Source organism: Saimiri boliviensis, chromosome 12, assembly GCF_048565385.1.
Source record: "Saimiri boliviensis isolate mSaiBol1 chromosome 12, mSaiBol1.pri, whole genome shotgun sequence".
In the NCBI taxonomy this organism is placed as follows: Eukaryota; Metazoa; Chordata; class Mammalia; order Primates; family Cebidae; genus Saimiri; species Saimiri boliviensis.
In genome coordinates, this window is record NC_133460.1 from 17,591,331 (window position 1) to 17,713,578 (window position 122,248).

The following is a 122,248-nucleotide window of genomic DNA, read 5'->3' on the forward strand; positions in this document are numbered from 1 at the left end:
ACGTGCTCCATTAATTATCTGTTGAATGACTGAATGGCTTCCAAGTTAGTTAACTGGGCACCCTTGATACCAGATTCTGGCCTATTTGAAGGAGAAAGGAGAAAATGGTGCTACCTTCTCCCCTGCCGCAATCTTGCCCACTTGTGGTACCAGTTCCAGAGGCTTGGAATGAGGTGGCTGATGATAGACGTAGAACTTTTGCCTTTCTTGGATCATGATTCTGCCAGGCTCTGGGTCCATGTGGCATAGATGGACAATTGTCCTCCAACATTTATCCCCTCTTCTTCCATTTCTACTCTCCCATGGAGTTTTAACAGGGCATGTGGCCATCCTACTGGGATTTGATGTTTCGGCTTCCCTTGCAACTGGATGTGGCCTTGTGACTAAATTCTCACGAACAGAATGTTAGTGCAAGTAATGTGTCAGTATCTTCATCACTTTCCTAAAAAGGGAACTGCTAGTCCTCAACTTCCTCTCTTTTACCCTTCCAATGAGCCAGAACATGCATGTGATGCTGATGAATCAGCTTCAGTCACATGAATAAAAACAAACCCCAGGAGATGACTAAGCAATAAGACAGAAGGAGCCCAAGTCCCAAGATAAGTTCATGGAACCAAGCTACCTACCCAACCCTGGGCCCACCTGGATTGTAACATGGGAGAAAAATAAGTCCTAATCGTATTTTTGAAACATTGCATCTTAGGACTTCTTTGTGACAGCAGCCTAGCCTCTAGTCTATCCAATATAACTCACCAAGTCTCCTGCTCCTAAGGGAGACAGAAAAGCAAAATGAGTCTCAAAACATCATCCAAATGCAATAGATAGAGACCATTAATTGGCCAGGCACAGTGGCTCATGCCTGTAATCCCAACACTGTGGGAGGCCAAGGCAGGCAGATCACTTGAGGTCAGGAGTTTGAGACCAGCCTGGCCAACATGGTGAAACCCCGTCTCTACTAAAAATACAAAACTCAGCCAGGCATGATAGTGGGCACCTGTAATCCCAGCTACTTGGGAGGCTGAGGCAGGAGAATCACTTGAACCCAGGAGGCAAGGTTGCAGTGAACCAAGATCATGCCACTGCATTCCAGCCCGGGTGACAGAGTAAGACTCTGCCTTAAAAAAATTAAAATAAAAATGGCCACGCATGGTGGCTCATGCCTGTAATCTCAACGCTTTGGGAGGCTGAGGTGGGCAGATCATGAGGTCAATAGATAGAGACCATCTTGGCCAACATAGTGAAACCCCATCTCTACTAAAACTACAAAAAAAAAAAAAAATCAGCTGCCTCAATTCTCCTGCCTCAACCTCCTTAGTAGCTGAGACTACAGGCGCACACCTATAGTCTCAGCTACTCAGGAGGTTGAGGCAGGAGAATTGCTTGAACCGGAGAGGTAGAGGTTGCAGTGAACCAAGATCAAGCCACTGCACTCCAGCCTGGGTGACAGAGGGAGACTCTGTCCCAAAAAACAAATAAATAAAAATAAATAGACCATTAATTAGTAGCTATAGCCTTGGTCTGTGACCAGAACTCAGAATGTTATGATGTTCCTTTTCCATGTCACCCCAACTTGCTCCTGTCATCAGACAGGACAAATTCCCCATTGCTCCTTTTCCCTCGCAGCTGTTACATTTGAAATGGGAGCTTAGCCTTCACTGCCCTGGCTCCTCCTAAGACTCATTTGGGAAAATAGGAAATGTAATCATTTCTGCCATAACCTTTATCTCATTGGAGCCTGACAGAGTGTAACTAATGGTAGGAATTAAAACATTCTAATTACCAACTCACAACAACTCCCGAAAAAAAATCATTTTAACTCATTATACATATTAAATTAAGACATGCTTAATAATGTCTAAACGTAATAGATTCAGTACTCAGGAAGTCTCTTATACAGGTAGACACCTTTTCTCCTGTACTTTAACAAAATCTTACAACAATATGCAGGACTTCTCAAACTTTTCTATCACAGTTTCCTTAATAGGAAGGAGAATTTGTACCACAACATGCATGGGAATTTAGCACAAAGTAGCCCTCTACAAGCACACGATTTCTTTAAAGAGTTATGTTTTATCTTAAGATTCCATTGCAAATGTTTATATTCTCTGCTTGTTTTAATACAAAATAGTTTTTATTTGCTTGTCGTCGTTTTTAAGGAGTTGAAAATACATTCAATCTCACTCATCATAAAATAAAAGCAAATTAAAACCACTATGACATAATGTTTTCACCTATAAAATTGAGAACATTTTAAAACATGATAATACTATTAACAAGGGTGTGAGAAAACAATTCTCAGGCAGGGCATGGTGGCTCACATCTGTCATCCCAGAGCTTTGGGAAGCTAAAGTGGGAGAATCGCTTGAGCCCAGGAATTCAAGACCCACCTTGGCAACATAGTGAGACTCTGTCTCTACAAAAAGTAAAATATAAATTAGCGGGTGTGGTAGCATGTGGCTATTGTCCCAGCTACTAGGGAGGCTGAGGCAGGAGGATTGCTTGAACCAGGGAGGGCCAGGCTGCCATGAGCCATGATCACACCACTGTATTACAGCCTGGGTAGCAAGACAAGACCCTGTCTCAAAAAAAAAAAAAAAAAAAAAAAATCCCTCTTCCCTGATTGATGGGACTGTAAGCTGGTGCAACCTCTTGGGAGGAGTGGGTGGTTAGAAAATACATATCAAGTTTTTAAATGCAAAATTTAAATCGACCCACAATTAGACCTCTGGGAAATTATTCTCCAGATATTCTCATGCATGTATGCAAGGTATGTTTGCAAAGCTTTGTATTCAGCACTATCTATAATTGCAAAAGACCAGAAGCAATTTTAGTGTCAATTCTTACACGACTGGATATATGAGATACTGTACATGTTGGTTGGGTTCTCTGAAAAGCACATGCCCAGACAAAATGCAAAATATTCATTAGGGAGTAACACCTCTGCCAGAAAAAAAGAGATAGGATTGGGCAGGAGGGGCCATTAGAGCCCAATTTAGAGCTCACAAAGTCTCCACCATTTCAGAAGGCAGCAAGGATTACCTGTTAGAGAAATGGTCAGGCCCTCGTACCCTCAGTCACTGGCTGGGAACCACCCCAAGAAGAGAATAACCATGACTCAACAGCTAAGGGGACCCTGAAAGAGCTGCCAGGTTAAGGCTATCAGCTCCCCATTCCCCCTAGCTGGACAGCGAACCTTTTTTGTAAGGAGGATCTGAGCAGCTCACCTCCAGGTCTGGCACAAGGGTTACCCATAGAACGAAGATGAAAGACATGCATCTATATGTATTAGTATGGAACAATCTCCATGTTAGATTGTTAAGTGAAAGAGTAATAGTAAATTGCAAAACAGAACACAACATTTTGGAACTAGGTAGAAGTGGTAACTGAACAACAGTATGAATGGAGTAAAATGCCACTGAATTGCACACTTTAAAGTGACTAATTCTGCTATATGAATTTCACCTCAATGTTTCAATTTATTTTTATTTTTTGAGATGGAGTTTTGCTCTTGTTGCCCATGCTGGAGTGTAATGGCCCGATCTCAGCTCACCACAACATCCGCCTCCCAGGTTCAAGCGATTCTCCTGTCTCAGCCTCCTAAGTAACTGGGATTACAAGCCTGCACTACCACACCTGGCTAATTTTGTATTTTTAGTAGAGACGAGTTTCTCCATGTTGGTCAGGCTGGTCTCAAACTCCCAACCTCAGGTGATCCGCCCACCTCCGCCTCCCAAAGTGCTGGGATTATAGATGTAAGCCACCGTGCCCATCCTCACTTCAATGTTTTAAAAGAGAGAGCATACAGCATGCTGCCATTTGTGTTAATTTTAAAAAGGAAATGAATTTATATGCATGCGTAAATGCTAGGCATGGAATCTCTCTGAAAGGAGCCATGAAACACTCACACTGTGGTCTCCAGTCAGGAAAGAGACTTGATTTTCACTGAACGCCCTTGGTGCCGCTTAAATTTTTACCATGTGCATGTAATTACACCCCCTCTTTAAAAATCATTAAAGATGTTTAATTGTTCTGATGAAGGAATAAATTACTTGCCATCAAGAAGAACAAATAAAAAATGTTCTGCAAGGCTATTATTAGCAAGACACTGTTGTGTTGATCGTTCAAGTTCAGAAAATTCGGCCTCCGTCGAGGGGCACAAACATCATACATCAGGTTTAGTTTGTCTGCTCTCTCAGGGTCAGAGTGCTTTAGGAACATATACAAAATAAGTTTCCGGAACCAAATGGCAAATATCAATACTTGCTAGAAAAGGAGAAATGTATATCTTATTGAAAATTCCTTCACCAGCTGCTATACCATTCAGCATTGGGGAAATTAGCATGCTTTCATAGTCTTCATTATTTTAAAGATGGCAAAATAGCCAAGTCACCGATGTCTCCCCTTTCATCAAAATGTAAAGGACTGGCTGCCTCTGGGACTCTCCACCAATTTTCAAGTACATCTTTTGAACCCATTTGATGGTGTCACTCAATAAGGACACCTTTTTCAACTTGGTTGCCTCTTTTTGACCCAAGATAATTTCAATCTTTTCTGCAGCGTTGGGCTCCACCAGGTTTTCTATTATTGCATGTACCTTTCACGGTGATTCTAAACCGACCTTGAAAGAAGAGACAAACAATTTTCTGTTTGTTTGATTGTACTTCTCATTATACTGTTCCAAGCCAAGACTTGTCTTGTGAGTTGCAAAAAACAGTCGTGCTCTATTTTCAAAGTCAAACAAGTGGCTTTTCAATGTCTCTGCAAGTGTTTTGTTTCATGCAGTCAGTGCTCTGACTTTTCTCGATGGAGAGACATATGGTTTGGGCCCATTTTAGCAACTCTATAATAAAACTGATTATAAAAATAAGCATCTAAGAATATCTTAGGCTTTTAAGATTGACACCACCACTCGCTACTCAATTGCTAGTTGTGGTCGGCAGTACATGCAGCGTCTTTGTGGTCAAGTTCACTGCGGCAAGCTCAGAGGCCACGTCAGATCACAACACAGGGACTTTGAATTGGGTGGACATCCATTCATTACCTGGCACACAGCACCAGCTTCAAGGTTTTGCTTCAAAACTCTTCTGTCTTCTAGGTGAAAGTATAACTTTAAACCTACTTCTCTTTAAGAAAGTAAATAAAAAATGACACTAAAGTCCCCAAATCCAGAATTGTCAGCAATCCTAGGTGCAGTTCATTCATTCATTCATTCATTCATCCATGTATTCACTCAATAAATATTTATGGAGAACCTATTTACATGGCAGCACTTCATGGGCCCTGGAAATACAATAGTGAGCAGTAAAAACACACTCCCTCACCAGGTAGAGCTATGATCTAGTAGGGAGACATAGATGTTAAACAAAATTACCACACAGGCCAGGCACGGTGGCTCGCAACAGTAATCTCAGCACTTAGGGAGGCTGAAGCGGGCAGATCACCTGAGGTCAAGAGTTCAAGACTAGCCTAACCAACATGGTGAAACCCCATCTCTATTAAAAATACAAAATTAGCCAGACATGGCGGTGCATACCTGTAATCCAAGCTACTTGGGAGGCTGAGGCAAGAAAATTGCTTAAACCAGGGAGGCAGAGGTTGCAATGTGCTGAGATTGCACCATTGCACTCCAGCCTGGGCAACAGGAGCAAAACTCCATCTCAAAAAAAAAAAATTATCACACAAACAAGTACATAATTCAATATTGTGAAGTGTCCCAAAGAAAAATATGCTACTCTCATTAAGTACAGGAGGCTTACTTTAATTTGGAGAGTAGAAATGTGATGTTTCAAGTGAGAACTGCAAGACATGTCACTTCATCAGTACAAAGTAGACGGAAAGTATTTTAAGTAGCAAGGAGAGCATCAGTAAAGAGCACGGAGAAAGAAAGCGAGGATGCAGGTAGAGAAATGAAAGAACCACATTGGTGGGGTGCAGGGATGAAGGAGATGATGAAGAAGATGTAACTAGAGAGGCTGGCAAGGACAAGGTCATGCTGGGTCTCGAAGGCCAGCATGAGCATTTTAGATTCTTACAGTAATTTCAAGGAAGCCTTTGAGGGTTTTAATGAGGGCAGTATCTTTATCAGATGTGCATTTGTGTGGGGTTTCTCTGGGTTTTGTTGAAAGAACAGCAGGGGGCAGATTAGGAAGTGGGAGGATCAGGAGGTTGTATATGAAACATGATGGTAGTCAGAGTGGCAAAGCAGCAGATGGGAAGTAGTGGATGAACTGGGGATATGTTTTGAAGGTAGAATAGACAATGGATGGGAAGACAGTGACTGTTCAAGGGCAGGGGGTCAGGGGAAGGTTCGAAGCATGTCGAGAATACAGCTAACCACATACGCTTTTAGAAACAGTCTTCTGTAGACCAGGTACAGTGGCTCACACCTGTAATTCCAGCAGTTTGGGAGGCTGACGCGGGTGGATCACGAGGTCAGGAGATCAAGACCATCCTGGCCAACATGGAGAAACCCCATCTCCACTAAAAATACAAAACTTAGCTGGGCGTGGTAGCACGCACCTGTAATCCCAGCTACTCAGGAGGCTGAGGCAGGAGAATCGCTTGAACCCGGGAGGCAGAGGTTGCATTGAGCCAAGATTGTGCCACTGCACTCCAGCCTGGCAACAGAGTGAGATTCTGTCTCAAAAAAAAAAGAAAGAAAGAAAGAAAAGAAAAAGAAAAAGAAACAGTCTTCTCTGGACATCTCTCTTGTCTCCAAGCCTCAGTTCCCTTATCTATGAAATAAGAACACTACTACTTACCTTTTAAGATTGTTAAACTGGTTAAATGAGATTATGCAGGGAAAGCATCAATAGTCAGTGATCAAAAATATGCTTTCTACATTTGTCCTCTTTGCCTTATATTCTCAATTTTGTCCTTTGTAATATTATTGTTCTTTAATGGGGCTCGATTTTGTCCCATCTTTGCCAATCCACTCACTGCCACCCAGCCACCCAAATGCCCTCTGAATTCTGTTTGTGCAAGACTAAGGTTACCCCTTCTCAGTCCATTGACCTACCTAAACTCACTCATTGACTTTCTTGTCCCAGGCAATTTATTCTGCAATCTTGGACAATAATCTGGATTTTCAGTCAGGTGTAGTGGTTCACACCTGTAATCCCAGCATTTTGGGAGGCCAAGGTAGGTGGATCACTTGAGGTCAGGAGTTTGAGACCACCTGGCCAACATGATGAAACCCTGTCTCTACTAGAAATACAAAAATTAGCCAGGCATGGTGATGTGTGCCTGTTATTCAAGCTATTCCAGCTACTCAGGAGGCCAAGGCACAAGAAACGCTTGAACTTAGGACTCAGAGGTTGCACTGAGCCAAGATCACGCCACTGCACTCCTGCCTAGATGATGACTCTGTGTCAAAAAAAATTAAAAAATTAAGAACCTGGATTCTCTTCTGTTATTAGCAGATTCTTTAAAGACTGTAATTTATTTTTTTTTTTAGACAGAGTTGCACTCTGTCACCCAGACTGGAGTGCAATGGCACAATCACTGCAACCTCCGCCTCCCAGATTCCAGAGATTCTCCTGCCTCAGCCTCCCAAGAATCTGGGATTACAGGCACCCGCCGGCATGCCCAACTAATTTGTTGTACTTTTAGTAGAGATGGGGTTTCACCATGTTAGTCAGGCTGGTCTCAAACTCCTGGCCTGAAGTAATCCACTTACCTTGGCCTCCCAAAGTGCTGGGATTACAGGCATGAGCCACTGTGCCCAGCCAAAAGACTGCGATCTAATTAACAGTCCCTCATCTTTTATTATTTTTCATGGTTACCAGGTCAGCTAGACATGGTTGCTAATGCATTTGCTCAAAGAATAAAACACCCTCTAACAATGATTCATTCTCATTGCCCACATGTAGGGTTCTCAAGGAGGAATTGCTATGACGAGGTAAACCACATTGGCTCCCTCACAGCAATAGGATGTCAAGAAAATTTCTAAAGTATAAGCTGTTGGCTGTTTTCATGGAAACTAACTGTAACTTCTTGGGCCAGGAAATCCAAGGTTTGAAGTAGCTGTTTCTAGATAACTTCCTAGTTAAGTCAATTATGGAATAAATAAACTTTTAAAATCAATTAGAATAGTATTATGCCTACATCAGTTTCCTGGTTTTAACAATGCAATAGGGTTTTATAAATATCATTGAAGGAAGTGGGTGATTGGTATAGAGAAAAATCTCTGTACTATTTTTGTAACTCTTGTGAGTCAAACTATTTTAAAATAAGGGGTTAAAATTTAAAATTTTTTTGTTTTATTCTTATGTCGTTTCTTTCTTTTTTGTTTTTTATTTGTTTTGTTTTTTGTTTTTTTGAGACAGGGTCTCTCTCTGTCACCCAGGCTGGAGTTCAGTGGTGCAATCACGGCTCATTACAGCCTCACCCTCCGCTGGCTCAGGTAATCTTCCTACCTACCTCAGCCTCCCAAGTAGCTGGGATAACAGGCACAAACCGCCATGCCCAGTTAGTGTTTGTTTTTTTAATTTCTATTTATTTATTTATTTATTTATAGAGACAGGGTCTCACTATGTTGCCCAGGCTAGTCTCAAAATCCTGGGCTAAAGCGATCCACCCACATCAGCTTCACAAAGTGATGTCATAACAGGTGTGAGGCACTGCACCTAGCCAGATTAAACTCTGAAAGATTAAATGCAATTTTAAAAATTAATCATGTTAGCCGGGCATGGTGGCATATACCTGTAATCCCAGCTGCTTGGAAGGCTGAGGCAGGAGAATCACTTGAACTCGGGAGGCAGAGATTGCAGTGAGCCAAGCTTGAGCCACTGTACTCTGGGCAACAGAGTGAGACTCCACCTCAAAAAAAAACATTAATTACCTAATCCAGCTTTGAAACACTCTGTGGCTATACTTCTATATGCTTTAAGGAGGAAAAAAAACACAGATGGTGCCCAACTTACATTGGTTAAACCTACAATTTTTTAACTTTATGCTGGTGCAAAAACAATACACATTTAATAGAAACTGTGCTTCAAGTGCCCATACAACCATTCTGTTTTTCCCTTTCAGTATAATGTTCAATAAATTATGTGAGATATTCAACATGCTATTATAAAACAGGCTTTATTTTAGATGATTTTGTCAAACTCTAGGCCAATATAAGTGTTCCAAGCACGTTTAAGGTAGGCTAGGCTAAGCTATGACGTTCAGTAGGTGAGGTGTATTAAAGCAATTGTTAATTAAAATATTTTCAAGTTACAATGGGTTTATTGACATGCAACCTCATTGTAAGTCAAGGAACATCTGTACTTCAGAAGTCATCAAATCTTCAAGAGCAGTACACAAGTCATATGAAAAGCCAGGTAGACATAATGCTATAAAACACGGTGAAACCTCGTCTCTACTAAAAATACAAAAATTAGCCAGGCATGGTGGTGCATGCCTGTAATACCAGCTACTGGGGGGCTGAGGCAGGAGGATCACTTGAACCTGGAAGGCAGAGGTTGCAGTGAGCTAAGATCGTGCCACTGCACTCCAGCCTGGCCAACAGAGCGAGACTCCGTCTCAAAAACAACAAACAAACAAAAACCTCCATTGTCAGAGTGTGAGCTTCCAGCCCGTTATCCCAGAAGCCTGAGATAGCAGTAGTAATTCTCAGGTCTTGTGAGAAAGGACATCTACTATCCTGGGGCTCTCAGGACCATAATGCAAGAATCTCCCACCAAGCCTGCCACCCCCAGGGCCCCTCCCGCCTTCCTCAGCCTAAGTCCTGAAAAGTTTGCTGAGCCAAATGGTGAACCGTGCACTTATTCCCCCATAATCCTTGGCACAAATGTCTTCAAATATATCCACCAACTCTACCTGTAGTACTGAGGATAACAACAGTAGCTAACATTGATTGGACACTTCTAAGCCCCTTACATCCATTATCTTACTTAATTCTCACAACATTGATCAAGAGCTGGATGAAATAATCCACTTTCAAGCCGGCAAATCTAAACCAGCCGCTCTTCCATGTGGATTCCTGCTCTTATATAAGGGCTTGCCTTCCTCACCTTTATTCCTAACCCTTCTGGAAAACCTCTGCTTCTCCTTTTCTGAGATGGAAAAATTTATAAGTGAAAAAGCACTCCATCTTTCCGAGGTGTCGAGGAAGGAAAGCAATCACTCCTGCCTTCAACTGAGAGTGTGAAAAATAAGCTTAACTAAACCTGAAATACATTTTCAAATGCCTTTGAAAAGACTTACAAATCAAATCACATTTGTCCATCTCTCTGCTCTTCAAAATTATCATGCATGCACCTGAAGTTTAAGCAAAGAAATCCATTAAACAAACAAACCTGAAATCATAAAACCCAGATTTAGAGATTTATCCCCTCAGTCTAATGAATGTCCAATTCAGAATACCATTTTGTCTTCAAAGAGCCCTGAAGGTTCTTATCTTTGTTATCTTTTGGTACTGTTAGCAGAAATATTACATCTTTGAAAAGAAGAAAAACATTATTCCCAGGGATAAAACAGAAAAGGCTTTGAACTATTTTAGGGATAAATCAACTCACAGTTACCAATAAACCAAAAAGAATAAAAAAGACTATTTCAAACCAAGTTGACTACTCTTACATATATTCAAGTGTCAACTTACAAATCAGCCTTAAAATAAACACATACACTTTCTAACTCTCCTGAAATGTCACCTGAGCCCCCATTCAATCAGCTAAAAACAATTTAATTCTTTCTCTAGGGTGGAAATCAGGTTGTCAGATAAGTAAACCTTAAATACTATTTCTAAGTCTGATGCAGTGGCTCACGCCTGTAATCCCAGAACTTTGGGAGGCCAAGGCAGGTGAATCACTTGAGGTTAGGAGTTTAAGACCAGCTTGGCCACATGGTGAAAACCTGTTTCTACTACAAATACAAAAATTAGTCAGGCGTGGTGACAGGCACCTGTAATCCCAACTACTCAGGAGGCTGAGGCATGAGAATCGCTTGAATCTGGGAGGCAGAGATTGCAGTGAGCCGAAATTGTGCCACTGCACTCCAGCCTGGGTGACAGAGCAAGACCCTGTCTCAAAAAAAAAAAAAAAAAAAAAGAAAGAAAGAAAGAAAGAAAAGGAAAAGAAGACAGCGTTTCCAGGCCCTGCTTTCACCAAGGATGGCATTCTTTATATATTATACACAAATTTACCTGAACTGCATTTAAATTTAAAATGCTTCTCTTAGCTGTCTGCATTGCTGAGTTTTATAATGAAGAATAACAACTACCCTCAGGGTCTCCAAGCTCAGTTGGCCTGTATGTACACTGCATGAAGGTATCTGGCCAAGACAGTGAGTGAGGACAGAAATTCAGTCCGTGCCCTGATCACTGGTTAAGTTACCTGGCCTTGTCCAAAGAGTTTCAGGGATACCTTTTGATAGCCATCCACCCTACCCAGAGGAGTCACATTTTAAAATTCCTCTTTGCAGAAGTGGCACCTCTCTGTAACTTTCTAAAGGAACCACAGGTGCTAGCTGTGACCATGGACATTACCTACCTATTCCCTTACTCAAGATGATCTGTACACCACTTGTGGATAGACATGGGCTTTTGTCCAGGGCCCTCCACAGACCCATCCCCTCCCTCCATTGTCTCTCAGGCTTCATCCTTATTTGAAAGTCTGGATTTCCAGTTCCCCATACTGCAAACACAAGACCCATTCTTTCTGGTTCTTATTTTACCTAGAAAGTAAAATACAGGCTGGTGCAGTGGCTCACGCCTGTAATCCCAATACTTTGGGAGGCCAAGACAGGTGGATTGCTTGAGGCCAGGAATTCAAGACCAGTCTGGGCAACATGGTGAAACCCTTATCTATACTAAAAATACAAAAAATTATCTGGGTGTGGTGGTGTGCGCCGACAGTCCCAGCTACTCGGGTAGCTGAGGCATGAAAATCGCTTCAACCCAGGAGGCGGAGGTTGCAGTGAGCTGAAATTGCACCACTGCACTGCACTGCACTCCAGGCTGGGCGACAAGGCGAGACTCTGTCTCAAAAAAAAAAAAAAAAATAGCCAGACCAATAAAAAATAAAAGAGAGAAGAATCGAATAGATGCAATAAAAAAAATGATAAAGGGGATATCACCACCAATTCCACAGAAATACAAACTACCATCAGAGATTACTACAAATACCTCTATGCACATAAACGTGTAAATCTAGAAGAAATGGATAAATACACCCTCCAAGACTAAACCAGGAAGAAGTTGAATCTCTGAATAGACCAATAACAAGGGCTGAAGTTGAGGCAGCAATTAATTGCCTACAAACCAAAAAAAGTCCAGGACCAGACAGGTTCACAGCTGAATTCTACCTTATGTACAAAGAGAAGCTGGTACGACTCCTTCTGAAACTATTCCAAACAATACAAAAAGAGGGAATCCTCCCTAACTCATTTTATGAGACCAACATCATCTTGATATCAAAACCTGGCAGAGACACAATTAAAAAAGAAAATTTCAGGCCACTATCCATAATGAACATAGACGCAAAAATCTTCAATAAAATACTGGCAAACCAAATCCAACAGCACATCAAAAAGCTTATCCATTATGATCAAGTAAGCTTCATCCCAGGGATGCAAGGCAGGTTCAACATACACAAATCTATAAATGTAATCCATCACATAAACAGAGCCAAAGACAAAATCCATATGATTATCTTAATAGATGCAGAGAAGGCCTTTGACAAAATTCAACAGCCCTTTTTTTTTTAATTGTACTTTAGATTCTGGGGTACATGTGCAGATCGTTCAAGATTGTTGCATAGGTACATTCACGGCAAGATGGTTTGTTGCCACCATCCCCCCATCACCTATACCTGACATTTCTCCCCACATTATCCCTCCCCCACTCTCCCTCCCACTATCCCTCCTATAGCCCCCCCAACAGACCCTAGTGTGTGATGTTCCCCTCTTTGTATCCAAGTGTTCTCATTGTTCAACACCCACCTATGAGTGAGAACATGTGGTGTTTGATTTTCTGTTCTTGCATCCGTTTGCTGAGAATCATGGTTTCCAGGTTCATCCACATCCCTACAAAGGACACAAACTCACTGTTTTTTTATGGCTGCATAGTATTCCATGGTGTATATATGCCACATTTTCTTTGTCCAGTTTATCATAGGCATTTCGGTTGGTTCCAGGTCTTTTCTATTGTAAACAGTGGCATGATGAACATGCATGTGCATGTGTCTTTATAATAGAATGATTTATAGTCCTTTGGGTATATAGCCAGTAATGGGATTGCTGAATCAAATGTAATTTCTATTTCTAGGTCCTTGAGGAATCGCCACACTGTCTTCCACAATGGTTGAACTAATTTACACTCCCACCCACAGTGTAAAAGTGTTCCTATTTCTCCATATCCTCTCCAGCATTTGTTGTCTCCAGATTTGTTAATGATCTCCATTCTACCTGGCATGAGATGGTATCTCAATGTGGTTTTGATTTGCATTTCTCTAATGACCAGCAATGATGAGCATTTTTTCAGATGTTTGTTGGCTTCATATATGTTTTCTTTTGAAAAGTGTCTGTTCATATCCTTCACCCACTTTTGGATGGGTTTGTTTGTTTTTTCTTGTAAATCTGTTTCAGTTCTTTGTAGATTCTGGATACTAGCCCTTTGTCAGATGGGTAGACTGTAAAAATTTTTTCCCATTCTGTTGGTTGCCAGTTCACTCTAATGATTGTTTGTTTTGTTTTGTTTTGTTTTGTTTTGTTTTGTTTTGTTTTGTTGCTGTACATAAGCTCTGACGTTTAATTAGATCCCATTTGTCTATTTTGGCTTTTGTTGCCATTGCTTTTGGTGTTTTAGTAATGAAGTCCTTGCCCATGTCTATGTTCTGAATGGTTTTGCCTAGGTTTTCTTCTAGGGGTTTTTATGGTGTTAGGTCTTATGTTTAAGTCCTTAATCCATCTGGAGTTAATTTTAGTGTAAGGTGTCAGGAAGGGGTCCAATTTCTGCTTTCTGCACATCACTAGCCAATTTTCCCAACACCATTTATTAAGCAGGGGATCCTTTCCCCATTGCTTGTTTTTGTCAGGTTTGTCAAGGATTAGATGATTGTAGAAGTGTGTTGTTGCTCCAGAGGCCTCTGTTGTGTTCCACTGGTCTATGTCTGTGTTTTGATACCAGTACCATGCTGTTTTGATTACTGTTGCCTTGTAGTATAGCTTGAAGTCCAGCAGCATGATGCCACCAGTTTTGTTCTTTTGGCTTAGGATTGTGTTGGCTATGTGGCTCTTTTTTGGTTCCATATGAAGTTTAAAGTGGTTTTTTCCAGTTCTGTGAAGAAGGTCTTTGGTAGTTTGATGGGTGAGCAGTGGTTTGTAGTCCTCCTTGAAGAGGTCCTTTACCTCCTTTGTTAGTTGTATTCCTAGGTATTTTATTCTTCTTGTAGCAATTGTGAACCATTCACTCTTGATTTGGCTCTCTGTTTGTCTGTTATTGGTGTATAGGAATGTTTGTGATTTCTGCACATTGATTTTTGTATGCTGAGACTTTGCTGAAGTTGCTTAGCCCGTTATGCTAAAAACTCTCAATAAACTAGGTATCGACAGAACATACCTTAAAATAATGAAAGCTATTTATGACAAACCCACAGTCAATATCATACTGAATGGGCAAAAACTAGAAGCATTCCCTTTGAAAACTGGCACTAGACAAGGCTGCCCTCTCTCACCACTCCTATTCAACATAGTATTGGAAGTTCTGGCCAGAGCAATCAGGCAAGAAAAAGAAATAAAGCATACTTAATTGGGAAAAGAGGAAGTCAAATTGTCTCTATTTGCTGACAACATTATTGTATATTTAGAAGACCCCATCGTCGCAGCCCAAAATCTCCTTAAGATGATAAGAGACTTCAGCAAAGTCTCAGGATACAAAATCAATGTGCAAAAATTACAAGCATTCCTATACACCAATAACAGACACACAGAGAGCCAAATCATGAGTGAACTCCCACTCACAATATCTACAAAGAAAACTTTTTTAAAAAAACAGATTAAGTTTCTGTCTTACAATATCATAATAAAATGGCTGGACAGGTTTTCAGCAAAGTTGGAGGATACTTTTGTAATGGGTTTGGTTTAAAACATAGGACACACAGTCCATAGGGAATTCACCTTGAGGGCTGCTAGGAGAAACTCAAAGAGATGCACTGTTATACGCTGGAGTTTTGTGAGAGGCCACTAAGGTCAGGAGACACATACCATATACATATAAATGCCGTCAGTAGAGGAAAACATTGAGGTTTCAAACAGAAGTCCCAGTGCATTCAACCAGGCAGCCCCTCCTCATTGCAGGTGCTGACCTGAGCTTCGGCTGCATCTCACATGGGCAACTCTATACACTCTATTCCTGGGAGAAGGGCAGCAAAGACCCACTTATTAAATGATGTTTAACGATCCTCCAGGCCTGAGAACTGGAATGAAAAATCAGGGGCAAATTGTACTTATAAGGGAACAATTGTCTGTATTTGCGTAAGTTATCCTCCAGAGTCTGCAAGTTAAACAGCACACCTTAATCAATTTGGCAACTTATGTGGCATTTTCCTCCACTATTTGTAGGATGCTGGTATCTCCTTAATAGATACTGTTTTCCTATGCAACCCACCATGACTTCTTGAACACATGGCAGCTTTTCATTCATTCATTTAACAAATATTTATTGAGTTACTACTATGTGCCAAATACCATTATAAAGGTACTGAGGATACAGCAGTGAACAAGACAGACAAAAATCCCTGCCTTATAGAGCTTACATTCTGGAGTGGGTATGGGGAGACAATGAACCAAAGAATACATAAACGATGTATTGTGTCAGGTGTGTCATGGGAACAAATGAAGGAGGAAAGAAAAGCAGAGAATGCCAGGAATGCACTTTTGTGGGGGGTGGCCAGGGAGATGGCCAAGAAGTGACACTTGAGCTAAAAGAGGTATAAGTGAGCAAGCCATGAGGGAACTTGGCAAAAGTGTTTTGGAGGCAGAGGGAACAGCCAGCAGGTGCAAAGCCCTGGGGCAGGGGTGGGTCCAGGTATGATGGAGAGAAGGCTGGCATGGCTGAAAGAAGTAGGGGGTAAGCTCAAACAAGTCGCAGGTAGGAGACTGAGTGTGTTGAATCTTGTAAGCAATTTTAAGAACTTTAGTTTCCACTCGTTAACATGGAAAACCACTGAATGGTTTTGAGCAAACGAATAACATAACCTGCCATTTTTTTTCCGTATTCACTGAAACAACATACTTCTTTGACCCTATCACCATTTCGCCTCTTGGACCCTATCATCATTTCTACCTTTGGAAAGGCTATGGTGTGTTACTGGATGTTAAGGATAGTTAACTCTTCAACGTGTAGTAACCAAACTGAATTTATTCTTTCTCAAGATAAGAGAAAGATAAGCCAGGTATGGTGGCTTTCTTAGACAAATCAGGTATGGTGGCTCACACCTGTGAGCTGAGGTGAGAGGATAGCTTGAGACCAGGAGTTTAAGACCAGCCTGGCAATATAGTGAGACCCCTGTCTCTTAAAATTTTTTACATTTTTTGTTTTAGTTAGGCAGGCATTGTGTCATTCACCTGTAATCCCAGCTCTTTGGGAAGCTGAAGTGAGCCATGATCATGCCACTGCATCCCAGCCTGGGTGACAGAGTGAGAACCACATCTCTAAGAAAAAAAACAAAGACTGGATAGGGCCTGGTTAATACAACTAACTCCCCCAAATTCAAGTTTTTCCATATACGTCTGTTTTTTAAATAGCTGAATTGGCATAAAATTCAACCATTTACAGCATACAATTCAATGGATTTTTATATATACACAGTGTAGTACAACCATCACCATAGTTTTTTTTTGAGATGGAGGCTAGCTCTATTACCCAGAGCTGGAGTGCACTCACTCCCCATTTTCTCAACCCTCCCCCTAAAACCACTCGGCCTAATGTACTTTCTATATATTTCCCTATTCTGAACATTTCATAACAATGGAATCACATAACATGTGACATTTTGCATCTGTCTTCTTAGAATAAGATTTTCAAGTTTAATCTATGTTATAGCATTTATCACTACTTCAGTCCTTTTGTTTTTTTTTTAACCATCTTTACCATTTTTAAGTGTACACTTTCATGACACTAAGTATAGTCACACTGTTGTGTAACCATACCCACCATCCATCTTCAGAACTCTTCTCACCTCTCCAGACTGAAACTCTGTACCCATTAAGTAGCAACTCCCATTCCCCACCTCACCCCAGTTCCCAGTGTGGCAACCACCATTCTACTTTCTATCTCTATAAATATGACTACCGATATTACAATTTTTTTTTTGAGACAAGGTCTTCCTCTGTTGCACAGGCTGGAGTGTAGTGACATGATCCTGTCTCACTACAACCTCTGCCTCCTGGTTTCAAAGCAATTCTCCCACCTCAGCCTCCCTAGTAGCTGGGATTACAGGCACCCACCACCACACCCAGCTAAGTTTGTATTTTTAGCAGAGACAGGATTTCACTATGTTGGCCAGGCTAGTCTTGCACTCCTGACCTCAGGTGATCCGCCCACCTCAGCCTCCCAAACTACTGGGATTACAGGCTTGAGCCACCACTCCCAGCCTCATATTTCGTTTTTTTAATTGCTAAATAATGTTCCATTGTATGAATATACTGTACAACAATTTATCTATTCATTCAGTTGATGAACATTTGGATTTTTTTTTTTTTTACCTTTTGGCTATCATGAATAATGTTCTGATACTTCGTGTGTGTGTGTGTGTGTGTGTGTGTGTGTGTGTGTGTGTGTGTAGATAGATGATAGATATATGATTGATAGATAGATAGATAGATAGATAGATAGATAGATAGATAGATAGACAGACAGATAGGGTATATATAGAGAGAGAGAGATTGGAGACAGAGTCTCACTCTGTCACGCAGGCTGGAGCGCAGTGGCAGGAACACAGCTCCCTGCAGCCCCGACCTCCCAGGCTCAAGTGATTCTCCCACATCAGCCTCCCGAGTAGCCAGGACTACAGGCAGATGCCACCACACCTGACTAATGTAAGTATGCATGTATGTATGTATGTATGTATGTATGTATGTATGTATGTATTGTAGAGACAGAGTCTAGCTACATTGCCCAGGCTGGTCTCAAACTCCTTACCTCAAGTGATCCTTCCCACCTCAGCCCCCCAAAGTACAAAGATTACAGGCATGAGCCACCATGTCAGCCTGATACTTTTTTTTCAAGTATCATTCTGGTTGCATTGTTGAAAATATACCCCAAGAAGGCAAATCTGATACAGGGAAAACCACTAGGAAGTTCTTGCCGGAATCCAGGTGAGAATGGATGGAGGCTCACATTTGAATGGAGTAGTTGGAAATAGCCACATTTGGATGTATTTTTATACAATTCCTGCTCCTAAAGTTTTCCCTGGTTCTTTTTTTTTTTTTTTTAACCATTACTACAATTGCTTTGCTGCTTTTTTGCTGATTTATTGGACCACGTGTTTAAAACACTGATGTGAACACCTACATTTATCCTTCTTACTGGGTGTGTGTTAGGTATTTAACAAAGTCTTAGCTCTCCTGGGGTCTGCCTGCATGAACCAACCAAATATAAATCTGCAAAATGGGAACTCTCCAGTGTCTCTTCAGTTTTGCTGTCAAGATTTCACAGCCTCAGCTTCTAAAATTATTTTATCAAGTTCAATGGATACATATTCTTGAACTCTTTTCTAGTCTATATTTTCCAACAATGTTGCTAACTATATTTCCACAGCAGCCTTCTTATCTAACATACTGGTTAAAATGTCAAAAAGCAGAGTGTTTAAAAAGCTTTTCTCCAGTGGAATGTGCTTCTCCTTCACATATGATATAACTTGATTTGAACAATGTCGTAAAGACATTTTCTTAGATTAAAATTTTGTTTGCATGCATTTTTCAATAGCTTTAAGCAGTTGAATAGCAATATATGCAGGAAGAAGCTGAGAGAGTTATGTAACAGATACTTCATATATCTATAACCCACACTGCTGCCCAGGAAAGGTGGCCGCATTAATAGAGAGGATTTTTTTTTTCCTGCTGAATACCCTGAGGAGTTTGCCAACATGTTTGGGAGTAGAAGTCAGAAAGGGTCAGGCGTGATGGCTCATGCCTGTAATCCCAGCACTTTAGGAAGCCAAGTGGGGATGATTACTTGAGCCCCGGAGTTTGAGACCCGCCTGGGCAACAGAGTGAGACCCCATTGCTAAAAAAAAAAAAAAAAAAAAAAAAAATCATGAAAAAAATTAAATTCTCTGCCAAATGGACACAGAAAAAAATGACAATCCACAGAAAGATAATATGCAATGAAGCTGGACATGGCCAAATTAGAGAATGATACTGAGAGAGAACAAGAGCAAGAAAGAGGAGCCCTCAGCACTGAGAGGGCGAGAGGGCTGAGGATGTACAGAAATGCCTGATTGGGTTGGTAAGTTAGTTAATTCTTGTGATGTATGCAATTTAAATTTCACTTTGGTCTCCCCACTGGAATCATCAACTAAAGCCTACACTGTTACATAGGCTATCTATTGCTGTGTAACAAATTATTCCAAAACTCAGTGGCTTGAAATAACACACATTAATTATCTCACGGTTTCTGTGGGTTGGGAATTTGAAGATGGGCCCCCGGCTTCAGGGTCTCCCATAGATTGCTATCAATGTGTCAGCTAGGTTTCATCTCAAGACTGAACTGGGGAAGGATCCACTTCCAAGATCACCCACGTGATTATTGGCAGGATTCGTTTCTCATGAACTGTTGTCAGAGGCCACCCTCAGATGCTTTCCACGTGGACCTCTCCATAGGGCAGCTCATAACACAACAGCTTGATCTACAAGAGCAAGCAGGCAATGAGGCAGAACAGGGACCTCTCTTAGGGGTGTGCAGCCCCCCCACCACAAAACATTGAAATAAATAAAGATCTTAAGTTCCTTTAAGAAAATTTCCAGGCACTTAGCTAGACCTTAAAAAATAAATAAGACTGGGCACAGTGGCTCATTCCTGTAATCCCAGCACTTTGGGAAGCCAAGGCAAGTGAATCACTTGAGGTCAGGAGTTCAAGACTAGTCTGGCCAACATAACAAAACCCCATCTCTACTAAAAATACAAAATGAGCCAGGAATGGTGACACATGCCTGTAGCCCCAACTACTCGGGAGGCTGAAGCAGGAGAATCCCTTGAACCCAGGAAGGTGGAGGTTGCAGTGAGCCGAGATTATGCCATTACACTTCAGCCTAAGCAATGGAACAAGGTTCTGTCTCAAAAATACGTACATACATACATACATACATACGTGACTTAATAAGCAAGAAGATAATAGTAGCTTAGAACGATGGGCAAGAAAGTTAAAATCATGGGATATTTGGCTTCCCTATAAAAACCAATGTCCCTAGATTGTTTTTCAAAAATTAGGACCCCCCCCACCCCACTAGGCAGATTCACTGACACGCAGACCTCAGATAAGAGGGAACTGAGGACTAAACTCTTAGCACTCTTCTCTTTTCTAAATTTCTTCCTAAGGGGCATAGAGGAAGTGACATTCCAAGCCAGAACTAACATTCTAGTGATCTCAAAGGTTTTAGACAAAGCCTCTCCTCCCAAGTCAATTATAAATCAAAACATCTTTAAATTTATGACCCCTGGGTTCCCACTTTGAGATGTCCTGCCTTTTTAGGTCAAACCAATGTAGAGCCTCCCATATAGTGATTTATAACTGCATGTAACCTCTGCCTTCTCACAATTATAAATCCTTACCTATAAGCCACTGGGGAGCTTGGGACTTAAGCATTAACCACCCAATTCTCTTTGTTTGGCACCCTCCCATAGATACCCGACTTCCTCTTGCTACAATTCCAATATCAATGTTTGGTTTTGCTGCACTGGGCAGGGGGACCCAAATTAGGTTCAGTAACAGCGAGAAGGCAAGACAGGGTGTGTGCCCGCAAGACAGAGGACCCCGTGTTTGGCAACCTAATCTCAAAGTGACATCCCATCGAGTTCGCCGTGTTCTACTGATTAAAAGCTAGTCACTCATATGTTCATTGCAGCACTATTTGCAATAGCAAAGACATGGAATCAACCTGGGTGCCCATCAATGGAGGGTTGGATAAAGAAAATGTGGTACATATATACCATGGAAAAACTACACAGCCATAAAAAGGAACAAAATCATACCCTTTGCAGCAACATGGATACAGCTGCAGGCCATTTTCCTAGGTGAATTAATCCAAGAATGGAAAACCAAATACTGTATGTTCTGGTTTATCAGCAAGAGCTAAACGTTGGATACACATGGATATAAACATGAGAACAATAAAAACTGGGGACTACAGCTGGGTGCAGTGCCTCACAACTATAATCCCAGCAATTTGGGAGGCCAAGGTGGACAAATCACTTGAGGTCAGGAGTTTGAGACCAGTCTGGTCAACATGGCAAAATTCTGTCTCTACTAAAAATACAAAAATTAGCCAGGCATGGTGGCAGGCACCTGTAATCCCAGCTACTCAGGAGGCTAAGGCATGAGGATCACTTAAATCTGGGAGGCGGAGGTTGCAGTGAGCCAAGATCATGCCACAGCACTCCAGCCTGGCCAACAGAGCAAGACTTTGTCTAAAAACAACAACAACAACAACAACAACAGCAACAAAAAACAACAAAAAGAAAAAAAACTAGGGACTACTAGACAAGAGAGAAAGAGAGGGACGAAAGGGCTGACAAACTATCTATGGTCACTATTTGGGTGACAGGACAACCAGTCATACCCCAAGCCTCAGCAACAGACAACATACCCATGTAACAAACCTGCACATGTACCCCCTACATCTAAAATAAAGGTTGAAATTATAAGCTATGCATGGTGCTCATGCCAGTAACCCCAGCATTTTGGGAGGCTGAGGCAGAAGGATCACTTGAGTCTAGGAGTTCAAGATCAGCCTTAACAACATAGGGAGACCTCCTCTCTACAATAAAATTAAAAATTAGCCAGGCATAGTGGTATGCAACTGTAGCCTCAACTACTTGGAAGGCTGAGGTGGGAGGATTGCTTGAGCCAAGGAGTTCAAGGCTGCAGTGAGCCATGATTCTGTCACTGCACTCATCCTGGGCCAAAGAGCAAGACCCTGTCTCAGAAAAAAGAAGTTTTTTTTTTCCTTCAAAAAAAAGAGAATTTTTTCATTTTAAATGACAATTTTTTAACAAAGCTAGTCATTAGGACCAGCACACACTCAGGGGAAGGAGTCACAAAAGGACATGAATATGAGGTGGCGGGGATCATTTGGGGTCATCTTAGAAGCTGTCTACCACAATGACCCACAACGGTTTTGTATGAATGAATTACTTCAGAGGATTCACAGCCAGGATAAGGAGGTACTAAGATAGCACACACTGGGAAGTGTCCTGAGACAGTCATTTGCAGAAACCATGAAGAGTTTTGGTTTTCCTTGGCCATGGAATCAGGGGCTCCTCAATGGCTAATGGACTCAATTGGCACCCAGATTAATTTGAGAACTGTATCCAGAGTCATTAACTATAGGGCAGTGCTTAGCTGTCCCCAAGCCAGAAGTAAGTGGTATGCATCTTCAGTACTGTTAGATATAGTGAACCCCAAGTCTCTCTTCAAAGAATCAGTATGTCAGTATGCTCAGCTCTCTTATTCTTTAATTCTCTATTTTAAAGTTTAACTTCCTTGTAGTTTTGGTAAACAACCTTTTCCACCTGTTTTAATCAGTAGTTCACATCTGTTCCCCCAGCCCCCCGGCTCCGCCCTGACTCATCCCAGTTACCTGCTTCAGTCACCTGCTCTAGTCATTTGCTCTGGTCACCTTCTTTGATCTAGGTCACCCCTGGCTACCTGCTCTGACCCACCCATAACCATCCTTCCTGCCAAACCTCCCTACCACTCCAGCTCAGACCCCTGCTCTCTTTAAAATAGCCAGTTGGGATTAGTCTAGCTTGTACAATCTAACCCTAGCCAATAAGAGATTGACACAGCAGTAGCGGCGACCCCCGTCAGGCCTAAGTACCCTTTTTTCTCCCTTGTCCAAATGTGTGCTCACCATTGTTCTATCCGCGAGCTGTACCCTTCTGTAGAAGTAAATTGCCTTGCTGAGGAAATTTATATTCCAGTGCCACTTCTTTTGTGGCATCAAAAATTCTATTTATAACAAGGATGTCAATGACAAACTTGATCAGATAAAATAGGCAGCATTCACTGACCTGGTTCAGGCTGTGCTGGAGGTGGGTGACCACCTGGAAACAGAGAGACAGTGGGGAAACTTCTCTGGGATTTCTCTTACAGCCTTCAGGGGTGAATTCTTTGATATTGGATGTTTGAAATGGAGCAATCAAGCCCTAATGAAAAAACAGATGCACACTCCAATGGGGTAATTGAGGACAGTTTAGGAAAACGATTATTTACAGAAGTGTGGGCAGGATTAAGAGAAAACAAAGGATGTTTTCTTTAATCCTCCTCTGCACATTGCCAGGAAAACAAAGGATGCACCTGCTCTGGTCACCTTCTTTGATCTAGGTCACCCCCAGCTACCTGCTCTGACCCACTCTCACCAGTGGAGCACACTGGTATTATCAACAGGGGGTCTAAAAGGGAAGGAGGGAGAGAGAGAATCCTGGAACCCAGAGAGCTGTCGCTGTAAGAAAGAGCTGCCCAACAGACACTGTGGCCTTTAAGAAAAAACTGAACCAGTGCAAACCCTCATCCCTGCAGGAAAGAAGCCAAGGGAATAAATACCCTGGCCTACCTTTCCACCCTCCAATCTCCTACTGTGTTCCCATTGGCCAGCCTGGCTCCCTGGACACAGCAGAGTGGAGAGAGATTTGGAGGTGCAAGCAGAAAGTATCCAAAACCTAGACAGAAAGCCAGACAGCTTGACATGAGCTTTTTAAAAGTATAGAAGTCATAAAAATTCTCCTGGGAATGAGCAAGCACATGGGCTCTCAGAAGCTGAACACAAAATAGCTTTTAAAATGAAAGTCTGCTCTGGAAGCGAAAAGGTGGTTCCTGGCAATGTGCAAAGGAGGATTAAAGTCCCCACCCTCAACTCCAGCCCGCTGCATCTTCCAAGAGAGAATTCCCAAGAGCCTGGACTAGGGAAGAATTGGCGCCACTGGGAAAAGCTACTACAGCTCTTGTTGGGAGGCTCTTTCTCACAACTACTGAAACTGCCTTTGCAAAGATTATGACGGTGAGAGAATCTAGCATGGCTGACTCCATCTTGTTTCTAGCCTCACAGGCTGGCTGTCCCTGCTCATTCCTGGGCATAGGCCAAGTTAATCATGGGAGGAATTTTTACGTATTTATCTGCTTTTTGAGACAAGGTCTCACTCTGTCGCCCAGGCTGAACTGTAGTGGCATGATTACAGCTCACCATAACCTCAAACTCCCTGGTCTCAGGGTGATCCTGCCATCTCAGCCTCCAGAGTAGCTGGGACTACAGGTGCATGCTAATTTTTGTTGTATTTTTTTTTTTTGTGGAGACAGGGTTTCGCCATGTTGCCCAGTCTGGTCTTGAACTCCTGGGCTCAAGCGATCTGCCTGCCTTGGCATCCCAAAGTGCTGGGATTGCAGGTGTGAGCCACCGCACCTGGACAGGAATTTAGTTTATAGTTTAACTTGAAAGCAAGGATGATAATAGTACTCCCCTAAAACTGATTCCTTCATTGTTTCGGGGCTGAAACCACCTTTGTAAAACTAAGGAAAGGCCACAAGATTAGGGAGGGGCCTAAATTCTGCTAAAATGTAGGCACAATTTTAGGCATAGTTTTAGAACCAGCCATTGTTCTATAAGTCACAAGATTTGTGACTTCCCTAATTGCTCCTATAGATAACATCACTATTATAGAACCCAGGATTGGCCTTTTGAGATGTTTTTCAGACTTTTGCATTCTGGCCAATAACTGACCCCACCTGGACTTGTGACTCTTGATTCAACTGGTCCTGGGCCCCTACCCAGAGGCGGACTTAGAGTACAAAGACCATTTCCCACACTTCTATGATTCCATCCCCCACCAATCAGCAGCACCCATTGTCTAGTCTTCTGCTCACCAAACTATCCTTGAAAAACCACAGGCTGGGCACAGTGGCTCAGGCCTGTAATCCCAGCACTTTGGGAGGCCAAGGCAGGCAGATCACCTGAGGTCGGGAGTTCGAGACCAGCCTGTCCAGCCTGATAGCCGGGCGTGGTGGCGCATGTCTGTAATACCAGATACTCTGGAGGCTGAGGCAGAGGAATCACTTGAACCCGGGAGGCAGAGGTTCCAGTAAACCCAGATAGCGTCATTGCACTCCAGTCTGGCCAACAAGAGCAAAACTCTACCTCAAAAAAAAAAAAAAAAGAAAGAAAGAAAGAAAGAAAGGAAAAGAAAAGAGAAACCATATCATAGGCTCCAAGTTTTGGGGGAGACTGATTTGAGTGATAACTCCAATTCTTCCACATGGCCAGCCTCAGGTTAATTAAACTCTTCACTGCATGCCACACCACAGTCTCAGCAAACAGGTTTTGTCTGTGCAGTGGGTAGGAAGGTTGAGTAATTACATTACAGTTCTTTCTGGGTTTCAAGAATCTCTCTTTCCTTCTCTTTTAGACCTGGTCGGTAAGAGCTCCCTGTTATTAACAATTTCAGGGTACTTCATATCCTTTGTTTCATTTAACCCTGCCCATGCTTCTGTACATAGTCTCTTTGCTGAAATGTCCTCAATTAATCGATTTTAATGTGCATCCATAGCCTGCCAGGACCTGATTGGTCCATTTAAAGCATCCAATATCAAAGAATGCACCCAAAACAAAGACACTGTTGGGAAATGCAGATGTGGGCACTGCAAAGGTCTTTGAGCATGCCACAAGGATGTTGCAAGAGCAGCAGGCCCAGGAGGGAAGTAAGGATTGAAGAACCTTAACAGCATATTCATGGAGCTCAGTCCTGGGGTTCAGCCTCCTGGCATATCACCTCCAAGCTTCCATGCTTTCATTTGCATAGCTAAGGATTTGACAAGACTAGTGAGTGTCTGATGATGACAGTCAAAGGTGTTAAATTCCTGACTATACATCAACAAGGAGAAAACAAACAAACAAACATGCATCAATGTGAAGACCAGAAAGGCCTGTCCAAAGAGCCAGATGACAAGATACAACAGAATGCCACTGAAAAAATCAGACTAGATAAGAGCAGGTTGCTGTGTGAGCAAACTCAGACCATACAAGAGAACCATAGGCCCCTCCCTTCCAGCCCAGAATTCTTGCCCTGAGTGACACTAAACCCAGAGGAAGAAAAGCGACGATATTGACTACCCTCAGGGGACAGGAAGCATCACCCAGTTGGACTAGCAGACTGGCACTCAAACTAAGGTACATGAAGTCAGTTGGTATGACTCAGTCCCCTGAGGCCGACTGTCAATAAGGAGAGTGGGAGGAGAAAATCTCTCTCCTCCAATTAGAGTTGTCTCCAGAACAAGCCCAGGTCTCAAGGCAAGAGCCTCACACACTATTTTGCTATTTTGTCACCCATGTAAAGTTTTCAAAAACAAGATCCCTGTAACCCATCAGGCACTTGGATGCATCAAGGCTGAATTCAGGGTAAAGACTGATGCTGTTGTGGCCTTGTGAAGCTGAGATGCCCATACTCTCCCTCTTCAGGTTATAGAGAAAATGGGCTCTTTGTGATCAGTTACAACCATAATAAGAAATAATTTGTGCACATCCCATGAGTAAGAAAAATAAACAGAAAAAAGAAAGCAACTCGACTACTTGTAAGTATCAGGAAATCCAACCCAAATTTGTTCATATACACTGAATGGTGCAGGGGCAAACCTGCAGGTATGGTTTGATCCAGGTGCCAAAATCTTTTGCCAGGACCCAGTGTTTCTCACATCATTTCTTTTTTCTTTATTTCTTTTTTTTGAGACAAGATCTCATTGTGTCATCCATGCTGGAGTGCAATGGTGCAATCTCAGCTCACTGTAGCCTCAACTTCCCAGGATTGCTCAAGCAATCCTCCCACCTCAGCCTCCTGAGTGGCTAGGACCACAGGCATGCAACACCATGCCCAGCTAATTATTGTTATTATTTGTAGAGACAGCATCCCTCACTATGTTGCCAGGGCTGGTCTCGAACTCCTGGGCTTATGCGATCCTCCCTCCTGCCTAAGCCTCCCACAGTGCTGGTGTGAGCCACCATGCCTGACCTCACACCATTTGTTAACCATTCCTCTCATTCCATTTCTTAATTTCCTTTATAAAGCTTCTCTTCTTACTATTTCAAGATGGCTGTCCAATTCATGTGCAGAGGAAAGAGACGTTCTTCCTCTTTACTCTGACAGTTGAATAAAAAATCCAAATCCTGGCTCTCTTTGGTCCATCCCTGAATCAATCACTATGGCCAGGCAAATGGAGTATGCTGATTGGCTTAAGGGAATCAGGGCCCAGCACTGGAGTGAAGGTGGAGCTAATGCCATCTAATCCACTGGAGAGTCCCAAAACTGTGCTTCCCCACAGGAAATTCACAATATTGTGGGAAAGGATGAATTGATGCTGAGTCACTATAAGTGACAAATGCAAAAGATAAACATACCAGGCCCCGTTCCTTGCAGGAAGCAAAAGATCCTAGAGGGAGGGGCTGACATGGAACAGGATGCCTGACCAATAAAACTTCACCCAGTGAGGGTTCAGAGACATAGTCATACCTTCCACACTAAGTAAGGCTCAATTCCAGAGGTAGTGTATTTCAACCAAGGCAGCTGTCTATCTCAGCTCCTCATGCACGTCAGTCACTTTTGTCTACCTGGCATTTATTTCTCCCTCATTCAGTTCTCTATTGCTGTGTAACGAATTGCCAGAAGTGCATTAACTAAAGCAACACAAATGTATTATCTCACAGTTCTATAGGTCAAAACCCAAGCATGGCTCAACCAGATTCTCTGCTCAAGGTCTCATGGAGCTGAAATCAAGGTGTCAGCTGGAGCTGCAGTCTTATCTAAAGCTCAAGGTCTTCTTCCAGGATCACTGGTTGTTTTCAGACTTCCGTTCCTTCTAATTATCTTGAGGTAGGAGGCAGGACTTGACTCTGCAGGTGGGGCTTGGACATTGGACCAAGTTCAAGACTAGCTAAAACAGAGCTGAGAGGGTAGCAGCTTTCCCTAAGACACACCCATCAGTGTGCCAGATCAGTTTACCATTGCCATGGCAACACCTGGGAGTTACCACCCCTTTCCATGGCAATGATCCAATGACTTAAAAGTTACTACCCCTTCCCTAGAAATTTCTGAAGAAACCACCCTTTAATATGCATATAATTAAAAGCAGGTATAAACGTGACTGCAAAACTGCCCTGAGCTGCTACTCTCTGTTTATGGGCTAGCCCTGCTCTGCAGGAGCCATCATGGAGCTGTAACACCATCATTTCAGTAAAGCTGTTTTCTTCTACCTCCAGTTTGCCCTTGAATTCTTTCCTAGGCAAGGCCGAGAACCCTCACAGGCTAAGCCCCAGTTTAGGGAGTTTAGAACTCATCTGCCCTGCATCAATATGACTGAGGTCTTGTTTTCTTGCTGGCTATTGACTAGAGACCTCTCTTACCTCCTAAAGGCCACCCTATGTCCTTGCCCTGTCGCCTCTCCATAGGCTTTCTCACACTTTGAATATCTCAGACTTCAGGAAGGACCTAGTTTCTTTTAAAGGTGCACCCGATTAGGTCAGGCCCACCCAGATGCTCTCCCTTTTGATTAACTCAAAATCAGCTAACTAGTAGCCCAGTTGTGGAAGGGATATTCCATCACATCCTCTAGTTGTACAGCACTGGAGGAGATTGCACAGAGTATGCACAACAGGGAGCAGGGATCTTTGGGGCCATCTCAGAATTCTGCCTACCACATTCTGGTAATTGGTCTCCTCTGGAATCAGTCCTTTCCTGCTCAGTCAATGTTACTTATGGTAAGATTTAGGACAATCAGACCTAGCCTTGGTCAATTGGTCTAACCATTGTCTGGGCCACAGTGGTCAGATCAGAAATGGGCACCTGCCTCAAGCAAGCCCATCAGATCTAATCTGGGGAATTTAACCAGGAAAGATCTAACCATATAACCAGGAAAGATCAATCTCTCTCTCTCTCTCTCTCTCTCTCTCTCTCTCTCTCTCTCTCTCTTTCACTATTGTGGAATTGTTAGGCTGTAAGCTTAAAGCTGATGGTGGACATCATGTGCTGTAATTCAAATGACCTCTTCAAAACTCATGTTGAAACTTAATCCCAAATGTGGCAGCATTGAGAGGCGGGACCTTTAAGAGACGATTGGATCCCTTTTGAGGGCAGAGCCTTTCCTGACCACGTAATGTTTATTAAAGTTTGTTCACCACCATTCCTATCCCTACCACCACCATCTGGAGCTCTCAGTTCTTTCCTCCAGATTTCCTTTGCTCCATAATATTCATCACTATCAGATATAGGGGCATGTGGATGTGACCATGTATGTACCGGGTGTGGTGGCATGCACTTATAGTCCCAGCTACTTGGGAGGCTGAGGCAGGAGAATCACTTGAACCTAGGAGGCGGAAGTTGTAACGAGCCAAGATCGTACCACTGCACTCCAGCCTGGGTGACAGAGCGAGACTCCGTCTCAAAAACAACCAAATAGAAACAAAAAACAAAAAACTTCTGCTGGGGGAGTATGTTGTGTCTGCTCACATTCCAATGACCAAAGTTAGAAGGGCAAGGAAGTAGACTCTACCTATTGAGATGTGCTACAAAGTCACAATGGTAAAAAGCCAGTAAAGGAAGTAAGCAGGATCATTGGGAACAATCATCTAGTTTGCCACACAGAGATGTGCCACAGGGACTCAAGAGACTGGAAGGACTTCCCCAGGGCCAGAGTCCTCCTGGAAACTACAGCCCACACCAGTGCCTCCCAGATTTCATCAGCATCTATGTAGTCTAGCTCACTAGAGGCCACAATGGAGATAAAGGCAAATAAAGACTTCACCTGCTGGCAAGCTGCCGATATTTCCATGGATCAGCCACGCCCATGTCCCTTTCTAAAACAATCGGTAATTTTGTGTATTTTAGTAGAGATGAGGTTTCACCATGTTGCCTAGGCTGGTCTTGAACTCCTGAGCTCAGGTATCTGCCTGCCTCAGCCTCCCAAAGTGCTGCGATTATAGGACTGAGCCACTGCCTCCAGCAATTTTTTTTTTTTTTGTAGGAACAGGATTTCCCTATGTTTCCCAGGCTGGACTCAAACTCCTGGCCTCAAGTGATCCTCCTGCCTCAGCCTCCCAAAGTACTGAGATTATAGGCATGAGCCACCACACCTGGCCCAATATTTTTAAAGGCCTCTCAAGAGGCAAAGGTGGGCAAAGGACTTTAAGGATAAAAACAAATGCCTAGTATTGAATATTAAGTTTTTGCTGTGTTGTAACTGTCTTCCATGACAGTGTTTCTTCAATAAAGCAGAGTAAACCCACACATGCCCCAAGACACAGTAACCTCTTTTTGGTAGTACAGCCCATCACAAGCAGCTGTGGCTGAACCCCTGGCTACCAGAACTAGAGAGGATAACTTCATTCTAAATTCCACTGGATGTTAGACTGAAGTTGCAGCCCCCATCAAGCCAGGCTTAGTGTCTAGTGTGGGCCTGAATGGGGAATTCTGCAAAAGGATCTAACTGGGGTGACCTTTTAAAAAGTTTAGAAGTTAGAATGGCACAGGTCCTGACCCATCAGAGCCACGGCCAACACACTGTGATCTGCATACAAGTGCCGGTGATCCCTGCATTCAGCTGAGGGGGGCTGTGGAGGATGGAGGCTGGAAATCCATCAGGAGAGCTGACATTGAAAGGTGAATGGGAGCGGCACCTACCAGCGTGACCTGCTGCTTTCCTGCATGCAAAGGACTGTGCATTTCAACCTGAGACCCTGGGGTTCCTGCAGGGCATCAGCTAGATTTGTCTTCCTGCCTGGGGCGATCACCAATTATATGTGTTGTGAGGCAAACTGGCCTCCCGCCAGAGGAGGAGGTGAAGGGATTTACAGAATCTCTTTCTGATCTGAATTATTAGGGAAGTTTAAGGATACCCATCCAGGAGGCAGCACAGTGCAGAGATAAAGAAGTCACGATTCAAATTCGTCCTATCTGGGAAGCTTAGACAAGAGCTCCTTAACCACTCTCGGGCTCAGTCCCCTCATCTGGAAAATGGGAATCCTAACAGTGCCTACCTGGCAGGAGCATGGCCGCAATGAAATGAGCTAATGACACGGGGAAAGTCCTTAGACAGCCTGACCCAGAGTCACCCCTCTGTAATGGGAGTCATTATTCAAGATGGAAGGAAAGAAAGAGGAATTAGATCAGAAACAAATGACCAGAAAAAGAGATGAGATACAAAAGCTACAAGAAGTTGGCAGTGTGAAGCCTGACTCAGAGGAGAGTGGATTTTGTTACTGTTTGCTTTTTCTTGTCCAGGATAATCCAAGACCAGCAGAAAGTGAAAATATCAACTGAGAGCTAAGGGCATCCTCATGGGGGTCTGTGCAGGCACATTCTCATCAAGCATCCCTCTCCAAGCAGCTGATCCTGCCCAGCTAAACTAGAGGCTGCTGTTGGTAACAAAATTAATGCTCTAGGCCAGGCATGGTGGCTCATGCCTGTAATCCCAGCACTTTGGGAAGCTAAGGCAGGTTGATCATTGGAGGCCAGGAGTTTGAGATCAGCCGGGCCAACATGGTGAAACCCCATCTCCACCAAAAATACAGAAATTAGCTGTGCATGGTGGCACATGTCTGTAATCTCAGCTACTCAGGAGACTGAAGCAGGAGAATCACTTGAACCTGGGAGGTGGAGGTTACGGTGAATTGAGATCGTGCCACTGCCCTGCAGCCTAGGCAAGAGTGAGACTCCATCTCAAAAAAAAAAAAAAAATCAATGTTTTGTACTTGAGAAGCACCATTTGCTGCCACTTCCCTGCCAGGGTGAAGGAAAACCAAGTCAGATCTTAAATATCACACCTTTCACACTGTAGTCTTAGTTTTCTATAAAACCACGTGACTTCTGAAAACACACTCCAGCCTCTTCAACACCTACTCATGATGCCTTGTAAAATCTACTGGCCTTTTATGGGACAGCACAGATTTTTGGAAACATACAGGGTTTTCTTCTCATCTCCAGATGAGACGCCTACTGTGGATGGGTGACTAGGAGGCGAACCCAAGGTGTGCTGGTGGCAGAACAGAAGCACCTGGGATGCCAGCAGAGCAACGCCATGCCAAGCAGCTGTGATGCTGTCTTCCAGAAGGTGTTTGCCTGGGAGGTGGCAAACACCATGGCTGCCTGCCTTCCCTGAGCCCTGGCTTCCCAAATCTAAGACTAAAAGTATCCTGGCAATTTCCAGAAGTAACTTCATCCTAGAAGGATCCAGCCAGTGAACAGAGTTTGTTCAGCCACACCAGGATATCACACCAGTGACTGACTTACCCAACGTATTTTTATTTTTTTATTTCAGCCAATCCCCCAAAGCCCAGAGCCACTTAAAGCCAGAAGAGCCACCACCATCTCCACCAAAAAAAAGGGAATATTTTGAAAGTTTAATGATAACTTCACAGCCATCCATTCAGCTGAGTCCCAAGGAAATGGAAGACATCTGAAAAATGTATTTTTAAATTGATTTAACGTTGAGCCATGTTAAATGTTTTAATTTCCAACCAATGCAATGCCCACCAAAACATCAATTAGTCCCAGCAATCAGGCAAGAATATTGGCTTCTGCTGAGGGATTCATTTATTTCAGCTCTGCTAAATATCATCGAGGAAAAATCCAATGTAGCCTGTAGCTCCAAGGAAGTGAAATTAAGTCCAAGGGGAAACCAGATCAGGCCCTGGCTAAAATGGTGCCTTTTCTTACACTGCCTGTCTCTGGCATCTCTCTAAAGCGAGGGCAGTAACTTGTTTGTAAGGGCCTTGTGCTGTTAACAAAAAAACACCCTTTGGCCGGGCACAGTGGCTCACACCTATAATCCCAGCACTTTGGGAGACCGAGGCGGGTGGATTGTTTGAGTTCAGGAGTTCAAGACCAGCCTGACCAACATGATGAAACCCTGTCTCTATTAAAAATACAAAAAATTAGCCGGGCATGGTGGCGGGTGCCTGTAATCCCTGCTACTCAGGAGGCTGAGGTGGGAGAATTGCTTGAACCCCAGAGGCAGAGGTTGTAGTGAGCTGAGATCGCAGGCTACTGCTCTCCAGCCTGGGTGACAAAGAGAGACTTCGCCTCAAAAAAAAAGTAAAGAAAAGAAAAGAAAACCCACTTCATTCCACACAGGTTCTCTGTCTCCAAGCTGGAAAACAAAAGAGGCTGCCATGAGACAGAGAAAGTCTCCCTGCTGAGGAGACGGGTGGGCTTAAGAATTTGCAAGATCAAAAATCAAAACAATTGAACACGTCGAGACAGAGCAGAAGGACACTGATCAGACGCTGGAAAGAGTAATGAGAGAGTCTGGAGGGAGGAGGGAGATGGTTAAGGGTACAAAAAAATAGAAAGAATGAGTAAGACTTACTGTTCAATAGCACAACAGGGTGACTATAGTCAATAGATTATTTTCGGGATTTTTTTTTTTTTTTTTGAGACAGAGTCACTCTGTCACTCAGGCTAGAGGGCAGTGGTCACAGCAACCTCTGCCTCCCAGGTTCAAACCATTCTCCTGCCTCAGCCTCCCAAATAGCTGGGATTACAGGCACCTGCCACTATGCCTGGCTAATTTTTGTATTTTTAGTAGAGACAAGGTTCCATCATGTTGGCCAGGCTGGTCTTGAACTCCTGACCTCAGGTGATCCACCCGCCTCGGCCTCCCAAAGTGCTGGGATTACAGGTATGAGCCACCCCACCCAATCCTATAGTCAATAGTAATTTAATTGTACGTTTAAAAATAACTAAAAGAGGCCAGGTACAGTGGCTCTGCCTGTAATCCCAGCACTTTGGGAAGCCAAGGCAGGCAGATCACAAGGTCAAGAGATCGAGATCATCCTGGCCAAGATGGTGAAACCCCATCTCTACTAAAAATACAAAAATTCGCCTGGCATGGTGGTGCATGCCTGTAGTCCCAGCTACTTGGGAGGCCTCTGAGACAGGAGAATTGCTTGAACCTAGGAGGCAGAAGTTGCAGTGAGCTGAGATTGCGCCACGGCATTCCAGCCTGGAGACAGAGCTAGACTCCATCTCAAAAAATAAAAAATAAAAATAACTAAAAGAGTATAATTGGATTGTTTGTAACATAAAAGATAAAGCCTTGAGGTGATGGATACCCCATTTTACATGATGTGATTATTACACATCACATGCCTGTATCAAAACATCTCATGTACCCCATAAATATATATACCTACTATGTACCCACAAAAATTAAAATTTAAAAAATTAAAAATAATTTGAAATATTATTTTTAATAATTATTTTTCCTTTTGGTGCCTTTTAACCATCAAGGCCCCAGGGTGTCCCTGCCCTAGGTGAGGGTCTGGATCCGGGGAAGGGTCTCCCACCATCTGGAGCATCCTGTCTCTACACATGTTGGCCAGCTGCAGGGGGCAACACAGGACGATGCGCTCAGGCCACTCACCACAGGATTTTGGCCATTTGAACCAGCAGGGGACAACCAAGCCAAAGACCCCACAACAGGGGAGCTCCTGAAAGCAAACACAAAGTAAGAGTGTACATGAAGTCGAAGCAGCAAGCAGAAGGTGGACACATCACATCCAACTCCCCAAGTCTCCCTCTGGGGCCACTTGATGCAGAACCTTGAGTTTGTTCATCTCTGAAATGGGAACAATGACACCCAAAGAGGAGGGGGCGGGGGGAGTGAGAATTCAATGAGATTGTGTGAGTCAGCAGGTACTAGATCTGCCTTGCTCATAAAAGTCACCCAAGGGAGCTTGTTAAAAACGCCAATGCCAGGATCCCCTGGAGATTCTGACTTAGCAAGTCTGCCAGGAGGCCCGGTCATTTGTGTTTTAAGCATCTCTCCTAGGTGATTCTGATAATTAAGCAAGTTTAGGAAACAAAAGATTAGGGTCTGGTCCATAGAAGGGCTCCCCCAATGGCAGCCCTCACTTAGGTCTTTGGGGTAAGTGAAGAAGGAGCATCCAGGAACTTGCCCAGTTGGAGACATGCAGGGAATTTTTTTTTTTTTTTTTCTTTGAGACAGAGTCTCATTCTTCCACCAGGCTAGAGTGCAGTGGTGAGATCTCGGCTCACTGCAACCTCTGCCTCCCCAGTTCAAGCCATTCTCTTGCCTCAGCCTCCTGAGTAGCTGGGACTACAGGCATGCGCCACCACACCCAGCTAATTTTTGTATTTTTTTAGTAGAGATGGGGTTTCACCATGTTGGCCAGGATGGTCTTGATCTCTTGACCTCATGATCTGCCCTCCTCAGCCTCCCAAAGTGCTGGGATTACAGGTGTGAGCCACCGTGCCTGGCCTTAGGGAATATCTTTATCAGGGACCCTTGTCACTTTCTGATACTGCTGTTTCAAGAGAAAACCAGTCCCAGCTTTCTGCAGGGGATTTGACAACATCCATAAAATAAATAAATAAATAAATTTTTTAAGACAGAGTCTCGCTCTGTCACCCAGGCTGGAGTGCCATGGCATGATCTTGCCTCACTGTAGCCTTTGCCTCAAGTGATTCTCCTACCTCAACTTCCCTAGTAACTGGGACTAAGTCACGTGCCACCACACCCAACTAATTTTTGCATTTTGGGCAGAAATGGCCTCCCTGCCTTTCTTACAGCTCTCACCCTTTCCCTTTGTTTTCTCACTTCTTTGTGATGCCTTCTGTTCTTAACACCACATTTGGACTATGCTCTGGGGAGATAACTTCTAACAAGCCAGCAATGTCCCCTGCCCTCACTGAATTCTCAGGGCAGCCTGGCGGGGAGGGGAGACATGTACTCTGGTGAGCATGAGGCAGGGGGCTGCATGCTGAAATGGGGGACACACAGGGAACACATGTGGATCAGAAAAACTCCTAAAGTCAGTGATGTCTCATGTGAGGCACAAGGTGAGAAGAAGATGGGTTTAGCCAGGTTGATAGTGTCCCAGGAGTAGGGAATGGCGTGTGCAGGTGCCCAGAGAAGACAGAGGACGTGTTGCTTGACTGAAACCTCCTGCCTCAGCCTCCTGACTAGCTGAGATTATAGGTGCCCACCACCACACCTGGCTAATTTTTCTATTTTTAGTAGAAATGGGGTTTCACCTTGTTGGATAGGCTGGTCTCAAACTCCTGACCTCAGCTAATCAGCCTGCCTCAGCCTCCCATAGTGCTGGGATTACAGGCATAAGCCAACGCCCCCAGCATTAATGAAAAGTTTTTTAAAGTAATAATATAATACATCAAGAGGCATGGTTTATATTTTCAAAAGCCACCTCTGGCCACTTGTGGCTGCAGAATGGGGAATACTCCAATTCACCATCCCTAGGTGAAGGCAGCAGAGGGAGACAGTGGAGTCAGGGAAAGGTGGAGTGGTCTTGTCAGATTTGAAATTTCTTCTTCCTTTGTAAGAGGGCCTTATCTATCTTGCTCACCTCTGTATTCCCACCCCTACTGCAGACTTGGAGCATAGTAGGTGCCCAGTAAACACGGGTTGAATTAATTAATATTGGACAAGTTGGGCTTGGTGGCTCATGCCTGTAATCCCAACACTTTGGCAGGCTTAGGTGGGAGGATCACCTGAGGTCGGGAGTTCAAGACCAGCCTAGCCAACATGGTGAAACCCTATCTCTACTAAAAATACAAAAATTAACAGGGTGTGGTGTCACATACCTGTAATCCTAGCTACTTGGAGGCTAAGGTGGGAAAATCGCTTGAGCCTAGGAGATGCAGGTTGCAGTGAGCCGAGATCGCAACACTGCACTTCAGCCTGGGCGACAGAGTAACACTCTGACTCAATAATAATACTTTATTATTGGACAGTAAGGAGGGAGTTTGCAAAGGAGCCGTTGAAATGAATTTTGTTCTGAGATTCTGATGCGATGGGTTCTGGATAGGGGCTGGGGAACTGGAAAGGGAAGCCACAGTTAAGAATCATTAATTCTGAAGCTTGGTAGGGAAGCTTGATAGGACTTTGGGTTTTTCACTGAGAGCAGAATCCCCAGTGACTGTCAGAGACCCCGCCCTAAATCTTAAGAATCTTCCCGGCCCAGCCCCGGCAGGTCGGACAGGGAAGGAGAGTGGAGCTGGGACACGGGGCAGAGAGCGGCTCTGCTCACCTGCGGGAGAACGCGAGGATGGGGTCCTAGAGGGACCGGCGCTCGCGGGCGCGTCCTGCCAGGAGTGAGTCTTGGCGCCATCTAGCGCCCACTGGAGGCTCTGCAGCTGCAGCGGACTGAGCTGCCGGCGCTGGGCAGGGGTCACCGCCGCTGCGTTCTCCGGGCCCAGGGAGGCGATCTGTTCTGCGGACAGCTCCTGCGGGAGGCAAAGGGGCAGCACCCTCACTCGGGACCCCTTCCTGGATTTCCCACACTTAGGGCATCCGCGCAGGATGCGCACGACTTCGCCATCCCCTTTCCTGTATCATGTGTGGTCCTCTTTAAGATGTTTCCTTAAAATTAGATCACTCTTGCACTACAAAATAAATGCATTTAAAAATAGAAATTTTTAAATGGAAATTTCCAAAAATGGAAAGCCGCCAGACTTGCCATAAGCAAGCATTAAATAGAAGCCACAAAATAAAAATAAAACAATATTGTTGACCCCTCGCTAGATTTGTCCACCAACAATATCTGAACCCCTGGCCTCTTAAAAAGAGAGAGAGAATATAAAATGTGCTATATAGGTGTTAAGGACATTCTAGTCCCAAACTGACACTTCCTCCCTGAGGTAATTAGAAGTAGTAATGGAGAGTTGAAAAGGGAGGCACGATTTCCGCCCTATGCGGCAATGTTGTTTAACGCAACGCAAGACACCTTACCAATGCTTCACATCTTCCACCTCCTGAAACACTGATGTGGAGAAGGAAACAGAGGCCCTAAAGACCAAACGCCTGAATCTGAGCCCCAGCTCTGCCACATGCTTGCTGTGTCACCTTGGACAAACTATACAGCCTCTCTGGGCTTTGGGGATAAATGTGGGACAGCATAGAGAACTCATTCCCTCTGCTGACTGATTCTGATCCTTTGGTTTGTCTGTCTGAGCACCATGTGATGAGCCCTGTGACTGCTCCATGGAGGGAAAGTGTGGTCATTTATTGGTGATGTTTGCCATGGACAACACGAGTAGGAAATTTTTCAAGGACTGTGAAAAAAGGTGTCTTTTGAAGTCATTTCCAGCTCAAAGGACTTGGTGACTTGTTGGAACTGGAATACAATGGGATGGAAGGATGCCGCTCTTATAGAAGGGACTCTATATCATCCCGCTTATTTTCTAAAGGCCCTGGAGAATCTGGGAAAGGTGCTTAAGCTCCCTCATCCCTTCCTCTCCTCTATTCCTCTCTTGTCCAGGTAGATACTTCTCTGGAATCACATCCCTCTGCGTAGAGCCCTTCCCGGCACCCCACTCCAGAACACAGCTCAGGCTCCTGGAAAAAAGCTCTGCCCACCTCTCCAGCCTCACACCTGACACTCTTCACTCCAGGAGAGTGGGTACCAACCTTTCTGCGCACCTCCTTCTGCCTGGAACACTGTTCCTTCATCACCAGCTGTCCTCCAAAATTCAGCATCTGGCCACTCAACCACCATGGCTCACGCCTATAATCCCAGCAATTTAGGAGGCTGAGGCAGAATGATTAATGGAGCCCAGGAGTTTGAGATCAGCCTGGGCTACACAGTAAGACCCCCATCTCTGCAAAAAGTTTTTCTTTAATTAGCCAGATGTGTGGTCCTAGTTACTTAGGCTGAGGTGAGAGGATTGCTTGATCCCAGGGGATCAAGGCTGCAGTGAGCTATTATTGTGCCACTGCACTCCCTGGGCAACAGAGTGAGACTTTGTCTCAAAAAAAATTAAAATAAAATTCAGCATCACCTCCTATCTTCTCACTACACACATACACACACAAACACACACACACAGAGAGAGAGAGAGAGAGAGAGAGAGAGAGAGAGAGAGAGAGAGAGGAAGGGCAGGTTCCATATACCATTAACACAGAGTCTATATTCTAAAAAGTATCTCTTTTATCAATGTTGCTGACTTGCGACCCACAAGCCAGATTGAATCTCTAGGCCTACGGCACTGTGTTTGCAAAAATAAATTCAGATTGGCTGCCAACATTTAATTATCAGGCAATTCCATATGAAAATGAAGATTTCTGACTTCTCCAAAAAAGTAAAAAGGAAAATTCAGCAATACTGGGCCCACATGGTCACAATGCATGAATGTGCTAGGGATTAGAAGCAGCCTCCACATTCAGGCAGGGCCCTCCAGTTCACTTCAGTCTCTACCCGGCCGACTGCACTTTACATTACCTTTCTAGCCCCTGAAGGCACTGTGTGATAACCCCTTCACCTGTGCATCCTTAGGTGCACCTACCCTGGAGCCTGCCACAATATAGGCTCACATCACTTCAGGTCAGTAGGGATTTCCGGAATAGATACCTGTAGAAGGAAGCAGAACAACAGCACTCCAAACAAGACCAAGAGAAAGTGCTTAGCAAAATGCCAGCATCCAAGACCAAGCTGCTTGTCCCATGCAGAGTGCCCCAGAGGGGAAGCAGGTATATCTGCTCAATGGCCTGGAAGACTGCTATGTATTGCCCTCAAACAGCTATTAAGCCGCAATGTGCTGGGAACTGTCCAGGGTGCTGAAGTGATTGAAGGTAGGCTATCTTTCTTGAAATGAACCAGTGATGTGGCACGGGGCGAGTTTGTCGAGCCTGGTTTGTGTGTTTTATCCAGGAGTGGTGGACAAAATGTGTTCCCACATGACCCAGCAAGCAGGAACACCAGGGTCACTGCCTCATCAGAGCAGACTATTCCCACCAAACACTCCCCTAATCTTGTACACAGACAGAAATCAAGGTCCTGTCACTAGATACCCTGCTTCACTTACTTCAATTGATCCAATTTCACCCTCTCAATTTTTTCCATAGCAGTTTTCACCTGTTCTCTTGTGATTTTCCTAATGCTTTTCTTTAAATCAACTAAAATATATATATAGATATAGATATAGAAAACATATGTACATACATAGTGTGTGTGAGAGAGACAGAGAGAGAGAGAGAGAGAGAGAGAGAGAGAGAGAGAGAGAGAGAGAGAGAGAGGTGAAGTTTCACTCTTGTTTCCCAGGCTGGAGTGCAATGATGTGGTCTCAGCTCACTGCAACCTCTGCCTCCCAAATTAAAGTGATTCTTCTGTCTCAGCCTCCCGAATTAAAGTGATCCTTCTGCCTCAGCCTCCCAAGTAGCTGAAATTACAGGCATCTGCCATCAGGCCCAGCTAATTTTGTATTTTTAGTAGAGATGGGGTTTCACCATGTTGGCAAGGCTGGTCTCAAACTCCTGACCTCAGGTGATTGGCCTGCCTCAGCATCCCAAAGTGCTGGGATTATAGGCATGAGCCACCACACCTGGCCTAAATCAACTAAAATATTTTTGTTTAATTGTATTTTTAAAGGAAATGTTACAATGGTCCACAATCCTCATCTGCAATTCTGAAGTCCAAAAAACAAATCTGAAAACTGAAAGTTTTCTCCCAAAGTTTAAGTCAAACTTACTTATCAGCAAAACTTGACCTGAAGTGATGTGAGGCTATTTATTTATAGTCTCTAATTATTCAAATTAGTGTGGCTTGTCATAGATTTCTTCAAAGAAATATTAATGTGTTTGCTTATAAGGTGCTTCCCAAGACACTGCTAGGGGTACGAAATTACATACAGTAAATGTACAGGGTGATTTTTTTTTTTGAAATGGAGTTTCACTCTTGTTAACCAGGCTGGAGTGCAGTGGCACAATCTTGGCTCACCACAACCTCCGTCTCCTGAGATTCTCCTGCCTCAGCCTCCTGAGTAGTTGGGATTACAGGCATGTGCCACCACGCCCAGGTAATTTTGTATTTTTAGTAGAGACAGGATTCTCCATGTTGGTCAGGCTGGTCTCAAACTCCCGACCTCAGGTGATCCACCCACCTCGGCCCTCCAAAGTGCTGGGATTACAGGCATGAGCCACCACACCTGGCCAGAGTGATCTTTTTAAAATCTAAGAAATTCTGAATTCTGAACTATATCTGTCCCCAAAGGTTTTCATAAGGGTGTATGAACCTGTCGTACCACCATAAATAGAAAATCAACACCACTTGCTAGAAGAAGAGAAGGTAACCATAAAAATAAGTATAATTAAAACACATATTATAATTTTAAGAAAAGAATGTTTTTTGGTTTTTTGGTTTGTTTTCTGAGACAGAGTTTCGCTCTTGTTACCCAGCCTGGAGTGCAATGGCGTGATCTCAGCTCACCGCAACCTCCGCCTCCTGGGTTCAAGCAATTCTCCTGCCTCAGCCTCCCAAGTAGCTGGGACTACAGGCACACGCCACCATGCCCCGCTAATTTTTGTATTTTTAGTAGAGACAGGGTTTCACCATGTTGACCAGGATGGTCTTGATCTCTTGACCTCGTGATCCACCCACCTCGGCCTCCCAAAGTGCTGGGATTATAAGTGTGAGCCACCGCGCCTGGCTGAAAATAATGTTGTTTTTTTAAAAAAAAAAAAAAAAGAAAGAAAGAAAGAAAGAAAAAAAAAAAAAAAGAAAACACCTAAAATTATACAGATCTCCTCTGACCCCAACAGCAGAGTCTGGTCACAAGCCCCTGAATTCTGAGGCCCATCACCTGTGTCCCTGTGTGATTTGAAATGGGGTCAAGCTCCCCCATTTCTCTTTGAAGAACTGAGCACCTACTTTGAATATCTCATCAGGAAGGCATTTTATTGCTGATGGCTGGAAATATGGCATCAAATCCTTGTCAAGCATCCGGAGCTCTGTCTTAGTTAATCCAGCTGGGGAGAAAAAGGAATCATGGGGGTTTAGTTCAAGCCATCAGAACTCCGCTTGTTTTATTAATGGGGCTGCATAATGCACAGATCCAAGTGTTCTAGCAAGCATCATTCTTTACAAAAGGGCCTGGAAATCACACTGGGGAATCAAGTTCCCTCATCAACTCAGGAAAAAAAAAATATAGGTCACATTAGCCCTGATTGGCCTCCTACAGTGAAATGCATGCCCAGAAGAAGCTTCAATTTACACACTTCCAAATTGTGTATAAACCTACTTAGGGGCCAATTAAATCACATTCTAAACCAGTGGTTTTCCAAACGTGATTGTACACAAGAATCTCCAAGAGAGCTTGTTTTAAAAGCAGATTTGCAGATCTGCAACTTCAAATCGTGAAATGTAGGTTCCACTGTAACGCCACGGATATTTGCTACACGTGGCCAAGGATCATGTTTTATTTTGTGCCCTCACATTTAAGTTTGAACAGAGAGAAAGGCATGCTCAGGGTGAGTCTTACCTGCAATGGTCCCAAGCTCCTGCAAGACAGAGCTGGTCCACTCAGTGGGATCCCCAAACACAACCTCTGCCTTCCTCTTAAACTCGGCCAAGACATGCATGCTGCAGAGCAGTTTCCCAATTCTGGCCACTACCACCCTGTTAAAGAGGGAGGGATATAGTCTGAGCTTGGACTCTTCATCCAAACACACACACACACACACACACACACACACACACTCAAAATGTTCAGAAGTTAGGTAGGCTCCGCAGGGAGAGCAGATCCAGCTTATCCCATTAGCCCAGTGGGATTTTAGCCCAGAGAGGTGTATAGTGTCAGGAAGCTGAACATCTGGATGAATGGATGGATGGATGGATGGATGGATGGATTAATGAAGTCATTTGCCATTTTGCACATTTGTATTTTAGTTACCTGAATTCTGAGATCTTTATAAGTGGAATTTCAGTGATGTTTATAGCACACAGGGTTGCACCAAGTCCTACTAAATGAAAGCTCTTCAGGTCCTGAATACGGTAGCCAGAATCATCCAGGAACCCTTGCAAAATGGATTCAGCCTAAAAACATGAGAAAGAATAAAAGATAAACTATCCAGGAATGATCAAGGTCCCCAGGCCTGAGGGGATAAATAAGCTTTGCTGTAGTCTCCTGACTGATCTCCCATCCCACTCCTTTGGAATCCAAACCATCCTGGCCTCTGCATCCAAGTTAGTGTCATTAAGATACTACTTCAACTGAATATGTTGTCTGATCTATGGAGGTGTCTTCAGGCAAAGAATCTCTTATATCCTTCAGCAGTATTAAAGGCACTTGTGTCCTGTGTCTGTGTCTGCTGCTTATTTCCTTCAGTCACGCTTTGACCTTCAGACAGTTTGGACATACAAGTTCTTCTGCATCAGGAGTCAAACTTTTCCAGCATCTTTTTCTACGTTTCTTTCTTTCTTTCTTTCTTCAGATGGAGTCTTGCTCTGTCACCCAGGCTGGAGTGCAATGGTGCAGTCTCAGCTCACTGCAACCTCCACATCCCTAGGTTCAAGCGACTCATGTTTCGGCCACCCAAGTAGCTGGGATTACAGATGCATGTCACCATGCCTGGCTTTTTGTATTTTCTTGTAGAGACAGGGTTTCGCCATGTTGGCAAGACTGGTCTTGAATTCCTGACCTCAAGTGATCTGCCCACCTTGGCCTCCCAAAGTGCTGGGATTACAGGCATGAGCCACCATGCCCAGCCTTTTCACAACCTCTCCACAAAACCTTATAATTTCATGTACCTTTGCCTTTGCTCAAACCAGTCCTTTCATATAAAATGCCCCTCTGCACTTCCAAGTGTTAGAATCCAGCCATCTTTTTTTTTTTTGATCCAACTCAAATGTCACCTTTTTCAAAACATTCCAGCCAGAATGAATTTTTCCTCCTCTATGATCCTACAAAAATATGTTTGTCCCTTCAGTCCCAACATTCACTCTTCAATTCCACTGAGTAGCACAAAAAATGCTTTGGTGTTGGAGTATTTTAAACTAAGCCTTGATTTAAGGTGGCTGATGCATAGGTCTCCATAATTCTAGCACAGTGGCTATTCATCACTTATAACGTTCTCTGGAGAACCCCCCCTCTTATATTCCTACTTCATGTGGTTCAGTCAAAGCTAACTGCATACTGAGTTGCAGAAGTAATAGAACTCAGTTCATATCTTGGCCTAGCTGAAGTCACTGGTTCTGGATTGGACAAGTGATTCAACCAGAGCCAACGAGAACTTTGAGTGGAACATTACGAGCAAATCTTTCTTTACTATGGACTTGAACTTATAAGGATATAGACAAGAATCTGCCGGAACCCACCATGTGGAGAAGAGCCTGCCTCTCAATGAAGCCAACACAAAGAAAAGCAAAATTCAAAAGCATGATGAGAGACAGTCCCACCAAGAATTTTGAAGATTCTGGATCCAGCTGTACCTGAACTCTATCCCTGAATTTTCCAGTTATGGGAGTCCATAAATTCCACTTTTTTTTTTTGAGACAAGGTTTCACTCTGTTGCCCAGGTTGGAGTGCTGTGGCATGACCTCTGCTCACTGCAACCTCCCTCTCCCGGATTCAAGTGATTCTTGTGCCTCAGCCTCCCAAGTAGCGGGATTACAGGCAAGCACGATCACACCAGGCCAATTTTTTGTATTTTTAGCAGATATGTAGTTTTGCCATGTTGGCCAGGCTGGTCTCAAACTCCTGACCTCAAGTGATCTGCCCATCTTGGACTCCCAAAGTGCTAGGATTGCAGGTGCGAGCCACTGTGTACCATGCCCAGCCCCTTTTCTTAATCAAGCCAGTTTTTGTTTCTGCCACTTGTAACTAAACATAGGCTGATTCATTTAATCTACCTATGTAGGACATGAGGAAGTATCCAAGCCAATCCTATGAAGATCAACTGTAAAATGAAGTCTGGGCTGGGCGCAGTGACTCACACTTGTAATCCCAGCACTATAGGAGGCTGAGGCAGGAAGATCACTTGAAGTCAGGAGTTTGAGACCAGCCTGGCCAACATGGTAAAACCTTGTCTCTACAAAAAAAAAAAATACAAAAATTAGCCAGGTGTGGTAGCACATACCTGTGGTCCCAGCTACTTGTGAAGCTGAGGTGGGAGGATTGCTTAAGTCTGGGGGGTGGAAGTTGCAGTGAACCAAGATCGCGCCATTGCACTCCAGCCTGGGTAACAGGGTGAGACTATCTCACAAAACAAATAAAGTCTGACTCCCTCAGTGCTCATGGGAGCAGGTAAAAGAGATTATAAGAGCTCACAAGGCAAAGATGAGGAGACATCCATGGACAAACATCTAATTGGAAGTGAAAATCATAGGCTATAGTCAATATTCCCCCCCACCCTTTTTTTTTTTTTTTTTTTTTTTTTTTTTGGAGACAGAGTCTCACTGCGTTGCCCAGGCTGGAGTGCAGTGGCGTGATCTTGACTTACTGCAACCTCCAACTCCTGGGGTTCAAGCAATTCTCATGCCTCTGCCTCCTTAGTAGCTGGGATTACAGGCACCCGCCACCATACAACTAGTTTTTTATGTTTTTAGTAGAAACAGGGTTTTGCCATTTTGGCCAGGCTGGTCTCAAACTCCTGGTCTCAAATGGTCCACCTGCCTCGGTCTCCCAAAGTGTTGGGATCACAGGTGTGAGCCACCATGCCTGGCCCCCATTTCCCTTTAATGTTAGTCATCGCCATCATACAATATAGATCATTACAGTTTTGAGAGAAAGGGTTGAGGAAGACTGTGAAACACTGCAATGAAATTCCGTTTTCATGGGCTGGTGCTTCCCACCCCTCAGGTCTGTTTAAATGCCACCTACTCAGAGAAAGCTGCCCTCTGGACTCTTCCATCTCAAACAGCCTCTCTTCCCATTATTCCCGTGAGTACCTTGTCCATTTTCCCTATCACTTATCATAATTTTTCAAATTTTTCACTTTGATAACTCACTTTTTTGTCTGTATCACCAAGTAGACTCCCCAAAGAAAAGGACCACATCCAGGTAGTTCACCAATGAGTCCCCAGCACCTAGCATAATGCCTGCCACATAGTAGGATTTCAATAAGTACTTCTTGAGTAAACGAATGAATGAATGAAATAACATCCGAGTGAGTCACCTACAGAAGTCACAGACAATATATACTCCTTGACATGCTTCATTTTGCTGCCTTCATGTGATAGATTGGCTTCAGGAAGACTTCTCATGTTTCTGAAAATCAGACTGGTCCACGTCCTCATCAAATTGTCCTCTGTGATTACAAAGCTCACAGCTACTATGGGGGCGGGGGATTCAGTAACACCATGCTTAGACTTAAATGTCTTTGACGTAATGGAAATGTACATCCAAACTGGTAATAGCTAACATTTATTGAGTGCCTACTGTGTGCTGGCACTACTTAGGCCACTTTACACATACCATTTCGTCAAATCCTCCTAAATAACCCTATGAGGTAAGTGTTAATAGTATCCCTACTTGCAGATGAGCAAACTGAGGCACAGAGACGTTAAGTAACTAGGTCAAAGTCACACAGCTAGAAAATAAAGGTTCTAGGATCAAAATCCAGGCAGTCTGATTCCAGGGCCTATACTCTTAGCCAGTGAAGATGTTTGGCTATGGAGAAAAGATAGAGATTCAAGTTAGCTTTCAAATTTTTCTTATTAAGTCTTCACAGTCAGGTTTCACTAGTTGACTCAGAGCAATTTGGGCTCCTCAACTATCAGGCATGCTCACTTTAAAATGCAAGTGCAAAAATACAATTTAAATAAAATTACTTTGAAGATATGGTATTAAACTGTCCTTGCCACTGAAACCCAGAAAATGCAAGCTCAGCCTGCAAGGTGATAAGTTAAAATATATTTCCTTGAATGACTAGACCAGCGTATATGTAATGACTCCAAGACAATTAATACCAACACTTTTAGACAATATTAACTGCTGAAAAATGAGTAGCTGTAAGATTTCAATCTTTCTCTTCATCCCTCTGGCTTCTATAATAGTTTTTTTCCTTATATTGGTTTTTGAGCTGAACTATCTGTGAATGTAGTTCCGTCAGGTCTGACTATTAATCTAGAAACATGCATTTAAGGTTTGATTGGGAGCTAAAGTTGAAGAACTGACTGCAAATGATACATGCAAATGTTAGGTTTTCATATCCTCTTCAAACACATTGATAAATCTCACTGCCATCCATGAGAATTAAAATCGGTGTGAAGGGAAAGAGATACCCTAGTTTCTAAGTTGGATGCATTTTTCTGTTTCTCCCAGACTGCAAATAGAATGATTTTAATAGCACAATGTGATGTGACACTTCTCAAACTAGTCAAAACCAGTTTTAGAGTCAAAGAACCATGGGATTATAGAATATCAGATGGGAAGGAACCTCAGATTGTTGGGGCTAACCCTCTCATCTTGCAAATGAGGAGACTAATCCAGAGAAAGGGGCTGTGATGATGATGATGATGATGATGATGATGACAATGCAATGATGTCAATATTGCTTATGAAAACAGCTCATTTTTATTGACTACTACGTACCAGACATTGTTCAAAATGTTTTCAAGTGTTAACTCATTTAATCCTAATGACCAGAATCTGCATGTTGCCCAGCTCCAGGGGTCACCATTCACACTGTATTCTGTTTGAATGGTGCCACTCAGAATTATGAGACATGGCAACAGTGATTGCAAAAAGCTCATAAGTGTAAGGGGACATTCATTGGTTTTGGCTGCTCGGCAGCCACGCTTTTTGTTCAGAGAATTGCCCTCTATTAGCTTCTTACTGCTCTACTCTACCAAATTACAACAAACATAGCGGCTTTAAAAATACAAATTCATTCTCTTATAGTTTTGGAGACTGTACATCCTAAAATGGACTGGAAGGATGGGTTCCTTCTGGGTGTTCTAAAAAGAATTCATTTCCTTGCTTCTTCTAGCTTCAAGAGGCCACCTGCCTTCCCTTGGCTCATAGCCCAAACCTCCATCTTCAAAACCAGTGAAAGAGCACCTTCAATTCTCTTTCTATATCCCTCTGCTTCCATGATTACATCACTCTTTATCTATGACCCACCTTGCTCCCTCTTATAAGGACCCTTGTGATTACATCAGGCCCACCCAAATGATCCAGGATAACCTCCCCATCTTAAAATCCTTAATCACGTCGTCAAAGTCCCTTTTGCTGCATGAGTTAACATATTCACAGCTTCCAGGGGCTCAGACATGAACACCTCTGGGGGACCTTAATCAGCCTACCACATATCCTTCTCCACTCAGCTCATGTAATCATGAGATGGTGATGAGATGGACTCCATTCCCTGATGCAGACCTGGCCAACCAACATATTCAACCACAGACCAGAGTGGTTGCTCAGGGGTGGGCAACTGCATGGGTGAAGTAAATGCTGGGACTTTTTCAAAGACTAATAAAGAAGAGGCACATTTTTATGAGCTTGCTAAGTAGGTTCTATATAAGCCTAGTGCTGAAAATGAGCACTGAGAAAGCTGCCTAAGAATGAAGATAATACGGAAGAGCTAAGACTTCCCTTTCCAGCAGTACAGTGGATTAGACACCCTAAACTTCCCTTCCAATCAAAACAATTAAAATTCTACAGAGAACTTCTTCTTTAGCCCATGAAGGATGAGTTGATGTAGGAATTGTCCTCCCACCATAAACAACTAGAAAATTGAACAAAATATATCTAACAACTGCATCCGGATATTGAACAACACAGAATCAGCATCACAGAAGAAGAAAAACGAACAAGATGAACTCTAAATTTTTACTGCCAAAAAGCAGTTTCCAGGACGTGGATCAAGAAGAGGAACCCAACAAGCCCAGTGGTCCAGGTGAGTTGAAGATACAGAAGGCCAGGGCACTTATCACTTGTGAGGCAAAGTATTGGAGATGAGGAAACTGCAGAGAGTTCCAGAAATCTGCAGAGATGTTAAGTACTGATTGCTAATTTGCATATGCAAAGAGTGAGACTCCACATAGGCAGGAAAAGAGTCATCAGTAATCAGAAAGGATTAAGCTGAGCAACTTTCAGAGCTCAGGTGGAGCTGGAAATAGTTCACATTCTCACCAGCCAGAGTAGAGAGGTCTTGAAATACATGGAGCATTAGGTAACGTCCTCAAAGGAATCATGTCACAGTAATGAGGATAAATTAACCACAGAATAAAGGTCACTCTAGACTTGCCCTAATAAAACTCAAAAGGAAGCATCAAAAGGATCAAGCTGATCTGAAAATAATTTAAGTGTAAGACAGAACAAAGCCCAATTCTCTAAAGAAATACAGCTAAATCAAGTATTCAACAATGTAAAATTCACAATGTTCATCACCCAATCAAAATTGCTGTGCTTGCAAATGAAAAAAGAAAATATGACCCATAACTAAGAGAAAAATCAGTCAAGAGAAACAGACTCAGAAATGACAGTGATGATGAAATTAACAGTAAGGATATGAAGGCAGCTCTTACAAATATGGAATAGTTAAAAGACTCATAAACATCCACCCACCTGTCCTGGGGTCCATTCTGTTTGCTGGCTTAGGGAAGCCACAGTGTCTATGGAGCTGAGGTCCAGCTGCTTCAGCTCACTCTCATTAAGAGCCAGGGCAATGCGCCCCAGGGAAATAATATGGTGTTCTCTCCAGTAAGAAGGCATGTCCCAAACCTATAAGTGAAAAAGAAAGCAGATTAGATTGAACACGCTGGTGATTGTATTTACTGTGATTTGAATGTTTGTGTCCCCCTAAAATTCATATGTTGAAACCTAACCTCCAATGTGATAGTATTAGAAGATTGGGCCTTGGGAGATGATTAGGTCATAAGGGTGGAGCCCTCATGAGTGGGATTAGTGCCCTTGTAAAAGAAACCCCAGAGAGCTAGCTACATGCTAGCCCCTTTCCACCATGTGAGGACGCAGTGAGAAAGCACCATCTATGAAAAGCAAACCCTTACCAGACATTGGATCTGCCAGTGCTTCAGATTTTGACTTTTTACCCCCTAGAACTGTGAGAAATAAATTTCTGTTTATAAGTTACCAGTCTATACTGTTTTGTTATAGCAGCCTGAATGGACAAAGACAGTATCTGAAACAGACATAGGTCAGGTGCAGTGGCTCAAGCCTGTAATCTCAGCACTTTGGGAGATCAAAACACACAGATCACATGAGACCAGCACTTAAAGACCAGCCTAGCCAACATGGCAAAACGCTGCCTCTACTAAAAATACAAAAAAAATTAGCTGTGCATGGTGGTGCACACCTGTAATTCCAGCCACTAGGGTGGCTGAGGCATGAGACTCACTTGTGGAAGTTGTGGTTAGCCAAGATGGTGCCACTGCACTCTAGCCTCAGTGACAGAGTGAGACGCTGTCTCAAAAAAATAAAAATAAAACAAACATAGGGAAACCTATTGTGCAGCACGGTGACTATAGTTGATAACAATGTATTGAGTACTTAATAATTGTGAAGAAAGTAGATATTAAATATTCTCACAACAAAAACTGACAACTGGCAAGCATGAAAGGTGACTGACATGTTAATTAGCTTGGTTTAACCATTCTCCCAATGTATATATATATATATCAAAGCATTATATTGTATATATGTATATACCATAAATATATATAACTTGTATTTGTCAACTATCCCTTAATAAAAAAATAAATAAAAATTTAAGACAAGGTATATCTTAATATAAAGCTCTCTTTTAAATCAATAATAAAAAGATGACTGTATTTGTTTTTATAAAAAGATAGACAAAAGACATCAACAAGGAATTTGCAAAAGAAAAATTAAATGTAAAAATTTTTTACATTGTTTACTGAAAAATTTATTAACTTTTCATAATTAAAAGTCATAAAGAAATATACATTAAAAACACTCAAAGAAGACCATGTTGATTTATCATATGACAAGAAGTAAAAAGAATTACCATCATTTATGATGCTGGAAAGAAACAATGTAAGGGATACCCTCATTGTAGTAGTTGAGAATATAAATTTGTACATGCTCTTGAAAGGGCAATTTGGCTATCTGTATCAAAAGCTTTTAAAGTATTTCTGTTCTTTGATCCAGAAATTCTACCTTTAGGAAGTTAGCCTAAGTAAATGAGACAAGTACCCAACAGTATATGTATAAAGGCATACGTTGAGGCATTTTTTTAATGCAACCTAAAAGTCTAACAATTAGCTAAATAAATAAGAACTAACCATAAATAAAATGCAGTTGCCCCTGTGGATACCTCCACCAAGGACTGGTTTCAGGACACCTCCAAGATACCAAAATCCACGGATGTTGAAGTCCCTCATATAAAATGTGTATCTTATGTGTAGTATTTGCATATAACCTATGCACATCCTCCTGTATACTTTAAATCATCTCTAGATTACTTATAATACCTGATGCAGTGTAAGTGCTATGTAAATATGTACAAAATGCTATGTCAAAAATGCTACTGTATTTTTATGTGTATTATTTTTTATTGTTATATTGTTATTTGGAGTGTTTTTTCTAAATATGTTCTATCTGAGGTTGGTTGAATCTGCCGATGTGGAATTCACTGATAGGGAAGACTAACTGTATTACAAAGCTATTTAAAATACCGACATAGGCCGAGCATGGTGACTCATGCCTGTAATCCCAGTACTTAGGGAGGCCGAGGCAGGTGGATGGCTTGAGGTAAGGAGTTCAAGACCAACCTGGCCAATATGGTGAAACCCCATTTCTACTAAATATGCCAAAATTAGCCAGGTGTGGTGGCGGGCGCCTGTAATCCCAGCTACTTAGGAGGATGAGGCAGGAGAATTGCTTGAACCTGGAAGGTGGAGGCTGCAGTGAGCCAATATCACATCACTGCACTCCAGCCTGGGTGACAAGAGCAAAACTCCATCTCAAAAAATTAATTAATTAATTAATTCAATACTGATATAGATTTACATTTTGGATATGAAAAACATGCAGTCTGTGCTGTTGGGTATAGAAAGCAAGTTACTGAATAGTAGGTTAAGTGTGATACAATTTTTGTAGAACAACATAAAATATACATATGAAATATATAAAATAATATATATTTGTATACTCATAGTCTTGAAGTCCAGTAAGCTTCAAGTATATATACCAAAATATCATCAGTGCTTATCTGTTGATCAGTGCTTATCAAAATATCAACAGTGGGTTAAAAATTATGACTGATTTTCTTCTTTATTATTTTCTGACTTTTCTACGAGAAACTTGAACTACTCATATAATACATAAATATAGTTATATTTATAATTTTAAGAAATTGAATTGTTTAACCCTTGAGGGTAACTAGATATTCCATAACCACGTAAAAAGCTAAAACAGGGCTGGGCACAGTGGCTCATGCCTATAATCTCAGCATATTGGGGGTCAGGGTGAACAGATCACTTGAGGCTAGGGGTTGGAGACAAGCCTGGCCAAGATGAAACCCCATCTCTACTAAAATACAAATATTAGCCAGGCTTGGTGGCTTGTGCCTGTAGACCCAGCTACGCAGGTGGCTGAGACACGAGAATTGCTTGAACCCAAGAGGCAGAGTATGCAGTAAGCCAGAGACTGCGCCACTGCACTCCAGCCTGGGCAACAAAGCAAGATTCTATCATAAAAGAAAAAGAAAAGAAAGAAAAAAAAAAACAGCTAAAACAGATCACAAAGAGACCTTTTTTCTTTTCTTCTTTTTTTTTTTTTTTTTTTTTTTGAGACAATGTCTCACTCTGTCACCAGGCTGGAGTGCAGTGGCACAATCTCAGCTCACTGCAACCTCACCTCCCAGGTTCAAGCAATTCTCCTGCCTCAGCCTCCCGAGTAGCTGGGACTACTGGCACATGCCATCACACCCAGCTAATTTTTATATTTTTAGTAGAGATGGGATTTCACCATGTTGGCCAAGATGATCTCAATCTCTTGACCTCGTGATCCGCCCACCCCAGTCTCCCGAAGTGTTGGGATTACAGGCATAAGCCAACACACCAACCTATTTTCATTTATTTTTGAGACAAAGTCTCACTCTGACCCCCAAGCTGGAGTGCACTTGTGTAATCTCAGCTCACTGCAACCTCCACCTCCCAGGTTCAAGCAATTCTCCTGACTCAGCCTCCTGAGTAGCTGGGATTACAGGGGCACGCCACCACACCCAGATAATTTTTGTATTTTTAATAGAGGTGGGTTTTCAACATGTCAACCAGGCTGGTCTTGAACTCCTGACCTCATGTGATTTGCCCACCTCTCGAAGTGCCAGGATTATAGGTGTGAGCCACCGCACCTGGCCAACAAAGGGATCTTTCTAAAGATGGAAAACTACTTCCAGACCTCTTTTTACTCCTTCGTTATATTTTCAGACAAATTTGCAACAGATTCTGAGAAAACCTGATGAAAGCAGCAGCAGGGGCTCTCTAGGTGGAGGGAAAAAACAGCCTAATTCCTGCAAACTGCCTTGGTCAGAGGCATTGGGATATCCACAGAACTTGATTCACTGAACATCTGCTAGATGCCAAGACACATCTTATCCTGTTCTCTACCATAGCCCTAAGAGGGAGGAACTGAAAATTTCCTCCTTTCTCAGATAAGGAGATCACAGTATCACTGAGCTGATACAGTAAAATTTCAGGATGATGTATGTGAAAGCTCCTTGAGGAGGACTCTATGTGCAGAAATGCTGAATTGGTTTTTGGTGTTTTCCTTTTTTCCTCTGTTTAACGTTTCCTCCCTGAGGTGAGCTTCACCTGTATTGCTTTCTCCTTCAGGGTCATCAGCTGAGGCTGGCTGAAACCCTGGACAGCTCCCAGCAGCTCCACGGTCCTGATGAATGTGTCTTCCTCCATGCACCGCAGGCCCTCCAGGGCCCAGCAGGCATTGGCTTCAGCCAACTTGAAGATGTCATTAGAAGAGGGGGCCACGACTCCATGGCAACCTGAAGAAAGGGGAGATGTAGGAAAAAAAGAGAATTTCAGGAAATGTTAGTCTGTGTCTTTATTGAAATGAGTAACATTCTTTGCCAGTCGGATTTATGCACTGAAGGGACGCCAGAGCAGTTGAGAGCAGGAGCCCAAGGACCAGTTTGAATCGCACTTCTGCCATTTCTTGCTAATTACTGGGTAACAAAGTCGAGGAAACGCCAGCTTTTTGCATAGCCAAATGCACAAACTAGGAGCAGTGCAACATTACAATTAAACTACAAATTCCTTGAGGGCAGAAAGAGCTGGTGGTGAACGGTCCTGACTTTCTATTCAAATCCAAGGCTATTTAACCTCTCTGTATTTCCGTTTTCTTGCCCATAAAATGGAAATAAAATCATTTCATAGGATGGTTGTGAAGACTGTGTCGTATATAAAGCACTTAGAACAGTGCTGACATACAGTAAGCACTCAATACACAATTTCTATTGCCTACCTCACCCCTTATGCCTTTGAGTTTGCAACCCAGCATAAAGGTTCCAAAATTATGAAGGAGCCTTCCTATAAAAATGGGAAGATGGGCTGCATGGTGGCTCACATCTTTAATTCCAGCACTTTGGGAGGCCAAGGCAGAAGGATCACTTGAGCCCAGGAGTTCAAGACTAGTGTGGGCCACAGGGCAAGACCTCATCTCTTTTTAAAAAAAAAATACAAAATATTAGCTGGGCATGGTGGCACATGCCTGTAGTCCCAGCTACCCAGGAGGATGAAGTGGGAAGATCACGTGAGCCTTGGTGACACTACTCTCCAGCCTGGGTGACAGTGAGACCCTGTCTCAAAATAAAATAAAATAAAAACTGAGAAGATGAGTTGCTATCCATGAAAATCACAGTGGGGGCTGTGGCTTTCCCATCCCAAAAGAGAAGGATGTGAGCCCGTTGCACTTCCCTTGGCAACAGGAAAATCTCATCCATTTCGGTCTTTGAATAAGGTGAATTTTGCCTACTCAAACCAGTTACCAACCAACATGCAAATGAGATATTGTCTTTGCTGGCTCTGATGTGCCCAACCTGAGAGAAAACTCCAGGATCCTTAAGAGCAACTCTGGATTTCTTGTCCTAGCAGCAGACCACCACTGATCCTGACAGATGCACCAACCCCACCTGTGGCCAGGGCATTTGCCAAGCCCCATGGCCTTTCTCTTCTCATTGTACCTTCAATGTAAGTTCACTGGATTCCAATCAAGAGGCAAAAGTGGACCAGATCAAAGATGCCAGTTGTGGTCCTCAAATATCTTTATCATAAGCCACTTGGAGGGGACTAATTCCTCCCTAGGCCAACCCCCACTCCACTCTCTAGTGAAAACAATTATCAGCGGTAGCAGAGAATTAGAGAGGGCAGAATAGTTGACTAGTACATCAGGGCTTGGTCTTATCACTGTGTCTGTCCAGGGTTTAGAATAGAGCCTGGCACATAGTAGGTGTTCATCAAATATCTGTGGAATGAGTGCATACATACACACACACACACACACACACACACACACACACACACATACACGCACACATTAATATAAAACCAAGCAGCAATCCTAATTCATTAATCACTAAAGCATAGCAGCAGTTAATACCCAGAACCAACTAAAGAACACTTGACCTATGCACTGATACCAGAGCTTTCTTCCGCTGAGCATGGAAAGCCTTACTTTTGTGTACCACATACACACAACACAGTAAGAGCTCTGCAATACGACATGTACTGCTAGACCCTGAGGGCAGTGGGAGCCGGTGGTGGTCACCATCAGCTTTGGGTACAAATACGAGAACTGCCATTTACTAACTCTGTGACTTTGGACAAGTCCCTTAGTCTCTCTAAGCCCCAGTTTCTTTCATTTTAAAAATGGGAGAACACCTGAGCCTGGAAATTTGCAGCTCTAAATGGGAACAGGCATTCCTGTTTTCGTGCTCAACTGTTGCCTTTTGTCCTGCCATGTCCCACTATCCTTGTACCCATATAAACCCCAAACCCCAGGCTCCATGAGCATATAAGCAGATGAGCAGATGAACAGAAGAGCAGAGGAGCAGAGGAGCAGCATGGCAGAGAAGGAGAGAAGAGAAGGAGCGAATTCTCTGAGAAGAATTCGGCTGGGGACAGTTGGAGAGGAGATTGGCTGCAGGACACCCGAACTCCAGGGGAAGATCATCTTCCCACTCCATCGCCTTTCCAGCTCCCCATCCATCCTGCTGAGAGCCACCTCCAAAACCCAATAAAATCCCCACGTTCACCAAGAAAAAAAAATGGGAGAACAGGACAATGCATGGAGGGCTGATCACCCAAAGTAGGCATAAATCCAACTGTGACACTTCTTTGCTTGAAGTCACATGGTGTCTCCACCCAGAGTAAAAGCCAAAGTCATCAGGATTTCCTTATCAGTCGCTACATGGCTGGCCTTGTCTCTCACTCCCCTCCAAACACACTGGCCCCTACCTCCCACTCATAGGAGTGATCATGTCGCACTCTCTGCCTGGAAGACTCTAACTGAAAATATTCACATGGCCCATTCTCCCTTGGGTCTTCATTCTAATGTCACCTTCTCAATGAGATGTTCCTTCACAGGCCTCTTTTCACCTGACAGTCCCCCTCTCAACACTCCCGGCCCCTTCCCTTGCTTTATTTTCCTTCTTGGCACTTTTCATACAATATACCATATATTTTACTTATGCATGGAATTTGTTGTCTTGCTACCCTCCATTTGAAAGTAAGCTCTTTGTTCACATAGTTGGTGCTTAATGAATATTTGTTGGGTGGATGAAAGCAAACACTGACTGTCAACTACTATCATTGGGTCTGATTAACCATGTCTTCTCATGCCTGGCCCCAATCTGTACTTAGTAGGTATATGGTAATGATAATAAAATATCTAACACTTGGACAGGCATGGTGGCTCACATCTATTATCCCAGCACTTTGGAAGACCAAGGGAGGAGGATCACTTGAGGCTCAGAGTTTGAGATCAGCCTGGGCAACATAGCAAGACCCTATCTCTACAAAAAATAAAAAAGTTATCCAAATGTGGTGGTGCATGCCTATAGTCCCAGCTACTTGGAAAGCTGAGGTGGAAGGATCTCTTGAGTCCAGGAGGTCAAAGCCATAGTGAGCCATGATTGCACCACTGCACTCCAGCCTGGGTGACAGAAAGAGACCCTGCCTCTATAAAAATCAAATTTTACGCTGGGTGAGGTGTCTCACCTCTATAATCCCAGCACTTTGGGAGGCCAAGGCAGGTGGATCATCTGAGGCCAGGAATTCAAGACGAGACTAGACAACATGGTAAAACCCCATCTGTACTAATAATAAAAAAATTAGCCAGGTGGGGTGGCACATGCCTGTAATCCCAGCTACTCAGGCGGCTGAGGCAGTAGAATTGCTGGAACCTGGGAGGAGGAGGTTGCAGTGGGCCGAGATCACACCACTGCACTCCAGCCTGGGTGACACAGCAAGACTCCATCTCAAAAACAAAAAAAAAAATCAAATTTTAAAAGGATCTTACTAAGGATCTGCTACATGCAAGGCATTCTTATAAACATGTGTCTGGGTTTAAAGCAAGATAGAGACTTTCATTATCCCCATTTGATAAAGAATGAAAACTGAGACACACAGGGGTTAAACAGCTTACCCAAAGCCACACAGCCAGTAAGTGGTAGACTCAGGTGTGAAATCCACCCAGCCCAGCCCTCTCACTGCCATGTTAAACCACTAATCCAAGTCAATCCTACTGAAATGTTTGTTACACCTATTTACTCATCAAACCTACTAGCCTGGATATGGAGTATGGGTCATGATTCCAGGTCACTTTACAAAAGTATAACTTTTTTTTTGGAGACCGAGTCTCACTGTCACCGAAGCTGGAGTACAATGGCACCATCTCAGCTCACTGCAACCTTGCAACCTCTTCCTCCCAAGTTCAAGTGATCCTTGTGCCTCAGCCTCCCGAGTAGCTGGGACTACAGGCGCACACCACCACATTCTGCTAATTTTTGTGTTTTTAGTAGAGACAGGGTTTCACCATATTGGCCAGGCTGATCTCGAACTCCTGACCTCGAGTGATCTGCCCACCTTGGCCTCACAAAGTGCTAGGATTACAGGCATGAACCACCACACCTGGCCCAAAAGTGTAATTCTTTTGCCTATAGATTTTTGTCATTCTATTGCTCTGCAGACATTTAATCTAGTTCCCAGCATAAGGAGCCCTCTTGATATCATGGACCTTGCCTGAAACATTGCTAGCCCAGCACTGGCTCAGGTACCCTGGAAACACTCACCAGGCATAGGGACAGAGCTAGGGAGCTTGTCACTGCCGTTCCGAACAGATTCAAAGACAGCCCAGAGGAATTCTTTAGGGAGCAGGGTCCTGGGCATCTTGGAAGCTGCTTGTAGAAGGATCTCAGGAAACTGTGTGAGAGAAGATAAAAGAAGAGGAATAATAATTAAAGCTCATTAAATACAGATTGAAATCAGAGTTGAAACTCATACTACTTACTGTCTTTATTCTTTAATATAACAACTTCTCATATAAATCTAATCCCTAGTCCCACTAAAGTGGTCTCTATAAAGAATCCTATAAAATGATATTCAACCTCAATAATAATCCAATAAAGCCTAAATAACATAAGTACATCACTTTTCACCAGATTGTCAAAACTAAAATAAAGTGCTAATACTTAACGCTGGGCACATTCATTTTTCTGTGGGACTGTTAAATTGTGCACTATTAGCAGAGCAATCTGACAATACTGACAAAAAAAGTAGGTTTAGGCCAGATGTGGTTGCGTATACCTGTAATCCCAGCACTTTGGAAGGTCGGGGCGGGCAAATCACTTGAGATCAGGAGCTCAAGACCAGCCTGGCCAATAGGGTGAAACCTCATCTCTACTAAAAATACAAAAATTAGCCAGGTATAGTGGTGCACATCTGTAGTCCCAGCTACTGGGGAGCCTGAGAAAGGGGAATCACTTGAACCCGGGAGGCAGAGGTTGCAGTGAGCCAAGATTGTGCCACTGCACTCCAGCCTGGTGACAGAGCAAGACTCCATCTCAACAACAACAGCAAAAAAACACAAAATACAAAAAGTAGCTGGGTGTGGTGGTGTGCACCTGCAATCCCAACTACTCAGGAGACTGAGGCAGGAGGATCACTTGAGCCCAGGAGGCAGAGGTTGTAGTGAGTGGAGCATGTCACTGCACTCCAGCCTGGGCGATGGGAGTAAAACTCTGTCTCAAAAAAAAAAAAAAAAAAATGTAGGTGTACCTATCCCTTTTTTGGCTTGGTGCTATTTCAAAATTTTTACTAAACTTTATATTTGATATAGTTTGGATGTGTGCCCCACCCAAATCTCATGTCGAAATATAATCCCCAGTGTTGGAGGTGGGGTCCACCTCTTTATCTTCTCTCACACAGTGAGAGGTGATTGGATCATGGGGGCAGATTTCTCATGAAGGGTTAAATACAATCCCCTTGGTGCTGTCCTCACAATAGTGAGTGAGTTCTCTCAAGATCTTGTCTTTTAAATGCATGTAGCACTTCCCCTATCACTCCCTAGCTTCTGCGCCAGCCAAGTAAGATGGCCCTGCTCCCCCTTTGCCTTCCACCATGATTGTAAGTTTCCTGAGGCCTTCCCAGAAGCTAGCAGATGCCAGCATCATGCGTCCTGTACAGTCTGCAGAGCCATGAACCAATTAATCCTCTTTTCTTTTCTTTTTTTTTTTTCACAGAGTCTCGCTCTGTTGCCTAAGCTGGAGTACCGTCATGTGATCTCCATTCACTGCAACCTCCACCTCCCGAGCTCAAGCAATTCTCATGGCTCAGCCTCCTGAGTAGCTGGGATTAAAAGTGTGCACCACTGTGCCAGGCCAATTTTTTTTTTTTTTTGGTAGTATAAACAGAGTTTCACTATGTTGGCCTGGCTGGTCTCAAATTCCTGGGCTCAAGTGATTCACCTGCCTTGGACTCCCAAAGTGCTGGGATTACAGGTGTGAGCCACTGTACCTGGACTTCTTTTTTTTAAATTTAACTTTTATTAAATTTTATTTAGGGGTACACATACAAGTTTGTTACATAGGTAAGCTTGTGTCATGAAGGTTTGTTGTATGAATTATTTCATCACCCAGGAATCAAGCCTAGGACCCATTAGTTATTTTTCCTGATCCTCTCCCTCCTCCCACTCTTCACCCTCCAATAGGCCCCAGTATCTGTTGTTTGCTTCTATGCGTCAATGTGTTCTCATCATTTAGCTCCCACTTATAAGTGAGAACATGCAGTATTTGGTTTCTGTTCCTGCATTAGTTTGCTAAGGATGATGGCCTCCAGCTCCATCTATGTCCCTGCAAAGAACATGTTCTCATTCTTTTAATGGCCACATAGTATTCCATGTAAACCTCTTTTCTTTATAAATTACCCAGTCTCAGGTATTTCTTTTTTTTTTTTTTTTTTTTTTTTGAGACAGAGTTTCGCTCTTGTTACCCAGGCTGGAGTGCAATGGCGATCTCGGCTCACCGCAACCTCCGCCTCCTGGGTTCAGGCAATTCTCCTGCCTCAGCCTCCTGAGCAGCTGGGATTACAGGCACGTGCCACCATGCCCAGCTAATTTTTTGTATTTATAGTAGAGACGGGGTTTCACCATGTTAACCAGGATGGTCTCGATCTCTCGACCTTGTGATCCACCCGCCTCGGCCTCCCAAAGTGCTGGGATTACAAGCTTGAGCCACCGCACCCGGCCTCAGGTATTTCTTTATAGCAATGCAAGAATTGCCTAACACAGGCCAGGTGCAGTGGCTCACACCTGTAATCCTAGAACTTTGGGAAGCTAAAGTGGGTGGATTACCTGAGGTCAGGGGTTCAAGACTAGCCTGGCCAACACGGTGAAACCTCATCTCTACAAAAAATACAAAAATTATCCAGGCTTGGTGGTGCATGCCTTTAATCCCAGCTATTCGAGAGGCTGACGCAGGAGAATAGCTTGAACCCAGTAGGTGGAGGTTGCAGTGAACCGAGATCGTGCCACTGCATTCGAGCCTAGGTGACAGAGTAAGACTCCATCTCAAAAAAAATTACCTAACACAGTATTTATCATGAAAAGAAAGTCAAGGAGGGTTGTCTCAACATTCTGGATGGAGACTAGCAATGAGGGAACTTAGAAAACTTTGGGTTGCCTTCGAGAAAGTGCCATTTCTCATCTAGAATGAATGCACTTTGTCAAGACTTGGGATATTATTGAGAGACCTGTCCATGAGCCCAGGGAATTCATCAAGCCCTACAAAGAGCTATGTCTTACTGGGTCCAGCTCACCCAGAGAGAAAGCCTCTCAGCCTATGTAGCTTCCCTTTTAGTCTCATCTTCAGAATTAGAGTCACAGTCTAGGCCAGCAGTTCTCAACCCTGGCTATGTGTAAGAATCACCTGGGAATTCTACAGACAACCAGAGCCAGCCCCGAAAGATTCTGAATCAGCTGATCTGGGGTGGGTACCATGGATTGGTCCACCTTGGAATCTCCCCAGATGATTCTAATGTGCAGCTAAGGCTGAAAGCAACGGCTCTAAGACAGTTAACTTTTAGAAAGCAGTGTGCATAGCAGAGTGAATGATATTTTCCATTTTGTGTTTTTTAAAGAAGAGTATGTATACACTCTTGTGTTTTCGGTAGTCATGGGGTTTTGCCATGTTGGCCAGGCTTGTTATATAGGTATTTTTATACCTATATAAAACTTGTTACATAGGTATTCAGGATTTTTCTGAAAGGATGCAGAAGAGATCGGGGACAGCAGTTGCCTCTGAAGAGGGAGGCTAGGGAATTAGACGTCTGGGGTGGGAGGGAGACCTGCTTCTCATCCTATTACCTTTGGTGCAATTGGGATTTGTTAACCAGGAGCATGTACTATTTGTTTTATTAAACATTTCCAGTAAAAAGAGTACATAGAATAATACAACAAAACACCCATGTCCTCACAACCCAACTTAAAAAATAAAACATCACAGTATAATTAATGTCTCTTCTTCACTCTTTGCCTTTCTCCTTCCCCAGAAGTAACTGTCACCCTGAATTTGGTATTCACTTTTACACTTCTCTTACATATAAACTTGGCTTGCATATGCTTTAAATTAATTCAGCTAGGATTTATTTATTTACTTCTTACCCTACTACGGATATTCTTTTGCAACCTGGGTCATTTTGTTTTGTTTTGTTTTGTTAACTCTATACTGTGTTTTTGAGATTTCAGTGTTGATACAAGACTTTTTCAATTTCAGAAGTTTACTTTTTTAAGATTAGATGGATATACGTATGTTCTCACTGATATGGGGGAGCTAAACTATGAGGACCCAAAGGCCTAAGAATGATACAATGGACTTTGGAGACTTGGATGGAAGAGTAGGAGGGGAGTGAGGGATAAAAGACTGCAAATATATTGAAGTGTATACTGCTCGGCTGATAGGTGCACTAAAATCTCACAAATCACCACTGAAGAACTTACTTAGGTAACCAGATACAATCATTACCCCAAAAACTCGGGGAAACATTTTTTTTAAAAATTGTGGAAGACAGTGTGGCGATTCCTCAATGACCTACAAATAGAAATCCCATTTGACCCAGCGATCCCATTACTGGATATATATCCAAAGGTTTATAAATCATTCTACTATAAGGACACATGCACACGAATGTTCATTGCAGCACCGTTTACAATAACAAAGACCTGGAACCAACCCAAATGCCCATCGATGGTAGACTGGACAGGGAAAATGTGGTACATATACACCATGGAATATTACGCAGCCATCAAAAACAATGAGTTCATGTCCTTTGTAGGGACATGGATGAACCTGGAAACCATCATTCTCAGCAAATGGACACAAGAACAGAAAATCAAACACCGCATGTTCTCACTCATAGGTGGGTGTTGAACAATGAGAACATGTGGACACGGGGAGGGGAGCACTACACACTGGGATCCGTTGGGGGGAAATGGGGGAGGGATGGGGGGTGGGGAGGTGGGGAGAGATAGTATGGGGAGAAATGACAGATACAGCTGAGGGGAAGGAAGGCAGCAAATCACACTGCCGTTTGTGTACCTATGCAACAATCTTGCATGTTCTTCACATGTACCCCAAAACCTAAAATGCAATTAAAAAAATAAAATAAAATAAAATATTTCAGAGAAAAAAAAAGAAAAGAAACAAACAAGAAAGGAAAACAATTAGACAGATATATAACATTTGTGCGTCAGGGCTGGGCATGGTGGCTCACGCCTGTAATCCCAGCACTTGGGAGGCTGAGGTGCATGGATCACTTGAGTTCAGGAGTTCAAGACCAGACAGGCCAACATGGTGAAACACTGTTTCTACTAAAAATATAAAACCCAGCAGAGCATAGTGGCAGTTGCCTGTATCCCAGCTACTTGGGAGGTTGAGGCAGGAGAATCACTTGCACGTGGGAGGTAGAGGTTGCAGTGAGCCAAGATTGCACCACTGCACTCCAGCCTGGACAATAGAGGGAGACTCCACCTGAGTCTCCTCCGTGGAAGGAAACTCCTTCCTGCCCCATTAAAGTTGGGCATGGTCATCTAACTTACTTTGGCCATTGGAGTGTGGCAAAAGTGATAGCGTGCCAATTTCCAGCCTAGGGCATAAGGAGAATTGTACTTATCCCTTCCCTTTTTTGGTAGCTTCACACCTTCATGGTGAGAAGAACAAGTTCTAGAGTCTGGGCTCCGGAGACAGCCTTACGGAGCAGGGCTGTCCCAGTGACCCACAAATCAGGCAGCAAGAGATACATGAGAATTGTTCTATACCCTTGAGATGGTGTGGCTTTGTTATGCAACAAAAATAATCAATTCATGCTCATTTTGCATGTCCCTTGGCCTGGACTAACTTCTGGAGTGTTACTCCAAGAAAAGTGCTCTGCCCAAATTTAATGGTCAATAAAGACTTGCTATTGGACTGAAAGTGTTTGCACATATGATTGCATACACTGAGAACACATATGTATGTGCATAGGGCACCAGCCAGTGTGAGAGCCAGGACAGGTGTGCACGTGACATGCACACTAATAGCAGAGTGGTGGCTAAGTGACACCTCTCTGCACACATCTGCATAGAGGGCCACACCAAAGGGCCTGAGTTCATTTAGCTGTGGCCTCACTCCCTTTTCCAGAACCTTTCACATCCTGGAACGGAGCTGGAAACCTCTTAGCTTTGAGGCAGGGAGGAAGCTTCCAGAACCATAGACAGCAGTAAACCCAATGGTGTATAACTGACCACACTTTCTTTCCCTTCAAACTCCTTCAGCCTTCTTAAGATGGAGCACAACATTACCTTTATGGCTATAGAGCTTAATTCCTCTCCTGAGAAAAGTACTAGAAAGGGTCCCAAGTCCTTCGTGGTCTCAGCTGTCCAGTACTGAGGGAGTCTAAAAAGAGATAATAGCCAGTAAACTGAAAAACCACGCTGTAGTAAACATCTGTTGCCTTTTCATTCAGGAATAGACTATCTTATACTTAGAAAAGCTGTCAATCACATGATCCCATTTCCTTGACCAAGAAAACTGGCATGTGACGCACGCTGACCAACCAGAGTCATCCCCGGGAATTTTGATGGAACTATAAGAGAAGCTCTCTTTTCTCTGGTATCTCTGGCAGTAAAGAGGATATTGGAGGACATTCATATAACCAAGTGGAAAAAAAAAAGACCACACCAAGGAACCACTGAGGGACTGGAGGAACGTATTCCTGATGATGTCATTTGAGACACTGGATTCAGCCATGCCTGGAGACCAACCATGGAGTTTTCCATCACATTCCATTCCTGAATTCAATACATTCCCATTCTCTTCCATTTGAATTGAACTACTGAATTTCTGCCATTTACATCACAATGTTTCCTTCCTCTCCCTCCTCAATAGAAGAGCAATGATATATTTCCTCCTTTTAATTTACCATAACAGTCTTCTCTGAGAATAAGAAAGAAATTTTCTCTTGAATTTGGCAGGATAAAATAAAAGCACTGACCCAGAATCCACTGTTATTCTTATATAGACCATAAATGCCTACAGCGAAGAGCATTACACTATCTTTGGTGACATCTCTAAAGGAGGTCTGCCCAATTAGCAGTGACAGCTGGTGTGAATGCAAAATCATATAGCCACTTTGGAAGACATTTTGGTGATTTCTCACAAAAGCAAACATGATTTTGCCATATAGCCCAGCAAACACACACTTTGGTATTTATGCAAAGGAGTTGAAAACTTATGTCTACATGAAAACCTGCATATGAACGTTTATAGCAGCTTTAACCATAACTGCCAAAACCTGAAAGCAACCAAGATGTCCTTCTGTGGGTGAATGGCTAAATAAGCTGTGGTTCATTAAGACAATGAAATATTATTCAGCACTAAAAAGAAATGAGCTATCAAGCCGAAAAAAACACCTGGAGAAAACTTAAGTGCATGTTAGTAAAAGAAATCCATCTGAAAAAGCTACCTACTGTATGATTCCTAATATATGATATTCTAGAAAAGGCGAAAGTCATCAGTGGTTGCCAGGAATTAGGAGTGAGGGAGGAATGAACAGAAAAACCCGGAAGGATTTTTAGGGCAGCGAAAATACTCCACATGATACTATAACAGTGAATACATGTTATTATACACTTGTCTGAACCCATAGTATGTAAATCTCCAAGAGTGAACCCTAATGTAAAGTGAACTTTGGGTGATAATGAGAATCCAAAGACAATAATGTCAACATAGGTTCATCAGATCTAATAAATGTACAACTTTGGTGGGGGATATTGATCATGGGGAGCTCATGCAGGTATGGGGTCAGAGGGAGATGGGAAATCTCTATCCTCTCAATTTTTCTGAGAACCTAAAACTAGTCTTAAAAATAGTCTCTAGGGTCAGGCACGATGGCTCATGCCTGTAATTCCAGCACTGTGGGAGACTGAGGTGGGTAAATCCCTTGAGCCCAGGAGTTCAAAACCCACCTGAACAACATGGTGAAATTCTATCCCTTAAAAAAAATACAAAAATTAGCTGGGTATAGTGATGTGCACCTGTGGTCCAGCTACTCAGGAGGCTGAGGTGGGAGGATCACCTGAGCCCAGGGAGGTTGAGGCCCAGTGAGCCATTATTGTGCCACAGCACTGCAGCCTGGGTGACAGAGTGAGACCCTGTCTCAAAAAAAAAAAGAGTCTTCAATAATAATACCACCACCTTGCATCTGTAAAGGACCATCTTTTCCAAATTTTCCCTTTCATATGCCAAGCAGTGTAAGTAACAACTCTTTGAGATTTGTAGGGCAGCTAACTATTGATTCCACTTTACAGCAAATCTGAAACCAAAAGAAGAAAGGTCACATTTCCAAAATAAGCATAAGAATTTTATCTCATCCTAAGCCAGAGGCTTCTGTTGGCAGGGCAGGAGATCCAAGGTTGGGTGTCCCTCCCGCAGAGCATACCACACCCCCAAAAGCCAATCACCAGCCGCTCCTCACCCATACTGTCCCAGGAGCTTGAGCCTCACTGCAGCCTTTTGCTCGGGGTTGAGGTCTGGGCAGTCTCTGAGGCCGTGCAAAGCAGTGGCCCAGGCCCTAGGGGAGATCCCCCTGTCGATCATGGCTGCCGGTAAGTGACAGAGCAGGTTCCCCACGATGTCCACAGTGTACTCATCAGCAATGGAGTCATCCTGAACCCAACAAGTGGAGTCAATGGGCAGTTCCAGCAGGGCATAAGATCATGAGCCATTAGACACACATCCTGGGGGCTGGACACTGTGGCTCACGCCTATAATCCCAACACTCTGGGAGGCCGAGGCAGCTGGATCACTTGAGGCCAAGAGTTCGAGACCAGCCTGGCCAACAGGGTGAAGCTCCATCTAAAATACAAAACTTAGCCAGTCATCATGGTACATGCCTGTTGTCTCGGCTACTTGGGAGGCTGAGGCACAAGAATCACTTGAACCCGGGAGGCAGAGGTTGCAGTGAACCAAGATCATGCCATTGCACTCCAGCCTCCAGAGGAAAACTCTGTCTCAAAAAAAAAAAAAAAAAAAAAAAAAAGTTCCAATCCCAAACTTCTTAAAGATTTCAGGATCTGAATTGTCTACCCTGTAATGGATTCTAGAAATGGAACGAGACCTGATCTTCCCCAGGGAGGCAGGCCTCAGATATCTGGGAAACCCTGGCTTGGCATATCAGGAGCACTCAGTAAATAAGAACTGCTGTCATTGTTATTGCGCTGAGAATATTCCAGAGTTCAACCACCATTACACTATTAGCACCACAAAAATAAAAACAGCACTTTAAAGTTTGTATGGCACTCGAAAGCCTTCAAAGCTCTTTGGCACTTTCACAAAATGACAAAAACTGTTGACATTTGTGTGTTTCCTATGTGCAAGCACTGTCTGAGTATCTACGGGTCTCAATCTATTCATCTTCAAAGTAACTGTGAGAAGTAAGTACTACTATTATCCATTTTTTAAGGATAAAGAAACTGCCAGCTAGTGGCAAGGCTAGGAGTCACCCCCAGACACTCTAGTCTTTGAGCCTTTACATTAAATAAAACATTGCCCATTTCATGTTCTCAATACTCTATGAGAAGGCCAGGCACAGTGGCTGATGCCTGTAATCCCAATATCTTGGGAGGCTGAGGTGGGTGGATTACCTGATGTCAAGAGTTCGAGACCAGCCTGGCCAACATGGTGAAACTCTGTCTCTACCAAAAATACAAAAAATAGCCGAGTGTGGTGGTGTGTACCTGCAGTCTCAGCTACTTGGGAGGCTGAGGCAGGAGAATCACTTGAACCTGGGAGGCAGAGGTTGCAGCGAGCTGAGATCACATCACTGCACTCCAGCCTGGGTGACACAGTGAGACTCTGTCTCAAAAAATATATACTCTAAGGGGGATGTGCTATTACACCCACCTTACAGATGAGGAGACTGAGGCTCAGGGAGGGAAGGTGATTTGCCCAAAGCCACATAACCAATCACTGGCACCCAGACTCTGGGTACGGGCTCTTCCCATCCCTGAAGAGTAGCCTCCCCTCCTTCGGGTCCTGGGCCAGAAGTCTCCAGAACCAATGACCAAGATTGTTCCAACCAGCAGCTTTAGAGTCAGCTTCAAGACCCACAAGTCAGACTTCCAGCCATCATAGCAGGCTCACCCAGACAGATCCCTCACAGGGCTCCCCAAGATGGCCACAGACGTCTAGAGGGGAGGGGACACCCAGGAAGTTTTCTTACCAGGCACTGCTGCACTTTCCTGAGGACTGAAGTCTTTTTGTGAGAATCTAAAACCAAGGAGTCTAACGAGCTCTTCCCCAGGCTGATCAGAAAGGGCACACACTGGGAGGCTGGGACAGAAGCCAGGTAGCGGGCCCTGGAGAGAGACGGGGAGAGCAAAAGGAGAAAGAACTGGTTGCTTGCTATTGGGCCCTAAAATCAGGGTCCACATGTCCAAGAGTTCATCCCAGGGGCATTCTTTAAATGTTTGTTCTCCCCAGTGATGCTGTGGCTCCCTGTGGCAGGTAGCAAGCCTCCCAACCATCATGCTTCTCTTCTATGGGTGGGAACAAATTTCCCATTATGCTACATGTTAATTGATGGACTAGTTGAGGGAAGATGAAAAAGAAAGGAAAAAGTAGGTTAAGAAAGAGACAAAGAGGAGAGAGAATAAGTAGAAAGTGAGAAAGAAAGGTAAAAAAAAGAGAGAGAGTAGAAAAAGAAATTCTGTCATCTCCAGTCTAGAACTCTGCCTTCAGCTCTTGACCCTTCAGCTCTTGACCATGTATTCTCAACAGGGTCAACGTCACCCTCAAGAAGGAGAAACTGGTTTGGATGGGGGGTAAAAAAAGATTTAGTTACGACAATGATCTGTGACCCACTGAAGCTCAACCCTACTCAAAATACATAATTTCTTTGACCTAGGAGAAATTAAAATTTTCTCCTTTGGAAGGCAATAAGAAAAGTTGAGAAAGCCTACATGAAACCCATCTGGCCTACCTACTCAACCCCACCACTCAACTGTTCCAAAACCATATTGAACATCTTCCCACAAACTTGTTCCTCCACCTCTGTGCTAACCCACACTCCTTTTTTTCTTTATCCCAAGACTGTCCTTGCCATCTCCTCAGTATTATTCAAATCTGTTCTCACTTCTGGCCAGGTGCAGGGGCTCACACCTGTAATCCCAGCACTTTGGGAGGCCAAGATGGGTGAAACACCTGAGATCAGGAGTTCAAGACCAGCCTGGGCAACATGGTAAAACACCATCTCTACCAAAAATACAAAAAATTAGGGAGGCATGGTTGCATGCACCTGTGGTCTCAACTACTCCAGAGGCTGAAAGGGAAGAATCACTTGAACCTGGGAGGCCGAGGCTGCAGTGAGCTGCAACCTAGGTGACAGAATGAGACCCTGACTCAAAACAACAACAACAAAAGATCTATTCTTACTTCTCCATTCCCAGTACTACTGTCTTATTTATTTCTACCTTCATCCAACAAATATCTACAAAGCATCTACAGTAAGTTAGGCACTGTTCTAGGCACCAAATACAACAATGAACAAGACGCAAGTGGTCCTGCATTCGTAGTGCTTAATTCTAGTAGGGAGAAGAAACATAGAAACCAATGAATAAAACATTTCATTTCAGCTATTAATAATGTAAGGAAGAAAGCCGGGTGTGGCAGCTCACGCCTGTAATCCCAGCACTTTGGGAGGCCAAGGCAGGCAGGTCTTCTGAGGTCGAGACCAGCCTGGCCAACAAGGTGAAACCCTGTCTCTACCAAAAAATACAAAAATTAGTCAGGCATGATGGCATATGCCTGTAATCCCAGCTACCTGGGAGGCTGCAGTGGGAGAATCGCTCAAACCCAGGTGATGGAGGTTGCAATGAGCCAAGATCACACCACTGTACTCCAGCCTGGGTAACAGAGTGAGACTCATTCTCAAAAATTAATTAATTAATTAGTGTAAGGAAGAAAATAAAATGGCTCTGTTAAAGACAATTATGCTGGGGGTAATCAAATGAGCCCCTTCTAAGGCAGTTCCATTTGAGCTGAGACATGAATGAGTGGAAGAAATGCCATGCCAAGATCTGGGTTACTGAAATAATCTGCTGCCTCCCTTCCTCCCATTCAGCCTCCCTGCATTCTATCCTCCATATGCGTAGAGGATATAATCTTTCTGAAATATAAATCTGATGGCTGCACACAGAATATGAGTGAAACACCACAATTCACAAAGCCCCCATGATCTGATGTCCCTTACTCCTCTGGCTTTCTCTCCCCTATCTACTCTGCAGATACACCCCCATGTGTATACACCCCCATGTTCCCAGAGTGTTTTGCTTTTCTTACCAACTGCTGAACTGGACATCCCCATTCCACTGCCTGGAATGTTCATCTTAAACTCTCTATCCAGCATGAGTTCAGTCTCCCCTGTTCTGCAGTCTGTAGGTGATATTCCCTACCCTATGCCCAGTGCTCATTATCCAACCCCTTTGCCTCTCCTTTGGAAGGCAATAAAAAAGTTAAGAAAGGCTGCATGAAACCCATCTGGCCTAGTCAACCCCACCACTTGACTGTCCCCAAAACGAAATTCAACATCTTCCCCAAAAATATGTTCTTCCACCTCTGTGCTAACAGAGGTGTAGCACAGAGGTGTGTAACAGCACCTGGCTTTCTTGGAAAGCATCTGGTTTTTCTTGGAAAACACCCTCCCTCGCTGTAGGTCCTTGTGTTTTCTCTCCAGCTCCAGGGGTGCAATACAGATCGAAGTCAGTCAAAGTTACCCATCCTCCCAACCTCACTGATTGGTTCAAGAAAAACAAATTTGCCCAATTAAGGTCAATGAGAGTCAAACCCAAGATATGTATTGAGAATGATGGGTAAAGAACGTTTTTCTCTTTTCCCTGAATATGAAGCTGGGAAAATTTAACCTTAGATCTGCCAGGGTTCCCACAGAGAAAGAACTTGCCTGATAGTGAAGCCAACAGAGAAAAGCTGGAACAAGAGACAAATGACATCATTTGAACCTCTAGATTCAGCCATGCCTGAAGTCCCTCTCTGAACTTTCCAGTTACCTGAATCAAAAATTCCCTTTTATTGCATAAGCCAGTTTGAGTCATTTTCAATCAAATATCAACCTGATATTATAATTGACTTCATGCTTGTCTATTCTCTCTCCCACCATGAGATTATAAGGTCTTATAAAAAGAAAATCTAGGTATCTGAGAAATAGCACACAGCAAGTACTCGATGAACATTTTTTTGAATGAATAAAGACAGTAAGAGCTAAAGAAAGTAGAGGGAAATAAGGAGAGAAGGAGAGAAACAATGTCCACATCATGTTTGAAAAGCAGGGCTGTCCTGCAGGCCTGGTAGCTCACACATGCCAGGAGAAACACCTACTGCTCCCATCAGCCCTGATTCTCGTGGAGCCTGGCACAGCCGCAAAGCCAGGCCAGCTGGAACCTGCTTCACTGACACTCATTCAGGCTTGGGTTGCTTCGGCTTGCTTTTTACATAACAAGAAAAGCAAGAGGGTCTGTGTGATGCTAGAATTGAAATCCTGGACCCCAAGGGCTTAACTGTCTAAGGCACGCTTCATTCTGCCTCTGGTTCCTCAAGAAAACCCAGTGGGGAGAAAATCACTTTGACTTCAGTGATTCCCACGGACCCTACTGCACCAGAAAGTGGGGGCTTATGTTCACTTACGGGAGTGCAGCCAAGAGGAAAGGTGGCATAGACAACCTGGAAACTTCCCAGTATTTCCACGCCAAACAATTAACCTGAAAGATTAAGCATTTTGGGGATTTAGTGCAGTAAGAAGAAGAGCAAACACAGATAGTGCTTTCCGTGTGCTATTGAGTCACCATTCTAAGTGCTTCATATGTGTTCACTTACGCAATAGAGTACTCTATGATGTGGGTACCACTACTGTGCCCAGTGTATGGATGAGAACACTAAGGCAATAACAAACATGAACACAGACATTTAACTATGAGAATGCTCATCACAATTTTGTTTATATCTGCAAGAAAGAGAGATATAATTTTAACATTCCTCAGTAGGGGATTGGTTAAGTAAAATATGGTATATACGTACAATGGAATAGTGCACCTACTTTGTTTTAATAAGGTAGATTTATATATGTCGACACTAAATGATGTCTGTGCTATTTTATGCATGTGCATATATATAGTTAAGCTATATTACATTATATAGTTATATATCACGTACAAACCACAAATGAGCTCATATTATACACACTATTCTGTTAAACTATATATAGTTTATATGTATAACTATGCATATAGTTATACATTTATATTTAACTATATATAGTTATACTTAATTATATATAGTTATATAGATAGCTTAACTATAGTTATATATATATATTTATATATAGTTTTACATATATTTATATATAGTTTTATATATATATATAGCTTAGCCATATACATAGTTAAACAGAACAGTGTGTATAGTATGAGCTCACTTACGGGTTCTTTGGTTTTTTTTTAAACCAGAGCGACAGTCTCACTCTGTCACCCAGGCTGGAGTACAGTGACGCAATCTCAACTCACCGCAACCTCCACCTTCCGGATTCAAGCAATTCTCCTGCCTCAGCCTCCTGAGTAGCTGGGATTACAGGTACCCGTCACCAGGAATGGCTAATTTTTTTATTATTTTTAGTAGAGATGGGGTTTCAACATGTTGGCCAGGCTGGTTTCAAACTCCTGACCTCAAGCGATCCGCCCACCTCGGCCTCTCAAAGTCCTAGAATTACAGGCATGAGCCACTACACCCGGCCCACTTGTGGGTTTTATATTACATGTAAGTATATATGTTTTTTAAAATTTTGTTCAGAGATAGAGTCTCACTCTGCCACCCAGGCTGGAATGCAGTGACTCGATTATAGCTCACTGCAGCCTTGAACTCCTGGGTTCAAGTGATCCTCCTGCCTCAGCTTCCCAAGTAGCTAGGACAACAGACATGTGCCACCACATCTGGCTAATTTTTGTATATTTTGTAGAGATAGAGTCTAGCTACACATTGCCCAGGTTGGTTTCAAATTCCTGTCCTCAAGTGATCCTCCCACCTCAGCCTCCCAGAGTGCAAGAATTACAGGCATGAGTCATTGCACCTGGCCTATATTTTATATATAAAATAAAACTCTCAAAAATGAGAGCAAACTGTTCTTTATAGTTAACCTCTGAAACATGGCGCAAACACCTCAGTATTATTGACATTTTGGACCAGATACCTTTGTGTAGTGATGCTGTCTTATGCATTGTAGGATGTTGAGCCACAACCCTGGCCTTTACCCATTAAATGCCAGTAGCTCTGTAGTTGTGACAACCAAAAGTGTTTGCAGACATAGCCAAAAGTCCCCTAGGAGGCCAAAATGGTACTCTGTTGAGAACAACTGCTCTGGGAAAAATTTGGGAAAATTTTACTTTCTCTGTTTTTTTTTTGTTTTTTTTTTTTTGGTAATAATTACGTGTTTTCAGGACAGGCATGGTGGCTCATGCCTGTAATGCCAGCACTTTAGGAGGCTGAAGCTGGTGGATCACTGGAGGTCAGGAGTTCAAGACCACCTGGCCAACATGGTGAAACCCCGTCTCTACTACAAAACATTAGCCAGGTGTGGTGGCAGGAGCTTAGAATCCCAGCTATTCGGGAGGCTGAGGCAGGAGAATCACTTGAACCTGGGGGCGGAGGTTGCAGTGAGCCGAGATCGAACCACTACATTCCAGCCTGGGCAACAGAGCAAGATCCTGTCTCAATAATAATAATGATAATAATAATGATGTGTTTTCAGTAAAAATATAAATGAGAAAGGCAAAGTTTCTAATTAACTGGTATTTGAAGGCTCTGAGAACTGGAAGCCTAGGGAAGCACCTTTGTTGGGGCAAACCTTCCTGCTCGAACACGTAGGTCTTCCTCAAAGCAGGTCTGGCCTCCACCCATTTGCTCAATTATTGGTTTGTCCACTTGGGCAAGTCTTTTAATATAGTTCAGTGGTTTGTACTGGCAAGCTGATTAGAAATGCAAAGCCTCAGGCCTCACTCCTTACCTACTATATGTAAAACTCTGGGAGTGGGGCCCCAATTTGTGTTTTAACAGCCTTCCAGACAATGCTGATGCAAGCTCAGCTCTGAGAGTCACTAATAGAATTAACAGTCCAAGAGAATGACAGAGCTTCATTAAAACTTTACATATTCCTCTAATGATCTCAAAGGATTATACACCAAGCACTCTATGCTTCCTGGTTTCTGGGAGATAATTTACTCTTTAGAAAGTCTTCATTCTGGTCTGAAACACGAGGGCAGAGTTGAGAAGATGCCTTTTATATCCATTACAGGAGTCTGTAAGCCAATGGTTCACACAAAAGTTCAAATGTTGCAAGGCCTGTGTTTACTAGCTTAGACACTGTGAAAAATCAGTCACTGGTTGGGCTCAGTGGCTCATTCCTACCATGCCAGCACTTCGGGAGGCTGAGGCAGGAGGATCACTTGAGCCCAGGTGTTTGAGACCAGCCTGGGCAACATATCAAGAGCCAGGCATGGTCATATATACCTTTAATCCTAGCTACTCAAGAGGCTGAGGTGGGAGGATCGCTTGAGCCCAGGAGGTTGAGGCTGCAGTGAACCATGATCGTGCCACTGCACTCCAGCCTGGGTGACAGGGCAAGATCCTGTCAAAAAAAAAAATCAGGTACTGCTTCTAGTGCCCCCAAAGGGTTAAACAGCCTCCATAATCTTTTGGAAAATGAAGTTTTAAGTGAGAAAGCAAAGGCTGTCAGAGTACTGTTCGCATTCACAGCTACTCCTGCAAAGCGTTGGAATTCTAGCTGAAGAATTATCTTCCATCCCAGGAGAGCATAATTATGAACATGCAAAATACTATCCCTTAAGAATATATTTTAAGCTTCAACTTTGAGAATGGAATAATCAATCTGTTGATACTTTGGCTGTAGAGATGTGGGCATTTGGAGCTGTTTAAAAAGAAACTGGAAAAAAAAAAAAAAAAAAAAAAACCTGGCTCAAACTTTGGTCCCAAGTCATCGGTTGTGTCTGAATAATTCTGGCATAAAGATCTTTAGATGCCACAGCCAATGCCGGCCCAGTGACTGGGGAAGGGAGAGAGAATGAGAAGTTAGAAAATGCTTTAAATGGTACCTGATATGGTGAAAGCAGGGCGAAGTTGTTCTGAAAATCCTGGAAATGGGCCAGAAAGAAGTCGGTGCTCATGGCATCAATGTGTGAGCAGGACACACCTTTCACCAGCTGCCCAGCACTAGAAAACAAAACAAGGGACTCGGGAGAGGAAGAGGGTGGGCGGAGGAGAGGAAACAAAGAGCAGGAGAAGGCAGACGTGATCAGACACACTACAGACGCCACTGCCTGACTCTCCCTCCTGGGAAAGTAGGCTCCTCTGGCAGAAGGAAGCCTGTTCAGCACCCAGGCTAAGTTACGTTGTCCTACCTCAGAAGCTCCTCAGGTCTTCTGGTGGTCTTTAACAGAAGCTCATACAGGAACAGAGCCTGAGAGAAGAGAATGACCGACAGAACCGATGGCAAACTCAGCGTGTGCCCAACACTGTAAGGCCCTATCAGGAAGGCGCTCTACAATCCCATTTTACAGGTAGGGAAATGGAGGCTCCACAGGTTATGTCAGTTACCTAGGACCAGACCGTTGCTAAGTGGCAGTGCCAAGATTTGAACCAGTGTCAAGGTAATTCCAGAACCCTACTCTCACACGCCAGGTGATTCCCTATACTCCATGAGGCAGATGAGAAGCAAAGATGTTGGTGGCAGGGCTGGAGTTTTATGTCCTGTGCTGTATGAAGTTTCTGACCAGCTGAGAACTCCCTGTAACTCCTATTTACATGTGCACCTGCCAGGTCCTGAACAACAGGCATCCCAGAATAGACCAGGATGGGCTAGAAAGCACCAGCAATAAAGTACCTGCAGCCGGCAGCATGCACCCGCTTCCAACCACCCCCAGATGAGCACTCTAGAACAATGCTGAGTAGACAGGGGAGTCATTTGTTTTAAGGAACATAATTTTACAGAATCCCTAACTTGCAGATGCAATCAAGTACTACATCTGTCTATTTTATAGACTCTGAAACTTTGAGCATCATTCCCCAAACAGAATAAATTATGAGCTAGCGTTAGACATGGTCTCTGAGAGCCATAAAGCAGCACAAAAGCCCAGGCAAAAGGAGCGGGCGATGGAGAGAAGTTCTGGACACTGTGTGTGGCCTCAGAGATTTCCTTGGGCACGGGGTCAAATTCTGGGACCCTCCCATGGTCTTCCCCATCTCAGGAAATGGCAATCCATCAGCCCAGTGGCTGACAAAAGTATCTTTTTTTTTTTTTTTGAGACTGAGTCTTGCTCTGTAGCCAGGCTGGAGTGCAGTGGGTCGATCTCAGCTCACTGCAACCTCCGCCTCCTGGGTTCAAGCAATTCTCCTGCCTCAGCCTCCTGAGTGGCTGGGACTACAGGCATGTGCCACCATGCCCAGCTGATTTTTTGTATTTTAGTAGAGACAAGGTTCACCATGTTGGCCAGGATGGTCTCAATCTCTTGACCTTGTGATCCACCTGCCTCAGCTTCCCAAAGTGCTGGGATTCCAGGCATGGACCACCATGCCTGGTGGAGACAAACATACCTTGAAGTTTTTGATGGCAGGATGTACTTTCCAAAATAAAATGATCGGCCGGGCCCCCTGGCTCACACCTGTAACCCCAAGTCTTTGGGAGGCCAATGCAGGTGGATCACTTGAGGTCAGGAGTTTGACACCAGCCTGGCCAACATGGTGAAACCCCATCTCTATAAAAAAAAATACATAAATTAGCCAGGCATGACAGCATGTACCTGTAATCCCAGCTACTCAGGAGGCAGAGGCATAAGGATTACTTGAACTCAGGAGAAGGAGGTTACAGTGAGCCAAGATTGTGCCACTGCACTCCAGCCTGAGCTACCAAGAGATTCTGCCTCAAAAAATAAAATAATAAAACGGTTGCCACTGTCACTAAATTTAGAGGTGGTTTGTGACACAGCAATAGGTCACTGGGATATCATCCAGCCTCATGAGAGACCCTGAGCAAGAGGCCCTGGAACAGACAGAGATTTGTGTCTATTTCGTTCACTTTTGCACTCTCAGCACTGTGAACAGCACCTGGCACATTGTTGAGCAGTGCTTGATAAACATTTGCTGGGTGCATGTAATGAAGACCGACTGAATGCAAAGGAAATCAAAGACAGTACTAAGGCAGAGCATCCACTTCAACAGCACCATACCCCCAAGCAGCCTCAATGCTGGCAGCATTTAATAATACACATCACAGCCGTGAATATAGCACACAGCCCAGCTGGCATACACCAGTGACCCTCATTTTATTATCAAAATTATCCCCATTTTGCACACGAGAAAACTGAGGCCATGTAAGGAACTTCTCCAAAGCTAATAAATAAGTGGGAGCCAGAATTCATGCTAAGGTCTTGTCTAGCTCTTTTTTTTTTTTTTTTTTTTTTAAGAGGCAGGGTCTTGCTCTGTTGCCCAGACTAGAGTGCAGTGGCATGACCATAGCTCACCGCAGTGTGGAACTCCCAGGCTCAAGCGATTCTCCTGCCTCAGCCTCCTGAGTAGCTGGGACCACAGGCATGCATCACCATGCCTGGCTCATTTTTTAACTTTTTGTAGAGACAGGGTCTTTCTATGTTTCCCAGGCTGGTCTCAAACTCCAGGCGTCAAGCGATCCTCCTGCCTCAGCCTGTTCAATTTCTTAGTACTATACTATTCTGCCTCCTGGGTTTAATCACACAGAAATAAATTTCTTTTATCAAATTAACCTTAAAACAGACCATTCATTCTCACCAGACAGATAGAAATACAGGATCAATCCCTGCTACGTGGTAATACCTGGCTCCTTCCAAGTTCCTTTTCCTTCAGGACTGTAGAGTTGAATCCAGGTTCCCGCCTTAAATCAAAGAGAGAGACTTCCTTAAAGAAAGCCCCTTGTATATCCACAATGCCCGAGGCAGTGTCTCCCGCTTCGATCACCTGCCAAAAGTGAGAAGCAACACAACAACCTTGTAAAAAAAAAAAAATGTATTGAGCTTTGAGGAAGGGCCAGGCATTACATCACAGGCAATAAAATCCATCAGACCCGCTCAGCTACCCTAGGAAGTGGAGAGTGGCATCATCCCCATTTCACAGCTGAGGAAACAGACTTCAAAAGTGATGAGTTGAAAGTCACTAAGTGAGATGCAAGCCCAAGTTCATCTTATTCCAAAACCCGTGCTCTTTATTTTAACCATATGGGCTACTGCTATCTGCAGGGTGTTGGTGTTTTAGGCCAAATCCCTTAGGTTTTGATTTCCCTGACAAGTAATAAGGGGCCAGACATGGTGGCTCATGCCTGTAATCCCAGCACTATAGGAGGCCGAGGTGAGCAGATCACTTGAACCTAGGAGTTTAAGACCAGCCTGGGCAATATGGCAAGACTCCGTCTCTACAAAAACAAACAAACAAAAAAACATAAAAATCATCCAGTGGCACAGGTCTGTAGTCTCAGCTATGCGGGAGAGTGAGGTGGGAGGATCACTTGAGCCCCGGAGGTTGAGGCTGCAGTTGCAGTGAACCAAGCTCATGCCACTGCATGCTGGCCAGGGTAATAGAGCAAGACCCTATCTAAACAAACAAAATGGAATACAGGCGTGGTTATGGACAGTGAAAAGGACTTTCAGATGCCCCCTAGAACTTTGGAGTTTGTTTTTAGAGTTGAAAAACAAATTTTAGGCCAGGCACAGTGGCTCACACCTGTAATCTCAGCACTTTGGGAGGCCAAGGCAGAAAGATTATTTGAGGCCAGGAGTTGGAGACCAGCCTGGGCAATATAGCAGTACTCCATCTCTACAAAAAATTAATAATTTAGCCAAGCATGGTAGCTTGAGGCCAGGAGTTCGATACTAGCCTGGTCAACATAGCAAGACCGTATCTCTACAAAAAGTTTAAAAATAAGCAGGTGTGGTGATTCATGCCTATGATCCCAGCTATTCAGGAGGTTGAGGCAGGAGGATTGCTTTCTTTCTGAGAAAGAAAGAAGGAAGGAAGGAAGGGAGGGAGGGAATGAAGGAAGGAAGGAAGGAAGGAAGGAAGGAAGGAAGGAAGGAAGGAAGGGAGGGAGGGAATGAAGGAAGGAAGGAAGGAAGGAAGGAGGGAAGGGAGGGACTACAGTGGGCTATGATCAACCACTTTACTCCAGCCTGGGTAACAAATAAAACTGTCTCAAAAAAAAGATCTTTTGAAGTGTTGTAAGATCAGGAAACCTGATTTAAGTAAGTCTTCCAGATTAGACTGGGAGAATAATGGGGTCTGGGAAGAATGGCAGCATGACTGAAGGGCTCTGTCTGGAAAGGAGGGAAGGTGAATCGCCAGGAAAAGGCAGAGCCACTCCAGACACCGACGGCTGAGACAATCCCACCCCTGGATTCATGGCCCAAAGTCACAGCCAACTCACCAAACTGCAAAACCCCACCCACTGTGAGCCACGTGGCTGAGCACCAGACATCTTCCTCTCACCTTGCTGAGGATACCTTGCTTCTGGGCAGGTGACAAGTTGAACACATACTGGGAGACAGCACTTCTCAGGACCTGCAAGAGGTCCTTGCGGTCCATGCTGCAGAAGTCCTGGGTGCTGACCCCGGCCAGCAGCACGCCCATCTGGCTGACATTGTAGAAAGACAGTACCTAGAAGAGGAGCAGCCGCATAGTCAAGCTCTGCTCCTGCCTTTTGCCTCTCCAACATGCACTCAGCCCATCTATATGCCAAGTATCGGAATGGGTGACACCTTAGAACCACAGCAGTGAGCCAGACAGATGCTGCCTCCACAGGCCTTCCTTCCTTCTACCAAGAAAGAGAGCTGGCCAGGCCAGTGTGGTGCCTCATACCTGTAATCCCAGAACTTTGAGAGGCCAAGGTAGATGGGTCACCTGAGGTCAGGAGTTTGAGAGCATCCTGGCCAACATGGTGAAACCTCGTCTCTACTAAAAATACGAAAATTAGCCAGATGTGGTGGCAGGTGCCTGTAATCCCAGCTACTTGGAAGGCTGAGACAGGAGAATTGCTTGAGCCCAGCAGGCACAGGTTGCAGTGAGCTGAGATTGCAGCATTGCACTCCAGCCTGGGCAACATGAGCAAAACTCTGGCTCCAGTCCATGGAAAACACTAATTCTCCCCAAAAGAATGTCCATTTCCCACCCCAGGAGCAGCTAGAACCAGATTAAGACTACTGTCCCCACCAAAGAGGACTATCTGCCCTGACAGTGCCCTCTCTCCAGCCCAAGATTGGAATAAAAGAGCACCATCCCTAATCCCAAAGAAATGGCAAAAACCACAATTACTTTTTGCATGAACCTAATAGCAGCTCAACAGCAGGCAGGAAAATCCTGGGATCTCTCCCAATGATGGCTAACACCGCTTGAGCTGGTACTCCGTGGTGTCACCTGGTGTTCCAGCTTCTTCATGTGTACCAACTCACGTAATCCTTGCAGTAATGCTACAGGGTAGGTGCTACTAATTTTTTGTTGCTGCAGTGGTTGTTGTTTAATTTTTTTTGAGATAGGGTCTTGCTCTGTGGCCCAGGATGGAGTGCAGTGGCACGCTCTCTGCTCACTGCAACCTCTGCCTCCCAGGTTCAAACCATCCTCCTGCCTCAGCCTCCCAAGTAGCTGAGATTACAGGCGTGCACTATCACACCTGGCTAGTTTTTGTATTTTCTTAGTAGAGACAGGATTTCACTGTGATCAGGCTGCTCTCAAACTCCAGGCCTCAGGTAATCTTCCCACCTCAGCCTCCCAAAGTTCTGGGATTACAGGTGTGAGCTACCTTGCCTAGTAGTAAATGCTATTGTTATCCCCATTTTACAAATAGAGAAACTGAGGCAAAGTAAAATTAAGCAAATTGCCCAGTGTCACACAGCTAGTAAATAGCAGAGTGAGATTTGAACCCAGGCAGTCCTCCTCAGCATCATCTTCTTACCGATTGGTTGCCCCTGCTGTGTGTTTATAACTGACTGTTACAGACTGAATATTTGTGTCCCCCCAGAATTCATATGTCAAAGTCCTAACCCCTAATGTGATGGTAGTGGGAGGTGGGGGCCCTTAAGAGGCTTTTAAGGGTTAGATGAGGTCATGAGAAAATGAGGGTCAGGTGAGGCCCTAAGCCAATGGGATTAGTTTCCTTGTAAGAGGAGATACTGGAGAGCTTGCTCTCCCATTTTGCACACAGCAAAATGGCGGCCACCTACAGGCCAAGAGAAGAGGCCTCAGAATAAAATCTACCTTTCTAACACCTTGATGTTGAAATTCCCAGTCTCCACAACTGTGAGAAATAAATTTATGTTGTTTATGCCACTCAATCTACAGTATATTGTTACGGCAGCCGGAGAGGACTAATACACTAGCCTTAGGTCATCTCAGGGGAATAAAGAAGAGTTTAAAACCCCAGCTGACCTTCTCATGGGCCAAGTATTTGGCAGACAAGATGATGACCTGGCTCTTGGTCCAACCTGAGACTTGGTTGAGGGTGGAGATGGCTCTGTGCACAGCCTCGGGGGAGAGAGATTCCAGTTGACTGTAGGTCAAACCTACAACCGCATCTGACAAAGAACCCAGGGTCTCGTTGAGGGTCTGGTTCTCTGTGGCAATGTCCAGGAGTTCTGCTTTGAGCTGGAAGGAGAGCAAACTGGAATGAGTGTTGATAGGAAGCAGGGCAATGGCTCCCTCTGACCATAACCAGGGCTATTAGGAGTCTGCCGCACCCTCCCTTGACCCTGCCCCATCAAAGCCTCTGGACACCGAAGTGAGGAAGGAAAGGGACTCCTGACATGCCCAGAAAGTGAGGCACCACATGGAGGGCACTTCCTCTGGCCTTGGCTCTCCTGTGCCTAAAATTCCCTTTGTGCTTCATTTAAATATTAATTTGTCATTAAATCAACCTTAAACCATGTCAGAAAGAAATCTCGTTCCCTTTATAATTCCACCATACTTTTTTTTTTCTCAAACAAATGAGCTCTTTTATTTTAGAGTACTTTTTACTAAGATAGGGTCTTTTTTTTTTAACTGTACTTTAGGTTCTGGGGTACATGTGCAGATCATGCAGGATTGTTGCATAGGTACATACATGGCAAGGTCCACCACACTCCTTTTTTTTTTTTTTTTGAGATGGAGTTTTGCTCTTGTTACCCAGGCTGGAGTGCAATGGCGTGATCTCGGCTCACCGCAACCTCCGCCTCCTGGGTTCAGGCAATTCTCCTGCCTCAGCCTCCTGAGTAGCTGGGATTACAGGCACGCGCCACCATGCCCAGCTAATTTTTTGTATTTTTAGTAGAGACGGGGTTTCACCATGTTGACCAGGATGGTCTCGATCTCTTGACCTTGTGAGCCACCCGCCTCAGCCTCCCAAAGTGCTGGGATTACAGATTTGAGCCACCGTGCCCAGCGCTCACCACACTCTTACAGCATCTATTTTCCTCTGGTGACCTTGAACTCTATATCCATATATATAGGCTGTTTTCCTTTCATGAAATAGCCAGGGCCCTTTTCAGGATAATTTACAGTCTGTGTAAAAATAACTCTTTTTTTTTTTTTTTTTTAAGACTGAGTTTCGCTCTTGTCGCCCAGGCAGGACTACAATGGCATAGTCTCAGCTCACACCAACCTCTGCCTTCCGGGTTCAAGCAATTCTCCTACCTCCGTCTCCTGAATAGCTGGGATTACAGGCACCCACCACCTCACCTGGCTAATTTTTGTATTTTTAGTAGAGAGGGGTTTCACCATGTTAGCCAGGCTGGTCTTGAACTCCTGACATCATGTGATCCATCTGCCTCAGCCTCCCAATGTGCTGGGATTACAGGTATGAGCCACCACACATAGCCAAAAATAACTCTTAACAGTACAAGAAAGTAAAAGTCTCCTCAATATCCTACCTTGTAAAAGTAACCATGATTAGCAATTGGGTGTATATGCTTCCAAGACTTCTGTGCCTTTATAAATATAGAGACACTATGTAGTTTTTACAGAGTTATAACATAAACAGAAGCACAATTTGCTCTTCCATATTTCCCCTTAAAATTATCTCTTGCACCTGTTTGCACATTTCTATGATCATTTTAATAATTTTTTATTGCAATATGCCTGCCTAATGATAGAAAAGTGTGTTTCAACTGCTTCTAGTAAGGCATGTGATAAACTCACCTACTATATAATGAGCTCTTTAACAAAAAAAAACAAAAATAGTTCATGTTTAACACCTGAATTTACGTAAACAACGTAGTTATTTCAGACAGATGCATGAAACGGGTTTCTGGCAATATTGAAATAGCCACTAGAGGGCAGAAAAGTGAAGTAGAAGAAACAGCTGTCACAGCACCTGGGTTCTCCAAGTTCAGCAACTCCCTTCCCTAGAGATCAGTTTCCACATCTGTAAAATGAAGGAGTGGACTACAGTGGCAGCTCTCAAAGTGTGGGGCACACCCAGCGACATGGGCATCACCTGGGAACTTAGATGTGCAACTTGCCAGGCTGCTCCCAGACTTCCTGAATCAGAGACTTGGTGGAGCTCCAAAATCCAGGGATCCCCAACCCCCAGGCCACAGATGAGGACCACCGGGATCGTGGCCTGTTAGGAACCGGCCACAGCAGGAGGTGAGCAGCACCCGCTTGAATCATCTCCGCCTCCTGTCAGATCAGAGGCGGCATTACATTCTCATAACAGCAAACCCTGTTGTGAACTGCACATGCCAGGGACCTAGTCTGCGTGCTCCTTATGAGACTCTAATGCCTGATGATCTAATGCCCGATGTCACTGTCTCTCATCACCCTCAGATGGGACCATCTTGTTGCAAGAATACAAGCTCAGGGCTCTCACTGATTCCACATGACACTGAGTGAGTTGTATAATTATTTCATTGTATATTACAATGTAATCATAATAGAAATAAAGTACACAATAAATGTAATGCACTTGAATCATCCCGAAACAATCCCCTGGCTCCAGTCCATGGAAAAAGAATTGTGTTCCACAAAACTGGACCACTGCCACAGCTGTATTTTTTTTTTTTTTTTTTTTTTTTTTTTGAGATGTAGTCTCACTCTGTCACCCAGTCACCCAAGCTGGAGTACACTGGCATGATCTTGGCTCACTGCAACCTCTGCTTCCCGGGTTCAAGCAATTCTCCTGCCTCAGCCTCCCGAATAGCTGGGACTACAGATGCGAACCACCACACTCAGCCAATTTTTGTGTTTTTTACTAGAGACCATGCTGACCAGGCTGGTCTTGAACTCCTCACCTCATGATCCACCCACCTCAGCCTCCCAAAGTGCTGAAATTACAGGCGTGAGCCAACAAGCCCAGCCCACAAGCAGTATTTTAACAGGCCCTCCCTGTGATTTAGATGCACTCTCCAGTTTGAGAACTATTGAGCTAGATTATTCCAAAGGGCTCCTTCATATCTAACTGCGTGCGACCTTCTCCTTGGTCAGGGCTGCCACATGTTGAGAACCCTGGGCCTTAAAATACATCTTATTTTTCTCTGGAGCTTGCTTGGGAGGGATTCTTTTCCTTAGAAACAAAAGTATGCATTGACAGGCCAGGCACAGTGGCTCACACCTGTAATCCCAGTACTTTGGGGGGCCAAGGCAGGTGGATCACCTGAGGTCAGGAGTTCAAGACCAGCCTGGCTAACATGGTGCAGCCCCATCTCTATTAAAACTACAAAAACTTAGCCAGGCACAGTGACACATACCTGTAGTCCCAGCTAATCTGAAGGCTGAGGCAAAAGAATCACTTGAACCTGGAAGGCGGAGGTCGCAGTGGGCTGAGATTGTGCCACTGCATTCCAGCCTGGGTGACAGGATGAGACTCTGCCTCAAAAAAAAAAAAAATGCATTGACCAAGATAGATGACCATGATCTCAAATGTCAAATGCATTTGGGGACTGTATGGTGATGAGTGAAAAACTTCTGTGAAATTATTTATAACTTTATCAAAATTTCATTTAATATTATTTTCATGTCATCTTTCTGATTTTAAGCAAATTGAAAAGGACCACAAAAAGTGGAAGGGAAGGGGGTAGAATTGAGACTTGAATGGAAGAAAGAAGAGAGAGATGGAGAGGAAGGAAAATGAGAGATAGTGTGTTTACTAATGTGTCCAGAATCTGGTCTTGGGAATTCATAACTACCCTCCAATCCAGTGTTCTCAATCCTGGCTGCATTGAGAAGCTTTAAAATCAGGCCATAACCCAGGCCACACCCCAGAACAATAACATCAGAGTCTCTGGGGATGGCACCTGGCAGGGGTGTTACTAATCTAGAGCCAAATTTGAGAACCACTGCTTTATCTCCTGCTGCTCCAGGCATGTCCACCAGAGCAGCAATTTCAGAATCACCTGAAAGCTTGTTGGAAGTGCAGCGTCAGCTGGGCACTATGGCTCACACCTGTAATCCTAACACTTTTGAAGCTGAGGAAAGAAGGAGGAAGGAGAAGAAGAAGATGAGAGAAAAGAGAGTCCTGGGCCTCAACCCAGAGCTCCTGAATCAGAATCTGCATTTAGATCCTTAGGTGATCTGTATGTACATTTTAAGTTTGAGGTAGCTGCCCCTTTCTTTTCTTTTTAGACAGGGTCTTGCTCTGTCATCCAGCTGAAGTGCAATGACACTATCATAGCTCACTGCAGGCTGGCACTCCTGGGCTCAAGAGATCCTCCTACCTCAACCTCCCAAGTCACTGGCACTATAGGCACAGGGCTAATTTTTTTTTCTTCTTGTTCTTCTGTTTTTTGACGCTGGATCTCACTCTGTTACCCAGGCTGGAGTGCGGTGTGGCAGTCACTGCAACCTCTACCTCCCAGGTTCAAGCAATTCTCCTGCCTCACCCTCCTGAGTAGCTGGGATTACAGGTGCGTGCCACCATGCCTGGTTAATTTTTGTATTTTTAGTAGAGATGGGGGGGGTTTCACCATGTTGGCCAGGCTGCTCTCGAATTCCTGACCTCAGACCTCAGGTGATCTGCCTGCTTCAGCCTCCCAAAGTGCTGGGATTACAGGTGTGAACCATCGTGCCCAACCCTTTTTTTTTTTTTTTTTTTTTTGTATTTTTTACAGAGACAAGGGTCTCATTATGTTAACCAGCCTGGTATCAAACTCCCAGCCTCAAGCGATTCTCCCACCTTGGCCTCCCAAAGTTCTAGGATTACAGGTATGAGCCACCACACCTGGCTGATTGAAGTTTGATCTCCCTAGGATCTGTCCCTTTGCTGTATTCTGTCTTCGACGTTACACTCATCCCAGTATTTGAGATGCCATTTGCTGTGACTGGTCTTAAATCCCAACTAGTGTTGTGTGTTTTCTCTCAAAGCCTAAGCTAGGCTGTTCTCCCCATTTCTCCGGCTAGAAAAACTGAAGCAGAGGCCTCAGGGCCTTGCACCACAGCTGTACCTTCTGGACGCCAGCCTGGAAGCCCCTCAGGTGGCTGCACTTGATCATCTGGTGAAGCAAGACTTGGGCCACAGCAGCATCCAGCAATTCCAGGTCATCGTAGAAACAAACCAGCAGCCCCAACCTGAGTGAGAAGAGGAGGGGTATGGTGGAGGTGTAAGGGCAGAACCAGCCCATTCTGGTATCATTTTGTGTAACAAAATGGTGAGTTGTTTTTCAGTTGCCATGGACTCCCAGATTGAAGGTCATATAACCTGAACATGCCCAGATGAACCAAATGTGCAACCACAGGTGGAACCTAAGTACTCAGACAGGACCGAGGAATGAAGGCTGAATTAAGAAGTGGACACCACATGGCATGGTCCATAATTCAATCAGATTGAGCCCTGGCATCACTTAATGGCATAATCCAATTAGATCCCACCTCCTACCATCACCTCATAGCAAGACCTAATCAGATCAAGTCTCATTACCCTCTGCCTATAAAACCTGCCCCAGCCCACAGCTCAGAGACACAGATTCCAGCGCTGCTTCCTTTCTCCTTGGAAGCTGATTCACAGTAAACGTTTCTGTCTACAAAAACCTGGTGCCTCAGTGTTTGGTTTTCCATTGTGCATGGGCAAACAAACCGTTTGGTTCTATAGCAGAAGGCTGAGAGCTGGTGGACACAATGACATCCACTGCCCAGTCCAAAACAATGGGGTCCTGATTGTATTAACAGCAGCTATCACTTATCAGGTCTTGTGCTGAGCTGTTTACCTGCATTATCTCATCACAGCAACCCTACAAGGCAGGTGCTCTCATTGGCCCCATTTTACAGATGGGCAAACTGAGATTTGATTTGTCCAAGCCAAGTCGGTGGAACTGGGCTTAAATGTAGACCCATCCAACTATGCCATCTCTCCACCAGGGATGAATGAAGGGAATAAGGAAAGAATGGTGCTGGGAGCCACAAAAAACTCCCCATTTTCCCCATGGAGAAAAGGGGGTTTCTTCACCCTGATGGATTCTCTGAGGCAGAGTTCTGTTTCCAGGATGCCTTTTCTTACCTACCCACCAAGATGATGCAAAGATTTCAGAAGGAAAACGAAAAAGACTGGAGGAAAACAGTGGAAGGACAGAGGTGAAATTTGAACCCTGGTATAACTGAGAGCAATGTGTCTATTATTAAGAGCATGGATTCAGGCCTACTGCAGTTTGAAGCCCGGCTCTTTAAGATGTTCGATCTCCACTGAGTTATTTAACTTCTCCATGAGGTTGCTGTACACAGTTCCACAATGCACACTCTGTACTTCTGTACTGTACAGAGGCAGGGTGCCCCTCCCTCTCTGAGCTTTAATAAATGGGAGGTTTGCTTTGTTCATTGTAACATTTCATAATAAATATGAATGAAAGAAAGAGGATGGCTGTGAAAGTTAAATGAGAAGTGGCCCACACCAACTGATATGCATACTTCCTGACGGATACTAAGCACTCATTCATTAATGAATGCTCTTAGAGTTAGTATGAAGACTACCTGGTGTCTACAGTCAGCCTGGCTCTGCCTTCTCAAAGAGATATTGACATATTCAGATATGCCCACAGAAGAGGTGCCAGGTCCAGGGAAAAGATTTGAAAGCGTGTCTGATGAGGAAAAGAGATCTGCTTAACATCGAGAAAAGAAGACTAGGGAAGTGAAGGCTGAGTGCTAATCACCACATTAAGAATACCTAGTCACAATAGCCAAGATATGGAATCATCCTAAGTGTTGGACACATCAGTGAATGCATGAATTTTTTAAAAATATAGTGGATACGCAATGGAATGCTCTTCAGCTTTGAAAAAAGAAGGAAATTCTATCATATGGGACAACAGGGATGAATTTGAAGAATCTTATGCTAAGTGCAATAAGCCAGGCACAGAAAGACAAATACTGTGTGACCTAACTTATATGAAGAATCTGGGCCAGGCATGGTGGCTCACATCTGTAATCCCAGCACTTTGGTAGGCAGAGGTGGGCAGATCACAAGGTCAGGGTTCGAGGCTAGCGTGGCCAACATGGTGAAAACCTGTCTCTACTAAAAATACAAACATTAGCCTGGCGTGGTGATGCGGGCCTGTAATCCCAGCTGCTCAGGAGGCTGAGGCAGGAAAATCGATTGAATCCCAGAGGCAGAGGTTGTAGTGAGCCGAGATCACACCACTGCACTCCAGCCTGAGTGACAGAGCAAGATTCCGTCTCAAAAAAAAAAAAAGAATCGGGAAAAAAAAGTCATACTCATGGAAGCAGAGAGTTAGAATGGTTGTTACCAGGGGCTGGAGGTGGGAAGGGAGTTTTGGAGACAATTGGACAAAGGATACAATGTTTCAGCTAAATAGGAAAGTAGGTTCTGGAGATCTATTATACATACTGACTATAGCTAATAACAATATATCATATTTTCAAAATTGCTAAGAGTAGATTTTAAGTATTCTCACCACAAAAAAAGTATGTGAGGTAATGATAATTAGCTTGATTAAGCCATTCCACAATGAATATATAGCTCTAAACATCATGTTGCATACCATAAATAGATTTTTATCAATTTAAAAAATAAATTATAAAAGAAAAAATAATATTTCTTGAGCACTTACTATGTGTCAGGTGTGCAAATCCCTACAAAGACCTTCATGCAGCAGGCATATTTTTATCTCCAATTTTGCAGATGGGGAAGCGGAAGCATAGAGAGGTGATATAAAAATGGCAAAGATCACACAATTTGTAAGCAGCAGGGCCAGGATTAAGCCATGAAGTCTGGCTCAAGGACACATGTTCTTAATCATGAGGCTATTTGTGTGTACATGTAGCCATAGAAAAATGGAACCCAGTTGGGCATGGTGGGTCACACCTGTAATCCCAGTGCTTTGGGAGGCCAAGGCAGGCAGATCACAAGTTCAGGAGATCAAGACCATCCTGGCTAACATGGTGAAACCCATCTCTACTAAAAATACAAAAAATTAGCCAGCCATGATGGCATGCACTTGTAGTCCCAGCTACTCAGGAGGCTGAGGTAGGAGAATCGCTTGAATCTGGGAGACAGAGGTTGCAGTGAGGCAAGATTGCATCAATATGCACTCCAGCCTGGGTGACAGAGCAAGACTCTGTCTCACAAAAAAAAAAAAAAAGAAAGAAAGAAAAAAAAAAAGAAAGAAAGAAAGAAAAAGAAAACTGGGACCCATGCTAATAAGTGAAAATTACTAAGGATAGGTGAAGGAGATGTAATTGTTCTCTATGAGTACATTCCCTAAAAGTGGCTCATTTAGAAAACTTAAGGTAATATGGGGTGGGTACACTGTGGCAATAAAATCTTGAGAGATGTACAGAAGAAGACTGAATGATGGCCTAGCACAGTGGTTCACCCCTGTAATCTCAGCACTTTGGAAGGCCAAGGTGGTTGGATCACTTGAGGTCAGGAGTTTGAGACCTACCTAGCCAACATGGCAAAAACACGTCCCCACTATAAATATAAAAATTAGCTGGGCTTGGTGGCATGCGCTGTAATCCCAGCTACTTGAGAGGCTGAGGCAGGAGAATCTCTTGAACCTGGGAGGTGGAGGTTGTAGTGAGGTGATACTGTACCACGACACTCCAGCCTGGGTGACAGAGTGAGACTCTGTCTCAAAAAAAAAAAAAAAAAAAAAAAAAAAAAAAGAGGACTGAATGGGCCAGGTGTGGTAGCTCATGCCTATAATCCCAGCACTTTGGGAGGCTGAGGTGGGCAGATCACCTGAGGTCGGGAATTCGAGAACAACCTGGCCAACATGGCAAAACCCCATAAAAACACACACAAAAAAAACTAGCTGAGCATGGTGGCACACACCTGTAGTCCCAGCTACTCTGGAAGCTGAGGCACAAGGATTGCTTGAACTCGGGAGGTAGAGGTTTCAGTGAGCCAAGATTCCATCACTGCACTCCAGCCTGAGCAACAGGGTGAGACTCTGTCTCACCAAAAAAAAAAAGGAGGGGGGATTGAACGGTACTCACCACCAACTTCCCGTTGCCCACTCCCTGCCTTGACCTTCAAACCCTTCCTGACACCCCTGGAATGTAGAGTTCCTGTCCCTCCCCTGCTGGGATGGTTTCAGGGAGGATCACATTACAATCACTAAATTCTAGAGCTGATCTCATCCAGCTGAGAGTCTGATAACAAGGGGTTCTCAAATATGGGGACCCATGAGTTATTTCCAATACTTGACTCAACTTAAAACAGAAACCACATATTCACTTTGGAACAGGACCCAGTCCTGAGTATTTAAAATGTTTCATTTCTGTGCTGAGAGCTGGAATTAGCACTTGATAAGATTGTATAAAATGCCTGGCACACAGGAGGAGATGCTCAGAAAGCATTTACCCTTTCACCCTGCTTCATAACCACTTCATGAAAAAGGTGCAGACATGCACAGAGAGATGTGCACAGAGAAATGTGAAACTATTCAAAGAGATGGACCAGCCACCTCCCTTTCCTCCCTGGGTCTTTTGCTGCTCAGAGAATTCTGATGCTTAGATCACATCTTGCAAAAGAGTTCCAAGGCCCAGAGCCCATGTCCTTGCCTGTGGATGGTGGAGGTATTCCTCACGTTAAAGTTGGAGGAGCTGATCCTCTCCAGAAACGCGTGGGCCAGCTCAGGTGTTATGTCATAGACCGTGTCCAGCTGCTTGGTGGCGTTGTCATAGCTGATAAACAGCCCAATCTAGTTGGTGGACAAGGACGGGAATATCAGTGAGGAGGGCAGAAGTGGCCCAGTGTGGCCCCACCCTGGTGGTCTGCGCTGTGCCCCATCATGGATACTTGGATACGACTCTTGGTTCTCATTGTCATTGATTTTTTTTTTTTTTTTTTTTTTTGAGATGGAGTCTCATTCTGTCACCCAGACTGGAGTGCAGTGGCGCGATCTCAGCTCACTACAACCTCTACCTCCTGAGTTCAAGCAATTCTCCTGCTTCAACCTCCAGAGTACCTGGGATTACAGATGCCTCCCACCATGCCTGGCTAATTTTTGTACTTTTAGTAGAGGCAGGGATTCACCATGTTGGCCAGGCTGGTCTTGAACTCCTGACATCAACTGACCCACCCACTTTGGCCTCCCAAAGTGCTGGGATTACAGGTGTGAGCCACCGTGCCCAGCCTCATTGCCATTAATTTCTTAGTGGTCTGTAACTGCTACTTTGGTTTCCTTCTCAACCTAACTGTTCTTTAGGAAAGGACAGTTAACATCTGAGAAACTGGGCTTTTTAAAAGCTAATCTTTGCACATTTATTTCTAGATTTGTTATATTGAGGTCAGATAATGTGGTCCACAAACTTTCTGCTTTGAAGAATCAGAACTTTTTTTAATAGACAAATGGGTTTATAATGGCCCTTGGGCAATCTCTCTGTAAGAAACAAAGTTTGATGCATATATATTCAACTTATTAAATATACTATTCAGATTCCCGACATTCTCTTTCCTCCACATGTCCAAGGGTGCCACATGCAAGTCTTCTACTACCATAGGACTCATATCTATTTTCCCTTGTATTTCTAGCAGATTATACATTATGCATATGATCTTTTTGAGACAGTCTCATTCGTTTTTTTTTGTTTCTGTTTTTGTTTTTTTGAGATGGATTCCCACTCCATCACCCAGAGTGGAATGCAGTGGTGCAATCTCAGCTCACTGCAACCTCAGCCTCCCAGGTTCAAGTGATATTCCTGCCACAGCCTCCTGAGTAGCTGGAATTACAGGCATGTGCCACCATGCCCGGCTAATTTTTGTATTGTTAGTAAAGACAGTGTTTTACCATGTTGGCCCGGCTGGTCTCAAACACCTGACCTCACGTGATCCACCCACCTCAGCCTCCCAAAGTGCTGGGATTACAGGCACGAGCCACTGTGCCCAGCCAAGACATGGTCTCACTCTATTACCCAGGCTGGGTTGCAGTGATGTGATCATGGCTCACTGCAGCCTCAACCTCCTGGGCTCAAGTGATCCTCTCACCTCAGCTTCCCTAGTAGCTGGGCTACAGGCACACACCACCACACTTGGCTAATTTTTAAATTTTTTTGTAGAGGTGAGGTTTCTCTATGTTGCCCAAGCTGGTCTTGAACTTCTGGGCTCAAGCAGTCCTCCCTCCCTTTTTTTTTAAAAAAAAAATATCAAAATATATTTTATTCTGGACCTCTTTCAGATCTGATTCAAATTACAGTTGTCAAAGCAATACAATGCAAAGGGGAACTGCAACAACAACAACAACAAAATGTGCCTAGAAAGGATAAAAGGGTCACTGGGGACAGATCAATGTGATGTGGAATCAAAATACATCGTAAGTGTAATTAACGTGGTTCAGTACAGCATAGAACATCTATATCAGACTTCCTTATACAATAATCATGAAAACTGAACAATGAAGTTCTTTAACATGTACAAAAAACTGTCATGGGCTGGTTTACACTTTTACAACAGTTTTAAAGTTAACTGGATAACTAAAGAAATGATGCAGACATTTTAATCCAGTGCTATAGGTAGGCTCACAGAATTAGACCCAAAGGATTTGTAAAAATAAAAATGAAAACAGTATAGCTACAATGTCAAAGTCAGGAAAGAAGAAAATTTACTTCTGTATTCAAGGGTTACAGAGCTACAAGATGCAGTCTGCGTGTTTTTGTTTGTAATGAGATGGATAAGTACATCAGACTAGATACAACATGCAGAATGTTTTCCTGAACTTATCCAAGGGCCTCCCAAAGTGCTGGGATTACAGGCATGGGCCACAGCACCAGGAACATTCTGTATTTTGATGCACTATTATGCTGTGCTCAAAGGCGCTCATAAAGTTGTCTCTCCTTTGTGGATTGTACTCTTTGTCCATATAAAATTCCTTTTTAGGCTGGGTGAGGTGACTCACACTTGTAATCCTAGCACTTTGGGAGGCCAAGGCAGGCAGATCACCTGAGGTCAAGGATTCAAGACCAGCCTGGCCAATATGGTGAAACCTCATCTGTACTAAAAATACAAAAATTAGCTGGGCATGGTGGCATGTGCCTGTAATCCCAGATACTCAGGAGGCTGAGGCAGGAGAATCAATTGAACTTGGGAGAAGGAGGTTGTAGTGAGCCAAGATCATGCCACTGTACTGCAGCCTGGGCAACAGAGCAAGACTCCATCTCAAAAATAAATAAACTAAAATAGGCCTGGTGTGGTGGCTCATGCCTGTAATCCCAGCACTTTGGGAGGCTCAGGCAGGAAGATCATGAGATCAGGAGTTTAAGACCAGCCTGACCAACATGGTGAAACCCTATCTCTACTAAAAATACAAAAATCAGACTGGCATGGTGGCACACACCTGTAATCCCAGCTACTCGGAAGGCTGAAGCAGGAGAATCACTTGAACCCAGGAGGCAGAAGTTGCAGTGAGCCAAGATCACGCCACTGAGCTCCAGCCTGGGCAACAGAGCGAGATTTCATCTCAAAAATAAATAAATAAACAATCAAACAAACAAATAAATAAAATTACCTTTTAACAGTGTTACTCTTGACTTCTCCCTTCTCTACATTTAGAGAATGAAAAGTTGCCAATGGTGCTTGATCTTAGAAATTTCTTCTTGGAGCCCAGCTTTCTAAAAATTTAAGCTGCTACCTACTCAAAGCAACTCAACATTGAGAAAATAAATGACAGTGGAGTCGGGGGTTAATTCTAGGACTGCTGGTTATAAAAATCAGAAGACACTTGAAATACTCCCAGCCCCCTAGGTAAAAAAGAGAAACTTTGTTCTGCCTCTGGTTTCATAATAAGCAGACATTGCTGAGTCAATGGGTCCTTGAACAAGCCAGTCATCTGATGCAAACACTTCTCTCATTGGACAGAAGTGTCAGAGTACATATGATTTATAAAAAATAAAAATAAAAAACTGGAGGCAAGGCCCACGGTCTCTTTATGAGTCCCCTTGTGTTGGCAGCATTCTTTGGAGACCCCATTCAAGAATCATGATGCCCAAGGGATTTTAGTGTCATTGGGTCAACATCAAAAGGAGAGGGACAGGTTAACTGGTGAGTTAAGTAACCTTAGAACGTGTACATTGCTCCACTGTAAACTCTAGAATTAAAATCTAACCATTGCTCATGCTCAAACAGCTATTAACAGAAGTAGCTATATATAGAAGTAGCTATTAATCTATGTTGTTTTTGCTTTGAGTTCATGCTTCCAAGGACTGGTAACTTTATATCTTTTGTCCTTGGCTTTTCTTAAGTACAAAAATACTCTTAAATGATTTTTGGTTCATAGCCAACAATCCCTTTAAATCATGTTTGCTCCCATCAGAGATGTGATCTTAGTTGTCCACAATTCTTTTTCTTTTCTTAGCCCTTCCATACTAAAACACAATCCCATGACTGCCCACTTGAAACTTTGTCCCAATAGTTTTCCTTAGAGGCCCAAGCTCTATTGGGCTGAGGAGGGTATACAATTTCCAAGGCACCTTGACTGGCTGGATGAACATTAGAGGTTGAGAATACACCTTACCCAAAGTGTATCAGCAATGGCAACGTATAAATGGACATTTCCAACTTACTTCTATAGGGCTAATTTTCATAATTTCTTCAAATGATAGGTGAACCATGTATCTGCCCAAAATCCATAAGTTTTCCGCACTGACCCATGAAACAGAGTCATCTACAAAAAATAAAGAAATGAATAAATGAGCAAATTAAATAAATAAAAGCCAGCCAGGTGAGGTGGCTCACACCTGTAATCCCAACACTTTGGGAGGCTGAGGCAGGAGGATCACAAGGTCAAGAGATTGAGATCATCCTGGCCAACTTGTTGAAACCCCATCTCTACTAAAAATACAAAATATTAGCTGGGCATAGTGGTGCACACCTGTAGTCCCAGCTACTCGGGAGTCTGCGGCAGGAGAATGGCTTGAACCGAAGAGGCAGAGGTTGCAGTGAGCCAAGATGGTGCCACTGCACTCCAGGCTGGGCAACAGTGCAAGACTCTATCTCAAATAAATAAATAAATAAATGCCTTTGCACTGGTATGTGATAGTCAACAGCATCTTTGCTGTCAGGACCTCCTTCTTGCATTCATTAATTCTTTGTTTATTTTGTTTTTTGAAATTTTTTTTGAGATGGAGTCTCAGTCTGTTGCTCAGGCTGGAATGCAGTGGTGTGATCTTGGCTCACTGCAACCTCTGCCTCCCGGGTTCAAGCCATTCTCCTGCCTCAGTCACCTACACAGCTGGGATTACAGGCACCAGCCACGACACCCACCTAATTTTTGTACTTGTAGTAGAGATAGGGTTTCGCCATGCTCTTCTCAAACTCCTGACCTCAGGTGATCTGCCCACCTCCACTTCCCCAAATGCTGGGATTACAGGTGTGAGCCACCACACCCAGCCAGGTGGCATCTTTTTACCACCTACAATGCTTTTCCTTAACCTTTCTGCATCCAAATCCTACTTTAAGATCAACCTCAAATTTTTCTCTCCTTTAAAGCCTTCTCTTGTCTCCTTCATGAGAAGTACTTTCTCCCTCCACTGAATTCCCAGAGGACTCTCTGATACCTTGTTCTGGCCTTTGAATTTCCCCATCACTGAGATGTCAGTGGGACTTTAAAAACCATCAAGTCTAGGCGGGGCACGGTGTCTCACGCCTGTAATCCCAGCACTTTGGGAGGCCGAGGCAGGTGGATCACAAGGTCAGAAGTTCAAGACCAGCCTGGCCAAGATGGTGAAACCCCATCTCTACTAAAAATACAAAAATTATAGCTGGGCATGGTGGCACATGCCTGTAATCCCAGCTACTTGGGAGGCTGAGGCAGGAGAATCACTTGGTCCTGGGAGGCGGAGATTACAGTGAGCCGAGATTGTACCATTGCACTCCAGCTTAGGCAATATGAGGGAAACGCCATATCAAAAAAAGAAAAAAAAAACAACCACCACCATTAAGTCTAGGATCACACCTCAAGTTTCACTGAGCTGGCAGTAGCTGCCAATGCTCCCCAGTTATTTAGGAAAAGACATTTACACACATTGTATTGGAGGCATTGGGGGAAAATGAAAGAAGTGGGGAGCATTTACAGGATGCAGTGACTTTAACACCAAGAGCTATTTGCAGAAGCTGTGGGCAATGACAGATGCCCAAATGACATGGAGAAATCAAGTTGTGTATGGACTAATTCACAAGAACATACGGAGCGCCTCCCCCAAACCAGGAATCAAAGATGTTGAGGTGACACAGGCATACTCCTACGATCCTTCAGATGGGGACCATGGACATTTGCCTTGCCTATACAGAGGGCTGGAAAATTTGGGGGCCAGAACCACATATTCACAAAGAACCAAGCTAGTTGCAGATTTTTAAACTAATTACTAAGCATGAACTGTATTTCCACAGATCAATGATCCCCAAGCTTGAGATTATTTTTTCCTCTGTTGTCCAGGCTGTAGTGCAGTGGCATGATCACAGCTCACTGCAGCCTCAAACTCCTGCCTCAGCCTCCCTAGGAGCTAGGACTACAGGCATGCACTATCACATCAGGCTAATCTTTTAATTTTTTTTGTAGAGAGGCTAATCTTTTAATTTTTTACATTGCCCAGGCTGGTTTTGAACTCTTGGTCCAAAGAAATCCTCCTTCCTCAGCCTCCCAAAGTGCTAGGATTACAGGTATAAGCCATCACACCTGGCCAGCAAGGTTGGGATATTTTAACAGCCAAAGTATTTCCAGTTCCCTCAAGGGCCTTCATGAAAAAAAATTTTTTTTAAGGTCCAAACAGAATTAATTTCAACTTGCTGTAGTTTAATAATGAAGCAAACCATATAGGAATTTTAGAAGGAAAGTCTGTGCCTAATTAAACTCTGGCAATAAAGACAGAGAAGTCTGAAGGTTGAGCGGCTTTCTCATAGTTACACAGTGTGAGACTCCGATTCCTGGAGGCCATAATTATGCACCAACCAGAGGGAATTCTACTATGCATTTGAGACTTTGATCATGATGTTGTTTAATGTTCATTACGCACAAATCTCAGAGCTGAATTCCAGGAAAAGGATTGATTGGCATTCCCCATCCTCCAGCCCCATCTGCTTTCCTTATGTTTTGCCCACACTGAGCTTATTCCCATCTCAGTTCCTTTGTATTTCCTGGGATCTCTCCCTGGGATACTCTTTCTCCAGAGCCTTATATGACTGGTTCCATCTCCTCATTTTGGTCTTGATTCCGACCTCACCCACTTGAGAGGTCTTCCCTGACTCCTTAGTCTAAGGGTTGGCAAACTACAGTCTATGGGGCAAACTCAGCCTGCCACCTGTTTTTATACAGCCCATGAGCCAAAAATGGATATCCATTTATTGTTCTGAGGATTTTTTTAGAGACAAGGTCTCACTATGTCACCTAGACTGGAGTGCAGTGGCACCTCACAGCTCACTGCTGCCTCAAACTCCTGGGTTCAAGGGATCCTCCTGCCTCAGCCTCTAGAGTAGCTAGGACTACAGGCATGTACCAGCACACTCAGCTAATTTTTTTTTATTTTTTCAAGAGAAGGGGTCTTGCTATGTTGCCCAAGCTGGTCTTAAACTTTTGGCTTCAGGCAATCCTCCTACTTGGGCCTCCCAAAGTGCTGAGATTATAAGCATGAGCCACTGCACCCTGCCTGGCGTTTACGTTTGTAATGGCTGAAAGGAAAATCAAAAGAAGAATCCTATTTGGTGACGTGAAAATTATACACATTTCAAATTTCAGTGTCCATAAATAAAGTTTTACTGGGACACAAGCATGCTCATTCATCTACTATCTACAGCTGTTTTCAAGCTGCAATGTCAGAGCTAAATAGTTGAGGCAAAGATGGCAGGCTTACAAAGCCTAAAATATTTACCTGGTCCTTTACAGAAAACATTTGCCAAGCCCTCTTCTAGTCTAAAATACCTGTAATAATTCTTTCTGGCCAAGTGCAGTGGCTCATGCCTGTAATCCCAGCACTTTGGGAGGCTGAGGTGGGTGGATCACTTGAGGTCAGGAGTTCAAGACCAGCCTGGCCACCATGGAGGAAACACGACTCTATTAAAAATACAAAAATTAGCTGGGCATGGTGGCAGGCACCTGTAATCTCAGCTATTCAGGGGCTGAGACAAGAGAATCACTTGAACCCATGAGGCACAGGTTGCAGTAACAGAGACTCTGCCACTGTACTCCAGCCTGGGTGACAGAGTGAGACTCTGTCTCAACAAACTATTTTATTTTCTTCATAGCAGCCAGCAGTATTTAAGTTCCTAAGTTCTCTCTCTCTCTCTCTCTGTCTCTATTTACTTACATATTAAAAAAATTTTTCTCCACCAACCCTCCCACAATAAAATAGTAGGGCTATGAGAGCAGAGATTTTGTTTCTTTCTCTATGCTCAGCTATTGATACATAACGAGCTTTTTAAAAGTGTTTAAAAGTTTATTCTGCTTACATTACGGACATTAAACATTTAACAAGTTGAAGCTATCTGAGAAATTGATATGTTAATCTATATAGCCATTCTTTTCTTTTTTTTCAATTGTGATAAAATACACATAACATAAAATGTACTATCTTAACTTTTTTTCTTTTCTTTTTTTTTTTTTTTTTTTTTTTGAGGCAGTGTCTCACTCCATTACTCAGTCTGGAGTGCAGTGGCACAATCACGACTCACTGCAACCTCTGCCTCCTGGGTTCAAACGATTCTTCTGCCTCAGCCTCCTGAGTAGCTGGGACCACAGGCACATGCCACTACACCTGGCTATTTTTATTACTATTATTATTCTACTTTTTTTGGTAGAGACAGAGTTTCGCCATGTTGGCCAGGCTGGTCTCAAACCCCTGACCTCAAGTGATCTGCATATCTCGGCCTCCCAAAATGCTGGGATTACCGGTGTGAGCCACTGCACCCAGGCCCAATTTTCTTTTTTTTTTTTTTTCTTTTTTCTTTTTTTCTTTGAGACAGAATCTCGCTCTGTCACCCAGGCTGCAGTGCCATTGTGCAATCTTGGCTCACTGGAACCTCTGCCTCCCAGGGTCAAGTGATTCTCCTGCCTCAGCCTCCCAAGCAACTAGTAATACAGGTGCCTGCCACCATGACAGGCTAATTTTTTATATTTTTAGTAGAGATGGGGTTTCACCATGTTGGCCAGGCTGTTCTCAAACTCCTAACCTCAGGTGATCCACCTTCCTCAGCCTCCCAAAGTACTGGGATTACGGGCATGAGCCACTGCACCTGGCCTGCCCAGCCCCATTATTAAGTGTACAGTTGAGTGGTAGTAAGTACATTCACATTCACATTATAGTACAACTGTCACTACTAGCCATATCCAGAATTTTTTGCACCTTGCAAAATCAAAAGTCTACCACCATTCTAAATTCTGTCTCTAGGAATTTGACTGCTCTAGGACACAAAGAGGCTTTTAATCAACATCCATCACATAAATAAATCCTGACCTATTTCTGCTTTGGTTGCCAGGACACTCAGAGTTAAATTTCTGTGCTTCATTGCCTAGATATCCTAACAAAATCCTTTCTTCTCTGTCTCTCTGTCTCTCCCTCTCTCTCTCTCTTTTTCTTTTTTTGCGACAGAGTCTCACTCTGTCGCCCAGGCTGGAATGCAGTGGTGCAATCTCTCACTGCAATCTCTGCCTCCCAGGTTGAAGTGATTCTCCTGCCTCATCCTCCTGAGTAGCTGGCACCCGCCAGCATACCCAGCTAATTTTTGTATTTTTAGTAGAGACAGGGTTTCACCATGTTGGTCAGGCTGGTCTTGAACGCCCGACCTCAAGTGATCCACACGCTTCAGCCTCCCAAAGTGCTGGGATTACAAGCGTGAGCCACTGCACCCAGCCTCTTCCCTCATTTTAATATAGATTTTTTATACAGATTTGAACTTGTAATCCTACTCAAGGTACACATTGAATCTAAATTACCATCATTATTTATGTTTCACTTAAAAACTCAGACATAGCATTCATTGTAAAATACAGACAAATTATTATTTCAGAGGCTTCAACATGTGCAAATTGCATTGACGAAATAGGGTATGTGTTTTATTCCATAAGCCACGTGAAACTGTTTTTCGATGTGGTGAGAGGTGGTAAAACTCACAAGAGATCAACATCAAATCCATGTTTTCGGAGATGAAGCACCTCTTTTGAAGATATTTTCCCCCAAAAAGTGACCCCACCTCAAAGTACAGGCTCACCAGCAGCATTGGAGGATGTCTGCAATATCCCAGTCATCCAGGAATAGAGAGCTCTCTGGGAATGAGCCGAGGTTTGGTCATAGAGATCTTTGAACACCGCAGATCTAAATAACACAAACATAGGCATCGATTAATAACAAGCAGGTAGGGGCTGCTTTAAAGAGGGAGGGAGTCACAACAGCAAGCGTGACCCAAAGCTGTCTTATGTTAAAACCCCTCTCCTGAATGTAAATTAGTTCAACCGTTGTGGAAGACACTGTGGCAATTCCTCAAAGATCTAGAACTAGAAGTACAATTTGGCCCAGCAATCCCATTACTGGATATATACCCCAAAAACATAAATCATTCTGCTACAAAGATAAATGCACATATATGTCCATTGCAGCACTATTCACAATAGCAAAGACATGAAATCAACCCAAATGCCCATCAGTGATAAACTGGATAAAGAAAATATGGTATGCATACCACTATAGAATACTATGCAGCCATAAAAAGGAACAAGATCATGTCCTTTCCAGGGACATGAATGGAGCTGGAAGCCATTATCCACAGCAAACTAATGCAGGAACAGAAAATGAAATGCCCCACATTCTCACTTATAAGTGGGAGCTGAACAATGAGATCACATGGACACAGGGAGGGGAACAACACACACTGGGGCCTGTTGTGGGGTGGGATGGGGAAAGGGAGAGCCTTAGGAAAAATAGCTAATGCATACTGGGCTTAATACCTAGTTAATGGGTTGATAGGTGCAGCAAACCACCATGGCACACATTTACCTATGTAACAAACCTGCACATCCTGCACGTGTACCCCAGAACTTAAAAATAACCACCCCCCACTCCTTAACTATATGTAGCTCTTTTCCCATTTTCCTCTTCCCCTTCACAGCTAAACACCTTCCAAAGAATATTCTACACATATTGTCACCACTTCCTCACCTCTTGGTCCTTTCTTGGGGAGGTGGAGAACAGCTCTGTTGAGACATAATTCATATGCCCTACAATTCACCCATTTAAAGTACACAATTCAATGGTTTTCAGCACATAAGAAAGAGCCAAAGATGTTCCTGATGGCATTATTTGAGTCTCTGGATCCAGCTGTGTCTGAAGTCAGCCCTACACCTAAAACTATTCAATTACATGTTCCAATAATTCCCTTTTTGCTTGAAGCCAGTTTGAATGGGTTTTTCTGCCTTTTAGGTTTAGTGCTCACTCAAATGAGCAGTAGTAACCCAGAAACTCTCTCCCCCAATGCTGTTCTCTTCCACAACCCGAATGAATAAAGGAGGGAGAAGACACTGAATTTCATAGGAATAGTGTAATAGCCTGCAGAGCAAAAGGGTTTCATGAGTATGTGTCTTAGTGAAAAAACTGACACCCTAGAGAAAAGATGAGGTCAGTATATTATTGTTTTTCCCTACTGTCCTTTGGCTGCAAAAGATAAAAGGAATCTTCCACATTGTTATCTTCATATTGGTCTTTTCCTTCTTCTAAATTATTTTTAGATTTAGAAAGACTGTTTTATAGCCATAAAGTGCTACAATTAGTAAAAGGAGGGAGTTGGCAGTGGTTGCAATGCCTAGGGCTCTTGAAGTCCTAGACACAATCCTCTACTTTGGTCTACATCAAAGCGCAATTTCATGCAGGGCTAGGTGTAACCAATATAAGCTGGCAGGGCATCTCAAAAGGAGAAAAATCCTCCTTTTTCAGTGCTCTGTCACTCCTTCTGCTGTCCCTCAAGAAGTACATATCAGTTTAGTTCCAGTGAGTCTTTAAAACACACTCAGATTGTTTTTAAATCAAGAGAACAAGACCCAGGTTCAGAGCCTTGATGCTGTGGACTGAGCATTTGCACTTCCCCAAATTTCCTGTGTTGAAACCCTAAGTCCCAACATGACAGTATTAAGAGGTGGAGTTTTGAGAGATGATTAGGTCATGAGGCTGGATATCTCATGAATGGGATTAGTGCCCTTATAAAAGAGATCTCAGAGGGCTCAATCTCCCCTTGCACCATGTGAGGACACAGCCAGAAGTTGCCACCTATAAACCAGAAAGCAAGCCCTCACCAGACACCAAGTCTGTCAGCACCTTGATCTTGGACTTCCCAGCCTTCAGAACCATGAGAAATAAATGCTGTTTTTTATTAACTGCCCAATCTATGATATTTTTGTTATAGCAGCCCAATCTGATTAATACACTTAAACAAGCAACATATCTAGCTAGGACTTAGTGACACTTTCTTTTCCACTGTATTTATTTATCTTTTTTTTTTTTCGAGTCAGAGTCTCACTCTGTCACTTAGGCTGGAGTGCAGTGGTGCGATCCTGGCTCACTGCAAATTCCACCTCCCAGGTTCAAGCGATTCTCTTGCTTCAGCCTCTCAAGTAGCTGGAATTACAGGCGCCCGCCACCACACGTGGCTAGTATTTGTATTTTTAGTAGAGATGGAGTTTCACCATGTTGGCCAGGCTGATCTCGAGCTCCTGACCTCAAGTGATCTGCCTGCCTCAGCATCCCAAAGTGTTGGGATTACAGGCATGTAATCCCATTGATTTAAAAACAATCTTGATTTAAAAACAATCTGAGATTGGGATTACAGGCATGAGCCACTGTGCCCGGCCCCACTGTATTTATTTTCATGATGACTTTTACTTAAGACAAAGGGCACTGGTTTCTCATTTATAGCAATGATACCAAATTTATTCTTAAAATAAATATTTGTAAGACGAATTCATTACTATGAATAAAAACATGAAGAAAATAGTAGTACAGGCAGTGTAGAGTTATGGCAAAAATTGTGAAGATGGTAGCAGAGTGACTGAAATTTGAGAGACACTTTTTAAATCAAAGTCTCTCTCAACTCTACAGATTGTTTGGTTCAGTTTGGTTTGGTTTTGAGATGGAGTCTCACTCTGTCACCCAGGCTGGAGTGCAGTGGCATGATCTCAGCTCACTGCAACCTCCACCCCCTGGGTTCAAGTGATTCTCCTGCCTCAGCCTCCCCAGTAGCTGGGATTACAGGTGTACACCACCACGCCTGGCTAAGTTTTATATTTTTAGTAGAGATGGGGTTCTGCCATGTTGGCCAGGCTAGTCTCAAACTGCTGACCTCATGATTCACCCACCTCTGCCTCCCAAAGTGCTGGGATTACAGGCGTCAGTAATCCCAGGCATGAGTTGGGATTTTAAAATTTTAAGCTTTTGCTCCAAAACATGTATATCGACCTGTCCCCACCTGTCTTCTCCTTGCTGCCAGGTGATACCTCTTTGAAGTCTCACAACAGCCCCTGAAGGATAGTGTGATGAGTTAAGAAAGTGGGAGTGGCCAGGTGCAGTGGCTGATGCCTGTAATCCCGGCACTTTGGAAAGCAAGGCAAGTGGATCACTTGAGATCAGGAGTTTGAGACCCGCCTGACCAACATGGTGAAACTCTATCTCTAAAAAATACAAAAATTAGTCAGGTGTGGTGGACATGCCTATAGTCCCAGCTACTTGGAATTGAGGCAGGAGAATCACATGAACCTGGGAGGCAAAAGTTGCAGCCCAGATTGTGCCACTGCACTCCAGCCTGCATGACAGAGTGAAATTCCATTTAAAAGGAGGAGAAAGAGAGGAAGGGGAAGGGGAAGGGGGAGGGGGAGGGGGAAGGGAGGGGGAGGGGGAGGGGGAAGGGAGGGGGAAGGAGGGGGGAAGGGGAAAAAAGAAAGAAAAGAAAGAGAAGAAGGAGAAGAAGAAAGTGGGAGGAACCACTCACAGGTTCGTAAAGGCATCCTTGCACAGATCCTGAGGGAGCCGCTCTGTGATGTCTGGCTGGAGAAAGCTGCCTGAAGACCCCCTCAGCACCTTGCCCAGGATCTCCACACACTCCAGGGAGTTCAGCACCTGGAAACACCTCTCCAGGGTGATGAGAAACAGGCTGCGGTTCATGCCAGGACTCTGCAAGGCTCGGTCTCGAATCTCTCCTAAGTTGACAATGATGTCTTTCAGGTCCTAAAGAAATGAGAGAAGCCAGGGTCACCTTGAAAGAGCTGGCTCTTGATTTGGAAGCCCTGGGAGGGACCACACTTTGCAACAGTGGGGAAAGTCAGGATCGCTGTTTAACACCATTCTGCTATGTTGAAACTTCTAGAACTTTCCATCCCCTGCAGAACAAAGTCAAGGCCTTTACCTGCTCCACTCACGCAGGAGCCTTCCCACTCTCCACACCTTCCAATCACACCTCAGGCCCTTATCTACCTGGAATCTGCATCTCTCCTTTTCCTGATGAAATCTAGCTCATCCTTTAAGGCTGGGATCCATTGCCATCTCCTTGGTGAAGTCTTCTCTGATCCCTCGAACTTCCTACTTCAAATCAGATTTTCCTCTCTTATGTGCTCCCAGGGAATCTTGAGCCAAACTCTCTGATACATTAAAGGGACTCAGGTGTCTTTCCTCCAAGCTGGTGGTTCTCACCTCTGGCTGCACATCAGAATCACCTGGGAAGCTTTTTTACATTTTTATTTTATTTTTGAGACAGGGTCTCGCTCTGTCACCCAAGCTGCAGTGCAGTGGTGTGATTTTCGCTCCCTGCAGCTTCAACTTCCTGGGCTTGAGCAATCCTCCCACCTCAGCCTCCTGAGTAGCTGGAACTACAGGCACATGCCACCACACTCAGCTATTTTTTGTAGAGATGGACTGTTGTCCTAGCTGCTTGAGAGGCTGAGGTGTGAGCATCACTTGAGCTCAGGAGATCAAGGCTACAGTGAGCTATAATTATACCACCGCACTCCAGCCTGGATGACAGAGCAAGTCCCTGTCTCTAAGAAAAAAAAAAAAAAAGCCTCCATTTTACTGAGCATTGACTCTACTGTGCAAAGCTTGGAGCACACAGGCATCATCTCATTGATTCTCATGGCAGTCCTAAGGTTAAGCCCCATGGGTCCTAGGATCAGGCATTCCAAGGTGCAAATCCCAGGGCCTCTACTATCTGTGTGTCCTGAACAAATGACACACTTTTTCAAGTCCCGGTGTTTTTTTCGTTTTGTTTCGTTTGTTTTTTGAGATAGAGTCTTGCTCTGTCCCCAGGCTGGAGTGCAGTGGCACAATCCTGGCTCACTGCAACCTCTGCCTCTCAGATTCAAGGAATTCTCCTGACTCAGCCTCCCAAGTAACTGGGACTACAAGCAGGCGCCACCACACCCAGCTAATTTTTGTAGTTTTAGTAGAGACAGTGTTTCACCATGTTGGCCAGGATGGTCTCAATCTCTTGACCTCATGATCTGCCTGCCTTGGCCTCCCAAAGTGCTGGGATTACAGGCATGAGCCACCACACCCAGCCAAGTCCCAGGCTTTTAAATCCCAGTTTTTAAGGTCTCAGAGTCCTTACCTTGTGATATTCTTGGATCATTAACCTCATTTTGTGGAAATTATCTGTTTGTGTTTTTTGTCTCCCCTCCAGACTGTAAGCTCCTTGAGGGTAGGGATAGTTATCTCTGTGTCCACTGGTGCATAGCAATTATTTTTAGTGGATGTTTATTGAGCCAAACAATCAGGAGATCCTCAGATCCTCAATTGGGATCCCTCACTTCTTAGTACTCACAAAAATATGAATTAGGCCAGGTGCGGTAGCTCACGCCTGTAATCCCTGCACTTTGGGAGGCTAAGGCGGGTGGATCATGTGAAATCAGGTGTTCAAGACCAGCCTGGCCAACATGGTGAAACCCTGTCTCTACTAAAAATACAAAAATTAGCAAGGCATGGTGGTGCACACTTGTAATCCCAGCTACTCAGGAGGCTAAGGCACAAGAATCACTTAAACCCAGGAGGCAAAAGTTGCAGAGAGCTGAGATTGTACCACTGCACTCCAGCCTGGGCAACAGAGTGAGACCCTGTCTCGAAAAAAAAAAAAATTATAAAGCCCTTCATTTTAACTTTGGAGAAAGTAAGTGAGAAAACCTAGATCCTAAAGCTCCCAGGATGTTGGAGGAGGCGGAAGGAGGGAGGAAGAGACAAAGAAGGACCAAGGCCTAAGTTAGGTTCAATTTGATTCAATTCAACAAACACCACATGGTGCTGGACTTCCTCTACCCCCAGAATGCCAAGGATGCCTCACCAAGTGGTCTTTCTTGTCTTCTAAGAGGCATTTCATGGCAGTGCGGAACTGCTGGGCATCTGTCTTCCTCAGGTCCTCCAGCAGCTGTTGGGGCTGGTGCAGACGCTGCTCCAGGTGGTTTTCCACAGCTGCCTGTATTTGGGTTGTTGGGAGAGTCAGTGAGAACAGAAAGAGGAGCACATTGTCAGCACCATGGCCAGCGGCCCCAGTCAGCCACCTGTTCCTTGCAGAGACCACCACCAAGGGCCAGCAGTCTGGTTTGGCCAGCTCCAAATTTCCTTATTAGCTGCCAACATTTAAAAGTGAGGCAGTTCCTCACAAGATCAAGACTTCCAACTTCTCTTGAAAAATGCAAAGGTTTGGCAACACCGGGCACACATCCCCCTTTTGGTAATTGGCAAACCAAGGGACAGCTGTTTGCTGAAGTAACTCTCAGGCCCAGCCTACCTGATTCCCCCTTTCCGTGGCCTGCGTGGTCCCTGAAGGTGATTGAGCTTCCCATCCATAGCAGTTGGATTTTGCCCAGGAAGTTCAGTACCCCTCAGATGGCAGTGTGCCCAAACCCAAGCTACAAGCACAGGAGCAAAATATAGGCGAAATGAACAAACTCTGTGGCATCTCCTACAGGGCAAGGAGCAGAAGCCATCAGCCTCTCCTGAAAGAGACTTCCTCTGCTGTCTGGGTAATTGTTCTCTAAACCTCCCTTAAACAGACATACCCAGTGTGATGTCATGGGCAAGAGGTGAACTCTAAACCCAGACAACTCACGTGCAAATCTCCACCTTGATACTTACAAGCTGTGTGGCTTGGGCAAGTTACTTAACTAGGGTTACTAGATAAAATACAGGATGTGCAATTAAATTTGAATTTGAATTTAACTGAGCATCCTGGAAAAATGATGCTTTTTTTGTTTAGTATAAGTATGTCCCAAATGTTGCATGAGACATACTTAACTTTAAAAATCCCTAATTGTTTATCTGAAATTCAAGTGACATTGGGCATCTGTTTTTGTTTTTGATTTCAAGACAGGGTCTTGCTCTGTTGCCCAGACTAAAGTGCAGTGGTATGATCATAGCTCACTGTTACTTCAAACTCCTAGGCTCAGACAATCCTCCTGCCTCAGCCTCCCAAGTAGCTGGGACTACAGGCCATGCCACCATACTCAGCTAATTTTTTGTTTATTTGTTTGTTTGTTTTTGTTTTTGTAAAGACAGGGTCTTGCTATGTTGCCAGGGCCTGTCTCCAACTCCTGGTCTCAAGCAATCCTCCCACCTACACCTCTCAAAGTGCTGGGATTATAGGCATGAGCCACCATGCAGAGCCACATCATATTTTTATTTGCTAAATCAGTGACACTTATTCTGGGCCTCAGTTTTCCTATCTGCAAAATGGAAGCAATAGGAAGACTTACCATGTAGGGTTATTATGAGGATTGAGTGTGTAAAGTGTTTTCAGTAGTGGCTGGCACACAGTAAGTGCTCAATAGTGCCAGCTATTATTCCCTATCTTTACCAAGGTGAATAATGGCTTACTTAAAGTCTCATCCCTAAAATGAAAGGTCCATGACTGTCTTGCTCTCTACTGAGTCCTCAGTGTCTGGAGCTATGCCTGGCAGAAAGCAGATGTTAACTCAGTAGATATTGAATGAATAAATGAACATGGTTATATACACAGGAAGAGAAGTATCTACTAATCAGGTTCAAGTAGATACATCTCATGAATATCCATTATGGCTAGAGAGAAAGGGGCAGACATTGCTTCTCTTTCAGTTGCTCTGACTGATGAAAAGGAGAAGAAAAGCAGATGCCATGTGGGGCCAACAGCCACCTCCAGCTAGTGAGTATCCTGGGACCTGGCAGACAACAAGCTCTCTGAATATACTTGTGACATGAATGTTGGTTGACATTTCCATTTCCATTAAAACGTTAAGTAAAAATAAAAACAACAGCCAGCCGTGGTAGCTCACGCCTGTAATCCCAGCACTTTGGGAGGCTGAGGCAGGCAGATCATGAGGTCAAGAGATCGAGACCATCCTGGCCAACATAGTGAAACCCTGTCTCTAGTAAAATACAAAAATTAGCTGGGCATGGTGGTATGCATCTGTAGTCCCAGCTACTCTGGAGGCTGAAGCAGGAGAATTGCTTGATCCCGGGAGGTGGAGGTTGCAGTGAGCCGAGATGGTGCCACTGCACTCCAGCCTGGTGCCTGGCGACAAAGCGAGACTGTCTCAAAAAAAAAAAAAAAAAAAAAAAAGACATATATCAGAACTTTATTCATTAATTAATGACATAAATGACCTTTTGCTAAACTGAATAATTATTTCTCAATACTAAAGAAATTATTATCCAATTTTCTGTGCTATCCACAGTGTGATGGTAAAGATACAACATGCCACACTAGGCCAACAGTCAGGAATGTGCTGTGTAGTTCACCACAGTCACCACCACGCCCTATTGCCCCTTAAGGCAAATATCCTTTGCCACCTATCAACAAGCTTGTGCTGTTGTTTTCATTACAGTAGAGTTAAAAGAGGAAAAAATACATTTCTTCCACCCATGGTAGAAAGACTAATCCAAGACTATATCCAAATATCCACTCTCTCACTGCTCTTCATCAATGGAACCCTTCAACTTTTAGTGGGGTACTTGGCTCCTCTGCAGTAAGATGTGACTATGGAGTGTGGGCCAAGCTCACGTGCACAGAAGGAATTGTGTAGCTTGCAAGTCATATCCTCAGAAAAGAAGATGCTCATCCTCGTCTTCTCCCCAGCCCTCCCCTGGATTGGAGAAAGGATGTGGTGTTTCCACCACATGGGTGGTAACCCTCTAGGAGATGATACAGCAAAAAGGTAAAAGGAGCCTGGGTCCTTGGAAACTTCATGGAATAAAGCTGCCTTTTCTCTGTGGCTCTCCCACTTAGCTCTGACTATTACATAAGAAAGAAATAAACTAAATTATCTGAGTTGCTGTTATCTGGGGGTCTTTTTGTTGCAGCAGCTCAGCCTATACTCTAATATACCATGTTTCCATCAAGAGTGGGAAAATGAAAGAAACGCAAAATAGCTTACATCATATTTCAAGAAAAACTAGAACCCTTTTCCTCGCAGAAGTAAAGACATCTCTACATCCAGCCCACTTCTCCAACTTACCTGGCCCTTGCATTTGCAATCCCTGAGCACTGACATGGGAACATACACATGGGTCTCAGGTACACACCTGTAGGCTAGGGATGGTGAAGGCAACATTCCGGGAATTCAGATAGGCCAGGACTCTGTGGGACAGGTCATCCGTCCACATGTGGGAGCTTCAGTTGAAGACAGATGGGAAAAGGTCACAATGACAGATTCTTCTACAAGCAGTACTGCACTAGCTAAGTACCCAAGGGACACGTGGAATGGACCAGGGATGTTAGGAATTTTGTGCTTGGAAGTGGGAGGTTTCTCTCTTTTTTTTTTACAGGGTCTTGCTCTGCACAATCACAGCAGCCTCGATCTCCCCAGTCCAAGTGATCTTCCTACCTCAGCCACCCAAGCAGCTAGGACCACAGGTGCATGCCACCACACCCAACTAATTTTGTTTATTTTTTGTAGAGATGGGGTCTCACTATGTTGCCCAGGCTCAAACTCCTGGGCTTGAGCAGTCCTCCCAACTCTGCCTCCCAAAGTGCTAGGATTACAGGAGTGAGCTACTGCGCCTAGCCTGAAGTAAAAGATTTCTTAACCAGGCACAGTGATAAGGGAGTTTCCAATTTAAGGAACCTGCCTGGCTCCCATTCTCTCAAAGCCAATTCCCAAATTTCTAAGCTGTGTACAATATTCTCATTCCTATAACAATCTACTTAGATTGACTACTATCCAAACTAATGGAGTTAAAAAGATGTACATTTAAAAAGCAGATATGAGGTATACCATGAGAGTCTGGAACAGCATAGTTAGGAGTGTGGGCTCCAAACCTGGATTTGAATCCTAGTTCTATCACTTAGCTGTGTGGCCTGAGACAGTTTGCTAAATTTTCTTGTGCCTCAGTTTTCCCTTCTATGAAATATGGCTAACAACTGTGAGATTAAAATTTGTTCACACATTAAAATTGCTTAAAACAGTGCCCAACACACAGTAAATGTTCATAAACAGCCTTTTTTCTTTTTCTTTTTTTTTTTTTTTTTTTTTTTTTTTTTTTTGAGGCAGAGTCTCGCACTGTTACCCAGGCTCAAGTGCAGTGGTGTGATCTCAGCTCACTGCAACCTCCGCCTCGCGGATTCAAGTGATTCTCCTGCCTCAGCCTCCCAAGTAACTGGGATTACAGGAATGCACCACCAAACCCAGCTAATTTTTGTATTTCAGTAGAAATAGGGTTTTGCCATGTTGGCCAGGCTGGTCTGGAACTCCTGGCCTCAAGTGATCCTCTCACTTTGGCCTCCCAAAGTGCTGGGATTACAGGTATGAACCACTGATGAACAGCCTTTTGTAATCTTACTTCTTTTATAAATAAAGTGATGGATGAATGGATAAATTAATAAATAAATAAAATACTTAGACTGAAAGAATATTTCCAAAAATAACCATTGGCATTATCTTAGGGAAAGGAGTGGTTACGGGGATCTTTCACTTTAACATAACTGAGTATCCCTGACACAGGGCCCCAAGACCCCTATTTCTTATCCATCAAAGTACTCATTATATTAGAATTATTCATTAATATTGGCATTTCCACATTACCTAGCTCCTTGCCCCATGTCCCTGGTATCTGACACACAGACCTGTATGCAGTTAATAGCACAACAGTGAAAGGAATGGGCCCTGGAGCCAGGCCACTGGTTCACATCCCAGCAGTGTGGCCTTGATTCACCCTTCCTGGGCCTCAGTTTCACCATTGTGTGCAATGGGGAAACAATAGGACCTACCTTGTGCGGCACTTGTGAGGATTAGATGTGTTTCCATGCACCAAGCACTTAGCAGAATACCCACTACATAGAAAGCACTCAATAAATTTCAGCTCCTAGGCCCAGTGCGGTGGCTCACGTCTGTAACCCCAGCACTATGGTAGGCCAAGGCAAGCGGATCACCTGAGGTCAGGAGTTTGAGACCAGCCTGGCCAACATGGTGAAACCCCATCTCTACTAAAAATACATAAATTAGCCAATGGGCTAATTAGTGATGACAGATGCCTGTAATCACAGCTACTCAGGAGGCTGAGGCAGGAAAATTGCCTGAATCCTGGAGGCGGAGGTTGCAGTGAGTCAAGGTTGTAGCTTTACCACACTCCAGCCTGGGAAACACGAATGAAACTCCACCTCAAAAAAAAAAAAAAAAAAAAAAAAAAAAAAAAAAATTCAGCTCTTATGCTAGAGTGAAAAGGAATGAATGTCTGTGGAGCAAGAGTATTGACTTTTAAAACACTGTGCATTGATTGACATTTTTTGTAATGAGCACATATTACTTTTTACAATTAAGAGACTTTCATTAATAATTTTTATTAAAAATCTATCCCATCCTTTCCCCTCTCCTCTAGGGCAGGTTACCTTTGAAACTGTATGAGATCCAGCAGTGCTACAATGGGAATAAAATGAAAAGAGATCTTTAAAAGGAATCATTCCAGAGAGATCACAGCCGCATTCTGTTTGAAATTCGTAGAAGCAGCAAGTGGAGACCAAGGGGGCATATTACCATTCAGATAGCTTCCATCTACTATTTCTTCCTAAAAGGCAAAGAGAGAACATCAAGTATAACATCCAAAAGTTGGCAATTCCAGTAGAGAGGATTCTGATTAAAAGAAAATAGAACACTCACCGCCATTTTTTGCAACAACGGATGTAAATCTGTAAGAAAGCCATTGAATGTATAACTAGAATTGAACTGTATGACCTTCAAAACTACAAATATGGGTTAGTGGAAAAGCCCGAGAAAGCCACTCATGAAGGAAATTTTTAGTGAATTTAAATTATAACCGTCCACCATGAGAAAACTGTGGCTTGAAAAATGCTCTTAGAATAATCCTGAAAATCATACACACACACAAACACACACACACACACACACACACAACTTACGGCATCATGTACCTAATTGATCTATTCCACCACATTCCTTAAACTGTGTGGAAACCACAAAGGGTGATTCTTCCCTCAGGACTTACCCTGCCTGGAATTTCGAACTGTGTAACTCGATGCTCCATGGCTCAGAAAAAGGAACAGGAAAAGGGAGTATGTTGTAGGTTCCTGAGACATTCTCCTGCAGTTAATTTAAGCATAGAAGTGATTCAGATTTTTAAATTATATATATATATATGGACATTCAGAAGACAAAAGTAAAACCAAGTAGACCTAGAATCCCTTGAAGTCTTTTTTAAAAATAATTTTAAAACTTAGCTACTTTGCTTTATTTAAGCCCCAATTCTAGTCTTAAGACATTATCATCTCTCTCCTTGGTGACTACAATGGCCTTTGTATCTTACCACTACCCCTGACTCCTCTCAATCCCCACAAAAAGGCATGGTCAAAAGTATACTTTGGGGAGAGATCCAAGATGGCTGATCACTAGCAGCTCCCAGTGAAAACGCAAAGAACGAGAGGACGCCATACCTTCACATGAATTCTTATTGCTCACGCACCAGGAGATTCCCAGCGGAGGAGCCCCACGGGTCGCCAGCGCGACTCTTGTGACCAGCGAGGCGGTTTTGCCGGTGCCTCGGAGCGTTGGTTCTTGGTGCAGAGTCAGAAAAGCACCATCAATCTTAACGCCGCTGATTTAGTCGGCGCAGTGGGTTGCTCAGATTTCGGCGCTGAGAATCAATAAGTTGGATGTCCACTCAGAAACCCAATTACAAAGATTGTAATTATAAAGACCACAGATGGATAAATTTACAATGAAGGGAAGAAAACAGTCAAAAAAGGCTGAGAATACTCAAGATCAGAACGCCTCTTCCTCAGCAGGGGATCCCAGTTCCTCATCAGCAACGAAACAAGGCTTGATGGAGAACGAGTGTGTTCCAATTACAGAAGCAGGCTTCAAAATGTGGATAATAAGAAACTTCTGTGAATTAAAAGAACTTGTTCTAACACAATCTAAAGAAACTAAGAACTTTGAAAAAAGGCTTGACGAAATGTCAACAAGAATACAAAATTTAGAGAGGAAAATAAGTGAATTGATGGAGCTGAAAAACACAATACGAGAGCTACGTGAAGTATGCACAAGTTTTAACAGCCGAATTGATCAAGCAGAATAAAGGATATCAGAGGTCGAAGACCAACTCAATGAAATAAAACTAGAAGACAAGATTAGAGAGAAAAGGATAAAAAGGAACGAGCAAAGTCTCCAAGAAATATGGGACTATGTGAAAAGACCTAATCTACACTTGATAGGTGTACCTGAATGTGACGAAGAGAATGAATCCAAGCTGGAAAATATGCTTCAGGATATTATTCAGGAAAATTTTCCAAACCTAGTAAGGCAGGATAATATTCAACTCCAGGTAATACAGAGAACACCACAGAGATATTCCTCAAGAAGAGCAACTCCAAGGCACATAGTCGTCAGATTCACCAGGGTTGAAAGGAAGGAGAAAATACCAAGGGCAGCCAGAGAGAAAGGTCAGGTTACCCACAAAGGGAAGCCTATCAGACTTACAGCAGATCTCTCGGCAGAAACCCTACAAGCCAGAAGAGAGTGGGGACCAATATTCAACATCCTTAAAGGAAAGAACTTTCAACCAAGAATTTCACATCCAGCCAAACTAAGCTTCATAAGTGAAGGAAAAATAAAGTTTTTTGTGAACAAGCAAGCACTCAGAGAATTCATCACCACCAGGCCTGCTTTACAAGAGCTTCTGAATCATTACACATAGAAAGGAACAAACAGTATCAGCCTTTCTAAAAAATACCAAAAAGTAAAGAACATCAATATAATGAAGAATTTACATCAACTAATGGGCAAAATAGCCAGCTAATATTAAATGGCAGTATTAAACTCACATATATCATTATTAATTCTAAATTTAAATTGACTAAATTCCCCAATTCAAAGACAGACAGGCAATTTGGACAAAAAACTAAAACCCATCAGTATGCTGCATCCAGACCCATCTCACATTCAAGGATTCACAAAGACTCAAAACAAGGGATGGAGAAAGATTTACCAACCAAACAGAGAGCAAAAATAAATAAATAAAAAGCAGAAGTTACAATTTTTGCGTCTGATAAAATAGTCTTTAAAGCAACAAAGGTCAAAAGAAGCAAAGAAGGACATTATATAATGATAAAAGAATCAACTCAACAACAAGAAGAGTTAAAGATCCTAAATATATATGCACCCAATACAGGAATACCCAGACATACAAGACTTATAAAGAGACTTAGACTCCCACATAATAATAGTGGGAGACTTCAACATTAATATTACACAGATCAATGTGACAGAAAATTAACAACGATATCCAGGACTTGAACTCAGATCTGGAACTAGTAAACGTAATTAACATTTATAGAACTCTCCACTTTACACAAAATATACACTCTTATCAGTACCACATCATTATCAACTTAGAAGTTTAAACGAAATGTTGGTTGGCTCCTTGTTATTCTCTTCCCTCATTTTCTTTCATGTCTCCATTATTAAGGACAATTATAGGCATACCCATATTTAGACTGCATTCTAGCCCAGGCAAAAAAGCAATACCCCCATTCTCTCTCCCTCTTCCTCTTTCTCTTTCTTCCTCTTCTTTATTCTTTTTTTTTTTCTTTCTAAAAATAAAAAAAAATTTTTTTAAAGTATACTTTGGGCGAAGCATGGTGGGTTACATCTGTAATCCCAGCACTTTGGGAGGCCAAGGCAGGTGGATCACTTCAGGTCAGGAGTTCAAGACCAGCCTGGCCAGCATAGTGAAACCCCGATCTCTACTAAAAATACACAATTAACTGGGTGTGGTGGTTCACGTCTGTAGTCCCAGCTACTGAGGAGGCTGAGACAGAAGAATTGCCTGAATCCATGAGGTAGAAGTTACAATGAGCCAAGATTTCGACACTGCACTCCAGCCTGGGCGACAGAGCAAGACTCTGTCAAAAAAAAAAAAAAAAAAAAAAGTATAGACTCTACTATAACTGCCAGAAATTTATATCCAGAATATAAAAATAACTCTTATGATTCAGTAAGAAGATATACAAGCCAAGTGAAAAATATGAAATTAAACTTCATAAAAACAGATGTGTAAGTGGCCAATAAGCACACAAACAATTATCACAACATTAGCTAACAAGAACTTACAACTTAAACCCACAACGAGACCACTACAAAGTCATTAGAATGGCTAAAAATTTTAAAGACTGACTATATCAAATGCAGGTGATGATATGGAACAATGGGAACTCTCACACATTGTTGATACAGCTGCTTGGGAAAACTGTTTGACAGTGTCTTACAGAGTTAAATATACAATACCCTATAATCAAGAAATGTCACTCGTAGGTGTTTAACCAAGAGAAATAAAAACATGTCTACACAAATATTTGTATAGGTTCATTCATAGTAGCCAGATATTGGAAACAATCACATATCCAAAAACAGGTAAAAAGTTAAACCTGGTATCTCCATTCAATGGGATACCATTCAGTAATAATAATAGAAAGAAATTAGTTATAATTTTCTTCCTGCTACGATTGAGTAATTGGCAATGGGTAAACCTTCCTGCCTTAAACAATTAGAAAGCTGGCCACAATATGTGGACACAAAGGTTTTTCAGACATTGGGCAGCAGATAGCACAAGACTGAGATCCCTGAACAAGGAAAGCAAACAACCCGTGCTCTATAATTTCTCCTGCTCACACTGTCTGGAGTCTCCAACCCATAGCCCAAGGGGGGAGAATCCAAACAGAGCTTAGAAGTCTCACTGAGCAGAAAAGACAGAGTGGAACTTCAGGGAGATCAAGGCAGCTAGAATCCATAGGAAGAATACTTGGAGAGGAGGAAACTGCACAGAGAGAAAGTTCTGGAGATCTGAAGAGGGTCTTTTGAGTCTTCGGCTGAATATTGATCTACCTATGCTTGTAAGAAACCGCCTGAGGCTGGAGAATGAACCAACAGTAGGCAGAACAACCCGTGGACCTCACACCGGAATGAGAATAGCTCCTACAAGCTGCAATAGAAAAACTCCAAATACATTGGGCATCAGGGACAATCATCAAAGAGTAATTGCCTCCATTGTTGAGAAATACTGAGTGTATGATTGCTGAGAAATGCTGAGCGTATGATAAAATATATTGTTTGCTAAGAAGAACAATATATATTGTTTGCTAAGGAAAATCTAGCCACACACCTCCCCCCACCACCCCGCCCCCAGCAAGTGGAAAACTACTTGGGGCATTCTAAAGTGGCAAGACAGTACAGTATATGTATATTATACACCAGTTAAAACAGTTCTTTAAGCACGGGATACGTGACCCTGCCCCCGTGTCTCCCTCGTGGAGAATACTTTCTGTTTTGTCCTGATCAGTGGTAAGCAGGCACCAGCTGCCCACCTAGTTTATCTTGGTTCTATGAGAAAACACAGGACATCTGCTGTTAATAATAATCACCTGTTCAGAGAGAACAACTACATGGATCAGAGTCTGCTCGAGGCCCTCATCCCGGAATGCTGTCAGCTCCTTGAGGCTCTCAGCTCAGAAGACTGTCAGCCCCCCAGATGGTCCTACTTTGCTGTTCTATCTGGGTCTCTGCTTCTTAATGACTTCAGTGCCACCTGGCCAACATGGCAAAACCTCATCTCTCCTAAAAATACAAAAATTAGGTGAGTGTAGTGGTGCACACCTGTAATCTGAGCTACTTGGGAGGCTGAGGCAGGAGAATTGCTTGCACCTAGGAAGTGGAGGTTGCAGTGAGCCGAGATTGCACCACTGCACTCCAGCCTGAGTGTCAAGGATGAGATTCCATCTAAAAAAAAAAATTGACATATAATAATTGTACATATTTATGGTGTACATAATGATGTTTTGATGTGTATAATGTATGGTGATCAGATCAGGGTAATTAGCATGTCCACCATCTCAAACATTTTTCATTTCTTCCTGTTCAATATCCTCCTTGTAGTTATTTGAAACTATATGTTATTGTTAACTATTGTCATCCTACAGTGGTATGGAATACTATACCTAAATTTAAAGAAATTGTGTGGCTGGGCATGGAGGCTCACGCCTGTAATTCTAGCACTTTGGAGGGCTGAGGTAAGAGGATTGCTTGAGGCCAGGAATTCAAGACCAGCCTGGGAAACATAGCAAGAACCCATGTCTACAAAAACTAAAAAATTATCTGGGTGTGGTATTGCATGCCTGTAGTCTCAGCTTCTTGGGAGGCTGAGGCCAGAGGATCGCTTGAGCCCAGGAGTTCAAAGCTGCAGTGAGCCATGGGGAACTGAGTCTCTTTCTGTCGCCCAGGTTGGAGTGCAGTGGCTCAATCTTGGCTTACTGCAACCTCCACCTCCCAGGAACAAGCAATTCTCCTGCCTCAGCCTCCCGAGTAGCTCAGATTATAGGTATGCACCACTACGCTCACCTATTTTTGTATTTTTAGTAGAGATGAGGTTTTGCCATGTTGGCCAGACTGGTCTCGAACTCCTGACCTCAGGTGATCCACCTGCTTTGGCCTTCCAAAGTGCTGGGATTACAGGTGTGAGCCACCACACCTGGCCTATATGTCAATCTTTAAAATAAATAAAATAATAAAATTTTAAGCACCCAAAGGGAAAAAACACATATTATGTGCATAGAAAAAGGAATACACTACTGATATAGGCAACACCGATGAAACTCGGAAACATTATGCTGATGCTGAGCAAAAGAAGCCAGTCACAAGAGACCACATGATTCCATTTCTGTGAAACTCTAGGTTATGTAGAATAATCTTCAGTGTCAGAAAACAAATCAGGAATGATCTGGGTCATTATTAGAGTGCAATGGGAAAAGTGTATTGCAACAGGGCACAAGGGAACTTCTTGGGGTGATGGAAAATTTTTTTTCTAGAGATGGAATCTCACTATATTGCCCAGACTGGTCTCAAACTCCTGATTTCAAGCGATCCTCCCACCTCAGCTTCCCAAAGTGCTGGATTACAGGTAGATCCCATTGCACTCAGCCCCCATTTTCTGTGTCTTCTTGTAGTGATTGTCACACAGATGCATATGTGTATCAGCTCTCACCGTACTGCCCTCTTAGTGCATTGTATTGCACGTAAATTTATACCTCACAGAGGTCAATATCAAACAGAAAAGGAAAAGCATTGACTGTGGAGCCAGTCACCTGGTCTGAATCGCTCTCCACCACCCATCACTTACTAGCTGTGAGATGTTGGACAAATTTCTTTCTTAATTTTTGTATTTTTAGTAGAGACGAGGTTCCACCACGTTGGCCAGGCTGGTCTCAAACTCCTGACCTCAAGTGATCCACCTGCTTTGGCCTCCCAAAGTGCTGAGATAACAGGCGTGAGCCATTGTGCCGGGCCTTGGACAAGTTTCTTAATCTCTCTGCGCTCTAATTTTCTCATCTGTAAAATGAGATTATATATGGTACCAGCATCATGGTGTTGTATGAGGGTAAAATGAGTTGTTAATAGTGAATCACTTTGCACAGGGCTTGACACCAAGTCAGCTCTGTATATGAGTTTATTCAATAAGCAAATAAACCAGATTGCTGTTTTCAAACAGATGCTGTTTTGAAAAACACCATCTCAATAAACTCATATCACCCTCCTCCTCTCCCCATTACCCTCAAAATAAAGCCAAAAGCTTTTTCAGTGCCTTTATCACCCACCTCTTTGCCCCTCATTCCCCAAGTTTCCTGCTCGGGCCATCTATCTGTTCCTCCAAGGTGCCATCCTCCCCAAATCAAGACCTTCTCACAGGCTGTTCCTCGGCCCAGAAGATTCTTCCCCTCCCTCTTTGCCCGGCTAAGATCAACTCATTGTAAATGTCAAGTCTTCAATGAAGCCTTCCCTGAATTCTCTGACCAGGCCAAAGCAATTAGCCAGAAGAAAAGGCCAATACTTCTCTTTTATAGCACCAAGCACAGCTATAATACATATTTATGTTTGTGTAATTATTTCATGCTTTCATTCTTCAAATATTTGTTGAATACCGCTGTGAGCCAGGCATTATTCTATGCTCTGAGAATACAGCAGTTTACAAAACTAACTCCCTGCTGGTGCACTGGAATGAGTCAGGCAGAAAATAAATAGATAATCAAATAAGTATTTTATGTCAGGGAGCGGTGAGTGCTATGGAGAAAAATAAAACAGAGTAGGAAAGAGGAACCAATGAAGGAGCAGGTACTATTGTAGACAGTGTGGTCAGGGAAGACCTGAGGAGGTGACATTTAAGCAGAGACCTCAGGGAGTGAAGGAACAAATCATGGGAATATCTGGAGAAAGAAAGTTCCAGAAAGAAAAATACAATCACAGTGCAAAGGCTTTTTCAGTAAATTGCATGAAGAGGATGTAACAGTAGGACATGGGGCTGGAAGGCTATCAGGGTCAGAGTGAGCAGGGTCTTTCAGGCCATCATGAGCCCTCTGACTTTTACTTGGAGGGAGGTGGGAGCCACTGAAGGGATATCAGCCAGGATGGAATGATCTGACTTGCTGTTTTGGGTTTTTTTGTTTTGTTTTGTTTTTGAAACAGACTCTCATTCCGTCACCTAGGCTGGAGTGCAGTGGTACAATCTCAGCTCACTGCAACCTCCACCTCCCAGATTCAAGCAATCTGCTGCCTCAGCCTCCCAAGTAGCTGGGATTACAGGTGTCCACCACCGCACCCAGCTAAGTTTTGTATTTTTAGTAGAGACAGGGTTTTACCATGTTGGCCAGGCTGGTCTCAAACTCCTGACCTCAAGTGATCCACCCACCTCGACCTCCCAAAGCATGAGCCACTGTGCCTGGCCCCAATGTTTATTTTAACTGGATCAGGCACATTGATCGCAGTGTTGAGAATAACCTGGAGTGGAACAATGGCTGTAGCAGGCAGACCAAGCTAGGAAAGAGATGACAATAACCTGGTCATTGACAGCAGTGAAGGTGGTGATAAGTGGTTGGATTCTGGAGGTATTTGGAAGGTAGAACCAAAAGCTCAAATGTAGAAAATGAAAGAAATAGACGAGTCAAACACAACTCCAAAGATTTGGCCTGAGCATGTAGAGAGGGAAATACGAAAACCGTAGGAGTTCTGGTTTAGGGGAGAATTCCTGGAGCTCAGTTTTGGACATATTAAGCTTGAGAGGCCTTTTAGAGTGCAGATAGCACAGCAAGTAGGCAGTCTGATGTTTGAGCCTGTAGGTTAGGGGAGAGGTGCAGCCAGAAGCAGCTATCTAGACAGAGATAGTCAGTGGGTTTTGTTTTTTTGCTTTTGTTTTTGTTTGGGGGTTTTTTTGGGAGGGACGGGGGTGTTGAGACAGAATCTGTTGCTCAGGCTGGAGTGCAGTGGCGTGATCTCAACTCACTGCAACCTCCACCTCCCAAGTTCAAGCGATTCTTATGCCTCAGCATTCTAAGCAGCTGAAATTACAGGTGTGTGCCACCACACCCAGCTAATTTTTGTATTTTTGGTAGAGACGGGGTTTCACCATGTTGGCCAGGCTGGTCTCAAACTCCTATCCTCAAGTGATCTGCCCGCCTTCAGCTCCCAAAGTGCTGAGATTACAGGCATGAACCATCATGCCTGGCCCCAGATAGCATGTGTTTAAACCCTGAATGACATCACCAAGAAAGTAAGTTTACAGAGAAATTAGTTGAGTTTTAAGGACTGAGACCCAGGACACCCCCATTGCCAAGATGTTGAGTGGACTAGGTACAGCCAGAGAAACCAAGACTGTGGAAAACTCCCCAAAACAACCAACCTAGTTTCTTTAGCCAATATACTACAGAGAGAGCGAAAGAGAACCTATGGACTCAAAAACAACTTGAAAGATAAATCACTTGTTGAATCTAGACTTTATTTGGATTCTGATTCAAACACACCATGGCCAGGCATGGTGGCTCACACCTGTAATCCCAGCACTTTGGGAGACCGAAGCGGGCAGATCACATGAGATCAGGAGTTTGAGACTAGCCTGGCCAACATGGTGAAACCCCGTCTCTACTAAAAATACAAAAAATTAGCCAGGTGTAGTGGCACATGCTTTTATTCTCAGCTACTCAGGAGGCTGAGGCAGGAGACTCACTTGAAGCTGGGAGGCAGAGGTTGCAGTGAGCCAAGATCATACCACTGTACTCCAGCCTGGGCACAAGAGTGAAACTGTGTCTCAAAAAAAAAAAAAAGAAAGAAAGAAAAGAAAAAGAAAAAGAAACAAAAAAATCAAAAAACACTATAAAATAAAATAAAAAATTAGGCCAGGCACAGTGGCTCACACCTGTAATCCCAGTGCTTTGGGCAAGGAAGGAGTATTGTTTGAGGCCAGGAGCTTGAGACCAGCCTGGGCAACATAACATGACTCCATCTCTATAA

At 43.6% G+C, this 122,248-nt stretch overlaps 1 protein-coding gene across 1 annotated transcript; it reads right to left on the bottom strand.

Moving 5' to 3' along the window:
- Positions 1-34,412: 34,412 nt before the first annotated feature.
- OTOA (otoancorin) lies at positions 34,413-115,803 on the bottom strand. Its single transcript, XM_039477783.2, has 28 exons — positions 112,911-115,803; positions 112,565-112,593; positions 112,442-112,472; positions 112,297-112,324; positions 109,995-110,082; positions 106,780-106,911; positions 104,443-104,678; positions 100,684-100,787; positions 95,049-95,149; positions 91,011-91,192; positions 86,483-86,606; positions 81,498-81,713; positions 79,566-79,733; positions 77,904-78,044; positions 75,458-75,516; positions 75,152-75,269; positions 71,679-71,752; positions 68,203-68,338; positions 66,457-66,647; positions 64,283-64,376; positions 58,242-58,371; positions 53,749-53,936; positions 49,520-49,675; positions 42,902-43,044; positions 42,491-42,627; positions 41,881-41,978; positions 37,267-37,462; positions 34,413-34,686 (listed from the first exon to the last, which is right to left on the bottom strand). The coding sequence occupies exons 1-28, from the start codon at positions 112,999-113,001 to the stop codon at positions 34,616-34,618; spliced, it is 3,462 nt and encodes a 1,153-aa protein (XP_039333717.1). The 5' UTR covers positions 113,002-115,803; the 3' UTR covers positions 34,413-34,615.
- Positions 115,804-122,248: the final 6,445 nt, after the last annotated feature.

Excerpts from the sequence above, each read along its gene's own strand:
- OTOA (XM_039477783.2), bottom strand. The coding sequence starts at position 113,001 with ATGTCTCAGGAACCTACAACATACTCCCTTTTCCTGTTCCTTTTTCTG. Across the intron at positions 37,463-41,880 it reads TTCCTGATGAGATATTCAAA|GAGCTGTCCGCAGAACAGAT; the intron begins GTAGGTGCTCAG and ends TGCCTCCCGCAG. Across the intron at positions 34,687-37,266 it reads ATCCTCGCGTTCTCCCGCAG|GAGCTCCCCTGTTGTGGGGT; the intron begins GTGAGCAGAGCC and ends GTTTGCTTTCAG.